General features: G+C 42.0%; 1 protein-coding gene across 1 annotated transcript; it reads right to left on the bottom strand.

The window, feature by feature from the left end:
- Positions 1-12,918: 12,918 nt before the first annotated feature.
- Positions 12,919-93,697, bottom strand: LCK (LCK proto-oncogene, Src family tyrosine kinase). Its single transcript, XM_075195218.1, has 13 exons — positions 93,335-93,697; positions 91,947-92,044; positions 83,813-83,888; positions 52,322-52,412; positions 46,518-46,616; positions 42,931-43,034; positions 42,597-42,746; positions 41,562-41,714; positions 36,742-36,921; positions 35,488-35,564; positions 35,107-35,260; positions 23,380-23,511; positions 12,919-13,591 (listed from the first exon to the last, which is right to left on the bottom strand). The coding sequence occupies exons 2-13, from the start codon at positions 92,037-92,039 to the stop codon at positions 13,389-13,391; spliced, it is 1,512 nt and encodes a 503-aa protein (XP_075051319.1). The 5' UTR covers positions 92,040-92,044; positions 93,335-93,697; the 3' UTR covers positions 12,919-13,388.
- Positions 93,698-110,181: the final 16,484 nt, after the last annotated feature.

The following is a 110,181-nucleotide window of genomic DNA, read 5'->3' as shown; positions in this document are numbered from 1 at the left end:
AACAAGGGTGAAAGTGATGGGAAGGAAGTGAGGGAGGATGTGGAGGAAAAGGGAGGAAATGCAGGAAGATAAGGGAGAGGTAGAGGGGAGGGATATAAACTAGACAATACGAACATTTACATAACATTGAATTTGTAACATCAACATCATTAATTTACTGATGACATCAGGCCAGGTTGCCTGAAATACTGGGAGTGAATAGCAGACGGCAGTTTGGTTATTAGGAACCTCTGGTAATCACAAGGCAAACAGAAACAGGACAAGGTATCCATCATATAGGAACCTGAGTCCACGAAATAATATGGATACTGTTAGGAGCTTTCGAAGGTTTTGTATGTCGATGTTTCACCATTTTCCAGTCATGAGGAGATGCCAAATCTCTGTCAGGTCTCGAGGAATGGCTACGTGTTGTGGACAAGGTAGGTTCCGTAAGAATGTCGAGCTTGGCGAGAATGTCTTGTCCTTGGTCTAAGGATTTGGTATATAGGATAGAATTCCCTTCGCATGAGAATATTTTTTATATGCGTTTATGTGGGACATCTTCAAGAAAAATATATGTTAGATCTGATTTGCAGTTATTTTAACATACCGTATTTCCCCATGTATAAGATGCACCTTTTCCCCCAAAATTTTGGGTCTAATAACTGGGTGCGTCTTATACAGGGGTAGTAGCACTTACCCTGTCAGATGACTCCTCTGTCCGGTAAAGTCTTCTCTCTGTCTGATCCTGATGCTGGAAACCCGATTAAGGTCCTCTCTGCGATGTCCGGATGTCCTTTCAGGACCTGACAAGGTCCTTGAGGTTCTGAAAGGACATCCGGACATCGCAGAGAGGACCTTAATCGGGTTTCCAGCATCAGGATCAGACAGAGAGAAGACTTTACCAGACAGAGGAATCATCTGACAGGGTAAGGCAGAATTGACTATAGCGTTGTCTCTCCTCTGTATAAGCTGCACAAATACTCTGTGAAAAAATTGAGGATGTTTATCCTCAATTTTTTCACATGATTTATATAGGTGCGTCTTATACAGTGGAGCGTCCTATACATGGGGAAATACGGTAATAATTACATAGGGTAGGATTCTCATCACAGTCACAGATTTGAGATATCGAATACCTTGATGTTACAAGAGTTCCAAGTCAAGAAGCTTCTTTTTGACCTGGAATTCACTAGCATTACCTTTCAGGCTTTTAATCAGTTAAACATTTTTTGCATAAGTATATCCAGTGCTTTTTTTCCCATTGAACGCTGGGAACGGCGTTCCGGCACCTTTTTTTTTGAAACTTTTTTGTTACTTTTTTTTTTTCTCTGCGGTGCTGCTACAGTGCAGCACCGCATCTGTGTGTGTGTGTGTGTGTGTGTGTTCTGCTTCCGTCGGCCGGAAGCAGGGCAGCGGGAGGAGCAGCGATCGAACTAAGGAGAGTGAAAAGAAGGTAAGTAATACTGACTACAGAAAGGGGGAAGGGGCGAAAGTAGAAGAGGGCTACAGAAAAACAAAGGGCGAGCAGAAAGAAGGCTACAGAATAGAGGGGGAGCATAAAGAAGGCTACAGAATAGAGGGGGAGCAGAAAGAAGGCTACAGAAAAACAAAGGGGGAGCAGAAAGAAGGTTACAGAATAGAGGGGGAGCAGAAAGAGGGCTACAGAATAAAGGGGGAGCAGAAAGAAGGCTACAGAATAGAGGGGGAGCAGAAAGAGGGCTACAGAATAGAGGGGGAGCAGAAAGAAGGCTACAGAATAAAAGGGGAGCAGAAAGAAGGCTACAGAATAAAGGGGGAGCAGAAAGAGGGCTACAGAATAGAGGGGGAGCAGAAAGAAGGCTACAGAATAAAAGGGGAGCAGAAAGAAGGCTACAGAATAAAGGGGGAGCAGAAAGAAGGCTACAGAATAGAGGGGGAGCAGAAAGAAGGCTACAGAATAGAGGGGGAGCAGAAAGAAGGCTACAGAATAGAGGGGGAGCAGAAAGAAGGCTACAGAATAGAGGGGGAGCAGAAAGAGGGCTACAGAATAAAGGGGGAGCAGAAAGAAGGCTACAGAATAGAGGGGGAGCAGAAAGAGGGCTACAGAATAGAGGGGGAGCAGAAAGAAGGCTACAGAATAAAAGGGGAGCAGAAAGAAGGCTACAGAATAAAGGGGGAGCAGAAAGAGGGCTACAGAATAGAGGGGGAGCAGAAAGAAGGCTACAGAATAAAAGGGGAGCAGAAAGAAGGCTACAGAATAAAGGGGGAGCAGAAAGAAGGCTACAGAATAGAGGGGGAGCAGAAAGAAGGCTACAGAATAGAGGGGGAGCAGAAAGAAGGCTACAGAATAGAGGGGGAGCAGAAAGAAGGCTACAGAATAGAGGGGGAGCAGAAAGAAGGCTACAGAATAGAGGGGGAGCAGAAAGAAGGCTACAGAATAAAGGGGGAGCAGAAAGAAGGCTACAGAATAAAGGGGGAGCAGAAAGAGGGCTACAGAATAAAGAAAGGGAGCAGAAAGAGGGCTACAGAAAAAGGAGGGAGGTGGAAAGAGAGGGCCACAAAAAATCCAGGTTGCAGAATAGGGGTGAGAATAGCTAGCGGCCATATGTGAGAAAAGTTGGTAGGCAGCCGCAGCAGGGGACATGTCAGTGTGTAACAGGTGAGTGATGTCCAGTTGTTATGTTTGTTTTATTAAATTAACATATGGGGCCTCCCCTCTAGATATCCTGCGTTTACTCCATCAGTCATCTGGACTGCAGCCTTGCCAGCCAACCAGGAGGAGGTAGGAGTTATTATTTTTATTTTACAATTGTCAAGTGTGTGAGGGGCAAGGAAGGGAGTAAATTTATGTGTGTATATATATATATATATATATATATATATATATATATATATATATATATATAATTTTTTATTTTTTTTCATAAAAGATTAATAAGACGTAAGTTCCGGCAAAAAGCACTGAGTATATCTTTAATCTTTTCATAGATATATGAAAGATTATTTGTTTTGTGTAAAGTAGCAGACCGCATCCATCTTTTCATAAAGTTTTATTGTTTCTTTTCTTTTGATTGGATACCCTCTGTAATGTATATCGATCACTAGGATATTCTCTCTATTGTATGGCAGCAACTAGGATGATCTCTGTATTGTATATAAGTTTCTATGATGTTCTCTGTACTGTATGCTGTAAGGCAGTCACTAGCATGCTCTGTGTATTGTTCATAGTATTGTACATCTATGAATGGTAGAGGGCAAATTACTATTCAAACATTATAATACCTGTTTTTTTCAAAGTGCATTCATCTGAGTATGTTTGTTTATTTCAAACAAAAAAAGCATCTATTGAATGTATTGAATGGTTAATGCTAGAGTTTACAAATATTCATGTTTATTGAAATGAATCTGTTTTTGTTATATTTGAAAGCCTCCCATTCACATCAGTTATTATTATTATTATTATTATTATTAATCTTTATTTGTATGGCCCCACAAGGTTTCCGCAGTGCCGTACAAATGCAAAAAGAAACAGTAGACCAAAACAGTACAGGGTAAGAGAGCAAAACAAGTAGATCCAAGACTCCAAAAGCTCCAGGCACAGCAAGTACAGTGATGTTGGAGAAGAATAAATGGAATTGAGACATTGAGCCCTGCTCATAGGAGCTTACATCCTAAAGGGAGGGAAAACAGACAGCAGGAACGAGATTGAGACACTGGAGGGGATCAGGTGCAAGAGGAGACAGAGAAAAGGAGGGTGAGGAGAACAGTGCTGAAGAAGGTTAGGTGGATAGCTGGTAGGCTTTGAGGAAGAGATGGATATTGAGTGCCCGTTTGAAAGTGCTTAGATTAGGGGACAGACGAATGGAGCGAGGGAGGTCGTTCCAGTGGAGGGGGGCAGCACAGGAAAAGTCTTGAATTCTGGCATGGGATGTGGTGATCAGTGTAGAGGAGAGGCAACGGCAATGGCCGAATGCAGGGAATGGGCGGGAGTGTGAAAGGAGAGGAGGTTAGAGATATAAAGAGCTGTGGAATGGGAGAGGGCCTTGTAGGTAATGGTGAGGAGTTTGAAGAGGATTCTGTACCACCCCAATCTTCTTCTGATTGGCTCTTCTAAGTTTAAAAGGTAGGGAGGGCTTAGCCTCCCTGCCAGTTATAGTGTCCTTGCAATTTCTGAGCCTACTCTTTGTGCTGAGTACTGCTGTTGATGACCTGTTTTGATTATTTTGCTTGTTTCCTCGACTTTGCTTGTTTGCTGTCTGCCCCTGACCTCCTGACTCGATTTTCTGGATTACTCTCACCTGCTACCATCACTGACCTACTGGCCTGTTTGGTGACCCTTCTCGCTTGCTTCTGACCCACAACCTCTGGCTTGTCCCTGGTTACTCCGTGCACAGTTCCTTAGAGTTGCCTTTCTCAGCCTCCAACCTCTGCACTACCAGTTTCTTGTTATAAGCTTTTACAACTGTGTGTTTAAGTCCTGGGGTTATCCAAGTACCTGTGAGTGCATCCAACTCTACAGGAAAGGTGGCTGCTATAAATGAAGACCTCCTCTGCCTTGTTCTAAATGCTTATTATAACCAGCTTTTTTTGAAGGTTCCAGTTCCGATGGAGTCCGGATCGCCCATCCCAGCCCAAATACTGGCCTCCAGACACTGTCTCAAGTTGTTCAGGAACTCTCACTCTTCTTACCTGCTCAAGAAGAAACTTCCAAGTCTGCACAGGATGCTCAAGTACCGGTTGCAGAACCTAAACTGAACCTTCCGTATCGTTTTTCTTGGGGACCGGAAATTATTTTGCAATTTCAAAGAAAGTTGCAAGCTTTATATTCATTTGTGACCCCACTCCACTGGTTCCGAACAACAGAGTATGGGGATTGTAATCTCCCTTCTTCAAGGAGACCCACAAACTTGGGCCTTTGGATTAAGCCCAAGTAACCCTGCACTTCTCATGGTGGATGCCTTCAGTGCCTTAGGGTTGCAATACAATAACCCTGATTGTGTAGCCTTCGCTGAATCCCACCCTGAAAGAGAAGCGCTGAAAGGCAGAAGAGTATAGTGCAGAGTTCTGTCGAAGTCAGCAAATTGGATAAAGTCATTTCAATTAAAGTTGAGCAAACTTGGTCGTCTTTGTCTGAAAAGATGCGTACGGTACGCTACGACGTACAAGGGCACGCTACGGCGTGAAAGGGCGTACGCATCCACTACACGTGGCAGCAACAGTAATTGGTCTTTTACCATACATTCACACAAACACGCATACTAATAAAATAGTAGACATTAATGGTAGTTGCAACACATAGTCAGTTATGTCGAAATATAGTAGTATTTATATGTTATATTAGAGTTACATGCATATTAGTGAAATACACGGAACAGGTTGAATGAATCATATCATAAGTGGTATCATAATAAACCTCTTTACATATCCTACGGTTTGGTTCACTCTGCGAGGGAATCGCAGAGTGCATACACAAGTTATGAATGATAGGGAATTATGAACTACTTAAGACTAAGGAATCTTGGCGGGAAGAGCTGAGCATACCCCCTGGAGAGGTGACCCCCTCCTTTGGATGCCAATGATTGACAACCCCTTGGACTTTCCTGAGACCTGGACCAATAGATGCAAGCTATACCATCTTCATTGTGTTACTGTATTTTTGTGTGTATATAAGCAGCAGCTTCACATCTAGTGTTCAGACATCTTGTCCCCAGACTTCAGGATTGAATGACTGCACACTGGATCCAGAGCGCCTGCGATAAGTAACGACTGTATTTATTATCACTTCGCTTGAGCATATTATTCTACTATTTGCGAATAAATCTTTGTGCGTTGGAAACACAAATCGAGGTTCGACAATCGTTATTGGTTAGCGACAATACGCACATAACAGTTCAAACGCTTGTCCATGGGCAGCGAATGGAATGATTTTGCTATCCGAAGTCAATTCCATCTTGGGCTGTCTGACCAGATAAAGGACTCTCTTGTTCAATACCCTGGAGAAGCTTATGCAGCTCACAATCAAAATTGACAGGTGTACAGTCATGGCAAAAATTTTTGAGAATTACACAAGTATTGGTTTTCACAAAGGTTGTTGCTTCAGCCTTTTTAGACCTTTTTGTCAGATGTTGGTATACTGAAATAAAATTACAATCATTTCATAAGTGTCAAAGGCTTTTATTGACAATTACATTAAGTTTATGCAAAGAGTCAATATTTGCAGTGTTTTCCCCCATATTTTTGAAGACCTCTGCAATTCACCCTGGCATGCTGTCAATCAACTTCTGGGCCACATACTGACTTATGGCAGGCCATTCTTGCCTAATCAATGCTTGGAGTTTGTCAGAATTTGTGGGTTTTTGTTTGTCCACCCCGCCTCTTGAGGATTGACCACAAGTTCTCAATGGGATTAAGGTCTGGGGATTTTCCTGGCCATGGACCCAAAATTTCGATGTTTTGATCCCCAAGCCACTTAGATATCACTTTTGCCTTATGGCAAGGTGTTCCATCATGCTGGAAAAGGCATTGTTCATCACAAAATTGTTCTTTGATGGTTGGGAGAAGTTGCTCTTGGAGGATGTTTTCTTACCATTCTTTATTCATGACTGTGTTCTTTAGGCAAAATTGTGAGTGATCCCACTCCCTTGGCTGAGAAGCAACCTGACACATGAATGGTGTCAGGATGCTTTACTGTTGGCATGACACAGGACTGTTGGTAGCACTCACCTTTCCTTCTCAAGTGTTTTTCCAGATGCTCCAAACAATCTGAAAGGGGATTCATCAGAGAAAATAACTTTACACCAGTCCTCAGCAGTCCAATCCCTGTAACCTTTTGCAGAATATCAGTCTGTCCCTGATGTTTTTTCATGGCTTCTTGACACCAGGTCATTCTCCAAAAGTCTTTGCCTAACTGTGCATGCAGATGCACTCACACCTGTGCTGCCATTCCCTGTCCCCCGATCCTGCAGCTGAATCAATTTTAGGAGACGGTCCCAGTGCTTGCTGGACGTTCTTGAGCGCCTTGAAGCCTTCTTCACAACTATTGAACCTCTCTCCTTGAAGTTCTCGATGATCCGATAAATGGTTGATTTAGATGCAATCGTACTAGCAGCAATATCCTTGCCTGTGAAGCCCTTTTTGTGGAAAGCAATGATGACTGCACGTATTTCCTTGCAGATAACCATGGTTAACAGATGAAGAACAATGATTACAAGCACCACCCTTCTTTTAAAGCTTCCAGTCTGTTATTCTAACTCAATAAGCATGACAGAGTGATCTCCAGCCTTGTCCTCATCAACACTATCACCTGTGTTAACGAGAGAATCACTGACCTGATATCAGCTGGTCCTTTTGTGACAGGGCTGAAATGCAGCACGAATGTTGTTTTTGGGATAAAGTTCATTGTCATGCCAAAAAGGGACTTTGAAATTAATTGCAATTCATCTGATCACTTTTCATGACATTCTGGAGTATATGCAAATTGCCATCATAAAAACTGAGGCAGCACACTTTGTGAAAAATAATATTTGTGTCATTCTCAAAACTTTTGGCCATGACTAAATAAAAAAATGGATAGTAGAAAAAGGATCCTACTCTTCTAATTCACCTATTGCACTAATCTATCTCTCTGGTGTGAAGCTAAAATCTCTTGATCACAGAATATTACAGGGCTTTTCATGAGGGGGTAAGTATATGTCGAACATCAATTGAATTTTAGTCCCTAGTCTAGTGCAAAAAGTTGTTATGCACATGTAGGACTACAATCATTGTGGAATTGAGATTCATGTGATCACGCTACTATTCACTGGTGCCCCAAGACAGGAGCGGATTAGCCATAGACCTTATTAGGACTTTTCCGTGTAGGCCACTAGCTCCATGGCGTCATGGGGCTGCCTGGGAGCTGCAATAAGACCACTTGAGACATTTTATATTTTTTGTTCTCTTTTTTTAACAAATTTTTGTATTTATTTGTTTTTTAACCAACAAGGGAGTTGAGCTACCTGTATTGATCATAGAGCGAGGCTGTTGCGTAGCTATTAGTCTTGTCAATGAGATTAAGGGGTCTTTTTATGACCCCTCACATTTTCTCCCCATTACATATCATTTTTTATCGATGTGATAAGAAATGATTTAACATAGCAATTTGTAAAAAATTTCAGCCAGGACAGCAGCTTCAATAAGAGCAAGTCCCGGCGAAGAGTCTATAGTAAAGTGATCACCTTATTTGGAGAATGAATACAGGGATGAGGTTATATAGGATAGAAAGAATACAGGAGTGGAATGTTATGGGGGACAATAAATACAGGGGTAGAATAATATGGTGGAGAATGAATACATAGATGTTATAATATGCAGAAGAGAAATATGGGGGCCCCTGGATTGAAAGAAAATCTGTATCTGGGTGCCAGGATTTGGAGAGAAATAATTCAGGTTTGCATGATGTGCGGAAATTCAATTCAGGGTGGCCGTGATAGGGGGTATAATCAGTACATTGGGGACAAGATATTGGAGAATACAAGCACAGTGATATGATAGAGCATCAATACAGGGGGCTTACAAGCACAATGCATGACAAGAAAAGGGTTGAGAGCACAGTGTCTGACCAAGGGAGGTTCCCTCTTTCTGTATTGTATGGTGGTCACTAGAATGCTCTCTGTACTGTATGTCAATCACTGTATGGTTTGATTTTATTTGCCGTAACAGTATTTATAAGAAAACTAATGGTATTTTCTGGAAGAAAACAAATCTTTAAAATAAAAACACCAAGATATAATTTGTACTGGTGCTACAAAAAAATTACTGACATTGATGTTGGAATATGAAAGGATTTTGTTTTAATTCTGTGAACACTACTATTTTTGAAAGTATGTTTTTCACGTTTGAGGTTTTCTGTTCAATTTAAACATGAATGGGCCTATATCGTTAAGGAGAGCAAAGCAAAAAAAAAGGAGTAAATTTACTCCTGGACAAACCCTGTTACAATGCAAGAGGTTCAAATTAGTTCTTTATTTTGCACATAAGTTAAATACTGGCTGTTTTTTCAGGTAGCACACAAATACTTGATAGCTCTCTTTTTACACTGAAATGTAAAGATGATCTCGGACATGTTGTACCCCAACTACCCAGACATGAACAATACTGATAAATCCACTGACGCGTTTCGTCCGCTCACAAGCAAACTTTTGAAAAACTTTGAAAAATGTCCAGGATTTGAGACATTTATACAAGGTGTACTGGCCACACACCTTGCTACTATTTTTTTATTATTAGGATTATATCCTATTAAGGATGATACTCTGCTTTATCGGACACTTTACTTCTGAACAGAGGTTGTATATATAATTGCATTAAGTATATGTGATACAGTTTTATATTGTGCATATTTTACAAAAAAAAAATCCATATTGTAATAAACCGATTCGGATACAAAGAAGCCCGCTATCATTCACCGTTATTATAAATATTTTCTTATACATAATCTGTTATGTTTGGCGCACCAACATTGTTCTTTCTCTTTTTCGAAAAAAAACCCTGCATTGTTGTGCACTCCTGACTTTCAGGACATCTAGCACCATAGTGTAGTATATAAAGAATGCAGTGTGCACATAAAGAGTTCAAAGTCTTTGCCTGCACCTTACATTGGGCAGAACACTCACCAAAAATTGGGATTGTCCCACTAGAATCACAATATTTTACAGACTTTCCTGCTCTCTCCTACCTGTTCTTGTCACTTTCACCACCTGTGGCTGCTGGTTTCTTTAGTTGCGGCTTGTCTGCATCATGGAATGTTGGGGGCCCTATTTGAAAAAAAAAATGGGTACATTTAGAAAATTCCAACCAGCCCCGGCATTAAATCAACAGCACCTACGAGTAATAATTAGGCCTTCCTACAGCCCCAACATTAAAATAATAGTATTCCCATTTAATAAATAAACCTATTTACCTCCCTGCAAACAACCCCAGCAATAAATTAATAGTATTTACGATTCAGAAATATACCTATTTCCCGCAACCACCACTGCAATTAAATAATTCATAGTCACATTTAATAGAGACCTCATTTTCCCCAAACTCACCCCCACATTCAATAGCCCCCAAACCACCCCATCTTAAATTAATAGTCCCCACTATTAAATTGCCCCACCATCACCCCACAAACAAAATAGCACCCATTAAATAGCCGTCACGTAACTCACACACACTACATTGCCACAAGCCCCCTGTGCCATAACACATACACACACACTACCACAAACCCCCTGTGCCATTACACACATACATTACTATGTCCCTTCATTATCACCACGCTGTGCCTCCTTATGATCACACTGTGCCCCTTCAACATCAGACTGTGCCCCTTCATCACAACCATGCTGTGACCCCTTATGATCATACTGCGCCATCCATGCTGATTTTCCCCCCTTTACCTGGCCCCCTTCATCACTCTGTTCCAAGCTGCCACGTCTTCATCACTCTGTGCCATGCTGCTTCCCACCGTCTCCTTCATCACTGTGCCATGCTGCCCCCCACCTTCTCCTTCATCACCGTGCCATGCTGCCCCCCCTCCTTTATCACTGTGCCATGCTGCTCCCCCCTTCTCCTTCATCACTGTGCCATGCTACTCTCCCTCTCCTTCATCACTGTGCCATGCTGCCCCCCACCTTCTCCTTCATCACCGTGCCATGCTGCCCCCCTCCTTTATCACTGTGCCATGCTGCCCCCCACCTTCTCCTTCATCACCGTGCCATGCTGCCCCCTCCTTTATCACTGTGCCATGCTGCTCCCCCCTTCTCCTTCATCACTGTGCCATGCTGCCCTCCCTCTCCTTCATTACTGTGCCATGTTGCTCCCCCCTCTCCATCACTGTGCCATGCTGCTCCCCCCTCTCCTTCATCACTGTGCCATGCTCCCCACCCCTTCACCTTCAACACCCTCTTCTTTATCACTGTGCCATGCTCCCCAACCCCTCACCTTCAACACTGTGCCATGCTGCTCCCCTCCCTCTCCTTCATCACTGTGCCATGCTGCTCCCCCCTCTCCTTCATCACTGTGCCATGCTCCCCACCCCTTCACCTTCAACACTGTGCCATTCTGCCCCCCTCTCCTTCATCACTGTGCCATGCTGACCCCTTCTCCATCACTTTGCAATGCTGCCCCACCCCTCTCCATCACTGTGCCATGCTGCTCACCTCTCCTCTCCATCACTGTGCCATGCTGCCCCTCCCCCATCTCCTTCATCACTTGGTGCTCTGTTGTTCTGTTTTCCTCCCTTTGCCTCCATTCCTCTACTTACCTTTGTATTGGCTTCTTTCATCTTCTGTCTTCTGTCTTGTTTGGGTCCTCTCTGCGCCGCTCCTCACTGAATGACGCCGGCGCCGCAATCATGTGATTATATGGTTTTTTTTGTTGTTTTTTTTAATTAGCCTGCTCCCCCCATCAATGAAGGGGGGCTAGTGACCCCCTCTTCACCCCGCGCCCGCAAAAATACTAAAAAAAAAAGAAAAAATATAAAACGGATTAGATAAAAAAAAGAAAGAAAAAAGAAATGGCGGCAGTGAGGGCCCGGCCTGGAACTCCTGGCATGGCCGGGCCCAGGTAATTAGTACCCTCCCCCCTCTCTTGGTGGCACTGATTGAACATTAGCTGTGAGTACTCCTCTGCCTACCTATGGTTACTCTGCTGCTGAACTTTGGCCTGCTGGATCACCCTGTTTTCTCAAACCTTGGCCATTCTGCTCTCAGCTTTCAACCCTGAGTATCAAACCTTCTCAAGTCCCTAACCATAAAAAGTTTGTTTGGCTTTCTTTATTGTCAAAGCATCTTGTCAATTATATACATAATGTTCGGTATGTATTTCATATGTTGTTTTGCAAAAAAATCAGTAAATCTGCCTGGATCAACTTCCAGGATGATTGAACAGGGCCCAATTTTGAGGTCCAGGTCAGTTATTTTAGTCTTCCACATGCCTGATGGGTCCTACTCCAGGCAGTAATAGCAGCAACATAGACCTGTATACTATATGAAAAATCAGTTTGGCTCATTGTTTAGTAACTACCGAAAAAGAGGAAAAGTAGTAATTGAAAGCCAAGCACACATCGTAACACCACATTTGCCAATTATTTGATCAATTTCAAATGGATTATTATCAGACACAAGATGTCGTTTTAGGACCACATACATTGCAATATAGGTCATATTTTCCAGGTACTGCAGATTGAGTCCCCAGCAGAAGTCAGTGTTGCACAAGCTTTTTATGGGAATGTAATATTTGCATGTTTACTTTCATTGAGAAAAACAATCATACTATTGTGTCTACAGTGATTTTCATAGAAGCTGGGCTAACACCCAGATGCCAGATGTACCGTCCTGCTGTAAGTCAATTTTATATTATGTATCTTAGTGTGCTTCCATTTAGATTTTATCCGTAGAGGACTTTGATTCTGCGGCAGGATCTTCACATATGTGCCCAGCATTATTTGCCGTCATGACACTGTGTGGATTTTGCATGTTCTTTCCATGTTTGTAAGTCTTTCCCACAAGTGCTCCAGTTTCCTCCCACATTCCATAGACATAATGGTAGGTTAATTGGCTCCTGACAAAAATGAACCATATTGTGTGATTGTGTGATAGGGAATATAAAATGCAAGCTTCACTGGGGCAGGGACTGGTATGAAGGATTACATATTCCTAGTCAAGTGCTTTGTAATATGTAACTAACATTTAATAATAAATGCCTAAAGAAAGATAGTACCAGGACAGACATGGTCATTTGCTGTGGATAGCAGTAGAGAACAGCCTCTGGTGTGCTTGTTTAGTTTTAATTTAGTAGCTGCCTTCAGTGGAAATGTCAATATGCCGTACACCTCAAGCGTGTCTGTACTTTAATATTGAATTTATGTATGAAATAATGCAGTGCAACTCAAGAAAACTACACTAAAAAAGGTTGTTTTTATTAATTTCTTTATTTTTTTTTCCTTAAAATAATGTATAATTGTGTAATATATAGATTCAGTTAAGCTTCAGAACTATTTTTGTTTATCTGTTTAATAGATTTAATCTACAGTAGTTCAGTATAATAGTATAAAAAGAATTTAGGAAGCGTGCTGGCAATGGTTTCCCTTCTGTCATACTTTAACACCTGAATTCCAGGTGTTAGGATTTCATTGGTGATATGATACTTATTTTCACTGAAATTCTCTGCAATCTCTTGTTTTACCCACAGGTAATAGGAGAAAAAAGGCAAAGTCTTGCACTGACCATCAGTGTTTTTTCTTGGGTATGCCAGTACTGTTGTGGCATATGAGAGTATAAAAGACTGTTATAATGAAAACTACTCTTAACATTCTCATTGGTGGGCCAGTTACTGGATTGTTACAGCTGTGCTTTAGAGTCCCCTTCAACCTTCTTGTTCATACTTAATTTGATGCTAAATTAAGGCTGGGCCTGATACTGGCCCTCTGTAGCTGTGAAGAAGTCTTCCAAGTAGGAGCGAAGAAATTCAAATGTAGGTCTGTCTTCTGGACGCTCCTTCCAACAGCGAAGCATCAAATCATGAAGTTCCACAGGGCAATGCTCAGATCTTGGCATACGATAACCACGGTCAAGATGGTCTATCACTTCAGGATTAGTCATGCCTGTAGGAGGAAGTACACATTACCAAATGCAGTCACTCTTTTTTGATATGGTGAGTAAAAGAAGATGTCATCAGATTCTTTATTGACACATTATTAATTTACTACATTGTGTCTTGTGTTTTTTGGGCCCGATGCTGAGTTGGACACATATGCAAGGAAAAAATAAGCTCTAAAAAGCTGCATGTAAAAAAGAGGATTTATGTACTTACGTTAAATCCGTTTCTCTGATTCCGTCTGGGGGACACTGCTTACCCTGGGTTGTGGAGGGAGCTTGGGGAGTTGGCACTTAACTAGTTAACTTTTAGTACTGCCGACAGACCCCTCCCCTCTACAATCCCCCTGCCTCTTCCTCTTCCTGTCAGTTAATTAAAAAGCCCCAAGGAGAAAGGTCAATCAACCAAGAGCATACAGAGAAAAAGCAGAAGGGAGGGATCGCGGTGTCCCCCAGACGGAATCAGAGAAACGGATTTAACGTAAGTACATAAATCCTCTTTTCTCTTTCATCCAGTCTGGGGGCCACTGCTTACCATGGGGACGTTCTAAAGCAGCCCCTTAAGGGTGGGACTACTCTGAAAACCCCGCTCGTAAAGCACTACGAGCGAAATTTGCATCCGCGGATGCAAATACATTCAACTGGTAAAATTTTGTAAAGGTGTGGACAGAGGACCAGGTGGCTGCCCTGCAAAGCTGGTCTGCAGAAGCCCCATTTCTAGCTGCCTACGACGCCACTACCAATCTGGTGGAATGGGCCGTAAGTCTCTCTGGCACAGGACGGTTAGTCTTTATGTAAGCTTGCTTGATGGTTGACGTAATCCATCTTGCAATGGACTGTTTTGAGGCTGGCCAGCCTCTCTTATTAGTATCATAAAGGACAAACAGAGAATCAGTACGTCTAATCTGAGAAGTTCTTTTGACATAAATGCGCAGAGCCCTAACCACATCTAACTTTTCAATAGACTGTTGATGGGAAGTAGATGAGAAGACCAGAACTACAATTTCCTGGTTAAGATGGAAAGCCGAAACTACTTTTGGAACGAAGGGAGGGTTCTTAACACCGCTCTGTCCTCGTGGAAAACCAGGTATGGTTCCCGACAAGACAGAGCTCCTAATTCCGAAACCCTACGTGCAGAGGCAATAGCCAAAAGAAAAAAGGACCTTCCAGGTCAACCCCTTCAAATCTGCCACAAGTAATGGCTGAAAAGGAGGCCCTTTAAGCATATCCAGTACCAGGTTGAGATCCCATGGTGCTGTAGGCGGAACATAGGGAGGCTGAATATGCAAGACTCCCTGGAGGAAGTCCTAATATCTGGTAAAGCCGCTAATTTCAGGTGAAAAAATACTGAAAGAGCCGATACCTGGACTTTTAGGGAACCTAACCGAAGCCCTGCTTCTAGGCCATCCTTCTGGCTCGCATCATAGTGTTCACTACGCTGGAGGAAAAACCTCTAGCCCTCCAGAGCCTGGCTTCAACAGCCATGCTGTTAAACTGAGCTGAGGTAAATTCTGGTGACGGAAGGGACCTTGCAAAAGAAGGTAGTCTCGAGACGGAAGACGGAAACCCTGTCCTTCCGCCATAGAGATTATGTCCGCGTACCAGACTCGGCGCGGCCATGAGGGCGCTATTAGAATTACTGGCAGACCGCCCTGCCTTACTCGTCTGAGTACGCGAGGAAGCATGGGAATCGGAGGAAACAGGTATCCCAACCTGAACTCCCATGACATCGTCATAACGTCCACTGCCACCGCTAAGGGGTCTCTTGCCCTTGCGCAAAACCTGTGAACCTTTCTGTTGTGTCTGGAAGCCGTGAGATCTATGTCCGGAAGACCCCACCTCTGAACCAGAGACTGGAAAACTTCCGGATGGAGTGACCACTCCCCCGGCATCATCTGGTTTCGACTTAGGTAGTCCGCCTCCCAATTTCTTATTCCTGGAATGTATACTGCTGATATTGCTGGAATATATTGTTCTGCCCAAACCAAAATTTGAGCTGCAATATTCATTGCAGCTGCACTCCTGGTTCCTCCTTGCCTGTTGACATATACTACGGCCGTGGCATTGTTGGACTGAACTCTGACTGGGTGGCCATGGAGGAGGGACTGGGCCCCCCGGAGGGCCAAAAGAATAGCCTTCAACTCCAGCACGTTTATTGATAGGGCTGATGCAGATTACCGCCCCCCAATCTTTCAGGCTGGCGTCCGTCGTGGCTATGATCCATGGCCATGGAGCAAAGGATCTGCCCACTGTAATGTGATCCTGAATCAGCCACCACTGAAGCGATTCTCTCGTCCCTGGAGATAGAGAGGTCCTATAGATCCAAACGTAGGTGGGATCCTGACCATTTTGTTAATAGATCCCACTGAAAACATTGAGAATGGGCTCGACCGAAGGGGATGGTCTCGAATGAGGCCACCATCTTTCCCAGCAGCCGCATGCACAAGTGCATTAAGGGGCTGGGAGAAGACAAGACCTGAGTTGTTATACTCTGAATAGAACTGATCTTCTCGACAGGCAGGAACACCTTTTGCTGGCTGGTGTCCATAATGAGCCCTAGGAAAACCATGCGTTGACACGGAACCATCTGGAATTTCCTTAAGTTCATTAGCCATCCATGGCCCTCGAGAACCGCTATGGTGAGGGATAAGTGATGACGTAAGCAATTCTCTGTGAAGAATTTGATGAGCAGGTCGTCCAATAAGGCACGACCTGAATTCCTTGATGGTGAAGACATGCTGCCATAACTGACATGATCTTCGTGAAAAACCCTCGGAGCTGTTGAGAGGCCGAAGAGGAGGGCCCGAAACTGATAGTGGGAGGATCCCACCGAGAATCTTAGGAAAGACTGATGGTGGATCCAAATCGGAATGTGGAGGTATGCGTCCTTTATGTCTATGGACGCCATAAACTGATCCTTCTCTAAGCCGTTTATCACCGACCTTAGGGACTCCATCCAAAAATTGTCCACCCGTAAGAGTACACTGAGGTCCTTTAAGTTTAGGATGGGTCGAAAGGAGCCGTCCGGCTTCTTGACCAGAAAAAGGTTTGAATAAAACCCCTGTCCTTTCTGGTAATCTGGGACCCTGCAGATAACTCTTTGTGAAAGAAGAGAGGCGACACAATCCTGTATTGCCTGACTTCTTTAAGGATCTCAGGGTAGCGGAGTTATGAAGAAACGATGTGGAACCGGGCCCAGCAGGTCTATCCTGTAGCCCTCTGATATAATGCCCCGAATCCAAGGATCTTGGGAGGACGCTGCCCACTGTTCCTGAAACAACGACAGACGTCCCCCCACTGGTGCCCCCTCTAGAACACAGTGGTCATCAGGACGCAGGCTTCTCCTGGGTCTTAGAGGCCTGGCGCCTAGCTGCAAATGAGGATCTCCCCCTGGCAGAGGAGCCTCGAGAATTGGGCTGTCTGCCTCTAAAGGACTGTCCTCTAGGTAAGGAGGTCCCCCAAAAGGGCTGACGAAAGGAGCTGAGCCGAGGGTTTCGGCTCCTGCTAGGGAATACCGGCAAGGAAGAGCTTTTACCCCTCGTTGCCTGGGAGATCAGGGTATCCAATTCCGGGCCAAACAAACCTGCTGCAGAAAAAGGAATGGTTTCCACTGAGTTTTTTGATTCCGCATCTCCTTCCCAGTATTTCAGCCATAACGTTCTTCTTGCTGAAATAGACGCAGCCAAAATAAAAGAGGATACAGCCGCTGTGTTCTGGGCCACCTCAAAACGGTACCCCAATGCCTCCTTCAAATGCAAAGCCAGGGAAAGTAAATCAGAGTCATGCAAGGCCTCTGCCAGCTGGTCTGCCCATGCTTCCATGGCTCAAGCCACCCAAGCTGAAGCAAATGTGGGCCTAAAGGAAGAACCCGCAGCCGCAAATATAGATTTCAGCTGGGATTCCACTCTGCGGTCATTGACATCCTGCAGAGATGCAGAACCTGGAGCTAGAAGTAAAGTGTGCTTGGCCAATCGAACTATTGGAATATCCACTTTTGGAATACTCTCCCAGCGAACCACATCTTCCTCCTGCAATGGATACAGGGAAGAGAACCTTTTGGGAACAGAGAACCTCTTATCAGGCTGTTTCCAGGCTCCTTCTGCAATATCCTTAAGTTCTACGGAAGGGGGAAACGGATAGCCTTTCTTTTGGCCTTCTTAAATAGACTTCTGTCTCTAAGAGTAGTATCCTCCGGTTCTGGGAGGTCCAACGCTTGTCTCACTGCTAAAACCAAATCATTAATAAATTGGCTTTTAGAGCTTTCTTCCTGTCCCAAAGGTTGAACCTGGTCAGGATCAGAATTAATTTCCCCCTCTTCCTCTGAAAACTCCTCAGAGTCTGAAAGGACCATAAGGGTATTATCAGATCTAGGCCTCCTTCTTTTAGCAGGCAGAATGTTTGGGGATTCAAGTAACTGGTTTAGTTTATCCAAACCCTTTATAAATGCTGCAGACCATGCCGGTTCTGTGGGAACAGGAGCTTGGTCTATATAAGAAGAGCGCACAGTGGCCTAGTGGTTAGCACGTCTGCCTCACAGCACTGGGGTCATGAGTTCGATTCCCGACCATGGCCTTATCTGTGTGGAGTTTGTATGTTCTCCCTGTGTTTGCGTGGGTTTCCTCCGGGTGCTCCGGTTTCCTCCTACACTCCAAAAACATGCTGGTAGGTTAATTGGCTGCAATCAAAAAAAAAAAAAATTGACCCTAGTCTCTCCCTCTCTCTGTCTGTCTGTGTGTGAGTGTGTGTCTATAGTAGGGAATGTAGACTGTAAGCTCCAATGGGGCAGGGACTGATGTGAATGAGTTCTCTGTACAGCGCTGCGGAATTAGTGGCGCTATATAAATAAATGATGATGATGATGATGATGATGAAGGTCCTGGTATAGACGTTCCAATAGAACCTGTGTAACAGGGAGGCCCCACTGAGTACTAGTATTATTAGCCACCGAAGTAGCCACAGTAAATAGCAATTGATTAGATTGAAAAACCATCTGTGCTAAAGAGGAAACCAACTGTGTCAGGGAGGTCACCCAGGCCGGTTCCTCCATCAGTGGGGCTGAAATATGCTGGGCCTGTGCAGGGGGGACCCCTGTCTCGCAGACAGAGCAGAGAACCAACGGGTCCTTCTGCCCACAAGGTAATTTTACACTACATTTAGAACATGTAAAATATTTTGCCATAGGGCCCTTTCCCTTATCTGACATTTCTTAATAAAGGAAGGCACACCAAACACACAGACTTAAATTGTTAAATTTAGCTGAGTAGAGAGAGAGATATAAATGTGTGGAGAGAAAAATGTAAAACTACAAGTAATCAACTAATCTAGATATAAAAGTTGTACTTGTAATATTTTAAACACGATATAATCTTAAGCAAGTAGGAGAACTATAATATAACCCCTACTAGTCCACTTGTAAACAGCAATACAGAGTATGTGTTTAAATAAATCAGATACTTAGCCCATAGGCCAAACAGGGGAGAAGTCCAAAAGCAGTATCCTGGTGCCTGCTCCCTCTGATCAGTTCTCTCTTCCCGGGCTTCTCCTTGGCGCCAGAAGACTGGGATAAACCATCTCTCTCTCTGGAAGGAGGGGGAGCTCTATGTGTTAGCTCCCCCCCTTCAGTAATGCTGCCTCTGTAGCGATTCTGTGTTCAAATAAAAAATTAAAAGTAATATGTGGCAGAGTAGTGGAGGTCTCCACAGCGGATAATACCTGATGCCCCCTCCTATGTATGAGGGGGGATCCTGGTATAGCCCCCTTCTCCTCTCCTCCGTTTTCCAAGATGGCCATCGCCAATGCAATATCCGATAACCGGCGCTCTATGCCTGCAGTGGCAACGCCGGTTATCGGGGAGGCTCCAGGAGTGACAGCGGTCCGTGAGACCGCTTGTCACTCCTAATTCAGGCACCCATTCTTCTTCTCTCCTCCTGTCCTTATCAGTGAGAGCCGCTGGCTCTCATCTGACAGGGTAGTGCCTGCGCTGCCCCGCTGCGAGTGTGTTCTCTATATTAGAACACACTCCAGCTCTGCCACCTGTAGAAAAAAATGAAAAGAATAAAATAAAAGTTAAAAATTACTTACAGTACTAAAACACTGCCCAACTCCATGGGCACCTAAAAAAAACTGACAGGAAGAGGCAGGGGGATTGTAGAGGGGAGGGGTCTGTCGGCAGTACTAAAAGTTAACTAGTTAGGTGCCAACTCCCCAAGCTCCCTCCACAACCCATGGTAAGCAGTGTCCCCCAGACTGGATGAAAGAGAAATAGTGTATTTATGCCCATATGCAGAGTCAGATGCATCGCAAGATGCTTACAATTCTGCACTAGTAACATTTCAACCAGGTCTACATCAGGCGTACTTACACCCCAAAACACTGGCTCTCAACCAGGTCATAAGCAACATAGAAGTTTGTTAACATTTGTTTCCATAGCTAAAAACACATTCACTATAAGTTTTGATTTAAATATAGAAAAATAAATAATAACAGTGATAGGCAAACTGACACTCTTCGCTGGCCGCATGGTACAGCCCTCTAGCCGTCAAAAGGGTTGCATATTTTTCTTAATCTCAGTAATAAGTTAAAATAATACATTTAGTCAGAGAAAGAGAAACCTATCCGTAACAACATATCAGCAGCATTTTAAATAAATGTTACGCGCTATAACAAACACATCTGACAATAAAACAGGAAATAGCTGGGGGCCGCAGGTGAAGACTCCTAGCCCTTTCTCTACTCCACTCCCCTCTAATTAACACTTTTTTCCTATGTATGTTCATTAACTGTAACATCCTCACCCTGTCACCACAAAATAAAAGGTCACACATCTTACAATCATCATTCCTATCTTTCTCTCTCTCTGCTTCTGTTAGTTGGTGGTATATCCTCAAATCCAGGTCCCTCTACAACTCCCCTATCTCCATACATCAGAACACTACCTAGATCCAGCAAACTTTGAACATATCACTTGTTTCCCACCTCTTTCAAAGTCCTTTAAATTTGCCCTATGGAATGCATGCTCTGTTTCCCTGAACTGCCTTGTGCCTCTGGCTATCTGGAATCCAAATCCCAGCCTCTTTATATCTGGTGCCTCGTGCCTCTTGGCAATTGGGTACCTTATACAGAAGTGAAAGTTGTTCAATCAATTTATAGGCTCATAGCAGGTGCTTGAAAGGGTGGGGTTATCCTAAAAGGAACAAACACAGAGAAAAATCCCCCAGCACACTGCTTTAGCCAGCAAAGGACCTGACATTTCTACTGTAAATAAAAATTCAAAAGTCTCAGTTGCACACATACACTTACACTTAAACACTTAAGTTTTTAAACACTTAACCTGCTGGGTCCAGACATTGCCACTTTAAATTAACATTAATCTAGGTCGCACTGATGTCAAACTCAACTGCCGGAAAGCTGTCTATTCGGAATGAGTTCCTGTTAGCATGCTGGTGGCAACGGAAATCTGCAGCTTCAGTTTGTAGGTAAGTCTGTTTATATTGCAGTCAGTTTTTTTTAAATCAGATTTTTTTCTAGGGCTCCTGCTTGTCCTGTTTTTGGTAATTGTGAAAACATACCCAACCCCTCTCATCATCTGTGTTGGCTCCACATTCCTGACTGTCTTTTTGCCATTTCATCTTGCATGTCCTCTCAAATTTTATCTTTCAAAAAGAGAGTTAACAATATTCCCACCAGCCAACAAAAGTTACCTACCTGACATTATATTTCTCTTGACAACATGACAATAAATCCTACACCTCAAGCTTGCTGTCTAGTTGTGATTCTTGATTAAACTATCCTTTGTTCCCCACATTGAGTCTATATCTAAATCATGTTGCATACATCTAAAAACATTTCCAGAATACCCACAAATCTTACACTGCAAACATTTTAATTCATGCACTCATTATCTCTTGAATTAGCTACTGCAATTCCATCCTTACTGATCTTTCCAGAATCAAACTCTCACCCGTATAACATATTTTTCACGCAGCAGCTATATTGATTATCTTGCAAATCGTTCTTCCACTGCTGAGCCGCTCTGTCACTCTCTACAATGGTTGCTTGTTTTTTACCGAATCCAATATAAAATACTTCTACTAACATGTAATACCATCAAAAAAACTGCACCAACATACATCTGACTTGTCTTAAAATATCCCCCAATTCGACACCTCAGTTCTGCACAAGATTGCGTCTCTCATCCATACTCATTACCTGCTCCCATTCCCGCTTCTAAGACTATTTTCAGGCTGCACCAACTTTGTGGAATTCCCTCCATGGCCCAATAAGACTTTCCCTTAAACTTAAAACCTTCAAGAGTTCTCTGAAAACCCACCTCTTCAGGCAAGCTTATAAAATTCCTCAACCACCCTTTTAATCTACCTAGGGTACCCTATTACCACCCTTTACACAGTTCACACAAGACAGTATTGACCCTTTGACCATCATTGCTGTGTGGCTGGATCATATAGCGTACTAAGCACTTTGTACCTTTGCAATCTGGCTGAATCAATATGCAATATTTAGCACTTAACCTTAAGTATCAAACTCCCATTGTCCCATAGATTGTAAGCTTGCTAGCAGGGCCCACTTACCTCTCTGTCTGTGTGTATTACCCAGTATTATTTTATTAATGTTTGTTTCCAATCGTAAAGCACTACGGAATTTCCTGCCGCTATATAAATAAATGGGGATGATGAAGGCTTGGAGGGCTACCTGTTACCCACCACTGCTCAATAACAAAGCTGGTATAATCTTCCTTCTTGTGTACGAATGAAGGTAGCAAAGAATTCATTTTAAAATACACAGACAAAATCATATATGCACGGTCAATAAAGAAAGCACTGTCAGCTTCAGAGGTTATCCTGCAATTAGCCAACTTGAAGTGGTTAGCTAGTGCTACAGACCATATTCATTATCAGCGTCTATTTGCACCAACTCTAAGGCACCTGCAAGTGATATGGCTACTGGCATGCATATATGCATTTCTATGCGAGTCTCCCTCAGTTCACAGTTATGTGAAAACGTCTGTACTGTACTTGATCTGTGTTTGGATGTACCTTCCATCCCCCGTTCTACCTCTTCAAGGCAGAAGGAGGTGCAAGTACTGAATCTGCATACAGACATAGGCATACTTGTTTTAGTAAGCATGCACAGTACAAATTACAGAAAATCCCACTGTGCAAATGGGTGTACGGCCATCTCAGCATCCGCTGCTCTCAGTATCCAGAATAGAACAGTAATAGCTTGACTTCAATGCTCAGTTGAACTATCCAGGTAGAGAGAACGCTTCCTTCTATGACTACTGGAGGAATCCAGTCTGAGAGAGAGAATAGCACATAGAGAAAGCCCAGTGTAAAATGCTCTCTCTTGGACAACATGGTCACAGTAGAGCCACTTTTATTTGTTTTGCTAACTACACAGTGCACTAAGACAGCAGTAGAGAATTTGGTGGCAAGTTCTCTTTAAATGTTCTTCCGCTTCTCATGGACCACACTAGCAACATGATATATTAAAGTACACAAATGAAGAAGTAAACCCCAAAAAGCTGAAGCTATAGATAACTACAGGACCTACAAAATTGTCCTGTAAAAAGCAAAATTCTGGATAAGTATCATTGGTAAATAGTTGTTGTTGTCTTTACCGTCACGATAGTTTGGTAGAGATATCCCAAATAACACTTCTTTCTCCAAATTTTATGGAATGAAATTATTTCTTTTTTTAACCCTAAGATAAAGGTTTTTTTCTATTCTTACTTTTAATCACAAACCAGGAACATGTTGCATCTTTAGTGACAACTCACCTGGGTATGGAATGCGCCCATATGTTATGATTTCACTCAGTAGAATGCCAAATGACCATACATCTGATTTAATGGTAAATGTCCCATAATTAATTGCTTCAGGGGCTGTCCATTTTATGGGAAATTTGGCACCTGTAATTAAGGAAGAATTATTAATGTAATAATCAGGTAACATTAATAGATCTATATAGCGAACGCCTCCTGAATTTTATGTTTGAAAATTTGTCCCTGTACATTTTTGTCCCAGTCAATGTTCCTACAATATAGATCAATAGTCCAGTACCACTTTTCTTGCTTGCTGTATGCAATGAGGATTACTTGTATTACAATAGTGGTGCACTATTTTAGGTATTTCTGCAAAGCGTGGTCTGGAGACAACAAGTACAGAAGCACCTTTGCTACAGTTGTGCCTCAAAATTGTTTTCAAATCTTTGAATGTAAATATGCTTGATTATGTCAGTACTTCAATAATAACTAAGAATTATTTGCTTTTATAATGGTATTTGAACTGCGTGTCAACTTAGAGGATGCAAAAGTTTGATGGGCAAACACAAATAAGCTTCCCAGGCTCTTCTAGCTGCTGGTGGTTACAACAGTTGGCCGGTCTAATGCGGGCCTGGTTGTATACAGCCAATAAAATATATATATAAACTTGTTTTTAAAGAGTTATTAGGAAATACAATGCAAAATCATCTGACCAGTATTCAGTGCAAGGCCTATCTTAGTGACTAATTTACAATACAGAGAGCATTCTAGTGACAGATATACAAGACAAAAAAAATTGTGTCCTCTATACAATAAAGAGAATGTTACTAGTGTTAAATTTGCACTACAGAAAACATACTAGTGATCAACATAGAATACAGAAACATCAATATAATTCAATTGTGTTGCTGCTCCAATAGGAGTAAGTTGTGTCCATCTATTATGTTTGTTTTTGTTTTGTTTTTTAATTTCTTTATGCACTACTCCAGTAAAGATTCACATTGGATTTATATTGCTATTTGATGAAGTCTCCTATTTGTAGCTGAATTTACAAAATTTCTCAGTTTCCGCATGTGATATGGGCGACGGATGCTACATATATAGGGCCTGATTCATCAAGGCATGCATACAGAGTGCAACAGGCAATGGTTTCAAAATACACATATATCTACTCTGTGCACTCCCCAAACTATCCAGGAATGGATCTCAAGATACGTGTGCTGATGAATTCAGGTGTAGGTCTGCTGTGCTCTACTACAGAGGACACAGCAAGATATATCCAAAGCCTATGTGGATTATAAATTCACAAAAAAACGCATACAAGATTGGCATGGCTAGTACTCAGGACTTAGACTAGCCCTGTAGCTGGAGCAAGAATATGGCAGAAAAACCAGTAACTTTGAGCTGGTTTTGGAGGTGGCTGTCTGCTCTTAAGTTTGGCAGACCGATACTGTAAATTTATTACAGCAAAATGACCCTTCCCCACCCTGTGTGCTCCCCAAAATTATAGGCTGTAGTAAGTGTCCTTTGCGCTCCAAGATGGTGCAGACAGGGCTACATTTACTGGCTTATGGTCTGGTTCTGGGCATGCGCAGTGATTTAGCACATGTTACATGCAAAATCGACAAATTTGTGCCTTGATGATTCAGGCCTTATACCACCTCTGCAAAATTAAATAATGTTTTGCAATCTTAAAAAATTTCATTCCATGAATACTCAGGTTATATGTCCTCATCTGTAACCTGGTTGCTACATTGCCTGGGAGTTTCTATGACTCTGGGATATGGCATAGAGGGATAGTGGCAATGTGTACAGGAATGGAATAATTCTACATATTAGTCTATAACATAAATTATTTTATATGCATATCTTGTTTCTAGTATTTATGACCAGTATGTAATAAGAGCCCATTTGGTGTAACATTGCTCTGTTTATGGGATCAAAAATTTCCCTTATGTCAATGGTACTGCATTGGGAGGGATGGCGAAGTTACCAAAAAAAATCATGGTCATCAGGAGTCTCAGCAACACAGAAGCACACAAAATATGTAGTTAATAGTTATATAGTTATACATTATGAGAATGGTTCACTGTTTACAATGTTTACCATGTTAGAAGGTTATATTTTATATATTGATAATTCTCTTGTGGAAAAAGTTTCATCTCAACCATTTGTCTGATTCTTTTCTATGCAATCAATGCTACAGCTGTTGTGAGTATTATGGAGACTGGAGCTGATGTTGAGTTATGAGCTAATTGTCACGATCTGCCTACAGCATACTGCTTTGCCTGGCAGCTCCTGCCTCCTGGACTATCAGACTTTATCATTTGTGTTCATTTTGTGTTAGCAGCAGTACCTCTGATCACCAGAGGTGCTGCTATTGTGCCTGTTGTGCTCCTAGTTCCTTAGGAGTTAACACTGCTTCACTGATTATCTCATGCACCTGGGTGTGTTCTCATTCCCCCTTTATATACCTGTCACTCCCAGCACACATGGCTGGTTATTGTTGTTACACCCTGTGATTCTTCCTCCTGTTTGTGCTCCTGGATTTATGCTGCTGGAGATCTATTTCAACATTCATTCTGCTGACCTGTTTTCATCTGTGAACCTGGTACTTCCCTGTGCATCTCTCTGTACTTGCTTTCTGGAATCTTCCACACCTCCTGTTTACCTGCTACTGTGTATACCTGGTAATTTCTACTAGGGATGTGCACCGGCGACTTTTGAGGTCTCGTGTTTTGTGTTTTGGATCCGGATTTTCGTTATTTTTGAGGTTCGGATTTGTCTCGCAAAACACTTGACGAAAGGTCTCGGTTCGGATTTAAGGTATTGGATTCGGATTTTTTTTGAAAAAAACATAAAAAGTTTAAAAATCAAGTTTTTGGGCTTATTTTCACTCCTAGGCTATTATTAACCTCAATAACATTCAATAACAAGCATTTCCACTAATTTACAGTGTATTCTGAACACCTCACAATATAGTTATTAGTCCAAAACGTTGCAAAAAGGTATCTTTCTGGACTGCGTAGAGGAGTGGGTCACCACAATATATTAAAAACCCTGAACTTTTATGATTCGCACCAATAAATGTACCTGGACTGCGTAGAGGAGTGGGTCACCACAATATATTAAAAACCCTGAACTTTTATGAATCGCACCAATAATTGTACCTGGACTGCGTAGAGGAGTGGGTCACCACAATATCTTAAAAACCCTGAACTTTTATGAATCGCACCAATAAATGTACCTGGACTGCGTAGAGGAGTGGGTCACCACAATATATATAATAAGAAAACCATCAACTTGTTTGATTCGCACCAATAAATGTACCTGGACTGCGTAGAGGAGTGGGTCACCACAATATATTAAAAACCCTGAACTTTTATGAATCGCACCAATAAATGTACCTGGACTGCGTAGAGGAGTGGGTCACCACAATATATTAAAAACCCTGAACTTTTATGATTCGCACCAATAATTGTACCTGGACTGCGTAGAGGAGTGGGTCACCACAATATATTAAAAACCCTGAACTTTTATGAATCGCACCAATAAATGTACCTGGACTGCGTAGAGGAGTGGGCACTGGGCACCACAATAAAATATATAAAAAACCTTCAACAGGTCTGCATTACACTACACATACGGCTGCTCCTCCATCCTCTCCATCATATACATGTTGGAGTTTTAGCGTGTGACAACCTCTTGTTTTTGATAATGTCAGTGCATTTTGAATATTTTTCAATTTGCCCCACACCACTGAATGTACTTTATCTATGATACGCATCTATCTATCTTGACTGCGTAGTGTGGTGGCCCCGGTACACAATTTGGTACCGAGGCCACAATATAATTAAAAAACCCTCCACGTGTCAGAATTCCACCAAACAAGTATCTGGACTGCGTAGTGGGGTGGCCCCGGTACCCAACTTGATACCGGGGCCACAATAAAATAAATACACCCTCCACGTGTCAGAATTCCACCAAACAAGTATCTGGACTGCGTAGTGGGGTGGCCCCGGTACCCAACTTGATACCGGGGCCACAATACCTCCTCCAAACATGCTACAGACAATTCGTCATTGAGATCCCATTAAGTATGTTAAAGACAGACAGGGTCCAAGTGTTATTAGTTGACTTTGTAAAGAAAAAAACTGTCCCTGTTGCACATAGTCGTGCAATGAAGACTTACTTTTTCATTTAAAGGCACGATCTTTCAAGTGTAGTGTTTGTAAGTCTAAGTCATATTATACTTTTGGTAAAATTGGTTTTTTTTGTTCCTCTTTATGTTAATTAATTAGTAATAGAATTAAAGTAGGAAATAGAATTAAATAGAATTAAAGTAGGGAATAGAGTGGTATAGAGTTGTAGTGTGGTATAGATAGAGTGGTCCACACAATATAATAATAAAACCCTCAACTGGTCTGAATTCCACCAAACAAGTATCTTGACTGCGTAGTGTGGTGGCCCCGGTACACAATTTGGTACCGAGGCCACAATATAATTAAAAAACCCTCCACGTGTCGGAATTCCACCAAACAAGTATCTGGACTGCATAGTGGGGTGGCCCCGGTACCCAATTTGATACCGGGGCCACAATACCTCCTCAAAACATGCTCCAGACAATTCGTCATTGACAGACCCCAGACAGACAGGGTCGTAGTGTTATTGTTTGACTTTGTAAACCCAAAAAAATGTCCCTGTTGCACTTGCACATAGTCGTGCAATGAAGACTGACTTTTTCATTTAAAGGCACGATCTTTAAAGTGTCAGAAAGAGAGAGAAGACACAGGAGAGGAGAGTTGTAGCTGGGGACCTGGGGTGGAAGCTCCCAGGCTCCCCCAGCATTGCCTGGAAGTCTGAGCGTGGTGACTGAGCCAGGGCAAGGAATGTGTGCCCTGGATGAGGGGGAGAACTCCATGCCACTATAGTGAACCCAAGAGAGAGGGGGACACTGCACATGGAAGAGGCCCTGGAGTGAGGGCTGCTACAAGAGGCATGGTAGCTGTAGTGTCAGATCCTGAGGCTGAGAGTACACAGAGTGACGTGTCAGAGCACAGGAGACATTATCCCCGCAGAGGAGGGATGAGCTGCAGTTGAGAGGTCTGTTGTTGAAATAGGACATGCACACTTTAACAAACCAATCATTTCAGCGACAGGGCCTACCAAACAACTTTGACTGAAATGATTGGTTTGTTTGGGCCCCCACACCAAAAAAGCTATTCATCTCTCCCTGTACAGACTAAACAGGCTCTACTGAGGCAAGATGTCGTCCTCATCCTCAACCTCTGATTCCTCTCCCCCTACAGTGTGTACTTCCTCCTCATCACACATTATCAATTCGTCCCCGCTGGACTCCACAACCACAGGTCCCTCTGTAGTATCTGGAGGGCAGTGCTGTACTTCATTGAGGAATTGATTATTCATTTTTATAAACATCATTTTTTCAACGTTGTGAGGAAGCAACCTCCTTCGCCGCTCACTGACCAGGTTCCCCGCTGCACTAAAAACTCTTTCCGAGTACACACTGGAGGGGGGACAACTCAGGTAAAATAGAGCCAGTTTGTACAGGGGCTTCCAAACTGCCTTTTTTTCCTGCCAGTAACAATATGGACTGTCTGACATGTCTACTTGGATGGTGTCAGCAAAGTAATCATCCACAATTTTTTCTATTGTGACAGCATCCAATGCAGCGAGAGTAGACATGTCTGCAATGGTTGGCAGGTCCTTCAGTCCGGACCAGATGTTATCAGCATCCCCGCCAGTGCCTCTTTTGGGAAAACTGAGCTTTTTCCTCGCAGCCATAGATGTGGAAGAAAATGAGGGTGGAGCTGTTGGCATGTCACGGTCCTCTTCAGAGGACAATCTCCTGACCAGCAGGTCTTTGCACCGCTGTAGATTTGTGTCCGCCGGAAACAGAGACACAACATACGCTTTAAACCGAGGATCGAGCACGGTGGCCAGAATGTATTCCTCTGACTTTAAAAGAGTGACCACCCTCGGATCCTGGCAAAGCGTACGAAGGGCTACATCCACAAGAGCTACATGCTTGGTGTAATCGCAATGGCTTACCAGCTCCTCCCTCACTTTCTCCAGCTGCTTCTGCAACAGCCTGATCAGGGGAATGACCTGACTCAAGCTGGCAGTGTCGGAACTGACTTCTCGTGTGGCAAGTTCAAATGGCTGCAGAACCTTGCACAACACGGAAATCAGTCTCCACTGCGCTTGACTCAGGCGCATCCCCACTCCTTTGCCTATGTCGTAGGTGGCTGTGTAGGCCTGAATGGCCTTTTGCTGCTCCTCCATCCTCTGCAGCATATAGAGGGTGGAGTTCCAGCGCGTCACAACCTCTTGTTTGAGGTGATGGCAGGGCAGGTTCAAGCTTTTTTGATGTGCCTCTAGTCTGCGGTAGGCACTGGCTGAATGCCGAAAGTGTCCAGCAATTTTGCGCGCCACCGCAAGCATCTCCTGCACACCCCTGTCACTCTTCAGGTAATGCTGCACCACCAAATTAATGGTGTGGGCAAAACATGGGACGTGCTGGAAATTGCCCATATTTAATGCCCGCACAATGTTACTGGCATTGTCTGACACCACAAATCCCCATGAGAGTCTAAGTGGGGTAAGCCACTGGGAGATAATTTCCCTCATTTTCTCTAATATGTTGGCAGCGTTGTGCCTCTTATTAAAGCCTGTAATGCACAATGTTGCCTGCCTTTGCATGAGCAGCCATTTTGTAGATGCTGCTACTGATGCAGCTGTTGCTGTTGCTGCGGAAGGGGATGCATCTACCCAGTGGGCTGTCACAGTCATATAGTCCTTCGTTTGCCCAGAACCACTTGTCCACATGTCCGTGGTTAAGTGGACAGTGGGTACAACCGCATTTTTAAGAGCACTGAGGACACTTGATCGTACTTCTCTGTACATTTTTGGTATCGCCTGCCTAGTGAAGTGGAATCTCGAGGGGATTTGGTACCGGGGACACAATACCTCCATCAACCCTCTAAATCCCACTCCACTGATGGCGGACACCGGGCGCACGTCTAACACCAACATTGCAGTTACAGCCGCAGTTATACGCTTTGCAATAGGGTGACTACTATCGTATTTGGTGGTCATGGCAAACGACTGTTGGACGGTCAATTGTTTGGTGAAAGACTTAGCGGTCTTACGACTTCCCCTCTGGGAAGATGACCGACTAACAGCAGCAACAGCAGCAGTGGCAGTAGTAGGCGTACCGCTGCAGGATTCCTCGGATGAATCCCGTATTGAGGAGGACTCAGTCTGGCTGGTGACTTGGGCTGCAGGACTGAATCTGATGGAGATTGTGGAGGAAGTTGACGAGGAGGGTGTTGCTGGTGTGTATCCAACTGGACCATGGGATTTAGGTGTCCCTGTACCGATGAGGGTCCTAGCCCCAGTTCCTGAACTAACCACTGAACTATGAAGGTTATTCAGGTGACGTATAAGGGAGGATGTTCCTAGGTGGGCAAGATCCTTACCCCTGCTTATTTGAGCTTTACATAAGCTACATATTGCCATACATTGGTTGTCTGGATTTGGATAAAAATAACTCCAGACCGAAGAGGTGCATTTTTTGGTCTTCTGACCAGGCATGACGATGGGCTTTTTCATCCCATGGACATCAGCTGTTTCCCCCCCTGGTGCCTCATTTACAATAACCACATCACCATCCTCATCATCAAGTTCCTCCACAGCGCCAGCTACATCATCAATAGCCTCCTCCCGAGCCACCTCTTCCCGTACAGTGATGGGAAGGTCAGGCTTGACAACCACCAACACCCTTGGACTCGCCTTGGGGATTTGTGATAATTTCTCTTTAGAAGGCAGAGTTGTTTGCTGTTTTGTTGCTGACAGCATAACTCTCTTCAATTTTTTGTAGGGGGGGGGAGGAGAAGGAGGGCTAAGATCCGTGGGTGAAGCTGAACCACTAGTCATGAACACGGGCCAGGGCCTAAGCCGTTCCTTGCCACTCCGTGTCGTAAATGGCATATTGGCAACTTTACGTTTCTCCTCAGATGATTTGAAGTTTCTCTTTTTGCTACTTTTTCTTAACTTGGGCTTTTTGGATTTTACATGCCCGGTACTACGAGATTGGGCATCGGGCTTGGAAGACGACGTTGATGGCATTTCATCGTCTATGTCATGACTAGTGGCAGCAGCTTCAGCATTAGGAGGAAGTGGGTCTTGATCTTTCCCTACTTTATCCTCCAAATTTTTGGTCTCCATTATATGTAGCACAAGATACTGCAGAATGTGTGAACTTGGTAATATTGCAGTACCAATAGACTTATAATGCTGGATTGGTTTTGCAAATTTGGTTATAATTATTATATATTTTTTTTTTTTTAATTTTTTATTTTTTTTTACTTTTTTTTTATTTTTTACAAACTTGGGAATAATGGGGAAATAACTATGCCCTTAGAAGCACAGAGCACAGGACACAGCACCACTGGACTGAACAGGACACGGCACAGGACCCAGCAGCACTACGGAACTCAGCAGGACAGAGCACAGGACACAGCACCACTGGACTGATACTGCAGAATGTGTAAACTTTGTAATATTGCAGTACCACTGGACTTTTACTGCTGAATGTGTGAACTTGGTAATATTGCAGTACCAATGGACTTATAATGCTGGATTGGTTTTGCAAATTTGGTTATAATTATTATATATTTTTTTTTTTTTTTAATTTTTTATTTTTTTTTACTTTTTTTTTATTTTTTACAAACTTGGGAATAATGGGGAAATAACTATGCCCTTAGAAGCACAGAGCACAGGACACAGCACCACTGGACTGAACAGGACACGGCACAGGACCCAGCAGCACTACGGAACTCAGCAGGACAGAGCACAGGACACAGCACCACTGGACTGATACTGCAGAATGTGTAAACTTTGTAATATTGCAGTACCACTGGACTTTTACTGCTGAATGTGTGAACTTGGTAATATTGCAGTACCAATGGGCTTATACTGCAGGATTGGTTGTGAAAATTTTGTGGTAATTAAAAAATATTAAAGTAGTTTTTGGTATTTTATAAAAAAAACTTTTTTTTATTTTTTTAAGCACAGGGGAATATTGGGGAAATAACTATGCCCTTAGAAGCACAGAGCACAGGACACAGCACCACTGGACTGAACAGGACACAGCACAGGACCCAGCAGCACCACTGACCTCAGAAGGACAGAGCACAGCACACAGCACCACTGGACTGATACTGCAGAACACAGCACAGCACAGCACAGCACAGCACAGCACAGCACAGCACAGCACTAAACAGCACAGCACTAAACAGCACAGCACAGCACTAAACAGCACAGAACTAAACAGCACAGAACTAAACAGCACAGAACTAAACAGCACAGAGGACCACCTAACACACCCTCCCTCTACCCTGATCAATGCCCGAGTGAAGATGGCGGCGACTAGCGGGGAATTTATAGGATCCGAGTATCGCGAGATCCGACAACGGGATTATGAGTCAGAGCCTCAGTTTCACTTTTGAATTTGGCGCCAATACCCGGATCTGTCTCGGATCCGACTCGGATCCGCAACGTTCGGGTGGGCTCGGATTTCAGAAATCCGAGCGCGCTCATCCCTAATTTCTACAACACCATACTACATCATCTGTTCAGTCTCTTCAGCAATAAACATTGTTTGTTTTTTCACCTATCCATGGCTCCTTAGCTGTGTTTCTTCATTGATCCGTGACATTAATTTAGTCTAGGGGCCTTATTCATTAAAGGACGCAAACTGAGCGCAATGTGCATTGGTTTAAAAACGCTCTTAAATCCGGTATATTAACGCCTGAAATCAACAAGGAGTGTATGCGAAGATACGTGTGGTGATGAATAAAGGTGTAGGTCACTGCTCTATTAGACAGGACTCTACAGGATACGTTCAATATATATGTGGAATATAAAATCACAAAAGAACTCACATAATTGTTTTTTAAAAAAACTATTAAATTAATGTTCTAATGATAACATTTTTTCCATGAAATACATTTTATAATTAATATCTACTGTAGATAAAATACATTTTTACAGTTTCTCCTGATTGCACATGTTCTAGCATACATACACAGCCGTCATCACCAGTAATCGGCAGTTAGACTAGACCTGTAGCTGGAGCAAGAGATATGGCTACAGGTATCTAATATATATATAAGCCTAGCGGAGTGTGTGTGTGTGTGTGTGTGTGTGTAAAAAACTATTTTCTCAGAAAGGGCTCATCCAATTGACCTGAAATTTGGTTTACTGACATTATTTGACCAAAAAATTATAATAGTGAAGTCAGTTAACTTCCATCATCCCCCCTTCCCCCCCGAGGGAGGGGTAGTAAAGGCTAAATTTACCAGTTGAGGGCTCAAACTCTTGACCGTGTGGGTATTTATTTACCAGAGCCTGTGTTTCGTCATGGACAATTGTATGTCGCATTTTCACGAGTATGGAGAAGCAGTGATGTGAAAGTGCAGGTTATGAATACTGCCCTTCAAGGAAGACTGATTGAGCACAGCGATAAGGTGTTTAGCAGAAACGTTGTATATCGAGAAGTTTTAGAACAGTAAGACGATGGAGATTAAGGATGTGGCGATGAAGATGAAGGATGAGCTGATGGAGAAGAATGATGAGGTGGTGACATGTGGAAAAAACCACGTTAAAAAAGGGCGCTTACGTCGGGAAGTAACGCTCTTCCCCTAAGGAGGCCTCGCCTAGCCCCAAATGCATAACAAGAACCTTTTTAACACCTTAAGTAGCTTGATTTGACTAGAATGCATGAGTATCATGCACGGGTTAACTTGTAATTTCATAATAATGTAATGTAAAAGTAATATAATTTTGCATGAATGAATATCTGTGTGATTTGTGATATGAAATCATGGTTGAACAATGTACGTTTGTTCATATATTATAGTTTGTTTGTTTTTAAAAAAACAACAACATGCATTGAATTTATGCCAATAATTTGTTACTGCACAACACACGTGTGTGTGTTTTATATTATTTTGCCTTAGTAGAGTCTCCTTTATTGTTTTTTGTCAAATGATGTAATATGATTTCTGATTTGGATCCAGTGTGTGCCATTTTGGGGAACCTATTTGGGAATTTGAATTTTGTGGTATGGGTAGACAAACTGGCAATTCTAACATAGAAATTAAATTCCAAGTGTGTTTTATAAACACATGCATGTAATAAAACCCACATGGATCTTCATTTAATCTGGAAGACCTGCTATTTCTTGCTCGGTTGGATTCAGGACACACACACACACACAAACACACACACTCGCAGGTTATTTTTACAAAATCTCTGTGAAGATGTGAGGACACAGGTGGTGTAAATTTATGATGCATTATAATCAGATGTCTCAATAATATGAGCACCAGACCATCGCTATATTGCAAAATAAACTTTAAGCAGTGCTAAAATAAATATGTACAGTTCCTGTATATATCTCCTGTCTCCTCAAAGGTGTAAAATTAGCTGCATGACTGGTGCTTTGGTTTCCTCCCACAATCCAAAAACTGGGATAACTGGGTTCCTCCAAATTGGCCACTAGTCTGTGTGTGTGGTAGGGAATTTATAATGTAATCTTGATTTGGACATGGATGAATGCTTACATGTTGTCTGTACAGTGCTGCATATTATGACTGGCTGTGTATTATGCTATTTACCCCCTTTTTATGTATTTCTGTGTATGCGGTCAGGTACCTTCTCGAGCTGTGTACTCATTGTTCTCTATCACACGAGCCAGTCCAAAATCTGCTATTTTACAGCATATGGTTTCTGAGACCAGGATGTTAGCAGCTCTCAGGTCACGGTGGATGTAATTTTTGCGCTCCAAGTATGCCATTCCTTCTGCCACCTATAGATCAAGGACAAGTGTTAGGGGGAAATGGAGGCAGGCCAACTTGAAATAAACAAAATAAAGATATTACATGTTTAGTTTTTGATGCAATATAAAAAATTAACTTAGTTTGTTGTGACATTCCTTTCATAGCTACTTCACCAATTGTTTTTTATTTAATACCCTAGTATTTACCATTTCCCTATCCTCCACCAGTTTCATTACTTAACTGGTTGCTCCCTTACCTGAGCCGACATGTCTATAAGTTTATAGACAGTAAGTCTGAGGCCTTCTGGTGTTTTCAAGTAATCTACCAGACACCCTGCAGAATGGAGAAACAAGTTCATGAAGGATTTTTTTAATATAGTAATTTAAAATTGTAGTTATCAGCAGTAGTGGGTAAAGTAATCGTCCACATTACTTCCTCCACCCCACAATCATGTTATTATTATTATTATTATTATCATTACTTATGTATATACAATGCTCTCTGTTTGTCTGACAATAGAAGCTGGTGCAGATATATTGAAATAACTATACTTTATTGAGCTATTGTTTCAGTGGGTGTCCAATCTCTACATACATGTGATGTATATGTGCATAAGGTTCCCTTTAGCATGTATTCTCTCTTGCAATGTGATCTTTGCCTATTTTAGTTCATGCTACAAAGTCTTGTCTCTTTAGTTCTGAGTTAGGCCCTGCTCTACATGCTGTACATTAATCAAGTTCTACTAGCTTGCAGCACTGAGGAAGAGAGCAGTGCCGATTGAAAGAGTGATATGTAGGCCTCCTGCCATGTAGAAGATAATTTAAAGCTTGTGCTTCAGTGAAGGTGGTAGTCTATGTCCCAGCAGCTAGGAAGAGGTAATAATTGTCCATGTATTGCATTAAGTTTTGGGGGGTGCCTTTTGAGTGAAAAAAGCTGTCATTTGGTCTAAGGAATAAGTGAATCCATGGGGATTTGTTTCAATGAACAAACACATTTTATTACATGCCCTAACATGGTTGTATGATTGTCCCACTGCCCTCACCACAGCAGCTCTTCCTGTCAGTTATGTCATAGAAGGACATTTTAGTCAGCCATTTATAGTCACCTTTTGCAGAAAATAGATAACAGATGAAACAATTGTTTGTATTCCACTGCACAGCAAATGCTTCTCAAGTTCTCTCACTGACTATCATTGACTATTTTTAATGTTACCTATATATTAGTGAATGTTATAAGTAGCTTTTTGTATAAGGCAACTTTTATTTTAGATTAAGTGCTCCTTAAAAGTAGTCCCCACTTCTAGGAACTGGAGGCGAGGACTGTAAAATAAGGTATACATTATATAATGTTTCAATCCAGGTAAAGGTGAGAAATGTTAACTGCATAAAGAATTATTAAGTATTGAAATGACAAAAGCATTTTCTAGTTGTGTTAATATCTTCCAGCCTGTCTGTTGTTAGTTATAATCATGATAAGGTATAATTATCATCATTGTTTCACTCTCACTGACCTTTTTCCATGTATTCTGTCACAATATATATAGGTTCCTGGGTTACCACTGCATGTAAACGAACCAGTCGTGGATGCTGCAACTGCTTCATTAGGTTGGCCTCTGCAAGGAAAGCCGCTGGGGACATAGTTCCCTGTTTAAGGTTCTTTATGGCAACCTTTGTGTGCCCGTTATAGAAACCTGCTCAGGAAAACAAAGTGTAATGCAGAGACAGGGAGGAAGCATGAACAGTATTTGTAATACATGCCATCTGTATAAATACAATAGAGATTTTTTTCAATTATAAATTAAAGCAAAAAGAAGGAATAGTTTTTTTGTCACTCTAGATTTTGGAACTTATCATAGAGTGTGAATGTGGAAACTGTCTACATTTCTGACTTGGTAGCTTTCTTTTTCAGTTTTTTTATTATCTTTGTATTACTTTTTAAAGCAAAACTAAACCCAAAAATCAAAATGCACTATGTTAAGAATTTTAAATCATTTAAAAAATGTTGGTGCATTGTTTTATGATTAGTATCATTTTGTTTGGCCTTCCCCATAATTCTACAGTTAGTTTTAAATCCACCAACTCTTACAATCACTAGAAAAGTTATCCTGGAATAGTAAAAATGAGGGAGAATTTTCTAGAGTACAAAGTACGCTATGGTAGTAATAATAGGTGCGGCTAAAAACCAGCAAGAGAAATATATGAAAAATGCAATCTCAAACAGCTGTAATCAACTACAAAGCAGACCCTTCTGGCCTGCATTCAATGCTGAATCGATTCTGTAAACAATATGTAATAGAAAGCATATACTAGTGTCCCATATACAATACAAGTACCCTAAATCCCTTCTTGCTATACAAAGCAGACCCCAGTACTCTTGTGGTGACGCCAAATGTTTAGTTCTCCGTGCTGGGGTCCCATGCTGGAGTGCAAGTGTTGGGAAGCCAGTAGGAGGCTCTTTGCACTCTGATTGGTGGACTGCACTGACCTTTCTCCAATTAGAGTACGGGGACCTCCCAACACTCTGGTGAAAGTCCAGGGAAATCCATTAATTAAGGTGCTGACTTAGTATGGTGACTTACTCACACAGCTGAAGTGGGTGGTGGGATTGGGTTGGAGAAATGCTCTGTCTGCCAAAATCCAGGAGACTATGAAATAAAATTAGCAGACTGGGGGTCTACAAGTTGTGGGGGTCTACAAGTTGTAAGCTTGCGAGTAGAGCCCTCTTACCTATTTGTCTCTATTACCCTGTATTGTTTTATTACTGTGTTGGTTCCCAATTGTCAAGCACTGTGGAATATTCTGGCGCTATACAGTACATATATAAATGATGATGATGAGAAGACTTACAAAATTCTGGAAGCATTTACAGACGTAAATCACTCACCATACATGTTATTCAAAGAATTAAGTTATTCTTTTAGACATGATCAAAGCATAGGCATTTAACCCCCTGTGAGCATGCTCTGACTGGCCACATCTGTTAGTGCAGAAATGTGTTTTAGAGGAGTTGCAGGATAACCAAAACACAGTATAATTCAGTTTAGATGGGGAAGCACTCAGTGGTGTAGGGGGCAGCATCTATGGCACAATTTTTTTCTGAACTTCTTTATGTCCTTATTTACATGTTTTGAATTATTATTATTTTCACCAGCTCATTTGTTTCTTAATTCCACTTTGGTTAACTGTTATAATTTAATCACTTTTAGTTTATATTTTAATCCCTTAAAGTTTAAATCCTGTTTTTAATCTGATGTAATTTGATGGACACATTTATCCATTGTAATGTTGTTTAAATGTTATTTGCAACAGTTTGTTGACAACTAGTTACATTACATTTATCAATTATTTTAATAACAGTTTTATCAGTAGTTTTTCTTGAATTTTTCCCCCAAGATTAAGGGCACAGAAACATAGAATAAAGGTGGCAAGGGAAGTAACAGTGGGCATAACAATGAGCAATTTCCACTGACAACACAGGTATGCAATGATAAAGTTTTTTAATGAATTTATGTGATACTTATAGATTTTTGACTTCTGAACACAAAAATGACTCTAGATTTTGCATAGCACATCGCGTTTTTCTGCAAAATGTGTATTTATGAATAAGTAATTTTTTTCATATTCTTTAAAATAATAAATGTATTCTGCCTACATTTATTATAAAACATTGTCTTAAATGAATTCAGTCGGTAGCACAGAACGTTGCAATTGAGTTCTCGTCATAAAACTTCCCCCTGCCCAGTGCCAGATTAAGGTCCACATGGGCCTGGAGCTCAAATTTACAAAAGGCCTAAACCCCATACTATCTAAAGGAACATTGCAGACACAGAACAACTACAACTACAAGGTGAGCTGGCGAAGGTGGAACCAAATACAACAGATGCAACACAGTTTTGTCCTGTGCCGGCTCATTTTACCCCCTGCCTACCACCACATACACACACAGTGCACACTACACATACAGTACATATACATTCATAGATTTTTCAAAAAAGAAGTTTAAAAGCTGTTTTATTGCACAATGGCAACACATACGCGTCACTACCATTAGCACATTCAGTCTATCTTAAAGAAACATATGAAAATTTGAAAACTGTTTTGGAACTAAGTGGATATGCAAGACACAACTGGTTAATATGTGGAGATCTTATAATTTTATGCATTGGCCAGCAACAAAGTTACACCAAATTCCAATGTTTTCTCTGTGAATGAGATAGCAGAGATAAAAATTTACATTGGCAAAAAAACAATTGGACAGCTCGAAAAAGTTTAAAAATTGGAAAAAATAATGTAATCAAATCCAGTTTAGTAGATCCAAATAAAGTTTTACTTCCACCTCTACATATAAAATTAGGACTGATGAAACAATATGTAAAAGCACTGGCTAAAGATGGAGAAAGTTTCAAATATCTTTGCACCAAATTCCCTAACATATCCGATGCTAAACTGAAAGAAGGCATTTTTACAGGCCCTGACATTAGAAAGTTAATAAAAGATGAACATTTCGGATGTCTAATGAATATTGTGGAACTTTCAGCGTGGACTTCGTTCAAACAAGTGATTTCAAAATTTTTAGGCAATGTCAAGGATCCAAACTACAAAGATATTGTCAGGGAAATGCTTAATAGTTACAGAAACCTTGGCAGCAATATGAATTTAAAGGTACATTTTAATATAATTATTTGAATAATTTTGGAAATTACAGTGAAGAAAGATGATACCAGGGTCGTTGGGGCGTCAGTATGATGGCTGACTACAGCTGGATGATACACAGAGACGACACAGAAAGAACTTATAAGCGAAAAGCGACAAAACGAAGTTTGTAGACAAGAAAAACAAGATATTAAAGATTTTTTTTAATAATTATGGTTTTGTTTCTATTATTGTTTGATTTTATTGTTATTTTATTATGTAATTAAGACAAAGACCCAGTGATATCATCTACATTTCTTCATATTTCACAATAAATATGTCAACAATTAAACTTCTTGTTTTTTCTTAAAAATGTATGTAACACCCTTATAGGTAAATGTGATGTGGTAATTTTTTTTATATACTATTTCTTGATGTACACAGGAGTATAATTAAGAGTATAAAAGTATTATTAAAAAAGCTTTCAATACCTTAAATTTCGCAGACCTGTGTAATTTCTAGTATTAAAATCAGTGAAAGTGATCAATATTTTTGCAGTGTTTACATGCAATTATAAATATATATGATTATTAACAATCAGGCTAACTAATGATATCCTGAAGAACCTTTATTGAGCTAAGCCTATAAAGTCATAATCACCTTTGAAAATTGGAGAAAAGCCTGCCAAAATACATAAGATAACACTATCATGTGGGCGGCCACCCAGAGAGGACAGGAAATAAGTTTGTTACAAGTAAGCAGATGCTAAGAATGCCAGTCCAGTCCTCAGTGTTGGATCTGAGCAATGGCTTGGTGCTTTTATGGACTACAATTGGTAATGTGAATTCTATGCTACTAAATAGGTCTATAAGAGTCTAGCCACAAAGTGTTCCTCTATTTACCAATTAATGAACTAATGTTTGCTAACTATATTTGCTATCTATATTTATTAGCTGTGTAAATGCTGTAAGATAGAGGGATATTGATTTTATTTTTTTATTTTTTTGGGGGGGGGGGGGGGGGGGGGGGGGTGTAGTGTTTACATGTATATGTAAGTTTTGCAACTTTGTCCCGCTGAGCTATTTTGTATTATATACATGCTGTTTATGTCACAAAACTTCAGAAAGCCATTTTAATTCCACAATATTTTCTTTGAATAAGCACTTCCTAGCATTTTATCATGTCACGTTCTATGTGGAATGAGGCACAAAACAACCACTCTGAAAATTCTGCAGACATTTCTGACTCCTGTACTTGCACCTCTATGCTGTTCACATTGGCAGCTGTGCCAACAGCCCGGGCATGTTCTACTTTTCAGTGTTTTGCTGTGACCTGCAATTTACACAGCCAATCATGACCCTCTAGGTCACACCAAACATGAGTAAATGCTGATAAAACTCACATCTGAGCAAGCCCTAAAGCAGACAATGGAGAATGGCACACTATTCAGCTTAAACCACAATTATTTGCTACATTGGTACTTAATTGTAGGTTGGTGACCCTTGCTTAATTTGTCTAATGGGTAATCTGATTTTTTATGTTAGAAAACTCCAAATATTAAATTATAATAACCTCAAGAAACATGCTACAGAGTGATCACCTAACTAGTTAGTATACAGAGAAGTATAATATTCTTGGCAGATAGAAAAAATCCTGCACATTCAACAGAAGTCAATCAGTTTGAAATAGATCTACTCACCCATCCACACTTCTCCAAACTGTCCAGCACCAAGCTTTTTTACCAGCTGCAGCTTGTTGCGGGCAATCTCCCATTCATCAGCCCACCAGGGTTTTTGTGGTCGATGAGTTTGGCATGGCTCCTTCAGTAAGGTGCATAACCCATCCAGGGACACTAAGTGGAAATAACATTGTTACATTATGTAACAGCAGAACAACCTATGACATCTATTTTGTGGCCTGCAACTAGCTTGGCATCATGTCAAAGAATGACTATCCTGGCAGGGGCGTAACTTTAAATCAAAGGGTTTTATAGCAACATTTTAAAGCAGCCTCTTCACCTCTCCACACAACACTGTTCTGTCTGTTCCCCCATAGCCTCCATACTGTACCTTAAATCCCAGGTCATGCACAAACATACAGGTTTTTTTTTACTGATTATCATTACTATTATTATTATTATTATTATTGTTGTTGTTGTTTTACCCATTATTGCTGTTGGGGCCCTAAGATGCACTCAAAATTAGGACTATCCACAGTCAACAGGTATGTAGTACATGTTTGCCACGTGTCCACTGCTATATACACCATATCAATATGCCATAGTTCTCAGCTTACAGCACGTTAAGAAGGATGCATAGTCACTGGTTTGATGCAGACACAGGCAGTGTAGTGCCTGATGTCCCCCATGGCCCCTATGCTAACCACTGTGCTACTATGCTATGACCATGTATAACAAATACTCTAAAAATAAAGTGCTAGAAGAACATTTTTAGGCACTTTGGCTACTAGCCCTGATGATAGCCAATGTATCTGAAATACATAGCTTGTCAGTACTCTTTTTAGCAGTATATGGGTTGCACAGGTAGCATCAGATATTTGAACCACAAGCTTGTCCTTACCTATCCACCAGGATCAACAAGAAGTGTCAGATATGTGCACCAGTTTGGGTTTGTGCCCGTGGCACAAGCTGCCAGCTATGTATAATATGAGATCTATTTTGTGTTCTAGCTATGCTTCCTTCTACAACAAGATGTTTTAAAGGCCACATTCTCACCAGAATAATGCTGCACAAGTTCCTGAAGGTTGCTGAATGTTATTCTGGGAGAAATATAATATCCTCCATTGTCCATATTGCGAATCTTATAATGTTTCACCACTTCTCCCTGATTCTGGTCTAGATCACGCACAGATAAAGAGTAGGAGCCTGGAATGATAATAATGATAAAAGTAATACATTTACAGACAACACAAAACAACAGAAAAGGGTTTGATAGCACACAGCATAATATGAAAAGTGGAAGTAACTTTTCAATAACCGAAACAGTTAAAAATCAACACATGGAAAAAATTGTTTTTATCCTAAAAGAATGTAAGAAACTCAAGTCTACCTTTGTTAGTCTCGCTTTCTCGTATTAAGAAAGATCCTTGCTGGTTTCCTGGAGCTAGAAGCTGACGCTCAGCATCTTTCCGACCCAGATCACTGAAGAACCAACTGAAGAGACAGTAAAGGTACACAAAAATGGTGCATTTAGAATGTGACAAATTTGTGAAAGCCTTCATGATATTTCATGTAAAGTCTGACACCAGGTATAATGTTATATTTTGCCCCCCACATCCCTACCCCTGGATGGGTCCAGTCTGTGCCTGTGTAGGAAACTGACACAGTGCTGATCAAATATGAACTGCGGGGGTGACATGGAATTGGCCCACCATCCTGCCCTGATATGTCCTCCCCACAAATAAATAGAAAGGAAAGAAAGAAAATATAAATCAATAAATAAATACATAAAATATAGTGTTAAAAAGTGGCCCCTTTTCTTATGCCTCCAAATTGTGAGGAAAAAGTACAAGAATGTCACAGAAAATACATGTAGTCCCAAACCTAAAGCAACTGAGTAAATCATCTATCAACTATCCTGAAAGGAGAATCAGTATTCAGGAGTTAGCAACTGTGATTGTAAGGTCAGCAATGCAGGTTGCTACCTACTTTGCTAAGTAGGTTGTGTTTTAGCATATAGGAGGCGGCACCATTTTTAACAGTTTGGTTATTTATGACATCCAGTTTTACAAAAATGTAAAAATACTTATGACGTCTTCAGCTGCCTGTCGGTGTGTCTATAAATATCATTGATATTCTCATAGTACAGCTAAATCTTCTATTGTATGGACTTGCTGTTTTCTTACTTACAGGAGTGTGGCTGTTAGTTTACAGTTTATTGTTCATTTATTATAATAGTTAAATAGAATTAATTTTAAAAGTGGGTTGCTTTCATTATTAAAATAAAATAATTGTACATTTTGTATGTGATTGTCTCTTTTTATGTGATTTATTAAATAAATTAGGTTTGTATTTTCATCAAGAAGGTTTGAACATTGTTTAACTGTGTGTGTCTAAGAAAGGAGAATTAGAATACTGAATTACAGGAGAGTCACAAGGAACTATTAATTAACAATTTATTTTGTGTTGGGAGTGAAAAGGGTCTATTTTAGATTATATATCTCATTTTTATGACAGCAGGAATACAGGGCAGTACGAGATAACTGCTATACGCTGCTCTATTTAGACTAGTACATGCTGCTCCATTTGACTTCAGTGTTAATTTTTACTTACATTTCTCTAATTTGCTAGAAGTTTAAAGATAAAAACTTAATTTAAACAAACCCACACAGTCCAACACAAAAGTTTAATCAAAGCCATTTTCGTAGAAACATTTTTGGCCAGTCTCTAGTTTGAGATGGAAATAGTTCCAGTTCAAACAAGTTAAATAAACCTTCCTCTCTATTTTCTAAAGCACTCTTTTTCAAAATTGGCTGTACAGATGGCACTGAAAACAAAATAAGTCACTGTTCATTCCAATATCTCTGTGCATGCTAATTTTCATGCCGATCAGTTTTCCAAAGTTATTTGGTAGGTCATTCTTTTATATAAATCCTTAATATCTAAGCTTTATATATATATATATATATATATATATTATAAATATATATATATATAGTTATATATAACTAAATAATTTATATAAACTAGTGACTTATCCGTCATGAAATGTTGCTTAGATGTAACCTCTTGTGAAGGAAGAAGCTACTCTTCACTGTGTAGTGGAATGGTATAAAGGATGTACCCCCCAGTCCTGCCATATACATAGATATTGGTGCTGACTGTTTACAACCAGGGCCCTCTTAACAACATCTTGGGCCCCCCGGGCACAGTAGTGCACCGGGACCCCTATATATACATATATATGACCGCAAGGTAAGTATTGTCTTCTTTTTTTTTTGGCAGAAAAAATAATGAACAGGGGTTCATATTAGAAGGACGAATTAGCACTCCTTATGTTGATTAAAATATAACTTTTAATGATTATTGTTTAATAATGACATCCTCCCGGAAGACAAGGTGAAATATATTAAAAATTACTTACAAATACACACATACACACGTGTGATAAAAACAAAAACACCAACTGATAGGGATCTATTATATAAAGGGATAGTCTGATGGATACAGAGAATATCTTGTATAAATCCTTGGTAGCAGACCATTTACTGGTAAGTGGTGGTTAGTAGGAAGACAGAATGATTTAAAGAGTGAATGAGAACCGTGTCTCTTATGGTATTAGTATTATAAGGCTTCTAGTCACCACTGTAACAAATGTAGCAGGCAGATAACGGAGTGAGATACTTGATCTCCGTGGATTTACTGAGGGGAAACCCCTAGCTCAAAGTAGTCTTAGCTTGTATGGTGATATTGGTAAACTTTAAATACAAGGCTTGTTCTGGATTATTGACAGTATGAAGCACTACACAATAGCGCATCTATACTGAGGCTGGTGTGCTTCCTGCAATGTGTGACATAGTCAGCAGTGATAAATGCAGTTGGCTCGTTGCCAGTAATAGCTCTGTGGTACTAAAAAATGTCCCTGGTATAGGTTAGTTTATATACAGTCTCTGTGATGGACACTATTCACAGCAGCTATACATTTTAGTGCATCTATGATAAGGCTGGTGTAATTCCTGCAATGTGTGATCTTGTCAGCTATAACACATGCAGTTAACTCATTGCCAGTAGCAGCTCTGTGGTACTGAAAGAGGTCCCTGATAGGAGTGAGCTTATGTATAGTCTCCGTGGAGGACAATAATCTCAGCAGCTAAGCTAGTTTTATCTGGCTGATAGAATCCCCTATTATTGTATGAAAACCGTTTTTGTCTGTGCCTGCTACTAAATGGAAGCTATCACTACATCCCTATCTGTAGTTGGTGTTGGCGCCAAGTAACGCTGGCCCCAACGTATGTTTCACCCTCAGGCTTTGTCAAGGGGAATCACCGTTAGCGCCGATGTGAGAAACTTTTTTTTTTCCAGTTTTTTTTTTTGCTGCCTCCGACGGGCCCCCCCTGGACTGCAGGGCCCCCGGGCACCTGCCCATTGTGCCCAATGGGAAAGACAGCCCTGTGTACAGCCTCAGATGAGCTCCAAAGAATGACATAGCTGGGATCATATTCATTGGTTCTAACACACTTTAAATGGTTTCCAGTTGAAGCAACATCATCTGCTGGAAAAGTATTTGTAACTAATAGGTTGTATCTAATAAATAATGTGTGATAAGCAAGTCATAATTTAATATAAATTGCTATCTAATCTTTTTATATATTTTTTTCTGTTGAGTTATACTTTAACATGGTAACATAGATTTTGGCTAAAAAAGACAATATGGCTAACATTTTGGGATGTCGTAGGGCTGTTAATGTGCAAAGATTGTAAAATAACAAGTGTGTTCACTGACATTCTGTCAAATGTTAGCACCTTTATATAAGTAATAGAATTATGACATGAAATGAACTTTATAGCAGAATAAAAAGATAAAAACAAAAAAATGTGTTCAAAGGTTTGCCAGAATGTTACGGTAGTCCAGACACAGTGCTTATTAGACTACCTTTTTATACTTCTTTTGCTCTTTGGCTCTAACCAGATACTCACGGTTCTGTTGTTACTCCATTTATAGCTCCCACAAAGTTGAATGGCACAAGTCCCACTCCTCCTGTGCGCAGTGACTTTGCTTTCCACCACTCTCCTGTTCTGCAAGTGAAAACATGAGACAGACAAGGTGGGCAAATGTGGAAGACTGCAAACTGTGAGCTTTACAAGGACACTGGGATATACAAACTGGTATATAGTGGTGTTTTCAGACGTAACCCATTTAAGGTAGCCCATATGTCCCCCAGTAAAGTGGAATCGTGTTGTATATTCCAGTGAAATTCAGTATATATTATTGTTATTTATTACTAAATATTTGGAGTAGTTGCAAATATTTGAAAACTGCTCCATGGAATATTTGCCTCATTCCGCATTTGATTTTGGAATTTCACACATTTCTCTGTCAGAATATTCCCTTAAGTGTTTCTTGCAGAATTCCTCCTATCATTTTTGTTCTGCACTGTCTTCTCCATTACCGGCTCTGTTCCACATCATGACATATCACATTTTTCTTGCGCGAAACGCGGAACACATTGTAAAATGCTAATGTTATACTAACTTGCTGTGAAAAGGCAGCAGATTTAGTCAGAGCGAAAAAAGGAGTAAGAACAAAATGTGGAGAGAGAAAAAGAAAAAAAAGAGAGTGGAAGTGTGAAAATTAGAGAGAAAAGATAAAGAGACTGCAAAATAAAATAAGAAAAAAAGAGAGGGGTAGAGAACCATCCACCAAATAAACAAGTGAAAAATTGTCCCCATATTTTAAAATTAATAGTCCAGGCAAAAGATTTAGATTGAGAACGGGCTTTTGGCATCCACAGATATGCCGTTGGCAGTTATACAGAGGGAACAGCTTCTGTGTCACTCAGGCCACTTGTTGTTATAGCAACATTGCAGCTGTGGGTTTCCAGAGTAGTTGAGGATACAGGGTTTATCTGGTCCAGTTCTACCGATCCCACGCTGGCTGGCTACCCAGCGGTGCCTTACTATGCCAGGGAAGTCTATCCAGTACCTCATAGTCACTAAGACAAATGTAGTTACAAAGTACAACAATACATTTAATGTAATAAAAACAATCACTAGAATATTATATACAAACAGTAAATAAATACCAGGCAGGTTTACCACTTAATCTGTCCCATACCACACTAGCTTAAGGAGTTACAGGAGTTACAGTCACCTGGCTGTCCTGACTTGCAGAATACAAGATGGATTTCTCTCAGCTGCACATGTAGTCTGCTGGTAGAGAACATAAACTCAACATCAGCCACCCTGCACCTTCCATCATCATCATCATCATCATCAGTTATTTATATAATGCCACTAATTACGCAGCGCTGTACAGAGAACTTACTTACATCAGTCCCTGCTCCATTGGAGCTTACAGTCTAGATTCATGGCCTTATCTGTGTGGGGTTTGTATGTTCTCCCGGTGTTTGCATGGGTTTCCTCCGGGTGCTCCGGTTTCCCCCCACACTCCAAAAACATACTGGTAGGTTAATTGGCTGCTATTAAATTGACTTTAGTCTCTCATGGTTTGTGTGTGTGTATATGTTAGGAAATTTAGACTGTAAGCTCCAATGGGGCAGGGTCTGATGTGAGTGAGTTCTCTGTACAGCGCTGTGGAATTAGTGGCGCTATATAAATAGCTGGTGATGATGATGAATTCCCTAACATACACACACACACACAGAGACAGAGAGAGAGAGACTAGGGTAAATTTGATAGCAGTCAATTAACCTACTAGTATGTTTTTGCATTGTGGGAGGAAACTGAAGCACCCGGAGGAAACCCACGCAAACATAGGGAAAACATGCAAACTACACACAGATAAGGCAATGGCTGGGAATCAAACTCATGACCCCAGTGCTGTGAAGTGCTTGTCACTAAGCCACTGTGCATCTTCCAGGAATCAATCTTTAGACTGAGCACCCCCTCCTGCTCTCCAGTGGTCCTTATATCCAGGGTCATTTATCTTCAGTGCTTTCCCTTACCCCAGGGAAACCCCTAGCTCTCTCCCTCTTAAACATTGGTGAGTGCTGGAGCAGGAGGTTGGAGGGGGAGTGAAGATGAGCTGTCCTGCCACACTGGCGCCCCTGCTGTGCCCCTGACAGAATGTCTGGCCCAAACCCGTGGAAGACAATGAATATTAATTGGCCTTCCCCACCTCCAAATATAGGATTGCACTCAGCCCCTCCTGAAATTAACCTCTTACAAGCTTTTTCAGCCAGTCCTAGCTTTAAGCTGTTCAGGACTTCCTGTAGAGAAACGAAGGGGAGAAGGAATGTAGCTACAGGCCCCTCACCTCTATCCTGCAATCTGATCCTTACCCATAACCTACCTGGCTAAACTTTAAGAACAATGAATAACAGCTTCACTGCAATATCAATAGAAGTATCAAGATACAATAAACAATATACAATTTTTACAATCAGTAACATATAGTGAAAAAGTCTCCTATATAGGCATGGCTACAATGTCCCATTATGCCCATGTAATTATTAGACACTGCCTTTATACTCTGGTGAGCTGGGGAACATAAATCAAGGCTATAAAAATGATATGTTGTTTGCTCCACATTTTGTGAGAAATGAGGGACAGGCTGGTTAAAGGGATATCAAACTTGTTTCGTGACAGGTTTGATTTGGGGCAACTGATTATGCCAAAGTGCAACTTATAATAGCTTTTGTCTCCTTAATCATCATCATCATCATTTATTTATATAGCGCCACTAATTCCGCAGCGCTGTACAGAGAATTCACTCACATCTGTCCCAGCCCCAATGAAGCTTACAGTCTAAATTCCCTAACACACACACACACACACACACACACACACACACACACACACAGAGATAGACAGACTAGGGTCAATTTAATAGCAGCCAATTAACTTACCAGTAGGTTTTTGGAGTGTGGGAGGAAACCGGAGCACCCGGAGGAAACCCACGCAAAACACGGGGAGAACATACAAACTCCACACGGATAAGACCATGGTTGGGAATTGAACTCATAAACCCAGTGCTGTGAGACAGTAGTGCTAACCACTAAGCCACCGTGCTGCCCAAACTCACAGTAGTTGCTGCATCAGGAAGTAGCACCATTTGGAGGATGTAACAGAGCTGCAGGATGAGGAACAAGGCAAAGCAAATGTATAGCCTGATAGGCGAATTTACTTTGCATGCCATATGACATATCATTCCCTGTTATCGAGGCAGAGAGTGGTGGTGGGGACCTGACGCCTCTCTGAAATGTGAGGCTTTATCTCCCAGGTGTGAGACTGTCACAAGCTCTGTTGCTTCTTTGCCACCTAGTGAAACATTTGGAAATGTAGGAGTCAGAGGCGCTAGAAGATCTGACTTTCGCTAATCCTATCTTTGGTGTTGCAGAAGGGGATCAAATGTTGACCATTCATTTCTCATAAAAGCGTTGTATTCTCTAGGTCTTCAGGACTCTGTGTTTTACTTGTTCACATCCTATTTATCAAACAGCTACTTCAGTGTTTGTTTCTCTGGATGCACTTCGTCTCCATTTCTTTCTTTGGAGTCCCACAGGGCTCAGTCTGAGGACAGGATCTGCAGGGCCAACCAGAGAACTACACAAAGAGTCAATGAAGTGAGAGAGTGAAATGATGAATGTGTGCTGTAGCTGTACCAATGATGTCCTGGACTTGCGGTCTTTGTGTGGTGGTCGAGTACTGATGGGAAATCCTTCCATTACCTTGTCTCCCAGATACGAGTCAGGTTCTTTTCTCTTTTGGATATCCGGTGGTCAGGAGATAAATACTTCAATGAAAGGGACAAAGATTGGTCAAACAACTTGATTTTATTGAGAATGCGGTAAGGATAGTTTTGGTAAGCCACCGCGCCACTGACCCCTTCAGCTCAATAGTAATGACAAAATAATGCGTCTGATCAGCATAGAGCACAATAGCATTTAACATATAACATACACCTGGTGAGTATAAGGCGGAATAACGATAACATCTTCAATACACATTGTCTAATAAGGCACACTGGTAATCACAGTTACTACTTTCACGTTAACAATATCTGACTGGTGATGATGCAATAACCATCAATAATAACCCATCAAGACTCTTACGGTCACTACCGCGCCCACTAGAGGGCTACTTCTTAGTCAGGTGTTTGGGGTACCGTGCTATTCCCTATGGGTCAGGTGCCCCACTTTTAGCATCTACTGCTGAGTTAACTTGAATTGCAGCGGTACCACTAACACTGAATGTCACACCTTCAATATTAATAAATCAATTCTTAGGTAAATCACATAACATTAACATCATCTAAAACATTTGGTGCACCAATATTATCCCCGGTAACGTTACCATATTTTCCACTCAGTCCTGGGCTGACCTGTGTACAGGAATTTGGGTAGTGTTCCAATGTCCTGCAGAGGTTTCCATCAAGGGTTAAGTATTATAGTAGAAAGCAGAGCTGTTGCTCATTTCAGCCACAAGATGGCGCTGTTCTCTCAACAGTCAATGAATCTCTATCAGCACATGTACTCTGCAGCAGGGTATAATGTCCAGATATCAGCACACACACACACACACACACACAGGATATAGCTGAAACAACCGTCTTAATTGTTCCCTGCAGCCTGTGTATAGGTATGATCTGGGGGAAAAGCTCTCACAATCCTTCCTTGTACAAGAATGCAATGTCAGTTTTGGATAGATTCTCTCATCACTCTTCCCTCTGACACTGGGGTGTGTGCAGTACACTGCAGGCTGAGGTTTTACCTTGAAAAGAGTTCTGTAGTTAGTGAATACTGTCTTTGGCGCCCCGCTGCGTGTCCCCAGCTGTTCTCCGTCCGCTTTGCTGGCAATGTCACAGTTCTGGCAGCAGCTTATCTTCTCTCTGCTCGGCTGCACATCCTCCCCCTTGTTCCTTCTACCATGTTCTCTCCCTCTCCTCCTTCCTGCACAACCTCTTCCTGTTACTCCCCAGCCAATCAGGGCCTTCATCCTCCTCCTGTCAATCACTCCTGGGCACAAGTTTTCAGGAGCACAATTAACCCCTTGTAGCCCTGCATTTTAAAAGCGTTTATGCACTCCTCTGTGCTGTTCAACAGGGCTTTGGGGTACCACATCTGCACAGAATTAAATAGCAGTGTCCTGTGTACATAGTCTGAGACAGAGAGTCTGACCATCAGCAACTTGCAAGTGTAAATAACCACAGACACCTCTCATAAGTTAGTGAAAGTTAGTTACATATTCCAACAGGAAGAGCTATTCTCAGAGTGACCAATATGTGTGTTAGCCACTAGCCAGTAAGCAAAAATAAAACTGAATAACTAGCACTAATAATAATAAATCTGGGACATTGACACAAGTCAAGATCAATTGTATGAATCTCAGCTTCTATATTTATTACTCTTGCAATGCTTTGCTGTGCAGGTGCAATCCCTCTTACTCCAACCACACCAACAAGCAGAATAAATTGACCAGCTCTACTTATAGACTATAATTCTATGAAGTGCAATTTTATAAATACAGAGCAGATTGGCCCTCTGGGAAATGGTGAGGCAAAAGTGGATCTCAAATATTGTATCTCCAGAACTTGATGCCCCTACAAAATGACCTTGATGCAAAAACATTGATGCACTCAAAATTTTCTACAACTTTACTCATTTCTACTTGTTATATTTTTACAATTATACACTGGTAATCTATAGCTTGCTATGAGGTCTAATAATAATTTACAAATGTGGTTCAGTGGGCACAATTGTTAGATGTGTGAGCACTAAAGCTGCACAGCTACTAAACATAGGCTTAACATTCACACTCACGATTCCAGTATCTGCAGCTTCTCTCCAGCCTCAAAACCAAGATCTCCATCATGTACAGGCTCGTAACTATACAAGGTCACTACCTGTTTATCTGTGGAATAATGAAACACATCCATCAATATATGTCAGGCAAAATACTATAAACATGTTAGCAATATAGGTAAGCAAGCAAAATTATGTATACTGTTTGTATCATAGACAAAAGATAATAAGATATTCCATACAGTACTTACGAAGCAAGCAAAAAACTATACAAATTAGTGGTTGAAGTGGGGGTGTAGACGGTGGTATGCCTTACCGCCACCTCTCCCACTGCCTTCATTGTAAAACTATCAAATTACATTTACTTACTGTCAGGAAACGGGGTTCTACTGGGCTGAGAACTTTTTATTCATCACCCGTTTCTCACAGTTTTATGTACTTTTTAATCCTTGGCCCAGTTTAAGTATATACACCACAGCATCGGTGTATTATGTGTATTATTATTTCATGTTATTAGGTACATTTTGCCCTTGCTATTACCTGCAATGTTGTATGTATTAGAAATATATAGAATATTGCTATATTGTGTGAATGTAACAGGACAGCAGAAGTCATTTTGCTTGTGTTAGCTAAGGTAATTACCATTTGTCTCAAATGTGCATTGTTATGAGCTGTGGCTTAAATCTGGTTTGTAATCAAAACAATGGCTGAGTGACTTGATATAGCTAGTTGTCAGCCCACGTTAATTAGCTAGGTCATCAGGTAATCTGAGAGGTAATTAGGTTAGAATTTCTAGATGATATGCAATGTGCCTCCACAGTAATATACTGGCTGAGATAGTATTGGGAAATGTATTAATATGTATTAATATAAATGTTATTGTATCAAAATGTATCACAGACTCAGATTGTGTAACACTGCTGATATAATGTGTCAAAAGTCTTATTGTTTCATGTAAGCGTGAAGTGTCATTCCCTGATGTAATATTGTAACCCCATGTTTAGTGTATTCAGCCAAACAGCTGATTGAGTCAAGCCATTCCATTGTATAATCAAGATAACAGAGAGGGTATCATTATCATCATCCTCAACATTTATTTATATAGCGCCAGCAAATTCCGTACCGCTTTACAATTGGTAACAAACATTAATAAGACAATACTGGGTAATACATACAGACAGAGAGGTAAGAGAACCCTGCTCGCAAGCTTACAATCTATAGGACAATGGGAGTTTGAAACACAAGGGCATGTGCTACATCATATTGCACAATGGACCAGCTAGAATGCAAAGGTAAAAGTACTGAGTGGGCTGTGTGTGTTGCAGTGTTGGTCAGAGGGTTGTTGTCTTGCGTTAGCAGTGTAGAGGATGGTAATAGGGAAATCTAGGGAAATTAAGATGGTGGTTGAGGAATATCATAACCTTGTCTGAAGAGGTGGGTTTTCAGTGAATGCTTGAAGGTTTAAAGACTAGAGGAAAGTCTTACTGTGCGTGGGAGGGAATTCCACAAAGTGGGTGCAGACCGGAAAAAATCCTGTAACCGAGAATGGGAGGATGTGATGAGAGTGGAAGAGAGACATAGATCTTGTGCAGAACGGAGGTGTTGAGTTGGGAGATAGTTTGAGACAAGTGAGGAAATGTATGTCGGTGCAATTTTGTTGATGGCCTTATATGTTAGTAGAAGAATTTTATATTGGATTCGTTGATATACAGGCAGCCAATGTAGAGACTGACAGAGTGGCTCAGCAGAGGAATAACGGTTTGCAAGGAAAATCAATCTAGCCGCTGCGTGCAAAATAGATTGTAGGGGTTCAAGTCTGACTTTGGGAAGACCAGTAAGGAGGGAATTGCAATAGTCGATGCGGGAGATGATGAGTGCATGAATTAATGTTTTTGCGGTGTCTTGTGTCAGATATGTGCGTATTCTGGAAATGTTCTTTAGGTGTATGTAACATGATTTAGATATAGAGTTGATGTGGGGAATAAACGACAGTTGTGAATCAAGAATTACACCTAGGCAACGAGCTTGCTGGGTGGGATTTATGGTCATGTTATCAACAGATATAGAAATGTCAGGCAGGAAGCTTCTGTTTTTGGGTGGGAATATTATTAATTCAGTTTTTGAAAGATTGAGTTTGAGTTGGCGAGAAGACATCCAAGATGATATGGCAGAAAGGCAGTCAGTAATGCGAGACAGCACAGATGGTGAAAGATCAGGAGAGAAAAGATAGATTTGTGTATCATCCGCATAGAGATGATACTGAAATCCAAAGGAGCTTATTAGTTTTCCAAGAGAAGTCGTGTAGATAGAGAATAGCAGAGGACCTAGGACTGAGCCTTGTGGAACTCCAACTGATAAAGGAAGCGGAGCAGAGGTGGATCCAGAGAAATTAACACTGAAAGAACGATTAGATAGGTAGGATGAGAACCAGGACAGGACAGTGCCTTCAAAACCTAGGGATTGTAGCGTTTGTATGAGGAGAGAGTGGTCAACAGTGTCAAATGCAGCAGAGAGATCCAGGAGAATTAGAAGGGAGTAATGGTTATTATTTTTTGCTGTATGTCTAACAGTTGAAGTGCCTACTGATAGACTCCTGCTGAAAGGGGGAGGATTGAGACATTTGACCCTACTCCGGGGGTATACAGCCAAAAATATAAGGAGAGCAGAATACCAATAGAGCTATTCTAGCTTGGAGGATCCTGGTGTACAAGACATCAGCAAAAAAGATTCTGGGCCAGTAATCATGGTGTCGCTGGAGGAAACCCTACCAGGACAGGATCTGTGTGAGTCAGTAACCCAGGCTGGGCAACACTGTAACTATCTAGCTAATCGATAGTGGTAATATTGTGGGAGGATAAGACGCTGCAAAAAGAAAGAGACTATGACAAGTGCAGCCCTAAGTTGAACGTCCCTAAACTCAGTGATAGGGACAACAAATGGTACCTGCAGCTTTAAGGTAACTCCTCTCCTGTAACCAACCAATGGGTTGGGAGGGGGCGTGGACGCCCTGGAGAGGATATATACGCCGGTCACAGGCACGTGGAAGCCTCATTACCCGGCTGGAAAAACAAACTATAACAGTAAGGGGTAAGCCCAGGCTAACCACCGCCCCACCCCCGTCATCACATGCCCCCCCCCTCCTGCTGCAGGGTATTTATTACATTCCCAGTGAATTATTTGGCAAAGGGCAAGTTTTCAATTAAAAAATAATAATAATAAAGGCATTAAATAGCAGTCTCCCCTCATTTACCCCTCCCCCTGTCTTCCCGTCCGGGGGCTCTGTACATTCAGCCTTCGCCCTCTCCCCGTCTCCCCATGCACACGCACTCCCACACTTTAGGTCTGTATCATCACCCCGCCAATCGCCCCCCCCCAAGCACCCCCTTTCCACATCACACCCCCTCCTTCCCCCTTATCTCCAAGTCCCTATACCCATGTTTAACATATTTCCTGTGTCAGTACTACATATGCTACGGTGTGAGATACTTTCAGACAGCGCTGTGGATGTTTTACAACGGTTAGAAGGTACACGGCAACAGCATTCGGGGCGAAAATCGGAACCAAACGCACCCCAGATACAGGGGATCGGCGATGCATGCCCGGTGAGCATGATTACCTCAAATACATTTCGTCACAACACGAGGTTCACAGAAGGCAGGTCCACATCTTCAGTCAGTCCTCAAGGAATCCTTAGTTGAGGCCAGTTCAGGCACGTCCGCCTTGCCGAAGTAACTGAAATTCTCATTAGGCCCACCCACACAATCGGGATATCAGGGTAGGTCGTGAGCAACATTATGTCAATTACACCCCTTTTGATAAATAACGATATAGCAGCTTGTGGCTTTGTCGAAATACAGTGGCCTGACGAATTTTATATGGCTTTGACCTACATAGAAACAGGCACCGCGGCAGGCGGGCCATTCATCGTTATCTCCATTCGGGAAGCGACATTTTAAATTAGGGGGATTGGATTTTGATTCCATCTCTGTCAAGTAGGATTACTCTACATGGTCACCCCAACACACCCCTACTTAGGCAAGAAGAGTTAGCAATCATGAGTTAGTGCTTTCCTCTCATGGAACAAGCTGATGTCGCTGTCACTACAGCTAACCAGCTAAATATTTTGGCCTATTAGCAAGTTGGGGTCTTTAAATGAACTACCATTCCCGCATACAGCACGTACATAGTCACCCCCAGTTCCTTTTAGCTAGGGGCACTAATACGCAGGTCCATTAAGCATATAGTAAGGCCACATGGACAACATGTTTCATGCAGGCAAGTTGAATGCATTTACATCTTTCAATGAGGTCACATACCATCTGGTTGTTATATACTCGCCGATTACGAGACATTCTTGGTATACAAGACTGTGCCTAGTTCAGAAGCCACAGGATTAGCAGAGACTCCTACAGCCAAGGAGTAGATTTATATGTTTTCCCTTACTGAGCGCTGCAACCCATATGTCCCGCTGACGCAGGCTGATTTCACCTAATGGTGTCTGTTTATCGGTATGGCACCCAATCAATCTAGGAGCTCTCTGTGTCAACAGTTTCTTCCCCTGCATTACTAAATCCTGGCATGCAACACATGGTAAACAGGTAGAGCTTTTGCGCTATATGCAGAAGGTTCATCAAACTTCCGGTGTCAGGGAAGGTACAGGATACTGTCCAGCCCTTTACCAACAGTGCTAGGCCCCTTGTAGGGCCGGGACAACAGGAGTCAGCAGGTGCTCCCCTGCTAGTTGGCGGTCGGGGGACGTATTTTTTGCATTTGGTAGATCCCAGATTTCATTTCAGAAGCCCAACCCAGTTACTCACCTCACGTACAAGGCATTACAGAAGAACACTCTAGTTACTCACCGCCCAGGCTTAAATCATTTGCAAGAACACAAAACTTAATTGTCACTTACATAACATGGGAAGATAGGTTCTTCAAGGGTATACTGTTATACACTGCCTTGCATGCAAGGATCGTTTACACATTCCGCTGCGCATTCATGGTAACTGGGGAAGCGTTTCCTAGGTCATAACTCATCACCGGTGACTTAGACTCTTCCTTTCCTTAGCTTGCCGTTATATTGGTTGTATACGTTAGGTACACGGTTAGTAAAAGGGGCACCTGAAGTTTACCACGCAACGTTATTATCTTCCTCCGCCCCCCCGCTCCCTCTGTTATTTAGTGCACGGTTTTGCACTTGCTGGTACATAGCATCTCACAAACACTAGCAATGTCTAGCGCGTAAAGCAATTAGAAAGCCCCTTCCATCCCCTATGGAGGATGATAGGCTTAGTCATGTCACCGGGCCCCTCCCTCACAAATTCAGTTTAACAGGCTATTTTTGGCCTTTGGTTTGGGGTTTGCATGTTGAGCCGTCCGCCACTGCACCCACTACCAGGGGTTGCTGCGGGGGCTAGAAACGGCTTTGGCAAGTCTTAGGTTAAGCAATTATGAAAGCCCATGGAATAAGCTTATCTGCACGCGGGGACTCCAGGATATACCCAATATAGGAGTGGATTATTGATGTAGGCCCAAGTGCGGAAGGGGGAGCTACTCATAGTACACAACATGCAGCTCCCCTGTTATGAAGTTTAGAATTCAGCGCAATTTTTTCCTTAGATGATATGGGGCATTCCGAGTGGATGAGCTAGGGTCTCAGTCTCAACACACCATAGGCGCTGTACTACTGGCTAGGGTCATTAACATGTCTACTTCACAGGTGGCCTGGTAAACCCTCTGTTTATATACTGAGCAATAGGATAGAGGCCGTTAGATAACATTACCCATGCATGGGGATAGTTCAATATGTCCAGTAGCATGAGGTTCCCGCTTTGCAGTTTTATCCGCCCTATAGTCTGAGGCTTTGGTGTGTCGGCAACAGGTCACTTAGTGCTTTTGCCGATTGCCCACAAGTCACTATCCTATTCGCCCAGAAGGGGATAGTCACGCTGACGGCAGAATTAGCACCGGCCAATCGTAAAGGAGTTGTCCTGGGACCAGTGGATAGTGCCGGATGGCGATACACTGTTTGGTATTTGACCTCGGGCTTTGTGCCGCCACATGATTTGTCACCCCAGCAAGACTGAGGTGGTTACCGCCGCAGCTCAGCCTGCCAGCACACCGGGCTAGACCCGATGCTTTCGGCACCCACTCGTTCAGGAGTGGGGCGGCTTCTGCCGCAGCACAGTCAGGTGCTCCCATCGACGATATTAAGTCCCTGGGACGATGGAAATCTGACGCCTATAAAGGACATACAGGGCCGTAGACCTCTGGTTCCACCAGACTAACAATTGTCGCCATGGATGTTGAACCGATTTGTTCAGAATGGGGAGCAGCTACTGCTGCGGCTCAGGCGTGAGTCTGCATTTTCAACACTAGTCCCTACATACGCACTGGTCTGAATTCCACCAAAAAGTATTTGGTCTGCGTAGTGGAGTGGTCCCCACAATATAATAAAAAATCCCTCAACTGGTCTGAAATCCACCAAAAAAGTATCTGGACTGCGTAGTGGAGTGGCCCCGGTACCCAATTTGATACCGGGGTCACAATATAATAAAAAAAACCTCAATTGTTCTGAATTCCACCAAACAAGTATCTGGACTGCGTAGTGGAGTGGTCCCCACAATATAATAAAAAATCCCTCAACTGGTCTGAATTCCACCAAAAAAGTATCTGGACTGCGTAGTGGAGTGGTCCCCACAATATAATAAAAAATCCCTCAACTGGTCTGAATTCCACCAAACAAGTATCTGGACTGCGTAGTGGAGTGGCCCCGGTACCCAATTTGGTACCGGGGCCACAATATAATAATAAAACCCTCAACTGGTCTGAATTCCAGTGCACAGATGGCGGACACCGGATGGACGTCTAAAACCAACATAGCAGTTAAGGGCGCAGTTCCTCTTTTTTGTGACTGCACAAACAATTAACGTAGTAATAGAAATGACAGTTTTTTAGTTTTTTTAAATATAGAAAGAAAGAAGGTAGTACTAGAAATGGCAGTTTTTTGTTTTTTTTTTAAATAGAGAAAGAAAGAAGGTAGTAATAGAAATGGCAGTTATTCGAATCCCCAGGAGAGTCTAAGTGGGGTGAGCCACAGAGAGATTATTTCCCTCAGTTTCTCTAACAGGTTGTCAGTGTTGTGCCTCTTCTTAAAACCTGTGATACATAACTACACACACTCGGCAAAGCTTTTACAAATTATCTGCGGCACAGGAGAGTACCACTGGACTGTACTTTAATAGCAGTACCTATTATTTTTGGGTACAGCAACAGTGAATGATCGTAGTTAGACTTTTAAATAGCAGTACAAGCTAGATTTTTTAAAATTTTGTAATATTTTTTTCCAATTATTTTTGGAATTTTTTTTATTATTTTTTCTTAAATTAATTTTTTTATATTTTTTTTTATAAATTTAAATTTGTTTTTTTAGAACTTTTGGATAACTTGGAAATAACAATGCCCTTAGCAGAACAGACCACAGGACACAGGAAATACAGAAAGAAAGAAGGTAGCAATAGAAATGGCAGTTCCTCTTTTTTGGAACTGCACAAACAGTGATGAAAATGAAGGTGGAGCTGGTGGCATGTCACGGTCCTCTTCAGAGGACAATCTCCTGACCAGCAGGTCTTTGCACCGCTGTAGACTTGTGTCCGCCGGAAACAGAGACACAATATACGCTTTAAACCGAGGATCGAGAACGGTGGCCAGAATGTATTCGTCTGACTTTAAAAGACTGACCACCCTCGGATCCTGGCAAAGCGTACGAAGGGCTTCATCCACAAGAGCTACATGCTTGGTGGAATCGCAATGGTGTACCAGCTCCTCCCTCACTTTCTCCAGCTGCTTCTGCAAAAGCCTGATCAGGGGAATCACCTGACTCAAGCTGGCAGTGTCGGAACTGACTTCTCGTGTGGCAAGTTCAAATGGCTGCAGAACCTTGCACAACACGGAAATCATTCTCCAGTGCGCTTGACTCAGGCGCATCCCCACTCCTTTTCCTATGTTGTAGGTGGCTGTGTAGGCTTGAATGGCCTTTTGATGCTCCTCCATCCTCTGCAGCATATAGAGGGTGGAGTTCTAGCACGTCACTACCTCTTGTTAATTTAGATTGCAAGGCTTGTAAATACTTTGAAGATAAAAAAAGCAGGCTGCACAGACCGTGGAGCTAGAAAGTGAAATTAAATGGACCACGTTACTTTGGTGGCTATCTATGCCCCCCCCCCCCCGCCCTACACTTGTAGTTGAATATAAAAAAAGCAGCCTGCATAGACTGTAGAACTAGAAATTCAAATATACAAAGCAATGGACAAAGGCAGTTTGGTATCTGTCTGCATCAGATCCCCTCTCCACTAGGAGTAAAATAGAAAACTATTCAGCCGTTATATAATCTAGAATATAAATAGAAATTGAGAAAGGCAATTATGTATCTGTCTGCATCATAATCATCAACATCCTCCTCAGCGCCAGCTACATCAATATCCTCCTCCCGGTGTACAACATTCACACCTTCATTAGCCAAATCTGTAACTGGACTGTGGGTGATCCTTCCAGCATATGCAGAGGGCGTGCTGCAAATGGTGGAAGGAGCCACCTCTTCCCGTACAGTGATGGGAAGGTCAGGCTTCGCAACCACCAACACCCTTGGACTCGCCTTGGGGATTTGTGATAATTTCTCTTTAGAAGGCAGAGTTGTTTGCTGTGTTGTTGCTGACAGCATAACTCTCTTAAATTTTTTGTAGGGGGGGGGGTGGAGGAGGGCTTAGTTCCTTGGGTGAAGCTGAACCACTAGTCATGAACACGGGCCAGGGCCTAATCCGTTCCTTGCCACTGCGTGTCGTAAATGGCATATTGGCAACTTTACGTTTCTCCTCAGATGATTTTAAGTTTCTCTTTTTGCTACTTTTACTGAACTTGGGCTTTTTGGATTTTACATGCCCTGTACTAGGAGATTGGGCATCGGGCTTGCCAGACGACGTTGATGGCATTTCATCGTCTATGTCATGACTAGTGGCAGCAGCTTCAGCATTAGGAGGAAGTGGGTCTTGATCTTTCCCTACTTTATCCTCCAAATTTTTGTTCTGCATTATATGTAGCACAAGAGAGTGTACCCCGAAGCCACACACACTTGGCAAAGCCTTTAAAAATTATATGCGGCACAGGAGAGTACCACTGGACTGGAGTTATACAGCAGTACCACTGGACTTATACTGCAGAATCAGTGAAATTTGTAATATGGCAGTAACAACAATGGACTTATACTGCAGAATGAGTGAACTTTGCAATATTGCAGTACCACTGGACTTATACTGCAGAATGAGTGAACTTTGTAATATTGCAGTACCAATGGACTTATACTGCAGAATGAGTGAACTTTGTAATATTGCAGTACCACTGGACTTATACTGCAGAATGAGTGAACTTTGTAATATTGCAGTACCAATGGACTTATACTGCAGAATGAGTGAACTTTGTAATATTGCAGTACCACTGGACTTATACTGCAGAATGAGTGAACTTTGTAATATCGCAGTACCAATGGACTTATACTGCAGAATGAGTGAACTTTGTAATATAGCAGTACCAATGGACTTATACTGCAAAATCAGTGAACTTTGTAATATAGCAGTACCACTAGACTTATACTGCTGAATCAGTGAACTTTGTAATATAGCAGTACCAATGGACTTATACTGCAGGATTGTTTTGGGATATTTTTTTATTTTTTTTATTTTTTATAATTACTTTTTTTGTAATTTTTTTTATAACTTTTTTGAAATTTTTTATAATTTGGGAATAATGGGGAAATAACAATGCCCTTAGAAGGACAGAGCACAGGACACAGCACCACTGGACTGAACAGGACACAGCACAGGACCCAGCAGCACCACTGAACTCAGAAGGACAGAGCACAGGACACAGCACCACTGGACTGAACAGGACACAGCACAGGACCCAGCAGCACCACTGAACTCAGAAGGACAGAGCACAGGACACAGCACCACTGGACTGAACAGGATACAGCACAGGACCCAGCAGCACCACTGAACTCAGAAGGACAGAGCACAGGACACAGCACCACTGGACTGAGCAGAACACAGAGCACAGCACAGCACATCACAGAACTGAACAGCACGAGATATAGCAGGACAGAGGACCACCTAACACACCCTCCCTCTACCCTGATCAATGCCCAAGTGAAGATGGCGGCGACTAGCAGGGAATTTATAGAATCCGAGTATCGCGAGATCCGACAGCGGGATTATGACTCAGAGCCTCGGTTTTAGTTTTGCAATTGACGGGAATACCCGGATCTGTCTCGGATCCGGCTCGGATCGGCAACGTTCGGGTGGGCTCGGATTTCAGAAATCCGAGTGCGCTCATCTCTAAAAAAAATAGGATCAAGGTGGGGCACAAACAAGTTAGTATACAATGGATGGGTAGACGAGGTATGCAATGGTCAGCCCTAATTCCCCTGCTGTCCGTGGAAATTTCGAAAGATAGCGCCCGGATATATTGATAATACATCTAGGGGGCAATGATTTAGGGCTAGGTAAGTCCCTCGATGTGATTATAGCATAAGGGAGAGTTTGAAGGCAATTAAAGCCCAATGGCCTTCATTACATCTCTGCTGGTCCCAAGTCATACCCAGATTAACTAGAGCCCACATCGATCCTGCGATTATGAAGCGCGTCATCAAGGAATTGAACCAAAACATAGGTAGAGTGGTAAGGTCCCTGGGCGGGGCTAGCATTAAACACACCCAAATAGCAATCGATCAGGTTCAGCTATATCGGACAGACGGGGTGCACCTTACAAACGAAGGTTTGGGTCTTTTATTCGGGCAGCTATTTAAAGGGATAGAGGAGGCAGGTAGGGCGATCGGTGGCGGGCTGTAGGTCCCAAGGACCTCCAGCGTTGGCAGGAAGGCAAATGTGGTGAGTCGGCAACCAGTCTGTCACGGTCGTCTGAATTTCTTGATCCGATTCGGGACCCTTGGGACTAGCTGGAGCAGGAGTGAAACAGAACTTAGCAGCCTGGATGAACTTCTTGCTCATGTTCGTGCTGATTTTAGAATATAGCAGGGGAATTAGCAGTCTGGAAATGTAGACAGGAACACTGCACTTAGGAGTGCAGACAGGATTACTGCACTTGTAATGCAGTCAGGAACACTGCACTTGTAATGCAGTCAGGAACACTGCACTTGGAGTGCAGACAGGATTACTGCACTTGTAATGCAGTCAGGAACACTGGAGCCAAGAACTATCCTCTGGAGAGAAGTGTGTTGTTCTGGCAATGAACAGATCACAGCAGCAGGTTTAAATAGGATGTCCCAAACAACTATTGGCTGATCAGTTCATGTGATCACAGCTTCTGAATCTGGTTGGTTTGGACTGATCACCTGACTGCATCCAAGATGGCCGCGCCCATGCAGCAGGACAGACAGTATGTGTTTGTTTACAAATGAAGGTGTGGAGAACGGGAATGCTGCAGATGACCAGAAGGGACCCAGGTAGCCGTGATATGACAGCGGCGGATGACGTAAGTGCGGCTAATATCCCGATTTGTGACAGTACCCCCTCCCTTACGAGTGGCCACTGGACACTTAGATTGGGGCTTAGTTGGAAACTTGCGGTGAAATTTTTTGATGAGAGATGGAGCGTGAACATCAGAAGCTTTGATCCAGGCCCTCTCTTCTGGACCATAGCCTTTCCAGTCGACTAGATATTGTAAGGTTTTATGTCGAAACCGAGAGTCCAAGATCTCTTTAATTTCATATTCGTCACCATGTTCAGTCTGCACTTCAGGAGAAACCAGTTTGGGTGTATAAAACCGATTTAGCACCAGTGGTTTCAAGAGAGAGATATGGAAGGTGTTGGGTACCCTGAGGTAAGATGGTAGATGTAATTTGTAGGACACTGGATTGATGACTCGGGAGATGTTAAACGGTCCAATAAAGCGAGGAGCGAATTTCATAGATGGAACTCTGAGGCGTAGATTGCGAGTAGACAGCCAGACTCTGTCTCCGGGTTTCAAGCTTGGAATGGCTCGTCGCTTTTTGTCGGCCTGAATTTTGTAGCGTTGGGACGCTTTAAGTAGAGATTCCCGTACCTGGCGCCAGTGGCCTGAAAAATTCTTTAGGAAAACTTCAGAGGCAGGTACTGAGGCTGTAGGAAGTGGAGTAAACAAGGGTACCCTGGGGTGTAGGCCATAGACCGTATGAAATGGAGTGGAAGCAGAGGATTCGTGATAATGATTATTATGAGCAAATTCTGCCCAAGGAAGCAGATCTACCCAGTCGTCTTGAGAAGAGGATATGTACAAACGGAGAAATGTTTCTAGGTCTTGATTAACTCTTTCCGTTTGCCCGTTGGATTGGGGATGATAGGCCGAAGAGAAGTTTAGTTTGATCTGTAGTGCTTGGCACAAGGATCTCCAGAATTTCGCCACAAACTGAACTCCTCTATCTGAGACGATTTCTTCAGGACACCCATGCAAACGGAAGATCTCCTTTATAAATTGCTGAGCCAGGATAGGTGCTGATGGGAGTCCACGGAGAGGAACAAAATGCGCCATTTTAGAGAATCGGTCAATGATGACCCAGATGGTATTGAAATTATTAGAATTGGGCAAATCGGAAACAAAGTCCATAGAAATATGGGTCCAGGGTTTGGTGGGAATAGGCAGAGGCAAAAGTTGACCAGCTGAAGATTGTCTTGAACTTTTATGTTGGGCACAGCTGCCACATGCGGAAACAAATTGCTGAACATCCTGATGAAGCGTAGGCCACCAGTAGCTTCTCAATATGAAAGATTGAGTTTTGCGGATGCCAGCATGACCGGCAAATCTGGAACAATGTGCCCATTGGAGCAATTTTTTACGCAGATTCTCAGGAACAAAAGTTTTCCCCTGGGGAGGTGTATTGTCGGGTCTACTGACTGCGATGCTGAGTGGGCTGATAATAGGCCGTGGATCCACAATGATGGAATCTTCTTCTTTTACCATAGAACGTGACAAAGCATCGGCCTTGCGATTTTTGGAACCGGGACGGAAGGTGACATGGATATCAAATCGAGAAAAGAATAGTGCCCATCCGGCCTGACGTGGATTCATGCACTGTGCAGTTTTAAGGTAGAGCAGATTCTTGTGATCCGTGTATATTGTGACAGGATAACGAGCTCCCTCAAGTAAATGTCTCCACTCTTCAAGCGCCAATTTGATGGCAAGCAGCTCTTTGTCCCCTATGGCATAATTTCGTTCAGCTGGTAAAAATTTTCGGGAGAAGAACCCGCAGGGCAGCCATTGCTCATCAGCTGGTTTTTGGGAGAGAACTGCCCCTACTCCGACAGATGAGGCATCAACTTCCAAGTAGAATGGACAGGTTAAATCTGGTTGCCTCAGTATGGGAGCAGAAATAAATGCTTGTTTCAGAAGTTGAAAAGCAGATTGGGCTTCTTCAGACCACTTGGCAGGATTAGCTCCTTTTTTGGTGAGGGCGGTGAGTGGTGCTACTACAGTAGAGTAGCCACGAATAAATTTTCGATAGTAGTTAGCAAATCCCAGAAATCGCTGTACTGCCTTTAGTGTAGATGGTTGAGGCCAGTTAAGAATAGCTTGCACCTTCTCTGGGTCCATACTGAGACCGGTGCCCGAGATGATATACCCCAAGAATGGAATGGATTCAACTTCGAAGGTGCATTTTTCAAGCTTGCAATACAGTTTATTCCTTCTGAGACGGCTGAGGACCTCTTTAACATGTCTGCGATGGGACTGGATATCAGAGGAGAAAACGAGGATATCGTCCAAATATACCACAATAGTATGGTACAGTAAGTCCCGAAAGATTTCGTTTATGAAATTCTGAAAAACCGCTGGGGCATTGCTCAAACCGAATGGCATGACAAGATATTCGTAGTGCCCATCCCTGGTGTTAAAGGCGGTTTTCCATTCATCGCCACGCCTGATACGGATCAAATTGTAGGCCCCTCGGAGATCCAACTTCGTAAATATTTGCGCACCTTTGACTCTGTCAAATAACTCTGTGATGAGGGGCAGAGGATACCGGTTCTTGATGGTAATGTCGTTGAGACCTCGGTAATCGATGCAGGGACGTAATCCACCATCTTTTTTTTTTACAAAAAAGAACCCGGCTCCTGCCGGTGAAGAGGATGGGCGAATAAAGCCCCTTTCCAAGTTCTCTTTTACATATTCAGACATAGATTTTGTCTCAGGGATAGAAAGAGGGTAGACTCTGCCACGCGGTGGGGTTTTACCCGGAACAAGATCAATGGGACAGTCCCAATCCCGATGAGGTGGTAGAGTTTCAGCGGCCTGCTTACTGAAAACGTCTGTGAACTCTTGGTAGGCAGAAGGAACTGGCAAAACTTCCTTATCAGAGGTGGAGCAATGTGGAAGAACACGTTGTAAACAGGACCCGAAACAAGTTGGAGCCCACGCCAGGATTTGTGGAGTCGACCAGTCAATATGGGGGTTATGCATTTGAAGCCATGGAAACCCGAGAACCACAGGGCTAGTGGCTTCTGGGATGACCAAAAAGGTAAGAGACTCGGAATGCAGAACTCCTATTTGGAGCGTCACTGGAGAAGTCTGATGCGTAATGGTACCCCCTGGAATACGGCTACCGTCAACCGCAGAGAGAAAGATGGTCACTGGAATTTTCTCTAGTGGAATGGCTAGTTCAGCAGCTAATCTGGCAGACATGAAATTCCCAGCTGCTCCAGAATCCAGCAGGGCTGAAATGTATTGGGAGCCTTGAGCGTGTTTCAGAGTGACTGGGATAATACAGTCCTTGCCTTGTGGGGAGCGAAGAGCCACTCCTAGGCTCACTTCCTCATCGTCAGCTAGGAGGTTGTGTTTACCCGGCTTACGAGGACAATGATGTAACAGATGTCCGGAACTGGCACAGTATAAGCAAAGTTTCTCTCTAACTCGCCGTTCTCACTCGGTGGGTAAAAGACGTGCTTTGCCTAATTGCAAGGGTCCTTCAGGGAAAGGAGACGGTACACGGACCCGTTGAATAGGATGGAACTTGGGGTGTTTCAGCTTCCTCTTTTCTAGAGCTTTTTCTCTGAACCGAAGATCAACCCGATTGCAGGTGGTAATCAATTGGTCTAGCGTTGTAGGTAAGTCCCGAGACGCTAATACATCCTTAATGTGGTCAGACAGGCCCTGCCAGAAAACCGCAACAAGAGCATCGTTATTCCAAGATAGTTCAGAGGAAAGTGTTTGAAATTGAACGGCATATTGGCCCACAGACTGCTGCCCTTGCCGAAGGCGCAGAATATCTAAAGCGGCTGACGTTGTTCTTCCAGGCTCGTCGAATATTCTGCGGAAGGTAGACAGGAAGCTATCAATGTCAAATAAAATTGGGTCAGATTTTTCCCAGAGCGGTGATGCCCATGCCAGAGCTTGCCCTGATAGTAGCAAAACAATATAAGCAGTTTTGGTACGTGCAGTGGGGAAATTTCCGGGTTGTAATTCAAAGTGTATACTACACTGGTTGAGAAACCCGCGGCAATTCTTCGGATCGCCATTGTATTTAGCTGGCGTGGGAAGATGGAGTCTGGATGAAGTAAGTAGTGAAGCAGGTATTACTGGCTCAGGCGGAGTATGGGATGGTTGACTGCGGAATAACTGCAAGGTATCCATACGTGTAGAAACATCCTGCAGCAATCTCAAAATTTGCCCCTGGTTAGTTTCTTGTCTCTCAATGCGTTCAGCTAATATTTGGACAGAGTCCTCCCTCGGGGTATGTTCCCCTAGCGGATCCATTAGGCCAGAACAAACTGTCATGGTCGTCTGAATTTCTTGATCCGATTCGGGACCCTTGGGACTAGCTGGAGCAGGAGTGAAACAGAACTTAGCAGCCTGGATGAACTTCTTGCTCATGTTCGTGCTGATTGTAGAATATAGCAGGGGAATTAGCAGTCTGGAAATGTAGACAGGAACACTGCACTTAGGAGTGCAGACAGGATTACTGCACTTGTAATGCAGTCAGGAACACTGCACTTGTAATGCAGTCAGGAACACTGCACTTGGAGTGCAGACAGGATTACTGCACTTGTAATGCAGTCAGGAACACTGGAGCCAAGAACTATCCTCTGGAGAGAAGTGTGTTGTTCTGGCAATGAACAGATCACAGCAGCAGGTTTAAATAGGATGTCCCAAACAACTATTGGCCGATCAGTTCATGTGATCACAGCTTCTGAATCTGGTTGGTTTGGACTGATCACCTGACTGCATCCAAGATGGCCGCGCCCATGCAGCAGGACAGACAGTATGTGTTTGTTTACAAATGAAGGTGTGGAGAACGGGAATGCTGCAGATGACCAGAAGGGACCCAGGTAGCCGTGATATGACAGCGGCGGATGACGTAAGTGCGGCTAAGATCCCGATTTGTGACACAGTCACACGGTGCTACCGCTGATTGGCCAAAGGGCACTACCCTCTTCGAAGGACCTTGGCTCTTGGTTCATTAAACAGAACTCCTTGGAATGCTCTGTACGGGGAGGACACTGCGAGCCCAGACGGGGGACAGGTAAACTGAAGCCAGATTTAGCACCGGCCAATCGTAAAGGAGTCGTCCTGGGACCAGTGGTTAGTGCCTCAGGGCCACACTGTTTGGTAAGTTTTGACACACTTGGGGTCACCTCACCATCTTTGCCTTCTCCACCACCGAGTATAAAAGCTAAGCCAATTATAATCCAATTAATAAATCACAACGTTAATTAGTTAAATTTAACAGTTGTCCGCGTCTTTATTCATGAAGGTATGTTGTATGGTTTAAATATGTCACAAAGGGTAAGGTAACAGAGGTTAGGACTCTTCAATCTGCAGTTTATTATTACTTTGGAGTGCTGACTGCAACAGGCTGCTGGAGGATACATGCTACCATCTACCGAGTATTTTGTGAACGCTTTGTGGTGTTGTACTGTCGTAATAAAGCCTTATTTTGGATATATTCTGCTCTACCCGAGTGAGTTGAATCCCATAGAGGGTAACTGCCATCCCAGCTAAGTATGGTATCCTCACACTTACATTCCCATCATTTTTCATACCGCCACCCTAAATTTCTACACTGCCACTTTTAAAGGTCCGCTTCGAACACTGATGCAAGTGTTTGTTACATAGCCAGCAGCTAAAAAGTTACTAGATGTATATATCTAATACTTGTTTATTTGTTCCATAGATATCATTTAATGACTAGTCAAACTTCCAGGTGTTGGATTTCACTTAGTAGTCTAATGCTTTTTTTGTTAGCTTTGTAGCTTTTACTTATGGATATCTCCAGCCTCATCCCTCCTGCTCTGCTCCCAGATAAGTACACTATTCTTTTTCCTATCTCCTCCAAACATGATAGAATTCTTGCTCCCACAAGATTGTCAGATTCACCATCAGCACCTCTAGCAGTGACTAATTTTGTTTGGACTAACCATAATACATAATTTATGTACCAAGTACCTCATTCTGTTGTAATTAAAATACTACCCCATAGGTCCTGTTGTCCTTCGTACCATTTTTCACTCCTCTGTTTTCCAGAGTACCAAACATGATTTCCAGCATCCATGGCAACTGCATTTACAGGACAGCAAGAAGGACCACCAGAAACTCAACCTGACTGGAACTACATGTACTTTTATTATTATTATTATTATTATTATTATTATTATTATTATTATTATTATCATTATTATCATTTCACACATGCTGTCTAGTTTGTGGTTTAGAATTAGCACAATTTGTTTACTGTCTTTTTTCATAGGCGTAATATTGCCTTTGTTAATTATTTATTGTATCCTATTGTTCTTTAGAGTTCATTTATCTCCATTGATTTCATAAATGTCTGTTACTTAATATTTCTCAATTCACATAGGAAATCATATCAATTCCCTCTGGATCGATTAAGATGATTTCACTGTTTCACAGCCGGCAGCAAATATCAGAAATATGAGTATACAAAAAATATCAGAAATGGAAACAGACATTCTAAATAAAGGAATGTATTATCACAGTGCCAGAATTAATCCTCCTTCCTCTAAACATCATTGTAATTCTAGTGAATAATTGTGTATGTGAAGCACCATGCTTCTTATGCTCTCAAAACCTAATTACACAGACATTTAAAGACTCCAAACGCCCAGCATTAGTAAGTGATGTGATAAAATAAAGAGGCAAGGAGATAAGATGGAATGACTCTCCTGTCTGCCTGCAGCCTGCCTAAAGGTGGCGTAGAATCACAGCAAACACATGGACTGTGTTTTTTTACTGAAGCAGTGTCTTTGATCTTACTGCTGCTCCTAGCTTTTGGTGTGTTGTCCATAGGCCACTTGGTGCATGAATATACTAAATTAATCTTATGGCTGAGCAATTGAAATCCTACTGAAGGATTATATTCTCTATATAGTCCTGATGAGCAGATAGGTTGCATATGATCTATTCTGTTTTTTTCTGTTAATCAGCAATTAGATTAATTTTCTACAAAGCTCTGAGAAAAACATTATTTCATGAGCATATACGACTCCTCACCTGAATTTTGATACCTTATATAATCTTTTTATGAATAGCTGGTTATAGTGTGAAATGTATATATTTAGAAAGAAACCAGAATTGAGTGCCATATTGCATTACATTGTTAAACCATGTAATTACCTTTGGTTTAGTGTACCTGAACATGGCAGATGTGAATACACTGTGCTGCTAACATATTTTTTTTTTTTTAAAGTTTTATTTATGCAAGGTCACATTGACAGCAAATAACGGTTGACACAATGGATACACATAATGAAGTGTACAGAAAAATCACACAGGATCCACGGCCCGCATAGAACATATTATCCAGAAAGTCAACTATATTAATAAAAATAGAAAATGAGTGGCCCAAGGTTTTCATACAAAAAGAGGAGGAGAAGAAAGAAAAGAGAAAGAAAAGGAGTAGAGAAAGGAGAAGGAGGGAGCAAAGGGAGGGGTGAAATGTGACTAGATCCATCGCGAACAGAAGGACAAGCACTAAGATGTGAGGTGGTGAAACTGAGTTATGTATAGGGTGAACACGCCTGAAAATAGGATAGCCAGGGATCCCATACCTTGGTGAAAGCTTTCGAGGAGTTGCGGATGATGCTAGTCATGTATTCCATTTGCTGAGTCTGCCAGATTCTGTTAAAAATGTACTGTAAGGAAGGAGGGGCTTTGAGTTGCCAATCTGCCGCTATTTGGCAGGTAGCTGCCGAGAGAATGTGCCTAATTAATTTATTCTGATGGCGGGTTGCCGAAGGGGCTCCCAAGGGAAGGAAAAATAATTTAGGCTTCAGGGGAATATCCACCTGAAGAATTGAATGAATCAAGCTTTTGATCTCAGTCCAGAAACCTGACAATTTTGGGCACGACCACCATATATGGAGAAATGTGCCCTCATGGGAGTACCCCCGCCAACACCGGTCAGACAAGTCAGGAAGTATTCTACGGAGACGCGAAGGTACATAGTACCAGCGATATAGCACCTTGTAGGTGTTTTCTTTTATTCTAACACAGATAGAACTTGAGGCAGCATTCTCATATATCTCAGACCATTCCTCCTCTAATAGCTCTTCACCAAGGTCTCGCTCCCAGGCCAGTTCATGGGGGTCTCTAAGATTCGAGGTGGAAGAAGAAAGTTCGTAATAAAGAGAGGAAATGAGACCTTTTGTTGAAGATTGACGTAAGCAGAGGGATTCAAAGGTAGTGAGAGGGCGGGAAGAGAGACAATCTTTGACAACACTATGGAAGTGACGTAATTGCAAAAACTGGTAAAAGTGCTTTGAGGGAATATGAAAGAGAGCTTGAATGTCGGAAAATTGAGGGATTGTCGTGGAGGAGGTTAGGCGATTGAGAAATCTGACTCCCCGCGCGTGCCACGGCTGAAATGAGCTAGGATGAAGTCCAGGGAGAAATTCCGGGGAGTTAAATAATGGAATTACCGGGGAGGGGTGAAGCGATAGGCCGAGCTTTTGAGACGATGAGTCCCAGATGGATAATGAATGTGATATAACTTGATGGAGTAGAAAACGTTTGGGGCGATGAGACCTTGGGAGCCATAGGAGAGAAGATAGTGAGAGCAGCCCCAAACCTTCAGCCTCGATTTTAGACCAGACTCTGGTTTCTGTTGGACCACACCAAAGAACACATTGAGCGAGTTGGGCGGAGAGATAGTATCTGCGAAAGTCAGGAATCCCAAGGCCCCCTCACCTCGGGGATCTCTGAAGAACCTTAAGTCGAACTCTGGGCCGCCTGCCCGACCAAACAAATCTAGAGACATGAAATTGGAGGAATTTAAAGACATAGGGTGGTATACGGATAGGGAGAGTCTGGAAATAATAAAGCAGTCTGGGGAGGATATTCATTTTGACGGCATTAATGCGGCCAATCCAAGAAATGTACAGTTGAGACCAAGCCATAAGATCTAACTTTATCTGATCAAGGAGGCGGGGGAAATTAGCCTGGAAAAGGTGCCGGTAGTGTTTAGTGATAGAAACTAGGGATGTGCACTGGCCACTTTTGGTGTCTCGTGTTTTGTGTTTTGGATTCAGATTTGCTTGAGGTTTTGGGTTCGGATTTGTTTCGCAAAACACTTGACGAAAGGTTTTGGTTCGGATTTAAGGTTTTGGATTCGGATTTTGTTTGAAAAAAACATAAAAAGTGTTAAAAACAAGTTTTTGGGTTTATTTTCATTCCTACGCTATTATTAACCCCAATAACATTCAATAACAATCATTTCCACTAATTCCCAGTCTATTCTGAACACCTCACACCTCACAATATTGTTTTTAGTCCAAAACGTTTCACCGAGGTAGCTTTCTGGACTGCATAGTGCAGTGGTCCCGGTACACAATTTGGTACTGGGGCCACAATACCTCCGCCTTCAAATGGTCTGAATTCCACTGCACAGCTGCCTGCTCCTACATCCTCTGCAGCATATACAGGGTGTAGTTCGAGCGTGTCAATACCTCTTGTTTTTGACGATGACAGGTCCTTTTCATTAATTTATGATTTGGCAGCAACAGTCAACGTTGTTTAATATCTGATACGCCTCTATCTGGACTGCATAGTGGAGTGGCCCCGGTACCCAATTTGGTACCGGGGCCACAATACCTCCTCCAACTTTCAAGTGTAGTGTTTATAATTTATAAAAACTACAGTAGTTCAAGCACGTCAATACCTCTTGTTTTAGACGACCATGGTACAGAGCATTCATCATTGAGATCCCATCAAGTATGTGAAAGACAGACAGGGTCGAAGTGTTATTTGTTGACTTTGTTAACCAAAAAATTGTCGCTGTTGCAAATATGTGTGCAATAAAGAGTGACTTTTTCTATTAAAGGCTCAAGCTTTCAAGTGTAGTGTTTCTAACTTATAAATACTACAGTAGTTCAAGCACGTCAAAACCTCTTGTTTTTGATTATGACAGGGCATTTTACTTTTGGTTTAATTTGTTGAATTTGTTTTAATTTTGTTTTACTTTGTGCTCATGGCAAACGACTGTTGAATGGTCACATAATGGCAATAAAAGAGTTGCAAGATGGAATTGTCCTTGGGCCCTCCCACCCACCCTTATATTGTTAAAATAGGACATGCACACTTTAACAAAGCAATCATTTCAGCGACAGGGCCTACCAAACTGTGCCTGAAATGATTGGTTTGTTTGGGCCCCCACACCAAAAAAGCTATTCATCTTTCCCTGTACAAAATAAACAGGCTCTACTGAGGCAAGATGTCGTCCTCATCCTCAACCTCTGATTCCTCTCCCCCTACAGTGTGTATTTCCTCCTCCTCACACATTATCAATTCGTCCCCGCTGGACTCCACAACCACAGGTCCCTCTGTACTATCTGGAGGGCAGTGCTGTACTTGATTGAGGAATTGATAATTCATTTTTATGAACATCATTTTTTCAACGTTCTGAGGAAGCAACCTCCTTCGCCGCTCACTGACCAGGTTCCCCACTGCACTAAAAACTCTTTCCGAGTACACACTGGAGGGGGGATAACTCAGGTAAAATAGAGCCAGTTTTGGCTTCCAAACTGGCTTTTTTTCCTGCCAGTAACAATATGGACTGTCTGACATGTCTATTTGGATGGTGTCAGCAAAATAATCCTCCACCATTTTTTCTGAATCAGTGAACTTTGTAATAGCAGTACCACTGGACTTATACTGCTGAATCAGTGAACTTTGTAATATAGCAGTACCACTGGACTTATATTGCTGAATCAGTGAACTTTGTAATATAGCAGTACCACTGGACTTATACTGCTGAATCAGTGAACTTTGTAATATAACAGTACCACTGGACTTATACTGCTGAATCAGTGAACTTTGTAATATAGCAGTACCACTGGACTTATACTGCAGAATCAGTGAACTTTGTAATATAGCAGTGCCAATGGACTTATACTGCAGGATTGTTTTGGGATATTTTTTTTTTTTTAGAATTACTTTTTTGTAATTTTTTTTATAACTTTTTTTGAAATTTTTTATAATTTGGGAATAATGGGGAACTAACAATGCCCTTAGAAGGACAGAGCACAGGACACAGCACCACTGGACTGAACAGGACACAGCACAGGACCCAGCAGCACCACTGAACTCAGACGGACAGAGCACAGGACACAGCACCACTGGACTGAACAGGACACAGCACAGTACCCAGCAGCACCACTGAACTCAGAAGGACAGAGCACAGGACACAGCACCACTGGACTGAGCAGAACACAGCACAGCACAGCACAGCACAGAACTGAACAGCACAGCACAGCACGAGATATAGCAGGACAGAGGACCACCTAACACAACCTCCCTCTACCTTGATCAATGCCCGAGTGAAGATGGCAGCGACTAGCGGGGAATTTATAGGATCCGAGTATCGCGAGATCCGACAGCGGGATTATGATCCGCAACGTTCGGGTGGGCTCGGATTTCAGAAATCCGAGTGCGCTCATCTCTAATAGAAACCCCCAAATATTTGATTTTTTGGAGTCCCTAGTGGAATGGGAAGAAACGATCCAGAAGTTTCTTGTCTGCATCAGAAACGTTAAAATCCAAAACCTCTGTCTTGTCCGGGTTGATCTTATAACCCGAGAAGCAGCCATAAAGGTCTAGCTCATCCAAGAGAGGGGGTACCGAGGTGTTGGGGTGGGTAATGGATAACATAACATCATCTGCATATAGCGCAATCTTGTGTGTAGAGGGGCCTACCCGTATACCCGTTATCTCGTGATTATCTCGAATCCTAGCGGCCAGTGGCTCAATTACAAGAGCGAATATAAGTGAAGAAAGGGGACAGCATTGACGAGTGCCATTCAGAATTGGGAAAGGCGTCGAGGTCAGGCTGTTAGCCCAAACAGTGGCCGACGGGGAACGGTAGAGGGCTAAGATACCTGTTAAAAATCTGTCGGTGAACTCCATCTCTCGAAGCACCCCCTCCATAAACGACCAGGAGATGCTGCTAGCATATTTTAACACATGATGCTGGCTATTTTTGGGCGTGGAATTTATTGTGAAATTAGTGTTTATAAAGAAGTCCCCGCAAATAAGTGATGGGCTGCACAGTGATCTCGGTCCTTCTTAGACAATTGCTGACTAAACAGAAGAGTGGTGAAGTAAAGGCAGAGGTCAGGACTGGCAGCACTGGTTCATATCAGTATACAAGTCAGAGTTCAAGGCAGGCAGCACAGATTAATTAATGGGTAAAAGCCATGGTCATAGTAACAAGCAAGAAAAGAAAATCAGGGGGTAAATGTATGAACCTCCAATTTCTGCATGTTGCCGGAAATCGGCGACTTTCAGAATTTGGAGGCTCATACATTTACCCCCTGAGAACTTGTTGGGTGAGTACAGACTGAATAGCAAGGAGCTTTAACAGAACATACAAAACCTAACGGTCTGCTGAGCCACTCTGTCAGTCTCTACATTGGTTGCCTGTATTTCAACGAATCCAATATAAAATTCTTCTACTAACATACAAGGCTGTCAACAAAATTGCACCTACATACATCTCACTTGTCTCAAAAAATCTCTCAACTCTACACTTTCGTTCTGCGTCTCTCTTCCACTCTCATCACATCCTCCCACTGAATACTTTTTACCTTTGCATTCTAGCTGGTCCAATGTGCAATATGATGTAGCACATGCCCCTGTGTTTCAAACTACCATTATCCCATAGATTGTAAGCTTGCAAGCAGGGCCCTCTTACCTCTCTGTCTGTATGTATTACCCAGTATTGACTTGTAAATGTTTGTTCCGAATTGTAAAGCGCTACGGAATTTGCTGGCGCCAGTTTAAAGGGCTGAACAGCTTTGAATAGATGCTAGAGTGACATCACAAACATGTAGCAGAACAAGCTCTGTCATATCACTAGGCGTTCCTCAAGGGTACTATATATAAAGCTGTGCTCTCAACCAGTTGCATGGAAAATGCAAACCGACCCAGAATAGAGTACCTGAGACATTGTGATCTATAAGACAAGTTGCTTCAATTTAGATTTTATGAAGCATACTCTATGAATATATATTTCCTTATTATATAACTAGCACGTCAACACATGTGTTTTTATGACCCTAAATTACACCAACTCAAAAAGGGAAATTAAATACTTTTGAAACCGAAACACTAGCATGTTTCCAGCAACATGTGATAAAATGATTTATCATACGTTGAGTTTCTCCCAAGACATTCTCAAGATCAATATTTCTATGATGCCAGGAAGGGATATTTGTATATGCAAAAATTCTAAACTAATATCATTCGGTAATTTAAAATGTACATTAAAAACCAGGAAAATAAATTAGCCTCACTAATGCCATGCCTAATCTCCCGAAATGTTCAATTAACTTAACTAGGTTAAAGGCACAAAGTTAATATCCAAGGGAGGCGATTGAAGACAAGTGTGCTAGCAACACAACAAATACCTTACTTTAGTCTTTGGAGCAATTATACATATTTAAGTGATATACATGACCACACATCTTAGTTTAAATTGATCACTGTTCTCTTTGATTTGATTTTATACAATTCCTATTTACTATACATATATACCCATCAAAACCCCTTACTAACATTCTCCCATGGACACATGTGGACAATTATCTACAGCCACTAAAGGTAATTCACAAAACTGCAACATGTGCACCATCTACAGTAATTTAGCCATGTGTCTTTTAGAGGGTATTTGCTGTTTAGCAGAGATCTGCAGAACATCTTTCTCCCCACAAAACAACTTGATTTTTCCACATCCTCACAGATGGAAAGCCTATTTGTCCCTTCCAGGAGCAATTTATAGAGAAAAGGCACATTTCAATCAATGTAATAAAAGCAAACACACACAACTGACACGTAATAAAGACAATTCCAATATCCTGATGATTAATTTCAAATATAAATTAAGCTCATGTGAGCAGTAATTTTACAGAAAGTCACAATGAATGAAGGATGTGGTCCTAAAGTGGTAGCAGGATGGACTTTAACGTGATTTTTTTCACTCTTTCCAATATGTGCATTTCCAGTCGGACCTGCATCTAAGCGGACATCAATTTTGATTGATCTTCCAGGGCAATTTTCAGATTCATACAGTGTGCTCTTATAAATGCTCCACACTGCCAAATGTTGAATTTTTGGATTTACTTTTATTTTCTGCATCCAAGTTACGGCTGTGTCTATCAAAATGGCTAGCAATCTGCTGTGCGAGTCTGAAAACTTGATTGTATTTGTGGCACAATTGTAGCCCTGTTTTGGGGTCAGTATACTTTGAGAGTAGTTCTTGTTATCTTTATTGTCCACAATATTTCGAGCTTATCAAGCTCATGGAAGAGTGATGTAGGTACCACATCATCAGGCTAGGGAAATTTTCTGTTACAGCCCTAAGAATAAATGTAATGGAGTTCACAAAAAGACTCTATGAGGCTTAAAAGTGTTGACCCACCAATTTATTTGGGGTGCATAGGAGGATAAACTACCTACAATCAATAAGAATTCCATCTATAGATCTCCCTTAATAAGGGCTAAAACATTATTCTGCTACTATTTTGATGAAGGCAATACTTTGGTCATCAGATCCTATTAGAGATTATAAAAGCATCAAAAATAAATTAATTCCTCACTTTTTATTACTCAAGTCAAACATAATAAGACTTACCAACATATTACCCTGATCCCTCTCTACAGCCAATGAATAATAATCCTGACCCACATACCAATTGGAACAAGGTTCTGTGATCAGGGACTTTTTGAAACAGACGCTTTGTTTGGTACAAGCCTAACAATGAACAGGACAGTGACCCTATAAAGCATAATGTTGCGAGCATAATGTTATAGGGATTCTTCTCTGTTTCAGGGGCTGAAAAAATTGTGAAATTAGGAGGCAAAATGGATTGATCACGATATAGACAAAGCTTGAAGGAAACATGTGACAGTCTGTAACAGATTTAGGACTTGGGGAATATATATATATGCCATCAGGACACTAACCTAAAGCATACAGCAAATGCCAACTTGGAGTAGCGTAAATACAAAACACAATGGGGCCTTTTTGGAGCTTGTTAATTTGGCCCAAGTTGTAGTCCCCATGGAATATTATGGTGATTGGGGTTTAATGTGATACTTAGCCTAAGGCAGGAGATACCTATGATATCTCCTGCATTAGCCTTTTGTTATATAGGTGTGTTATAAATAAGGTGTTTAAAATGCCTAAACCATGCGTAAAAAGCCATTTCACAGGGGTTATGGCTTAATAAATAGACCCCAATGTCCTGGAGTAGTCCAGACCTCAATCCCATTGAAAATCTGTGGAATGGCAAAGGGGTTCAATACACTGTAAAGTGTGGTTGAATTTGAATTCACGCTTAAAAATAAATTAAAAAATTACCTCACTGAGTCTACTATTTCTGGTACATGAATAGTGCCGCATTTTATACTCCTTTTTTTAAATGTATACTTCACCCAAATAAATCGCTAAGATAGTCAGGTCTATAAGTGAATATTTTTCAATAATGCTGATTTTCTGATCTAAACAGTGATAGATGATCCCCTATCATTTCAATAAAGTTTTGCTGGGACAACTGAGTGATACTCAACGAAACCCGGTGACCCATTGTGGAATTAGTGGCGCTATATAAATAAATGGTAATAATAATAATAATAATGTATAGAGCAAAGCCCTATCACTGTCAAAAACACTAGCCATAGGACTTTTTACCCTATAATAAATAGGCCCTAGTGTCCCCTTACATTACTAATTTATCTGCACTCACATAAGGCAAAGATACACACAATTCCCCTTACCCTGATTTACCAGTCACATTTACATAACCTATTAAACCCATAAGAGTCATTTGCCCTCTTATCCTTTTTATCAAATCTCCCTTCCTCTCCTTATTTACACAGTTTATTTTTAACTATCAGATCATTTTAGTTAGCTCAGACAGCCCAATGCAATCATTTTGTGAGGATCCTTGGACGCTTAAAACTTGGTGATGTACGGATAGGTTGGGCTGTAGTTGGCATCAAGGAAGCAATTAGAGATTGCATTTCCTGTCCAGTGGGACTACACACAAGAACAGTCTGCCACTGTCTTCCCCAATCACCACTATAATTCAACACAGCCAAACTGTTTGCATATGACACAGGCGGTACTGTGTATGAGCCAATCGGTACAGATGTGGCGGCCATTACGGGGAAACCTTTTGTGGATAAACACTGCCACGTGCAAAGACATGATCTCATTACGATGTGTATAGGAGCATTCGCTCCGTCACAAAGGACCACATGCTAATTGTACTAGGGCTGAATCTGATATGTGGGAGCAGTGAATTATAGCATTTGAGGAAAAAATTGTATTATATAATGGTGATATGATTTTATATCTGGCTGATTCCTCATCACCCCTCCACAGACTTTTAGAAATTACAACCAAAGTCAGGCCAATATTTTGGAATAAGTGTTAACTGGGAAAAATCAATTCTTCTCATTGATGTGGGCTATGCCCTACAATATCCGACCACATGCCAATCCAAAAGGGCAAAACAACAACATATTTAGAAATCCAAAGTTCCTATGAACCTTGTATGTTTCTGAAAATATTGATCCATTATTTCAATATATCTGTAAGGTCTACAAAATTATTGTTGCTATGGTATTTGGCCAAATGAGTTAAAATGATAATATTTCCTAAAGTATTCCACCAGTCACCTCTCTATTTGCCTCAAAACATCTTTTGCAAAATTACGTCTCTAATTCATCATTATCTATTTATATAGCGCCACTAATTCCGCAGAGCTTTACAGGGGACTCACTCACATCAGTCCCTGCCCCATTGGAGCTTACAGTCTAAATTTCCTAACATGCACAAGTATGTTTTTGGACTGTGGGAAGAAACCCACACAAACACAGGGAGAACATACAAACTCAACACAGATAAGGCCATGGTCGGAAATAAACCTCATGACCCCAGTGCTGTGAGGCAGAAGTGCTAACCACTAAGCCACTGTGCTAATTCTACATTTTGGCTGGGGAAATGGTTGGGAAAGTTTGAAACAAGTCATTTTGCAAGCTGTCATTAGTACAATATATCAGTATAGTTGAACCAAATTTCTTAATGGTTCCAGTTTAGTGGAGGCCAAAATTAAGACATGCTGGACTACTTCTCTGATGGGTGCAGTCGGCAAGAGACTTTAATTGGACTTATTTTCTACCAATTTTATTTTTTTAAATATTGTGAATTATACATTTTAGCTTTTTTTTTATCTGGAAGGTTTTCACATCTTTTTTGCTAGACCATATTTTACATTTTGGTGATCTGCCACCGAGAATAACTCTTTTTATCCTTTATACAACATAAGTACATTTCATATTGTTTGTGCAGAACAGATAAGACTTTCTTTCTCTAGCTTACTAGTATTTATGTTGTTTTATTTTCTTGGAATTATATAAGCAAATATTTATAAAAAAAATGTTTAAAAATACACTTTTTTATGATTCCTAGTTGTTTTCACTCTTTTAGTGCAACATCAAATATTTACACCAAAATGCAATCGCCTACTTCTCCAGGTGAACATGTTAGTTTTAAAAGTGTATTTTTTTCCAGATGATATTCTACATTCTCAGGAAGGTACTACATATGCATGTGCAGAGTTTTTAAATAATGGAAGCAATAGATGTGAGCTAAGAAGACACATTTTGGAGGCTGGGGTCAATTTGGGGAGACTGTAGTTGAATGCACCACGTACATTTTTGCACAGGTATATTACACTTGCACAGAATGAGTGTCTCAAACAAAATGCATGCTGTGGTTTTCATCGGATTTAAGGCTTCTCCCTATTTAACTAAGCCTTTGGTGGTGAAGAATATGACCGGTATCGCCGCTTGTAGCCTTCACTGGGGGTGCAGGGCTGCAAGTCCTTGTATCGCTATTGCCATCATGATGGAGTTACTAGACTATCTAGATTTGAAAAAATGCTTTACTATTGAATTAAAGCATTTTCTCTTCAGTAAAACTATTGTTACTTTTATTCTATATTTAATTTTTTTCTTAAAACTTTATTATTTTGATTTTGGCAAAGGTGGACAGGCTTCCAGTTCCACTGTGCATGTGTGAACAGGCAATTCCAGGTCATGCATGTACAGAGAGACCGTGCACTGGCTGTCAAAGTGATAAGAGTCCTATTAATGCTGCCAATATTGCTGGAGAGCTAAGCATCGCTCAGCTGGCCTGGTGACCTTTTATTGTTAAATTAGATGACAGAAGATTTACTATTGCTGCTATAAACAGTGATAGAAAATCTTCCATAGCACCCAATATTGATATCTAGACCCCTAAGGGTGGGAAATAGTTACTTGTTTTATGTATGTTTAACCACTTTTATTATAATTTGCATTATTTTTATTAGTTTTATAGATTTCAGGGATCTCAACTTTTATATGGCTCCACACAGTGAAGGCAGAATTTGGCAGATCTTACCCAGGGCCACCTTAACAACATTATGGGCCCCCGGGCAAAGCAGTGCACCGGGGCCCTAGATATAGATATAGATATAGATATATAGATGTATACAGATACAGATATAGATATATAGAGATAGAGATAGATAGATGTACTTGCTCAGTGACCCTTGTAGGTTTTTTTTGCAGGTTTTTTTCTTTTGAAGGATTACTTATTCTCATTAAGAGCCGTGCCTATGGGGCCCCCTTGCCCGTGGGGCCCCCGGGCAGCTGCCCATCGTGCCCAATGGAAAAGATTGCCCTGATCTTATCTTCTCACTAACTTTAATAAATCTGGTGCTATGTGAAACTAATAGCAGCTTGCATGCAGGCTGCTGCTTGATCCAAGTAACACCTGATCTGACAGTTTTAGTAGAGGAGATCTGATATTAACTCCCTCTTAATGCAATTGGGGCCCCCACTACACAAGGAATATTGCTTACGTCAGTACCTGCCCCTTCTCAGGACCTGTTGACTGTCAGCCCAAATCCAATGGCACTGTGGCATGGCCTTAAAGGCAGAGCAACCAGCTTGCACCAAATTTACTGTGGCTAGTGAGCAAGTGGTTAAGGTGCGTGTCAAATGGATTGGCGTACAAGTTTTCTTATATTACTAATTTTGTATATGCCTGTGTCCTCAGCTTTAAGGAAGATAGGGAAGGGACAAATTGTAGTCAACTCAGAGGCGGAACTAGCGAGCTGTGTGCCCTGGTGCAGGGAAGTGGGGAGGAGGGAACCTTTGCTATTCCCCCGTGCAGCAGAACCATTCTCTCCATGGGCCGTGGTACACTGCACATGATGCACCCATGGTAGTTCTGCCACAGACCCAACTAGATAATCAATGCTCACAGCAGCACAACATTTTTCATAAGACAAAAACTGCAGGCGTGAAAACAAATGATAGAGAGTACCCTGCTCATGAAAGGTCAAAATCTATTTGGAAAAAGCTGAGACAAGAGGTGCATAGATTATATTGTGGACAAGACTGCATGTGACAATGCAGCATCATGATGCGGGGAAGGATTGAAAGCAAGCAGTAAACCACACAGTGAGAGACGGAAGAATCAGTAAAAAGTAGGAATGTGAGGATCTTGTGAAACTGATGCAGAAAAATTGAGGTAAAACGCACCTCTGTATAATGTTCATACAACCAACCTGTTCCTTACCATATTACTCAGAAATAGATTACCGAATTAATTTGCTTTAAAGGTTCAGCTTAACAGTCATAGAGGAGAATTCAACTGACTGCGTTATTCGTGAGAGCAACGTGGCCTTCGCACTATTACTGTTAGTATGGTAATTTTAACACGGATTACTGTTCGCGGATCACAGAGCTGCGGGCAAAAATCAGCATTGAAATTACCGTACTAACGGTAGTAATGTGCACTAGTACCGTAGGAACGGTAATAGTGAGTGGGCCGTGCTACTCTCACATATAACGTTGTCAATTGAATTCCCCCCATAAGATTATATCTCTAGCTGTCTCTTTACTTACCATGCAGAGGAGAACTGGGCGGAGCCTGTGACATATATGAAACCAGTGGATCCTGTATATCATATCGTGTGATCATCTGAGAGGAACACAGAAGGGAGAAATGATTTTGCATTATTGTTCCATCAGTTTTTTTATTTGTGTCTTGTATTACTAAAGGTAATCTCATACACTGGCACATAAATATTCAGTTGCAGAAAGGGTCTGACTAAAAAGCTGCTTATCACCTGTGTTCAAAGAAGTTGTTTTTTAATATATATTCTTTATTTTCCATTTATCATACAAAGGTTAAAAAACAAGAAGATAACATCAGGCATTGTATTTCCAAGTTTAATTCTCTGATCAGCTGCCGTTACAAAGGAAACAGCGGAAGTGCTCACTTAGGTTATTAGTGACTCAGAGTTTACAGACAATAAGGGACGATTACAGTCAGTAATAAATGCACTTTTATTTTCCAGCCTAAAATGAAACAAATGTACAGAAAATAAGTGTTGAATGGTACTGTAATCACCAGTATTATCAACTGAACAGCTGACAGGAGCACATATACTTCACATACTACTACATTTTATTATTTATTTATTATTATGTACATAAAGAATATTATATATATAAATACAAACATTCATTAGAAATCAGTGAGTCTTTTTTAATGTGCAAAAGATAACATGATACACAGGGGCAGATTGAGTTGACCACGTTACTCTCAAGAGTGCGCATTACTACAGTTTCTACGGTAATAGTGCGCATAACTACCGTTACTACGGTAATAGTGCGCATAACTACCGTTACTACGGTAATAATGCGCATAACTACTGTTACTACGGTAATAGTGCGCATAACTACAGTTTCTACGGTAATAGTGCGCATAACTACCGTTACTACGGTAATAGTGCGCATAACTACCGTTACTATGGTAATAATGCGCATAACTACTGTTACTACGGTAATAGTGTGCATTATTACAGTTACTACGGTAATTTCAACACCGATTTTTGCTCACGGCTCGAAATCCTGGGTTGCAATTATCGTAATAATGGTAATAGTGTGCAGGCATTGTTACTCTACAGAGTAACGTGGTCAATTGAATCTGCCCCACAGAATGCAACAACAAAATGTAAGATATCAAAATCTATACACTTTTACTATTTGAGAAAGAAAGAAAAGAACTAAAATAAAAAAAGAAGAAACACTAACAAACAAAACAACAACTCACATCCAATGCTTACTAATGAACATTTACCTTAAGATAATAACAGGACCAAAGGGGAGCGGTAGGGGGCGGAAGTTAGGGGAGGGAAAAGGGAAATCACATCAACACGTTAAAAAAGATTAAATAATGAAAGAAAAAACAGCGAGTGACTCATTAGTTTGAACATTTTGTTATGATGTTATGATATGGATCTTGGATCCTACAGAGTTCAATGCTAACATTCAGCATAAAATATAACACAAGTGAAATTTTACACTACATTGTATGCATATAAATAAATAAATAAATATATATATATATTATATAAATATATATATATATATATATATATATATATATATATGTATGTATATATTGTTGTTGTTAAAACGTGGTGAAGTAACCCTTGAAGTAATTGCAGGATTTCCTAGCCCATCCAATCAAGTTTTACATAATGTTTGTTTGTTTTATGTAATAAGCATTACATAGGCAAAATTGTCAAACTTGGAAAGAATAGATTTTTCTCATATTAATACTTCTAGTACAACCACAGACATTTATGAAATTGAAGAATATATATGGACCAATTTAAGAACCTCTGGTAGCTAATGCCAGCCTCGGACTGGCCTGCCGGGCAGCCGGGCTATTCACCGGTAGGCCCGGCGGGGTTGAAGCTCCGCCCCCTCCGCTGTAAGGGCGGAGCTTACGGGGAGCACATCATATGTCTTCAGATGTCGGCGGGACCACTTCCATCACAAACACACTACCGCGCAGGTATAGAGAGCCGTGTCTGGACTCTCTGCACCTGCGCGGCAGTGTGTTCTTCATTTCAGCAGGGGAGGAGTGTGCCGTCTTCCTGCTATCACGGCCGCCCAGAGGAGCAGGATGCCGGAGCTTTTAGGTAAGTGAGTACCCTCTCAAGCCAGCCAGCCTGTAATTTATTTTTTTTAACAGACATGTGTATGTACTCATACATCGTGCAGAGTAACAACTTTCTAAGTCAGCCCTGGCAGCAAAGTGTAATTGTCAGGAGCTACATAGCCAGAGAAACATTTATTCTCATAGTGCTGAGTGCTCCAGGGGATTTTCCATCCTTTGCAATTAAAAATAAATAGGGATTACTGCTGGATATATATATATATATATATATATATATATATATATATATATATATATATATATATTATAACCCATGACCATTGCAGCACTGTAATTAAGTAAAAGAACGGTCATCAATAAAATGTAAGGAAACATGTAAAGACTTAATATTGTTTTGTCTTTTGTGATTTGCTGACAGTGAAGGAAAAAGTAACTGTTGAAGTCAACATTATATGACTTGACCATCAGCATTTCCCTTTAAACAGGGAACATTCACAAGTCTTAAAAAAGATCTTTACATTAACTCAAAACCCGTCGGCCACCAACTAGCAGAATGACACTGGTTCTGTGGCCAGGACCCCACTGTATCTCAGATACTTACACCAATGGTGCCTTTAATGCTCAATCTCTTTCAGAGAAAGATTGAGTGTTACATAGGCACAGATAGGGAGAGCAGTTGACAAATGGCGAGAGTCCCAGGCATGTGACCTTTGCTGTTACACCAGATTGGTGGGTTGGGAGTTGCCATATAATTGTTCTTGGCTCACTAATGTACTAAAGGAGCATTAGGTTTCAGAGGCAATGTGGCATCACACCTGCAGAGAAGTAGTGCAATTGTACAATATGGTTTTATGTTTCACTCTCTCTCCGCTATTTCCTGGATACTTGCAAATTCTGGATGTGTTTTACTTTTTGACGGTGGTAATTTTCTTGCTACTGCAGACCACAAATATATGTATGTCATCTCTATGGTTTTATAGCATTACATTTTGTCTATTTCTTATATTTTAATGGGACATTATACAGAATAATACTTACTCTAAATCAATGTGTTTTGTAGAGCTTTGTTAAAATGTTTATGCGTAAAGTAGACCTGGCACCTAAACACAGTGGAAGCATCCATTTTATGGGCTAAACCATTTTGCAGCCAATATATTAGTAGGCACTGCCTAACTAATGTATTCATGAGGTTGGACTTCTATCCATGGCTTTTCTGGCGTCTTTAAAGAGCACATAAAAGGTGACAAGCCCAGTTGCTGCTATTATTATTAGCAAGCACAAGGAACATTACACAAAAGGGGGGAGGGTGGCAGGTGCATTCTGCTATGGAATGTGATGAGGTTTTGGTCAGTTACATCTCTAGTCCAACAAGCCACAGCTAACCAATGTCACATTCCATGGTGTGGAATCTGCATCACACACACATACAATATTCTTCTGTGACTCATTGCTCAAACTGTAGCAATAAGTCTCATTTCCGTGTTGGTGGATAGACACTGTCCATTTGATTCCGTAGATGACATTTTCTTTGACTTGGCTGTACTGTAGACCACAACTCCTTGACTGGCCACACCCACTCTTACAGTTGGCCACACTCCAATGTAGTGGGCCCCTATCACTGCATTCCCCTGGTGGGCCCTTCATGCCCCAGACCGACACTAGCTAATGCCATCTAAAGATGAAGTTAGCTGTTAAAACCAATGGGAGAGCATTGCAGGAGAGGGATTGTCTGATCCCTCCCTGGCAGGCTTTGTACTCCCTCCATCACAAATTCAGCCAGGCCATTAATAACCTGCTAGTAAAGTGATCCTATGAAAGCTACTGTTGAGTGAATCAATTGTAATAAATTTTCAAGCTAATTAATTTCTTATTATTGCAATAAGAAGTGAAAATGAACGTGAGTAATTTTCGATTGGTCATAAATAGACCCCATAATCTGTGCCTTAGCATAGATATACCACATATTCAGGGGCGGACTGGGCTGGGGGGCAGGGGGGCACATGCCCCCCGAGCCGAACAAAAATAGATCTTGGGCCACCTGGTCCCAATAGTCTGTACTTGGTGGCTGGCCCCTGCGCCGGGACCAACCACCTTCTCCGATTGGCCGCGGATCCTAATGATCCATCCCCCCTCCCTCCCTTCCACTATGTGTGTGTGCGCCTCTATTTGTGTCACATGGGGCGCGCACTATGTGACAGGTGCCATGATGTGTGTGTGTGCCAGTATGCTAAATTAATGTGTGTGTGTGTCAGTATGCTAAATTAATGTCTGTGTATGTGGGGGCCAGTATATGAATGTACTGTGTGTGTGTGTGTGTGTGGGGGGGGGGGGCAGTATATGAATGTATTGTGTGGGCAGTATATGAATGTATTGTGGGGGGGCTGTATATGAATGTATTGTGTGTGTGTGTGTGTGTGTGGGGGGGGGCAGTATATGAATGTATTGTGTCTGTGTGTGTGTGGGGGGGGGGCCAGTATAGGAGTGTAGTGTGTGTGTGAGGGGGCCAGTATAGGAGTGTAGTGTGTGTGTGAGAGGGGGGGCCGGTATAGGAGTGTAGTGTATGTGTGTGAAGGGCCAGTATATGAGTGTAGTGTGTGTGAGGAAGGGGTGTCTTGATATAATGTGGGAGGTAGGCAATTAATTTAATCGAGGAGTGCAGGTGGGGGCTAATTATTGGGGTTCCATTTTATTTGTGGGGTGATGGTGGGGCTATTTAATTTAATAGTAGGTCCTATGAATTTAAGATGGAGCAATTGGACCTTTAATTTAATGCTGGGGTGGTGAGCTATTAATTGATTGTGGGGCTATTTGGGGAGAATGAGGTATATTTATTAAATGTGATTATGAATTATTTAATGTTGTTGTGGGAAATGGTTATATTTGTTTAACGTAAATGCTATTTAAATTATTGATGGGGCTGTTTGGAGGGAGGGAAATAGGTCTATTTATTAAATGTGTATGCTATTAATTTAATGTTGGGGCTAGTTGGAGGGAAACAGATCTATTTATGAAATGTGAATACTATTATTTTGATGTTGGGGCTGGAGGAAGGCCTAATTATAAAACATGGGTGCTATATTGATTTAACATCGGGGCTGGTTTGAGTTTTCTAAATTACATGTACCCATTTTTTTTCCAAAATAGGGCCCCCAACATTCCAGGATCCAGACAAGCAGAAACTGATCTAAAGACACCAGCAACCACATTTGGTGAAAGTGACAAGAACAGGTAGGATAGAGCAAGACAGGATGCCAACTGTCCTGAATCTAGTGGGGCAGTCCCGAATTTGGGTGACTCTCACTTAGTCAGTATTGGGTCTGACTGGAAGGACAGTTGGGAGGTATGTCTTGCTTCACACTTAACCGTGAAGGCAAAGCTGCATGCACCTAACAGTAGTGCACACAGTATTGCCTGTGTATTTGTCTAAAATGAGAACCATGTTACATCATAGGGGCCCACCTGTCTAAAGAACCCCGGGCCCCCGAGAGCCTTAATCCAGCTCTGGGTCAGGGTGTCAGCTTGACACCTAGTGTTGGGCAGCACATCTGCCTCACAGCACTGGGGTCATGAGTTCAATTCCCAACCATGGCCCTATCTGTGTGGAGTTTGTATGTTCTCCCCGTGTTTGCGTGGGTTTCCTCCAGGTGCTCCGGTTTCCTCCCACACTTCAAAGACATACTAGTAGGTTATTTGGCTGCTATCAAAATTGACCCTAGTCTCTCTCTCTCTGTCTGTCTGTGTGTATGTTAGGGAATTTAGACTGTAAGCTCCAATGGGGAAGGGACTGTGAATGAGTTCTCTGTACAGCGCTGCGGAATTAGTGGCGCTATATAAATAAATGATGATGATGATGATGTTCTGCTACTTCTCCCAGTAGCACCCCTCATATTTGTTTTAGGTTAACCCTAAAACAAATAATAACCCTATTAGCATATACTGTGAAGCAAAAAACAACAACAGTGGGTATATTTACTAAACTGCGGGTTTGAAAAAATGAAGATGTTGCCTATAGCAACCTATCAAATTCTAGTTATCATTTATTTAGTACATTCTACAAAATGACAACTACAATCTGATTGGTTGCTAAAGCAACATCTCCAAAACCTGCAGTTTAGTAAATATGCCCCCAGGTTTTTAAAGCAAAAGGACTTCTTGCATTTTGATAAATCAGCCCCTATGTTCAGTACTGTAATAGAACATTATTAAATAACCTATTGCCATATGATTTATATCCATTATAATCAGCCAGGTATGTGTAAAAATAAATAAATAAAGTGTTGTAGGGAGAAGGAACATATAAAATAAAATGCAATATAAAGTGAGGTTTGTTTTTTGGTGCATTATTTGTTTTCATTATTTAAGATTTATCATTTATAATAAAGTATCTCTTGGTTAAGCAACACTAAAATAGCCTCTTTTTATATTGATAAATATATATTGTACCGAAAACCATCCTTTAAGGATGGCCGCTAAAGTCTGCCAACCAGCCCCTGCACATATGTGTCCTATATTCATGGACACAGTTGTAGGGCCCAGGAATAAAAGATGGTTCTGATTTTGACTTACACTTAGTGTTAGGATATACCTTTTAGGAGGCATATCTTTGCGCATACCATAGAAGTTTATGAGTTGATGATAATCTTAGCTTCATTTTTTGTGCCAGATTTATCTATATGCTAGATTTAAAGTTGCATATATTTTAGGATACATGTAACTCAAAATACAGCTGTAGAAACAGAAATGTACAGATTAATTTTTGCAAGTGCACAAAGTTGCACATGTGGGCTATCAATTCCAGTAATAAAAAAAATAAATACATAAATAAATAAATTATAATAAACTAGATATTTTAAAGACATTTAAAAGCTGCGATTCTGGTTAAACACCTCCCAATGCAAAAGCATGGGAAAGCTATCGCTGCCGGTAGCCATTTATTAGAATGGATGAAGTAAATTAGAGGCCTCTCATCGGCGAAAACTCCCATTGCAATAGAGCTTTTCATCCTTTGATAAATATGCCTTTCAATCAGGTCTAGGATTGGGGACATTTGTAAAAAGTGATATATCGCAAAAATAGTGCAGACAGATCTACTGAAAATCGACCAGTGTTTCTGTACGCTCAGCTTCCATAAATATACTGCATTCCACATTTCACTTATATTTCTTTACTCCATCACCTGTCATATTCCTGGTCCTGACTTTCAATATTCTCCCTCTTGTTTGTGGCAGTACAAGTATTGTAAGCCAGCCAACTAAAAAAATTAATATTTGTTGCCCCGTATGCTTTCGTCCTGCACGGAGTTTCACAAATGTTTATGACCAGTGCTTGATGTGTAGCTAAAAAAGAACTGGAGCTCAAAAACACATTTTATACGCTGAGTGGACATTAAAAATGATCTTCAAAATTGACAATAATTAATCCAAAAGAAGCTGTGTTACTGTCTGTTCTAGCACAACTTAGGCCCTCATTATGACAACATTGTGCTGATGGTTTCCTGCTGTGAATGCTCACATTAGAATCCCTATCAACTGCTTGCTTAATAGAACGACTGCATATTAATACAAGGCCACTGAAAGTGCTAGATATTAACTATATAGAACTTTAAGGTATGCAAACATAGGTAAGCCATTCCATGTCCTATACTCTCAATATAGTGTAGTAAAGTAAAAAACATAATTTCAAATGTGTAAAGACCATTTTATGGCTTTTTGTTTTCCTTCATCCCTTCCAGAAATAATGAATTACTGTAATAGCAGGCTCATCTACATACTTTAATTTTAAAGCTGTCTCTTGCAGTGTCTTAGGGCATGTACTCTTAAGCAGTATACACCTGTGGTGAGTTGCCCTCAACTGCGTTCACTGGATCTCATAACAGTGATCCTCTGATCGTCCCTTTTATAAATGTGACAATTTGCTGTCATCACATTACAGAAATATGGGAAGTGTCTGAAAATTAGGTGTTAAAAAATATTTGTGTGTGTGTGTCTATGAAGATGCCCTGGATACTTCACTTCAGTTTCACACTTTGTCTGAATAGCCATCATCTCTCAAAAACCTGGTACTGACCTGTTTCTTTTCCCGTGGCAGATGGCAATTTTCACACACATCAAAGTTTTCCATCCAGTCCTCATCATAGTCAGAGCTGCAACCACACCCCATTGTACCTGCAAAGTGCAAACACAAAGACCCTTAAACTAAAGGTGCTATAATCAGCAGCAGGACATAAGTTTCCTTATTTCATTGAACACCTCAGAAATAATTTGTCCATTTAAATCTTAATATGATACCCATCTCTTTGTTATTTGTACCTTTCCATTTTTCTGATGTTACCCCACAACAAGCGTGCACAAGAAATAGTTTTTCTGTATAACAATCTTTTCATTTTAATGTAATCACCTTCAGAGGTCACCCTTTACAATAAATGATTTGACCCCATGAAATACCTAGCTGATACAAATGCTCTGCTCTGAACTTCCCATGTAACTTACTCTTTTAGTAAGCTGTGTTGGATTATCAATTGATATTTGAAAAGACCCTTCTCGCCAGAAAATGTATTCAGCCTAGCTGAATATAACTGTGGTACCAATCCAGTTTAAAACATTTTCTTGGCATATATAAGTAATAAAATCATTGAAAAGAAACAATTTGTCAACATGACTTGATGTAGCTTTATTTTATAACAATTGCATCAGTCATTGTCCAACTAAAGTGAGTTTATTTGCAAAGAAAACCTGTTCCCCTTTATTAATGAAATGATTATTATAACACAATGACCATAATTGTGTACGGGCCATGTTATTTAGGCAAAAGATTTGTAAGTCGTCTGAAAAGCTTCCTGCCTCAGCCATCTTATGAAAAGTATCAGGGGAAGCTGTTACAGCGGTGGGCGCCATCTTATATAGTAAGTAGGTCATACTCACAGCTTAGTAGGCTAAAGCATGTCACAACACCTCGTTGTAAAAATATGCACATTTTCTTGTATTTATAAGGTATACACACACTTCAAGTACATGCTATAAAACACAGTTTATGATACACAGCTACAAACACCACAAGGCATTTCTACACATAGAAATATACATCATAGATGCTAGAATTGTTTTTCAAGCCTAGAAGACAATTTTGTGGCAAAAGAGAAAGTCTATCTATACAGATTCAGACTCAAAAGTGGAACATTTAAAAAGGAAAATGGAAGGCATGTATATGGAATTTAGGAAATATAATAAATATATATATATATATATATATATATATATATATATATATATATATATATATATATATTCACTTGTAAAGTATTGAGATAGGAAATACCACAATAATTAATTGTGGACATTAGACACAGAGCCTGGACTGTGAAAGTTTGAGCTGCAATACATGAAGCGAGAAATGTAGTTTCCAATTATTATCCTTCTCTAGAACAATGTCTGTGAGAGTAGGCAGCAGATCTTTACCTGTCAGTAGAACACTGTAATGTAGTTTTTGAAGTTAGGTTGTGATCATCATTGAACCTATAACTTATATTCCATTTGGGTATCTTCTGCTTTTTTTTCCTCCTTCTTTCTCTCTTTTTTTCAGTATGTCTTCCTGTGTCTACTTTCTTCTTTATTTTTCTGTACGCTTCAGTCAGTCACTAGCTGTTTTTGTTCAGGATCATTTTACCTTTCTTGCTATTGTTTTTGCCCCAGGTTTCAACCCCTTGATTGCTTTTTGCTTCTCTCTATTGCATTATCTTCTCTTCTCCTTGCTCTCTTTCTCAATTTGCATCTGTTTCTCTTTCTCTCATTGTTACCTGACTTCCTGCCCAAGTATAACTTCTAACACCCATGGTACAACCACAAACAAGCTGATCGTAGTGTAGCTGAAGTCATATCCGCAGTACAGAATCATGGCTAACATGCATATGCACATGTTTGATCATCTTTCAAGTGACACTGATCACTGGGCAGCACGGTGGCGTAGTGGCTAGCACATCTGCCTTGCAGCACTGGGGTCATGACCTTATCTGTGAGGAGTTTGTATGTTCTCCCCGTGTTTGCGTGGGTTTCCTCCGGGTGCTCCGGTTTCCTCCCACACTCCAAAAAACATACTGGTAGGTTAATTGGCTGCTAACAAATTGACCCTAGTCTGTGTCTGTCTGTGTGTGCGTCTCTGTGTGTGTGTGTGTGTGTGTGTGTGTGTGTTAGGGATTTTAGACTGTAAGCTCCAATGGGGCAGGGACTGATGTGAATGAGTTCTCTGTACAGCGCTGCGGAATTAGTGGCGCTATATAAATAAATGGTGATGATGATGATGATGATGATGAACTGTAGTCAAGATGCAGTAGCCTCCTGTCTGTCTGTGGAGGGGTGTAGTGACATACACTACCTCTGAAGATCCTCTTACCACTCAGATCTAACTCAGTCCTAATCATCCCAGACACAGTGGGAAGTTTATTAGACAGGTGCTCCTTCATATTAAGTGTTAGTAACATATGTCGTTTTCATGTGTGGAGTTATCAAAGAAATAGTAGTGTATTGCAAATAGTAAAATTACAGTTATCACAAAGGAAAGGGGAAACAAACCATATCTCTGATAAAATCAAGCATCAATTTTATTGCATCTTTTTCTCCTGCATAGCCAGAGCCAGGTTAATACTCCATAGGGCACTCGGCAAAATATTTTGGAGTTCCTCCTTCTTCAATTGGCTCATTTCACTTTATTTATCCTATACACACTTATCACTATACTCAAGTTACACCGATATCACACTCCTGATTCACACTGAGCACTATACACAGGGCCGGATTAAGGGTGGGCACAGGGGGCACGTGCCCCGGGCCCCCCTCTCTAAGAGGGCCCCCCCGCCGCCTGCCGTCCGCTGATCGGATCGGATCACCTGGTGATCCGATACTTCTCCTGCTGGTGCAGCAGCTGTGGGAGACCCGCTGAAGCATGCGCCCACGGAAAAAATCCTTGTCAGCGGGGCAGATGTACAGCAGCACCGCGGCTGCTGTACATACTAAAATGGGCGAAATGGAGCTGCTGCGCATGCCCATCTGCAGCAGCTCCTGACAGGCGAAGACAACTATGAAAGACCTGAAGAGTGGGCTGATCGTGGCTTCCTAGGTGAGTCACACTTTCCCTGGCCAATCTTAGTTGTAATAATAGTTCACTTAAATATATCATATACAATTTATTTTTTTAACTTTAGAAAGTTTTTATTAGTTTTGAATTTTTTTTTTTTAAAGGGGTACAGAAATAAAAAGAGGGGGGGGAAGAAGGGGAGGACAATAAAAACAAATGGGGTAGGGGGGGTACATAGTGGGTGAGGAACATATATATCAGACGGTACATGCTTTAGCCAAATATAACACATCAAAACCCTTGCAATATATTGTTACTGGCACAGTATCAGACCGGATAGCCCTACAATATTCCCTCTCTTATGACGGAACTCGTCCAATATATTCAATTTATTTTAATTTAAATAGGTAATGAAGAGAATAGGAATAGGTATGTAATAGAATAATCCCCTACTTTATTAATCATTATTAAAGTATTACTGAAGCCAGCCACTTATATTAAAGGTTGAATTAGATTTCAGTATATATATATATATATATATATATATATATATATAAAATATAATTAAAGCTTTAATATGAGAGACAGGCTTTGATAATTACTTTAGTAATGATTAATAAAATAGAGGATCCTATAGCATATCTGCTGCATCGTGTATGTGTATACATATATATATATATATATATATATATATTATATATTATGTGCAGTATCGTTGCTAGTTTTCATGTGCGGTATCAATAGTAGTTTCAATGTGCGGTATCAATGGTAGGTTTCATGTGCGGTATCAACGGTAGTTTCAATGTGCGGTATCAATGGTAGGTTTCATGTGCGGTATCAATTGTGTTTTTTATGTGCGGTATCAATGGTAGGTTTCATGTGCGGTATCAATGGTGTTTTTCATGTGCGGTATCAATGGTGTTTTTCATGTGCGGTATCAATGGTGTTTTTCAGGTGCGGTATCAATGGTATTTTTCATGTGCGGTATCAATGGTATTTTTCATGTGCGGTATCAATGGTATCAATGGTATTTTTCATGTGCGGTATCAATGGTATTTTTCATGTGCGGTATCATTGCTAGTTTTACTGTATGTTATCAATGGTATTTTTCATGTGCGGTATCAATGGTATCAATGGTATTTTTCATGTGCGGTATCAATGGTATTTTTCATGTGCGGTATCATTGCTAGTTTTACTGTATGTTATCAATGGTATTTTTAATGTGCAATATCATTGCTAGTTTTAATGTGTGGTGTCAATACCCATTTTAATGTGGTGTTTTGATGATTGTATTAATGTACAGTATTTTAATTTGTGGAAGCAATGATTTTTCTTATGCAGACAACCTAGGCGAGCGCTCTGGGAGAGCTGTAAGTGTCATACTGTGGGCTGTAGGTGATGTAATGCAGGATGTGTCACTATGCCCTTAATTTTAGATCTTAGGGACCCCCCTGTCATAAGTGCCCCGGGCCCCCCGAAGCCTTAATCCAGCTCTGACTATACACAAGACACGCTGACATCACACACCTGGTGCACATTGATCATTATACACAGGTCACACCAATATCACACACCTGGTTTATAGTGTCATGCTCCCCGCTGCCCAACAGCTTTTTTCTTTAGTTCTTTCTGCCCAGCAGTTTATTACTCACATGCTTCTCTGCCCAAAAGCTTTTCTCTCACATGCCCCCTGACCACCAGCTTTTTCCTCACTTGTTCCCCTACTCACCAGCTTTTCCCTGGCATGACAATCCCTGCCCACTAGTTTATCCTTCTCATGCCACTCTGCCACTAGCTTTTCTCTCACATGATACTCCCTTTCCATCAGCTTTTCTCTCATGTGCCACCAACAAGCCACCAGATTTTCCCCACATATGACACCCCAAGTCCACCAGCTTTTCTAAAAAAAATGCCACTTCAAGCCCACCAGCTTTTCTCACATATGCCACACCTGCCCACCAGTCTTTCTCTCTCTTGCCATCCCCCGGCCCTCAAGCTTTTCTCTTACATGCCACTCTCTGCCCACTAGCTTTTCCAACATATGCCCCTCTCCCACAGCTTTTTCCCCACATGCCCCTCTTTTCACCACTGTGTTCCACATTACCCCTTCTTCTTACCTAATTCTCCTCATGCGTAGGGGATAGTGGGTACCAGATACCATTATAAAAATGGTACCTGGTACCCACCTCTTCATCACACAATCACATTGTAGCTGGTGTTAGGGTGTACTTATCATGCAGTTTTGAAAAATCTAATATCAATAGTACAACATGCTTAAAAGCCTAAATTAAATGTACAATTACTAGCACACAACCCATTCTTACTCTACCACTATCTCTATGTGTGATTATCCTGAGAGAAACTGTCTTAAACGCTGGAATACTTCCAAGAGTCTGATAATGTCATCAAAAGTTTATCAAAATGACAGTGATAATGCTCCTGCCAGTATGTAAGAGGTTCTCACTCCTGAATATTTATATCTACCTAGATGATGACTAACTTCATGCAGACTTGTACAAGGGTGAAAATAGAAAAAAAACACTGCATAATTGTAAAAAACGGTTGATGTAAAATATATTTATGTATATGTTGTTTGCTTTGTGTGCAGCATAGTTAGTAACTTTTTAAAATAATATCCAAGGAAACTTTGCTGCTGACTGAGCCGGTGTACTAAGCTCATCATACAGTTTACTGACTTAAATAAGATTATTAGTGGGGATCAGCATGGAGTTGTGAGGGATCGGTCATGTCAAACTAATCTAATTAGTTTCTACGAGGAAGTTAGTGGGAACTTTGACCAGGTCAGCACAATAGATGTGGTCTACTTAGATTTTGAAAAAGAGGTTGGTTTACAAAATAAGGGAACTGGGACTAGGAAACAACATTTGTACTTGGATCAAAAACTGGTTAGAGAATTGTGATAAATGGAACATTTTCTAATTGGTCAAAAGTTTTAAATAGAGTACCTCAAGGTTCCGTGCTGCGGCCACTCCTATTTAATATATTTATTAATGACCTTGGTGATGGTTTAGAGAGTAAAGTTTCTATTTTTGCAGATGACACTAAACTCTATAAGGTAATAAAATCAGAGCAAGATGTAGCTTCTCTACAGAGGGAATTAAATAAACTGGAGGATTGGGCGGCCAAATGGAATATGAGGTTCAACATAGATAAATGTAAGGTTATGTATTTAGGGATCAAAAACAAGAACGCAATCTATAAATTAAGTGTAATTAATTTCTGAGAATCTATAATGGAAAAGGATTTGGGAGTGCTCGTAGACAGTAGACTTAGCAATAGTGCACAATGTCAAGCAGCAGCTGCAAGGGAAAATAAAGTATTGGCATGCATAAAAAGGGGCATAGATGCAAGGGGAGACAGTGTAATTTTGCCACTGTATAAATCGTTGGTAAGACCTCATCTTGAATATGAAATACAGCTCTGGGCACCACTCTATAAAAAAGATAATTTGGAACGACGTCGACATGGTGACAAAATTGATAAAGGGTATGGAGTCATTAAGTTATGAGGAAAGGTTAGCCAGTTTAGGCATGTTTACTATAGAAAAGAGGCGTCTAAGGGGAGATATGATTACTATGTACAAATACATTAAGGGTTAACACAGAGAACTTTCATGGGAACTTTTTACCCCGAGTACTATACACAGGACATGCGGTCACCCCCTAAGTTTAGAGGAGAGAAAATTTCACAACCAGCAAAGGAAGGGGTTCTTTACAGTAAGGACAGTGAAGATATGGAATTCACTGCCAGGGGAGGTTGTGATGGCAGATTCAATAGATATGTTTAAGAAAGGGTTAGACAAATGAAGGATAGTAGTTGATATAGGGTAAAAATAGGATGCTATATTGGGTCTGGGGGGATTTTCACAATTGAAACAGATTGGTGCTTGCTTACTCGGGATCAATTTCAAATATAAGTGAGGGATCGCAGGAGATCCAAAATATGAGCATTTCTGTGCAGGTAATAGGCACACTTTAATGTTTAATTACATGTTAGTTTTTGTCTTTATCCAATAACTCATATCTCCTAACTGTTCCGATTTATGAGAGATGTCCCGATTTTAATGGGATTTCCTGCCGTCCTGACAGTCAGCACGTTTGTTGGGATATGTGTGAGACAATTCATTGTGGTTGCAGCGGAGAAGGGTTGGGTATAGCCAGGTGCCTTGGAAGTGCTTGGCACATCTCCAGGAAGACTAAGTGGCAGGGCCCACACCTTGTCCTGATTTCATGCTGGCAATGTTGAGAGATATGCATAACTCTATTATATCATTCCAAGATCTTTCTTGCTGTCAAATACAAAAGTTATAATCCTCACAACAATAAAGTACCTCAGGAGCAAGATCAGTTCAGAAGACCAAAGGCAATAGAGAGCCAACAAAGAGCAGGCACAACCCCTTACATTTACTCACATACTGTACAGAGAGATAATGTACAAGTGTGCAACATTTGCATTACCCTGAAATAAGCAAAATTAATCAAAGAACATTTTGAACTGAGCATTCCTTTAAATCTTGAGGATAGGTTATTTTTAATTAAGCTACTTAACCTAAAATACAAGTTGATCCAAGATGAAGAGGCATCTTGTGACATTAATAAAAATTATGGCGAATCTCCTAAAAAAATGACAGTCATTTGACATTGTATATTGGGGGAGATTCAATTCTGAAGAACATTGCAGCTGCGCATTTTTACCGTTTATACAGTAAAAATAACTGCTTATTTTTGCTCGTACCTCAATGGGGAGCGACCAAACAGGAGGAATATTTCTGTGAGACACCTTGCGCTGCTTTTTTTTTATAATTGAATATCCCCCACAATCTTTTAACTATCTGACTGCAAGTTGTTACCATGTGGGTGGAAAAACTGAAATAATGTTGTTCAGCGCTCAGGACAAGTGACTGGATTAGGCTGGGGTCTATTAAAGTGGTTTAAATTAACATTATTTTTAACATTTATTTATATAATGCCAGAATACTTGGCAGCGATTTACAATTGGGATGACAGCACACATAGACAGACAGCAGTTATGGTTTCTAGCGCGCTTGTGGTCAACACAATATCTGTGGTTAGAGTAAGAAAAAAATATGGTGAAAAGCTTACATATCTTCATTTGTGATAAGCCTCCAAAACAATAGCAAATGTAATTCTTAGTGTTATGAGCAGATCTGTTATATAATGTAACTTTAATATGCAGATGAATTCTGTGTATATAGGTGTAGAGTAGTGTGTATGTGGTTGTCTGTCTTATTGCTCTTGCACCTATTTGTTCTTCTCTCTCTTGTTTTCTCCTGACATTCAGTAAGTCTCTTTCTCTCTCTTACACGCATAGAGGCCTTTGATCACTTGTTTCCTCTCGCAGACTTGAGCTATTTTCACACTGAGGATGGGCATAGCCACAAAAACACATTCACATGACACAGGCACACAATCACAAAATGCAAGAGACAGAAATACTTAACCACAATCATGCAACAATAAGTACTGTATTGTAATGCAACTAAAGACACAAACACACTATCAACATCTGAGTGGTAAAGCCAGTAACTAACAAAATACAGCAGTAAAACTGTAGCATTTAATGTGTGGAAGTTTACTATTAAGTGCACAAATACCAATATAATTTAAAATAAACATACCTTGAAGGTCCATAAGAAGTATCATTATTAAAAGATGTGAAATGTGCGTACTCGGAACTCCACACTAGCAAGACTTACCTGACTAGTTAGTTGGGAGGGGGGGCTGGTCTTCTAACATTATAGGTAAGTCTGGGATTCAGATGCTATTTAAACTGTGCAAAACATTTGGGGGGCATCTGTTTATACTATGCAGGGCCGGTGCAAGGTTTCATAGTTAACTAGGCAAAGTTTAAAACTACCACCCCCCACACCAAATACTCACTTCCCAGACCCTTACACATTTGACTTTTGTAAAAATAAAATGATAAGCCTTATCTCCTCCAACATTCCAGATACAGTGATGTTTTATGCAGAACGTTGTTTAGACTCCACTGCTGCCCAGGGACAGTATTACTAGAGGGGAGGTATCCAAGTGTTAGATTTGGGAACAAAAAACTTGATCACTCACACTGGGCCCCCTTCATCACACTGCTGCCCCTCCTTCATCACACTGCTGCCCCCTACATCAGACTGTCTACCCTGCATCACACTCCCCCTCCTTCACACTGCCCCCCTCCTTACAATGTCTTCCAATATCACACTACCCCTCGCATCACAATGTCCCCCTCCAGCATCAAACTGATCCCCCCTCCATCACACTGTCAACTCCATAATACTGTCCCCCCTCCAGCATCAGACTGTCTCCCCTTCAGCATTAGACTGTCCCCCATGCATCACAGTGCCCCCCCTGCATCACACTGCCACCCCCTTGCATCACAATTATTATTATCATTTATTTGTTAGGCGCCACAAGATTTTCGCATCACAATGTCCTCCCTTCAGTAGCAGACATCCCCACCTGCATCACAATGACCCCCTCCAACATCAAACTGTGCCCCCTCCATCACACTGCTCGCTCCATTACACTGTCTCCCTCCAGCATCAGACTGTCCCCCCTCCAGCATTAGAATGTCCCCTGTGCATCACAGTGTACCCCCTGCATCACACTGCCACCCCTTTGCATCACAATGTCCTCCCTCCAGCATCAGACATCCCCACCTGCATCACAATGACTCCACTCCAGCATCAAACTGTCCCCCCTGCATCACACTGTTCCCCCTCCAGCATCAGATTGTTCCCCTTCCAACATCAGACTGTCCCCCCCGCATCACGATGTCCCCCCTCCAGCATCAGACTGTCCCCCCTGCATCACAATGACCCCCCTCCATCATGGTGACCCCTCTCCAACACACTATCCCCCCTGCAACACATTGTCCTCCCTCCATCATCAGACTGCCCCCCTGCATCACAATGTCCCCCCTCCAGCATCAGACATACCTCCCTGCATCACAATGTCCCCTCTCCAGCATCAGCCTGTCCCCCCTGCATCATAGTGACCCCCCTCCATCACACTGCCCCCCTGCTTCATACTGCTCATCCTACATCCCACTGTCCCCTCTCCTTTACACTGCCCCCTCTGCTTCACATTGTACTTCCACTTCTAAATGCTCCCCCCTGCTTCACACAGTCCCCCTGCTTTATACTGCCCCCCTGCATCACACTGTCCCCTCTCCTTCAACTACCCCTCCTGCTTCACACTGTTCCCTCTTGCATCACACTGTCCTCTCTCTTTCACACTGTCTCCTCTGCTTCACACTGCCCTTCCTGCATCACATTGTCCTCTCTCCTTCACACTGCCCCCCGCTTCATTCTGCTGAGAACTTGAAAGGTTGCAGTGCCAAGAACCAATGGGTTATCTTGGCATTTTGCTCCCAGTTGTTCTGCATCCACCACAATGGTACATGATCTGCTATTAATGAAAATTCTCTGCCTAGGAGATAATAGTGTAACACCCCTTTGTAGTGCTAGGGCGTGTATGCCAATCCGGGTGTCATGTCTATGGGTGGTGGGAATGTTCTCTCTTCTTTAGTAGAGCAGTGCCTCCACCTTAGTCAAATCACACCAGGGTTTTCGTTGGGTAGTTTTCCGGGACACTACCTGGATTAAGCAACACCAGAGGGAGACTAAGGAACCCTTACGTCCCTCTTTGCTGGACCACAGACACACACATAAAATGTAATTACACTGAATTGAATTTAGAATTTTATATAAATAAAGACTTATAGTGTGAACAATAAAATCACATAAACTTAACAAAAAGCATACTACAACAAATTTATCTGATCTATTATATAATAGATGTAACTCTATTACCAATCTTATAATACTTGCTAGACTAAAATATTGATAAAAATCTATATACAGATTAGGGATGCTCAGTTTTTTTGAAAACCGAGTCTCCCCGAATTTAGGCAATTCGAGTATTGAGCTGAGCCGACTCGGTACTTTCACTCATCCTCAGAATTGAAATTGAGGCAAAACGTGATCGGTGTGTCGTCGGATCGGATCGTGAGTTTTGGATTCCATAAGTACCGACCTCCACGGAGATCCGGTGTCATTTCACAGACAGACCCAGAATAAGTAGCAGCAGTCTCCAGTGCCATTGCTCAGCATCATTGCTCACACAGAAACAGGAGGAGTGGCAGTAATCTTATCAGTCACCAGTTGCATTGCTCTGTGCCATTGCTCACACAGAAACAGGAGGGGTGGCAGAGTTCTTATCAGTCTCCAGTGACATTGCTCATAAATAAACAGGAGGGGTGGGAGTGTTCTTATCAGTCTCCATTGCCATTGCTAACACAGAAACAGGGGTAGCAGACAGTGTTCTTGTCACTCTCCAGTTGCCAGTGACATTGCTTTGTGCCATTGCTCATACAGAAACAGGAGGGTTGATAGTGTTCTTTTCAGTCTCCAGTGACATTGCTCTGTGCTATTGCTCATACAGAAACAGGAGGGGTGACAGTGTTCTTATCAGTGTTCAGTAACATTGCTCTGTGCCATTGCTCATACAGAAATAGGAGAGGTGGTAGTGTTCCTAGCAGTCTCCAGTGATATATTTCTGTGCCATTGCTCATACAGAAACAGGAAGGGTGGCAGTGTTCTTATCGGTCTCCAGTGACATTGCTCTTTGCCATTGCTCACACATAAACAGGAGTGGTAGCAGTGTTCTTATCAGTCTCCAGTGACATTGCTCTATGCCATTGCTTATACAGAAACAGGTGGAGTGGCAGTGTTCTTATCAGTCTCCAGTGACATTGCTCTATGCCATTGCTCACACAGTAACAGAAGGGATGGCAGTGTTCTTATCAGGCTCCAGTGACATTGCTCTGTTGCATTGCTCATACAGAAACAGGAAGAGTGGCAGTATTCTGATCAGTCTCCAGTGCCATTGCTAACACAGAAACAGGGGTAGCAGACAGTGTTCTTGACACTCTCCAGTTGCCAGTGACATTGCTTTGTGCCATTGTGCATACAGAAACAGGAGGGTTGACAGTGTTCTTTTCAGTCTCCAGTGACATTGCTCTGTGCCATTGCTCATACAGAAACAGGAGGGGTGGCAGTGTTCTTATCAGTGTTCAGTGACATTGTTCTGTGCCATTGCTCATACATAAACAGGAGGGGTGGGAGTGTTCTTATCAGTCTCCAGTGCCCTTGCTCTCTGTCATTGCTCATACAGAAACAGGAGGGGTGATAGTGTTCTTATCAGTCTCTAGTGACATTGCTCTGTGCCATTGCTCATTCAGAAACAGGAGGGGTGGCAGTGTTCTTATCAGGCTCCAGTGACATTGCTCTATGGCATAGAGTCTATGCCATTGCTTATACAGAAACAGGAGGGGTGGCAGTATTCTGATCAGTCTCCAGTGCCATTGCTAACACAGAAACAGGTGTAGCAGACAGTGTTCTTGTCACTCTGCAATCTCCAGTGACATTGCTCTGTGCCATTGCTCATACAGAAATAAGAGGGGTGGCAGTGTTCTTATCAGTCTCCAGTGACATTGCTCTGTACATTGTGTGCTACCTGTCAGAGATATAATGAAAGTTGCTAACGTTTCAACAAGTGCACCAACGTTAATTAGTTAACCTTACAAACTATTTATTATTAGCAGGATTGTAATATAGTTGATTTATATTTTCACAATGTGTGTTGGTGCGTTGGGGGAGAGTTTGGGGTGCCAGTGAATGTATGTGTGGCGTACATCTTGTCGTTTAATTATTTCTTTACTGTTGCCTTTGATTAATTTATTACATGCTGTCCCATTTATCCTGTTTATAATTTCCCCATTTTTAAATCCACCTCTTCCATTTATTTTCCCCAAAATAAACACCCAGTTGATTGTTTGCAAACACAGTGTGCGGTACATGATTATTTAGAGGGTTAGCGTGTTCGGGTACAAGGGGCTTCGCGAGTCAACTCCTGGTGGATTCAGTCACAGCCTGCATCCCACCATACTCTGCAAAAGACTCGGGTGGAGGCACTGAAGCTAGAGAGAACATTTCACCTTTCGGTGTGCTAGGGAAAGGGGTGCTACATTGGAGGCACCACTAGGATATCAAGTGTCAGACTCAGAGCCACATAGTGACAGCCGCCATGGCAGGAATTACCGGGGAAGAAGTGTTCACCTGGTGTTAGACCCGAGGGACAGTCCCCGAGCATAGTCTGTGTCTTTGTGGATATGTTTGAGATGTATTGGTTGAAAGCGTATTCCGAGCGCTGCAGCGTGTGCCTAAGGTGTTGAAGCACAAGGTGATTGAGTTGCTTAAAGCAGATGGAGACTGTGTGGACTGCGTCTTGGTTGTAGCAGCCACTACACTTACCAGAGAGCTGGTGCCTGGGAAGCTGAGAGCACAGAAAGACAGTGATGCTCTGTAGCTCATGATTTGGCCTCAGAGGCCCGCGCCCATCATCGACATGCTTCAGGTGGCGAGCATACAGGCCATTAGTTTAGACAGCCGACCACCCTCCTCCCCTGACCCAGGGCAGGGAGACAATACCGTCTCAGCTGCGAGTACTATCACTGTCAAGGCGAACTGCTGGCATACGCTATAGGACAACTAGCAGAACAGGTCAGTCGAGCGCATCATGAAGGGGGATACAGAAGGCTGCGGCCCTTTTCTGGAATCATGCCAATACAACAGAAGAAGAGGCATATGACGCTTGGAGAGAAACTCCCCACCACTACATGGGAGAGTGGAGTTGTTCGGAGTCTGTGAAACGGCAGAGAATAGCTCAGAGTCTGCGTGGGCTTGCAGCAGATTTCATGCAAGCATTGAAGAGGAAGGTGACCGCCCAAGATTATATAGATGCACTCGATGACGTGTATGGAAAACCTCAAGATGCTGATGAGCTGAAGTATCAGTTGAAGCACACCTACCAGAAGCCGGGCGAGAAACTGTCTATGTACATATTTCGCTTAGATAAGTTGATCCACAGGATTGTGGAAAAAGGAGGGATGGCTCAGGAGGACGCGGACTTGAGCAGACTACAGCAAATGCTTCGAGGGGCCACTATCCAAGGCCCCATGGCTCAGAAGTACAGATATATTGACACTGGAAAAATCTCTCCTCTCTCAAAGAGTTGGTGAAAGATATCCGGAGAGAAGAAATTATAGTGGCCGCTAGAGAGCAGCTTGTGAAAAGGGTAGTGACTGTAGCCACACAGCTCAATACAAAATGCAGCAAGAGTGAGTTATTAGAGATGCTCAAACTACAGGGGAAACAAATCGCCCAACTTTTGGCAACAAAAGCCCAAAATACTCCTGGTGGTTCCCAAGAGTCTAATGGTAGAAGGAGCCTTACGAGTCTAGAGGAGAATAGGAGAAGTAGAGAACAGGGCCCTCCACAAGGATGTTATGTGTGTGCAGAAATGGGCTACATTGCCCGACAGTGTGCAAATTGGTGGAACCGAAGAAGATCCCCCACTCCGCCAACCCGAGGCAGCAAACCATTGGGAAACGGGAGGGGAGGACCATCAAACCCCCTGCTGGCCCTCTAAGAAAGATACGAGCTAAGAAGTTGGTGTAACCCAAGCAGGACTGGTGGAAGACCATCCCAGAAGGATTGATGGGACCTGCTTCAAATGTGCCAGTGTCTATAAATGGCTATCAATGCTCAGCTTTGCTAGATAGCTGGTCGCAAGTGTCCATCATTTTTGAGGGGTGGTATAGGTGATACCTACCATAAGTGCCACTGAAGCCTTTGATTGGATTGACTATCTGGGGTCTGAGCGAGCAGAATTATCCCTACCTAGGGTACATCACTGTGACTTTGAAGTTTTCTCAGGAAGATGCAGGAGTTTATCTGCCTGCTGCAGATGATGGCTTTGGTGTGCCCTGAAGTTGAAGGCGATGCCAGAGAGGTGCCGATCATCATAGGCACAAATGCAAACATCTTCAGGCAACTAGCTCAGTGGTGCCGTGAAGCCGGTGGCGAAAACTTTCCACGGAGTCTCACCATCCAGTGTGTTTGGCTGGCTATCAAAAGGTGGAGAAAGAGGAAAGGTGAGAAAAGGCTTGAGGGTTTTGAGTCCTCTTTCGAGGGAAGTGATGCATCCTCATCAAACAAGGAACAAGTGATCAGAGAAATGATGAAGAGGGCCCCAGCTTTCTCCCTAGGGGATTGGGACCCAGGCTTAGCCCGGGGGGGGGGGGGCATCGGATCAACTTGAATGATGACAGACCATTCAGAGAAAGGTCCAGGAGATTGGCCCCAGCCGATCTGGAAGATGTTAGAGATCACTTGCGGAAGCTACTTGAGACAGAGATTATCATGGAGTCTGAAAGACCCTATGCCTCTCTGATAGTGGTGGCTCGGAAGAAGAACAGGGACATCCGCATATGTGTGGACTACCGGACACTGAATAAGAGAACAATCCCTGATCAGTATACGGTGCCGAGGATTGATGAGGCCTTGGACTGCCTATCAGGAAGCAGATGGTTCTCTGTGTTGGACCTCAGGAGTGGGTATTACCAGATACCCATGCAGCATAACGACGCAGAGAAGACTGCACTCATCTGCCCATTGGGTTTCGACCAGTTCAAGAGGATGCCACAGGGAAACTCCGGGGCCCCAGCTACGTTCCAAAGGTGTATGGACCGGGTATTGGGAGACAAGAACTTCAGAGAGGTCATAGTCTACCTGGCTGATCTGATAGTCTTTGGACGGACCCTTTAAGAGCATAAAGAGAGGGTGTTCAAGGTCCTGGATCGGCTAGCGGAACATGGTCTGAAGCTCTTCATGGACAAATGCCATCTATGTCAGACCACTGTAAAATACGTGGGACATGTGGTCAGCAGAGCGAGAGTGGCCACAGATCCAGCTAAGGTGGGAGCTGTGCTAGAGTGGCCTTGACACAGTTGGGGAGCTCCGGTCTTTCCTATGTTTCTGTGGTTACTTTAGGAGGTTTTTGCCCGGATACTCTAATCTCAACAAGCCTTTGACTGACTTGACGCAAGGTTACCAGCACCGAAAGAAGTAGCTCCCCCAAAGAGGAGAGAGACGCCTTTTCATAAGGTGAATGAAGAATTTGGAGAGAGGTGGACATTGGCCTGTGAGGAGGCTTTCAAGAAGTTGGAAGAGGTGCCTGACAGAGGCTCCAGTACTGGCCTATGCAGATCCCACCCTACCGTATGTACTCTACGTTGATGCTTCATTCTAAGGACTCGGGGTAGTATTGTACCAGGAGCATGATGGGAAGTTTCGCCCAGTGTCTTATGTTAGTCGAAGTTTGTCTCCCAGCGAGAAGAACTATCCAGTCCACAAATTAGAATTTCTGGCACTCAAGTGGGCTGTAGTGGATAAGCTGCATGACTACCTTTACAGTGCTACTTTTGAGGTCCAGACAGATAACAATCCTTTGACCTACGTGCAGACTACGGCAAAGCTTGATGCCACTGGACATCGCTGGCTGGCAGCATTAGCAATCTACAATTTTAGCATCAAATACCGGCCTGGGAACACTAATGTGGCTGCGTATGCTCTGTCAAGATTGCCAGGGAGACCATATGGAGGAAAGGAGGAAGGATGGGTTGAAGTCCCTGCTGCTGAGGTGAGAGGGATGTGCTATGAAGGGCGAGTGACCATCCCTCTTGTAAGGGAGAGCATCAGTTCTCTAGGAGCCACTGAGAAGGCCTTACCACCATCGTATTGTTGATTGACCAATCTGGAAATGGGAGATCTCCAACAGCTAAGTTTTGCCAAGCTGAAGGAAGATCAACAGCAAAATCCACCCATTGGGCCCGTGTGGTGGGCTAAGCAAGTACAAGCAGAAGTTACTGAGCAGTGGAATGAAGGGTGGGGAGATGGCTCTGCTGTTAAGTCAGAGGGAATTTCTAGTGGTGAGGAGGGGGCTACTACATTTGAGATTCCCAAGGGAAGAATGGAAGGGCCTGGGTGCAGTTGGTGTTGCCAAAAAAGCATTGGGCTATGGCACTTAAGGCTCTTCACGACGTGCATGGTCATCTAGGAGTTGAAAAGACTGCCCGTGTCACGGATGGATTACAGGAAATTGATCCCTAGGCTCTGCTGAACATGGCTAAGCCCACCCACAGGCGTGAGTCTAACAGACAGGTGGTTTTCACCAGGAACCCCCGCAAGGAGGTATGGTCTTAGCTGCACCAAGTCTGCAGCTCGCGGTCCCGTGAGTGGGTGTACAGCAGAATGATGTGGGGGAGCCAGGTGAAGTGGATGGAGATGATGGAGTCCACAGATGAGTGGTATAAATACAGGCACAACAATAATATAGGCTGATGGTCAGCAGCCAATGAGTCACTAGGAGAATAGGTGCTCTGTGGTATACAACGAAAGGGACAGAGGCTGTCACTATGAAGTACTCTGGAGATGGTAATGGAAGTACTGGAGCAGCAATAGTTCAACACAGCCAGAGGCTGAAGGCTGACTGGAGTGGTGGAGGTAACTCGTAGTAACAGCTGATGAGTCACAGATGTAGTAGCGGCTCTGAGTGGTAGTGATGTGAGAACTATAGCTGTCACGATGAAGTACACTGGAGATGGTAATAGAGGTACTGGAGCAGCGATAGTTCAACACGGCCAGAGACTGAGAGCAGACTGGAGTAGCGGGGGTAACCCGTGGTAACAGCTGATGAGTCACAGATGTAGTAGCGGCTTTGAGTGGTAGCGATGAGTGAACCGGAGCTGTCACAATGAAGTACACTGGAGATGGTAATAGAGGTACTGGAACAGCGATGGCTTAGCACAGACCATGAACTGAGAGCAGGCTGGAACACAGGCAAATCATAAGGAGAACAGGAACCAGAACCACAGGCTGCAGGAAGTGAGCTTGAAAAACAGGCATCAGACAGGTGAATCCAGGAGGTTTAAGTAATGCTCCAGAAGTGCTTAGCCAATGAAAAAGAGGGAGGAGGTCCTGAAGTGCAATAGGCTTGCACCTGCACAGATCTGAATATAGCTGAATGAATGAACTGGAGAATGTCTGATGCTGGGACATGGCAGTTTCCAGATGAATGGACTGCAGGTAACAAGACAGGTACTATCTGTGGGACCGGAGCGTTACACCCTTATCCTGTTGCAATTCCAAAGTGGCATTCTTAATTTGTGCATCAGCGGCTACACTTGGGTTGTTCATGAATCTGCAGAAATGCTGAAAGGGGCCTTCTTTATGGGTACACTATCAGACAGGTCAGGATTACATATAGCACTTGTGGATAGACTCGCCTCAGGA

Source organism: Mixophyes fleayi, chromosome 2 (genome assembly GCF_038048845.1).
Source record: "Mixophyes fleayi isolate aMixFle1 chromosome 2, aMixFle1.hap1, whole genome shotgun sequence".
Taxonomy (NCBI): Eukaryota; Metazoa; Chordata; class Amphibia; order Anura; family Limnodynastidae; genus Mixophyes; species Mixophyes fleayi.
This window is presented reverse-complemented; position numbering and strand designations above follow the sequence as displayed.

Excerpts from the sequence above, each read along its gene's own strand:
- LCK (XM_075195218.1), bottom strand. The coding sequence starts at position 92,039 with ATGGGGTGTGGTTGCAGCTCTGACTATGATGAGGACTGGATGGAAAAC. Across the intron at positions 46,617-52,321 it reads AAGCTGCAGATACTGGAATC|AACAGGAGAGTGGTGGAAAG; the intron begins GTGAGTGTGAAT and ends TTTCACTTGCAG. Across the intron at positions 23,512-35,106 it reads TGAGTACACAGCTCGAGAAG|GTGCCAAATTTCCCATAAAA; the intron begins GTACCTGACCGC and ends CCTTAATTACAG.